General features: G+C 35.8%; 3 protein-coding genes, 1 non-coding gene and 2 pseudogenes across 4 annotated transcripts; 3 read left to right on the top strand and 3 right to left on the bottom strand.

Moving 5' to 3' along the window:
- Nucleotides 1-5,341: 5,341 nt before the first annotated feature.
- On the bottom strand, nt 5,342-6,427 carry LOC127260342 (probable LRR receptor-like serine/threonine-protein kinase At1g67720; annotated as a pseudogene).
- Nucleotides 6,428-22,766: 16,339 nt separating this feature from the next.
- LOC127260343 (uncharacterized) lies at nt 22,767-23,222 on the top strand. Its single transcript, XM_051288057.1, has one exon. It carries the CDS (start codon nt 22,767-22,769, stop codon nt 23,220-23,222), a length of 456 nt encoding a protein of 151 aa, XP_051144014.1.
- Nucleotides 23,223-48,445: 25,223 nt separating this feature from the next.
- LOC127260368 (small nucleolar RNA R71) lies at nt 48,446-48,552 on the bottom strand. Its single transcript, XR_007840729.1, has one exon. It is a non-coding gene; the product is annotated as a small nucleolar RNA R71 (small nucleolar RNA).
- A 174-nt stretch (nt 48,553-48,726) lies between these two features.
- On the top strand, nt 48,727-50,451 carry LOC127260345 (uncharacterized). The gene has a single exon (XM_051288058.1). It carries the CDS (start codon nt 48,727-48,729, stop codon nt 50,449-50,451), a length of 1,725 nt encoding a protein of 574 aa, XP_051144015.1.
- A 9,859-nt stretch (nt 50,452-60,310) lies between these two features.
- On the top strand, nt 60,311-62,321 carry LOC127260346 (purple acid phosphatase-like; annotated as a pseudogene).
- A 29,526-nt stretch (nt 62,322-91,847) lies between these two features.
- On the bottom strand, nt 91,848-100,173 carry LOC127260304 (protein MICRORCHIDIA 7-like). Its single transcript, XM_051288023.1, has 6 exons — nt 99,868-100,173; nt 93,518-93,611; nt 93,073-93,362; nt 92,664-92,756; nt 92,475-92,566; nt 91,848-92,316 (listed from the first exon to the last, which is right to left on the bottom strand). The coding sequence occupies exons 3-6, from the start codon at nt 93,086-93,088 to the stop codon at nt 92,251-92,253; spliced, it is 267 nt and encodes an 88-aa protein (XP_051143980.1). The 5' UTR covers nt 93,089-93,362; nt 93,518-93,611; nt 99,868-100,173; the 3' UTR covers nt 91,848-92,250.
- Between the last annotated feature and the right edge of the window lie 44,006 nt (nt 100,174-144,179).

Raw genomic sequence — 144,179 nt, forward strand, 5'->3', positions numbered from 1 at the left:
AGGCTTATAGCCCAGGGTTTTTCCCAGAGACCGGGCATTGACTTGAGGAAACATATTCGCCGGTCATGGATGGAATAACATTCAGGTATTTGGTGAATTTGGTTGTACACAATAGTCTTGATATTTGATTAATGGATGTGATTACTGCCTATCTTTATGGCTCCTTAGACAATGATGTTTACATGATAATCCCAGAAGGGATTCACATACCTGAATCATTGAAATCAAAGCCAAAAGAATCATATTCCATCAAATTGCAAAAATCTTTCTATGGGCTCAAGCAATCAGGCCGAATGTGGTACAATCGTCTTAGCGAAAGCTTAACAAAAGAAGGTTACATAAATGACCTATTTGTCCATGTGTTTTTATAAAGAAAAATGGGTAAGAATTTGTAATTATTGTTGTATATTTCGATGATCTCAATTTAATTGGAACTTCTGATCAAATCCAGAAAGTTGTTGAATATTTGAAAAAGGAGTTTGAGACTAGTGATTTTGGAAAAACCAAATTTTGTCTTGGTTTGAAAATTGAACACTTGGAAAGTGGAATCTTTATCCGCCAATCAAACTATACCAAAAGGGTACTGAAACAATTCCTGATGGATAAATCACATCCGCTAAGGACCCCAATGATCGTCAGAGCACTTGATCCAGCAAAGAATCCATTTAGACCAAAAGAGGAAAACGAAGAAGTACTTGGCCCTGAAGTGCCATATATGAGTGCTATAGGTGCATTGATGTATCTTGCTAATAGCACCTGACCTGATATATCATTTGATGTAAATTTATTGGCAAGATTCAGCTCATCGCCTACTCGACGACATTGGAATGAGATTAAACACATTTTTCGCTATCTCTAAGGAACAATTGATCTCGGGTTATTTTACTCAAAAAATTCTCGACATGAATTGATTGGTTTTTCCGATGCAGGATATTTATCTGATTCTCATAAAGCCAAGTCTCAAATTGGCTATATATTCACTTGTGGCGAAACTGTGATCTCTTTGAGATCGATGAAACAAACTTTAACTGCCACTTCTTCAAATCATGCTGAAATATTGGCAATACATGACGTTAGTCGAGAATGTGTTTGGTTGAGGTCAATGACTCAACATATTCTGAAAAATTGTGGGTTAATACCTGACAAGAAAATTCTCCAACTACATTGTATGAAGATAATACGGCTTGTATAGCCAATTGAAAGCGGGTTATATTAAAGGAGATAGAACGAAACATATTTCACCAAAATTCTTTTTTACTCATGATCTACAAAAAAATGGTGAAATCAATGTCCAAAAAATTCGATCAGATAATAATTTGGCGGATTTATTAACCAAGGCGTTACCGACTGCAACATTTGAAAAATTGGTACAGAAAATTGGGATGCGTCGGTTAAGAGATCTCAAATAATGCTCAGATCAGGGGGAGCAAATTGATACAAGAATGTTGTACTCTTTTTCCTTCACTAGGATTTTTTTGTCCAACAAGGTTTTTTCCTGGTAAGGTTTTAATGAGGCACATTCTTCGTATAAAAGCGTTTAAGGGGGAGTGTTGTACACATAGCACACACGAAAGTGCTACGTAGTGAATATGTATGCTTTTCATTCATTCGCATCAAGGTTTTCGCATGTATAAATATAGGCTGAGTGAAATGAAATTCACACCCCTCATTCTCTCCATTTCTCTCTCGTCAACAATATCATACATACATAAAATTTATATATACATACATACATACATTAACTAATATTACATACTACATATACACAACACATCTATAATTATTACTACTCGGGTATATTATATATCATATGTTATAATATTATATATAGTATATTATACAATATATAAAATAGTGGTTAGCGTAGAAGTAATTAATATTTTTATTAATTAATCCTATTATAATATTACAACAAAAACAAACTTAATATATTAGTTAATAAAATACATAAAGAAATTGTTTATAAATATATAGTAAATATATTAAATTGTAAAATATTAACTACTTCAAATCATATAAAAAAATTTTTTAGAAAATTTTAAAATAAATTTAAAATATAAATAATATATATATATATATACAACACTTCTGGAACCATGCGCTACTGTAAAAATTTGTGAGCACAAGGAAAAAAGAGTGAGTGCGTCAACATAAAAACTCTATTTAAAAAATTGTAGAAAAATCTTACAATAAATTAAGAAGATAATTAAATAAATAAAAATGTATGGAGCCCTTTTTGAACCATCCACTTAATACTATTAAAATCTTTAGGGTTATTGTATATAAGGGCTTTTTCGGAGGTTCAAAGGGTGATTGTGTGTTTTTCCATTTCCAATTGATTTGGTTGTCTCATTTTTGTTTATTTGTTTTGGTTGCTTTAGTTGTAGGTATGAGAAAGGCAAAATGAGATCTTGGCAACACAATCAGGAACAAAAGGATAGTGAGCAGATTTGGCTGAGGATTGGGAATCGACTACTGGTCGATGGATGCAACAGTGGCGAGATAGGTGTTGGATTTGCGGATGATCAATCGATGACTACTCTGAGGTACGTTTTGTAAAAGTGATTAAGTATTTAAAGCAAATACCTTTCCTGTGAGAAAAAACTATGATGCATCTATCAATCGTACTATACTCATTGGATCTTGCGATTATCAAACTCCACCATCAGAAAGGAAACCTATACGGACTATAGGGATTCTGCGGAAAGCCCTGAAGTAGGAGCAATTGTGGATGCGTGGTGGTGGGAAGGCATGCTAATTTGATGATAGTTGGATCTAAAGTGAAATTTTCCAATGCTACCTTGTTCCGTGCTGTCCAAATATAATAAAGAGTCGCGGCAAGGATGACCTGTAGCATGATTTTCAAACCGGTTGTTTTTATCCAGTCTTCTGTTTCCTCAATCGAGTCCAGCTCCCTTGGTGCCTAAAGTCATTTGCATATTTTTGTCCAAACTTTTGTCAAGAAGGAGCAATGAATGAACATGTGGTGGGCCGTTTCCAGGTCTTCTTTGCAGAGCAGAGCACACAAAGAGGATAGAGCCATGGATTAAATCCCCCTTCCCTCTTTTCACATACTTTGTCTTGTTTTGTGATTAGGATTTTTCTGTTTCATCTGTTGGGTGTGACGTTTTATATGAAAATTGTTGATATTTTTGGCCCAACCTAATCCGTGACCCATTGCCCCACATGCAAGCCAAACACCTGTAACTTCGATCGTATTCTATTAGCCCTTACCTGCATCAATATATAATTCCTCCCTCTTCCATTTTTTGTGTACGTAAAATTCGATTCTATTTTGAGTGTTCATCCTCTTCATCCATATTATCTTTAATTGGTTTTTAGGTGGTTTTCTATTTAATTGTTAGTTACTATCGTTCTCTTCGTCAATCTTTCGTGAGACTTCATCTTCATGAGTTGTGAGTGTTCGGAACATTAGTTGTCGATTAGTTGAGTTAGGTTTCTAATAGTTTGAAGCCGTTGGTGTTGGGTTTGTTTGGAGGCATTTGGTCTTAGAAAGTTAGATATATAGTCGAGAACTTTGCCTCATCCCAAATCAAATGCCTTGTCATTAGTGCCCACCCTGGGCATGGGTCACCTGAGCCCACGCCTGAGGCCCCAAAATTTTGGGCTCTCATTTTTTTTTTTAAAAAAAAACATATTTATATATAAATCAAATTTATAAAATATATGTATAATGTCTTTGGTTGCATTGAAATTTGAGTTTTTTTTATTTAAATTATTTTAATATGAAATTTTTATGAATTAAAAGAGTATATTTTTATTGATAACAATATCAAACAAACTAAAAAAAATAGTAATAATAAAACAAATGATTAAAAAATATTAATTTCTTATAAAAAAAAGATTAATAAGGATTCATTTTTATTTTTACGTGGACTCCGTCAAAATTCTGGAAGGACCTTCTTCTCATAGAAAGTTAGATATATATAGTTGATGTCATATTTTATCAAGTTGGTTATGAAGATTGGCCAGAAATTTCATCAACTTTGTATCTACATAATTATTAGATATAATATTTTGTAAGTAGTATTAATGTTAGCTTATTTGTTTTATTACAATTTCTACATTCTTGTCAACATAATTTTCATGTTGGTGAAATGTAAAATATTTACAAACTAAGGCTTTTTTGTGCTTTAATTCTTATTCTTGTGATATTATTTTATGATGCTGTTTTTTGTTTTCAAAAATTACAAATCATACTATATAAAAATATATATAGATTTAAAATCTCATAAATAATGTATCACCATATATTTATATATATGACATGGAGTGTATGAAGATAATATATATTATAATTTTAAAGTTTTAAAATTAACAATTAATTATTATTATTATTATTATTATTATTGACAGGGCCATTCCTGACTTTTGAAGGGCCCGGGGCGAAATAAAAATTAAGGGTCTTTAAATATATATATAATATTTTTTGACATATAATTAAATATAAATAATAATAAAAAAAAATTTTTAGTATTTTTACTCAAAAATATCAATAATGATAACGCAAAATTGTTCATAATTTTCATGTAATTTTGAAACTTAGCATAAAATTTTTATGTACTTTAAAAATTGTGTGGAGTCCTTTTGTACTTTAACAAATGTTATATAAAACTCACATCATGCAAAAAAAAAATATAAACAAAAAATCATCTTCTCATCATCCAAAAAATATAAAAAGAAGTTTCATTCAACAATTTTGTAAGTATACGAGGGCATCATGCAATTTATAAATTATAGAGAAGATTTACACTAAATTTTAAAACAACAAGAGAGTTGTTGATAATTTTTCCTAATACTAATAATAATTTTGTCTAATACTTATTTTCTTCTTAATGCAAAAAAAATAAAATAAAATAAAATTAAAAATAGAATAAAATTAAAAAAACCCCTTATAAATGATATATTTCCTCCGTCCCTTAACAATTTATTTTTTTTAACAGTATTTTCTACTGACATTGAAAATACCCTTCCAACTTACAACTTACATTAGACAAGTCTTTTCTATTTTATTCATACACACAACCTTACCAAATCCTCTAGCTTCTTTAATTACCCGATGTGGGACACAGACACTTAGAAAAATCATATACACTGCATACACACAACCTTACCAAATCCTCTAGTTACCTATACTCTCATCAAATATCAAAATGTACCACTCTTTGAACACGAAATTGAAGCTGGAAAAACGCAAATTTTTGGAATGTACAATAAGCATCAAGAACAGAGAATAAAAAAAAACCCAAATTCGAAACAAAAAATCGACAAAAAAAGCGTTGAAAGAATGGTTAGAGAGCATCACTTGTGTACGAAGTTTCTATCGAGGCGTCGGCTGGTTTACGTAATCTTCTACCGATAAATGCTGCAGCTCGACGGCAGGCAAATTTAAAGAAGAAGAATGGGCAGAATGTCGGGATACCTCGCCCGAATTGATTTCCGCGCCTTTCACAACGGTGATGGCGTCTTGGATCTCCTTAGCCACTTCCGAAATCGGCGGTCGAGCGCTCCCGTTTGCGTGCACACACATCAAAGCTTTCTCGGCTATTTTCCACATCGACTGGCTTTCGTAGCTCTGCAATGTTGGGTCGATGATACTCTGTATGTCGCCGTTACCCATGTGCATCTTCGCCTGAAAACGAGTTCGATATATATAATCGAAATAAAAATAATAATTTTGCTGTAATCGCAATTGCCTTACCCATTGGACGATGTTTCTGCAGTTGCTGCCGAAGCTTTCGTTCGAGATATATAGCTTCCCGACCGGATATTAGCTCGAGAAGAATGACTCCGAAGCTGTAGACGTCACTCTTGTCGGTTAACTGCTGGGAGATGTAATACCTGCAACGGTGCCGAGATCGATTTAATCGGAGACGGGTTTAGAAAAATAAATCGGGATTTTTCGTATCGAAGCTTACTCGGGATCGAGATAGCCAATGGTTCCTCGAATGACGCTGGACACGTGGGACACTCCATCGACGGCGATTTTCGAAAGACCGAAATCTCCGACCTTAGCTCTCATGTTCTTGTCGAGAAGGATATTGCTCGTCTTCAAATCTCTATGGATGATCGATGGCACGCAGCCGACGTGAAGGTACTCGATTCCTGAAACACGTAGCGAATGGTGTTTATTTTTTCCGATCTTTTTTTATTGAGCTGATTTGAACGATAGATATCGAACCTTTCGCGGCGTCGTGGGCAATCTCGAGGCGCTTTATCCAATCAATACCTTGTCCGCGATCAAATGTCCCTGTCGATATATCCGTATTCAGCTCAGACAACCTTAACCGAATCACGGAAATGTAACTACGACATTCTTACCGTAAAGGTGATCCCAAAGAGTCCCGTTATGCATGAACTCGTACACAAGAATGCTCTTTCCTGATTCCTTACTGTACCCGAGGAACAAACAGATAGATAGATAAGGGGCAGATGAAGTATATATTTTTTTTTACCTATAATAGAATATAAATAATTAGATAAAATTTTTCTAATATTTTTAGATAAAATATCAATAACAGTATTAATATTAATTTTGTCTAAACAATATTTATAAATAATATATTTTTTTATCTATAATAAAATATAAACAATTGAATAAAATAAAATTTCTAACATTTTTATATGCAAAATATTAATAATAGTATTAATTAATATTAACTTTGTTTAAAATATACTTTCAAATTTTTAGGGTACATGAATTTGAACCAAAAACCTCGTTCTATTAATATATTAAAATCAAATAATATTTTATACATAACATAAATATATTATGGGTGCTTATTTAGATTAGGACTTGGGCGGACTCCCCTCTTACCCGGCCCACCCGGGCCCAAGGCCGACCCTGGATATTGAAAGTAGATAAATCTAAAAATAAAAAATCAACTTTTGTTTTTTGATCGGATAAAAAACAATTTTTTCTTGTAAGGTACGTGATACTACTTTTTATTCAATTGATTTAATTTATAGTGTATATTTATGTAGTTATAGGTCAATTTTGCAAGTGCTAAATTTATGTGGATATTGAAAGAAAGACTTGACAAAATATGTTAGTTATGTTTATGTGTGATTTGATCACTCTATGGTACTATTTATGTGATTAACATAGAATTATTGAAATTGAGTCTTTTTCTTTATTTGATTTTTTATTTAAATAATATTTTGTGTGATATTTTGTAAGAGTAAATAATATATATATTTTATTGAATCATAAATTTTTTATATAAAATAAAAACAAACACAAAAAAATATATTAATTATAAAAATTCATATATATAAACTAAATATAAAAATATTTATAAAAATAAAAATATCCAAAACAAACTTAATAAATTAAATAATAAAAGACAAAGAATTTTATTTATAAAAATATTGTAAATATATTAAATTGTAAAAAATTCACTATTTCGGCTAATATAAAAAATTTATACAAAAATCTAGAATCAATTTAAAATATAAATAATATATATATATAAGCCTTCTAGAATCATCCGCTACTATAAAAATTGGTGAACACATAGAAAGAAAAAAAAAGTAACACGGCCAAAAAGCTATATTTAAAAAATTGTAGAAAAGAATAAATTAAAATATAATTAAATAAATAAAATATATAGAATCCTTCTAGAACCATCCTTTACTACTATAAAAATCACCAATTTTAGGATTAGGGTTATTGTATACTTTCTTGGGGGCGGGACAAGGCCTCTGAGGTTCAGATACGATGATTTTGAGTTTTTTCATTTTCATTTGATTTGCTTGCTTGTCTATTTTTGTTTATTTGTTTTAGTTGCTTAGATGGAGATATGAGAAAGGCAAAATGATAATCTTGGCACCACTCAAAAAGAGAAGATCTGACTGAAGATTGAGAATAGATAGATGTCATGGTGGCAAGAAAGGTATTGGTTTTGCAGATGATGAATCAAATATTACTATGAGGTAAGTTTTCTAGAATTGATTAACGATTTAAAGCAAGTATTTTTTTACTGTGACAAAAATCTACCATGTATCTATCAATGGTGCAGTACTCATTGGATCCTGTGCTTATCAAACTCCACCGTCAATAAGGAAACATAGGCCGACTATAGGGATTTTGTGGACGCAAGGCCTGAAGTAGGAGCAATTGTGGATGCGTGGTGGCGGGAAGGCATAACTTCCGCTCTACTTCCCCGGTACACTAGTTGAACACATACAATAATTTGGCCTTTCAGACCCCCTAATTGTTATCAACTGATTCGTATATCTAACCTATCTACAGGTGAGAAAAAGTTTTTGTCGGTAGAGCAGCTGTTGGAGCTCCCAACCACACTCCAAAGTCAGCCACTGCTTCTTGATAATGCTTTAGATGAGGTACCTTTCATGCCCTTGTAACTCTCAAAAAGTCCCTTTTTTTTTTCATCTATTACTCGATTATGAATATAGGTTTTTTGTAATCAGGTTTTTGGGGCTACATATGTGAGCATCGATGTGCTTAAGAACAATACTACTACGTGGCAGTTCAAGGTGTGTGTATGTATATATGTAGGTGTTTAAATTTTGTGCTTGCATAGTAGTTTGATGTGATGATTGTAAGAGGGGATAGTGTATTTTTCTTGGGAGGTTTCGGGATTGCATACTAAAGAATTTGAAAAAATAAATTTTCTTTTGTATTTTACTTGGGAGGTTTCGGGATTGCATACTAAAGAATTTGAAAAAATAAATTTTCTTGATGAACGTAGTATATCTTAGAAATACCAACATTTTTTGGTTGAACATTTTGTATGTCTTGAGTAGAATCTTAAAGTAGTATTGATGAATCTGAAGACCAAGATTCATGCCCGTGGGTCATTTGGTCCTGATTTCCAACAGACGAAGTTCCAGAACTCTTTAAAATGGTAATTATCATTAGCTACACTTCAGTATGCTATCATACTATAAATCCTTACAATCTAACTCTCTTCAATATGCTTCAGGTTAAGGGATGTGGTGCGGAAGTTACATTCGACATATAAAAGACGGAATGATGCTGCTGGTGACGTGATACACATATATGCGCGCACAAAGTGTTTTCTCCGACTAAGGGTGAATTCTAGTTCTTCCAAACTCGAAACACCAAAATGCCGACCTGTTGAACTTGAATTATGCATGAGTAATTAATTCTTCAAATGCATCCTTTTTCAGAAATACAAGAAAGTAGTATCTCCCCCCATTCACATTACTCCACAAGACCTCAGCCCAAAGTATGCTGAGAAATTGGGTTCAGGTGTACACGAATACCACAAAACATATAGTGATTCATATTGTATAGGACAGTTAATGTTTTGGTATTCTAATATCCCGACCCAAATGTTTTGCTGGCTGAATCAAGCAGGGGATGCCTGTCCTTACCCAAATCCCAGAAGCCATCACAACAACTTGTTTACGGCCGAAGGACAGAGAAGTTTATGCTTTCTATGATGGTAAGCCTGATGCCTTGATTATCATGTACAGATTTAGTAATCAAATTTAATATTTGTTTTCATTTTTATGAATTGAGTCTGACTGATAATCTCCCATGTATTATCTTTGTCAGAAGAAAAAACCCCAAATGCCTTGGCCGGAGGACCAGATATGGTCATTCAAGAGCTCCCTGAACATTGTTGGCAGCCCAATACTGGATGCTGTGCTACACAAGGCTCGCATTAACAAACGGATGCTTCGCTGGTTAAGACTCAAATCTAAGGTCTCCTGAGGAACGTAGCATTCAAAGATAGTGGTTGCCGAATGATTCCCGATAAGAAGCACCAATTCATGTCTCTCGGCTATTCAGCAAAGAGCAAGATGGCAAACACAATGGGGCATTGTAGCCTGTAGGGCCTGTGATTTTAACTAGGTGGATCCAAACATGTATTTCTTGCATTTTTTTTGTGCTCATTTAGTTTATTACAATTATTTCCACTTTATTGCCAACATCATTTTCATGCCGGTGACATGAAAAATATTTAAAAAGTAAAGCTTATTTGTGCTTTGATTCTTATTATTGTGACATTATTTTATAATATAGTTTTTTCATTTTGAAAAACCACAAATCATATTAAATAAGTTCTTCCCTCTTTTTATCATTCAAATAAACTTTGTATAATAATGTGAAATATATAAATTAAAGAAATATATTCGTAAATATAGTTAGAAATGTAACTAGATAATATATAAAAAGAAAAAAAAAGTTTATAATAAATTGAAAATATAAATAAACAAATAAAAATCATCTGCATACAATGTTCAAGAAGCATTGGCCTGCATTTGTTTTTTATTGTGTTTGAAAACTTCTTTTATTTCAAAGGGAACGGTAAAATAATTTTTTATTTCTAAAAAAAAATTAAAAAAAAAAAAACCTTTGATTTAAGATCTTGTTCTCTATTTTCTTCCTTCTCATCTGTATGGTTTTATTGTATATTATTTGCACATAGTTTTGAGTCAACTGTTTCTTGTAAGATATGTAGTACTACTTTCTTATTTAATTGATTTATTCTACTTATAGTGTGTATTTAGATTTTATATAGTTATGGGTCAACTTTTCCACGGCTAATTTATGTGGATATAGGAATGATGGCAGCATCAAAAGATGTTAGTTATGTTTGAGTGTGTGATTTGATCGGCCTATAGTACTATTCATGTGATTATAATAGAATTATCGAAATTGAGTTTTTTTTATTTGAATTTTGATTTAAATAGTATTTTGTGTGATCGCTACCATAAAATTGGGCTAAAGTTGCGGTAACAAAAATCACGATTTTAGTACAAATTGGTAACTTTTTACTGAAAAGCCACGGTGAAATATACGAAACTATTTTCATGGAATTTTGTTGGTGAGTTTTTCTAAATTGGTGATAATTTTGTAATAAAATATTACATAGTAATACCATGGCGTCCGTGATTTTCTATAGCAACATAAACTACAATAAAATTTCGTGATTTTAAATGGTGACATTTTTGTGACAATAAGTTATAAAATAATATTATTACACTTTCGTGACTTTATATCAACAAAAGTTGTAACAATTTTGAGACTATATTTTTGAACAAATAATATGATTATATTATAATTATTGTTTAATGCAGCTACGCACCATTATTTATCATATAAATCTGCATGTCTTAAGCTAACCACTAACCACTAACCACACTATTTTTAAATTTAATCTGCAACTCGGAAGCTATGTCCTATCATGCCGACTTAGCTATCTAATTTGAAGTATTTATTGAAAATATAAAAATTAATAAATTTATTTTATATATATTTTTTTAGTGTTACAAATGACTTATTAAATTTCATCAATTGTCCACCAATTATAAAGTTTCAAAGTTAACAATGCATTTAAATCTATTATCGATATGATAACTATAAATAGTTAAATATTGTATTACATTAATATCTAAAGTAAATTAAATTAATATCTATTAATTAAATAGAATAAAAAATAATTAAAATTATGTATAATGTATCCGCAAGTAGTTATTATTTTTTTATAAAAATAAATATAGAATTAAGATTTTACGAATATTACGGTACTTATATCATAATTTTAGATAGTCATGAATACTTTAAAAAAAAATCAATTAAAATACTTATATCAATTTTGAATATTTTTGGTATTTGTTCCGTAACTTAAATTAGTCAGAAAAAATTTTGTGACAATATTTATGACGAAATAGTAAAAAAAATACGAAATAGAAATATCTTTGGACATATTCGTTACATAAGCCGTTCTTTTAAATAGTCATGGAAAGTTACTTGTAACTTTTTCTATAAATATTACCCTCGGTACAATCAAAGCAAGAAATTATGACATAAATTTATTACGAAATTGCTCTTCCCAACTTTTAATTGTCACAAATTAAAATCTATGACAAATTTCCGCAATTATCAATATTTTTTCTAATAGATAATATTTTATGAGAGTAAATAATATATTTTTCTATTGTAAACGTGCGGGCTGCATTGCAAACTTATTTTTATTTCAAATAAAAAAGCACAAAAAATATACTATTAATTATAAAAAAAAAAATTAAAGTGATATATATAAAATAAATATGAAAAATATTTATAAAAATAAAAGTAACTAAAAACTGCAGAAATGTATTTATAGATATATATTGTAAAAGATTAACTGCTTTAATAATATAAAAAACTATAGAAAAATCTGAAATAAATTAATAAATATATATATCCACACAGATCTATGTACTGAATTTTTGTTTTTAGCATTAATGATGATTACTAAAAATATTAACTATTTTAATTATATTTAAAATAAAATTAAGCAGAAATAGTCCAAAATCCTTCTAGAATCATCTGCTACTATAAAAATTGTAAAAAGATCTTAAAATAAATCAAAAATATAATTAAATAAATAAAAATAAATAGAATCGTTCTAAAACCATCCTCTTAATACTATAGAAATCTTCCACTTTTAGATACGGTTATTGTATACTTTCTTAGGCTGCGGGATAAGGGCTATTTTGAGGTTCATATTCTAATTATTTTGAATTTTTTCATTTCCAGTTGATTTGTTTGCTTAATTTTGTTTATTTGTTTTGGTTGCTTAAGTTGGAGATATGAGAAAGGCAAAATGAGATTTTGACAGCACAATATGGAACAAAAAGATAGTGAGAAGATTTGGCTGAGGATTGGGAATATATTGTTGGGCGATGGATGCAATGGTGGCGAGATAGGTGTTGGTTTTGCGGATGACGAATCAAAGAGTACTCTGAGGTAGGTTTTGTAAAATTGATTTAAGGATTTAATGTATCTCTCAATCTCGGCTTGTTAAACTCCACCATCAGCAAGAAAACCTTTTCAGACTATAGATCAGGAAGGATAGTGACAGGATTAGCGCTATCAAATTTCTTCATTCATCTTAGTGGATTGATCGACGCTGGATTTGGGGAGGAGACATCTTTCTTGTTCAGACCTGTGTTGTTTGTCCCATAACAATATATAAATTAGATAAAAGTGAAATTTAATTGGTTGATGGTGACAGATTCAAAAGGGCTAACAATTTTCGTAAGCCCTACGGGTCAACTCATCCAATTAAAAAAAAAAATTGATAACATGCCAGGATGGACGAGAGAAGACCCCTTTTTCTCGGACCTCAAGTATTGCCTCGAGAAGTTGTTTGGATTGATGCACCAGAATATGATTCTATACTTGAGGGATCTTCTTAGCTAGTAGGTAAAAATTTGTAATTTTGTGGGATCATGTTCATTGTTTGCACTCAATTCAACATTAGAAAGGAACGTACATTGTAAGTTGAATAGCGTTTGATTTTTAGTGGTAGGCCTACCGATTGTAAGTATTTTGGTTGTCCAAATCACAAAGGGGACATAGTGATCTTCGGATTGATTGACACTTGCAGGTATGTATTTGAATTATTGATTCTAACTTTAAATATATATATATATCTTCGTACGTGAAGAATCATCTGATTTCTTTCAGCTTTTTTATGTAATTGTTATATATAATATGCTTATAGTGTGTATTTAGATTGTATGTAGTTACGGGTGGACTTTTGCAAGTGTTTTTGTGTGGATATGTATATGAAGAAAGACTTTGGTTAAATGTGTTATGCATGTTTGGGTGTGTGGTTTCATCTGCCAATAATACTCAATAGAATGTTCATGTCTTTTGAATGAATGCCTTAGATTTCGTAAATCCCAATATATGCTAAGTGGTTGTGTGTACATTATAATTGGTTGTTTGAATTCGGATAACGAATTCTTTTTCCAATACACCGGACATACCCTTGACGATCACAATAATGTTTCCATGAACCAAAAGGTGACAACCTCATTTAGTGAAAAGACTAATTGCTTTGTCTGATGAAAGCAGTAAAGAAATTAATATATATTATATATATATAAATATACACAAACATGCCAAAAAGTGAGGCTGTCAAATGGGTGGCTATCAGCAGCAGCATAAATTTCAATGTTTCCAGCTTCGTTCCTTCAATTCTACAGGTAGATGTCCCGAGAGCAGCTCCCATCGTACACAGGGATATGCTAGTGTTGTCTCCAAACCTTAAGACATTCTTTGTTTGATTGTACCATTAAGGAGTACAAAATTCAATAATAGCATATTTTAATTTAGTCACAGAAATAGTTGGATCCAAAGCGAAATTTTCCAATTCTGCCTTGTTTGGAGCTCCCTTGGTGCCTAAAGCTATTTGCATATTTCTGTCCAAAATTTTGCCGAGATGGAGCATTGGATCAACAGGTGGTGGCCGTTTCCATGTCCTCCTTGCAGAGGACACAAACAGGATAGAGCCATTGATTAAATCCCACTTCCCTCTTTCTTCTTCACATACTTTGTCCAGTCCTCTGTCGATACGCAAATGCCTGGCTCAACGATTAGGATTTTTCTATTTTATCTGTTGGATGTGATGTTTTGTACGACAAATATTGATATTTTTGGCCCAACGTGATCCGTGATCCATTTCCCCACTTGCAACTCAAACCCCTAAAACTTGGAGCTTATTCTATTAACCGTGACCCGCACTGATATATAATTCTTCCCTGTTCCATTCTTTGTGTACGTAAAATTCGATTATATTCTGAGTGTTTATTCTCTTCATGCATTCCCTTCATCGGTTTTTTTAGGGTTTTTTCTATTTTTTTGTTAGTTACAATCGTTATCTTCGTCAATCTTTCCAAGTAGACTACTTTCTTTGCGAGCTGTGAGTGTTTGGGGGATGTGATGTTTTGTACAAAAATTATTGATATTTTTGGCCCAACGTGATCCGTGATCCATTTCCCCACTTGCAACTCTAACCCCTAAAACTTGGATCTTATTCTATTAACCGTGACCCGCACTGATATATAATTCCTCCCTGTTCCATTTTTGTGTACGTAAAATTCGATTATGTTCTGAGTGTTTATTCTCTTCCTGCATTCCTTTCATTAGTTTTTTTAGGGTTTTTTCTATTTTTTTGTTAGTTACAATCGTTCTCTTCATCAATCTTTCCAAGTAGACTTCTTTCTTTGTGATCTGTGAGTGTTAGGGGGATTAGTTGTCGATTAGTCAAGTTAGATCTCTAATGGTTCGAAACTGTTGGTATGGAGTTTTTTGGGAGGCAGGTGGGCTTAGAAAGTCAGATATATAGTCGAGAACCTGGCATCTTCCCGAATCAAATGCTGCCCACACCCAAGGCCTCAAAATTTTGGCCACTTTTAGCGGCTCATTTTTTAAAAAATATATATTTATATAAAGATTAAATATAATATGATCTTTTTATGAAATAAACTTGTACTCCCTCCGTCCCAAACAACGTGCAACTTTTGTTTTGGACATGGGTTTTTAGGTGAGTAGTATTAAGTAGGATAATTTAGAAATAATGTGATGCGATGGAGAGAGAAATGTATATTTTATTTTTTTATTTGCATGATCTGATAGCGTAGAAATTAAGTATAATTAATTGTTTCCTATTTTGAAAATATTGCAGGGTGTTTGGGACATACCAAAAAGAAATGTTGCAGAGGTGTTTGAGAGAGTACTACATTTTTATTGATAACGATACTAGACAAACTCAAAAAATTTAAGTAATAAAAGAAATAATTAAAAAATTAATTTTATATCAATTATATGTAAAAAAATCAAGGATTTTTTTTTTCTACCTAGAGCCAATCAAAACTCAGGAAGTACTCTGTTTGACATAAAAAAATTAAATATATATATATATAGTTGATGTCATATTTTAACAAATTGGTTCTCAATATTGGCGAGAAATCTCATGAACTTTTTATCTACATAATTATTAGATATAATCTTTTGTACGTATTATTAGAGTTTCTTATTTGTTTTATTATAATTATTTCTACTTGGTCGCCAACATAATTGTCAATGATGGTGACACGGAATATATTTAAAAAGTAAGGATTATTTGTGCTTTGATTCTTATTATTGTGATATTATTTTATAATGTAGTTTTTTTATTTTGAAAAATTACAAATCATATAAAATAAGATTTTCCCCATTTTTATCAATCAAATTATGTATATATATTTAGATTTAAAATCTCATAAAAAATGTATATATGTAAATCACATGTGTGTATGAATCTAATATATATTATAATGTTAAATTTGTAAAAACAACTATTTATAATATTTTATGTATATGGATATTGTTAGAGACAAAATGTAAAAATTATAAAAAAGAAAAGGAAAATATATAGAATGACGAACAATATTTATATAAATAAATATATATAGACAATAAACTTCAAAAAAATAATTTGATATACATAAATTAAAGAAGTATATTTATAAATATATATAGGAAATAACTATAGTTAGAAAATTAGAAATGAGATTAGAGAATATATAAAAAGAAAACAAACGTTTAGAATAAATTGATAATATAAATAAATAAATAAATAAATAAAATCGGGAAAAAATCAAAACAAGTCTCATCGAATTTAAAATTAAGGATAAACTGTTTTTTAGTCCGGTATCTGACCTCTATTATCATTTTAGAACTTTAAGTGGACCATGTCTGAAAATAGTTCAGTAAATTTTTTTTTTCGCTAAAATGGTCCTCCGGTGCCGGAGTCTCCACGCTGGCTAGTCGTTACTGACTGGCACTACACGGCTAACATGTCATCGCCACATAGATGCCACGTCGGATGGCCATTTAAAAAAAAAAAAAAAAAAAAAGAGTTTACTTGCAAGACTATTTTAAGACGTAGTTCATTTAAATGTCCTAAAAAAATAAATGAGGTCATATACGAGACTTAAAAAATAGTTTAGCAAGACATTTTATAAAATAAAAAATTAAAAAATATCCACGTGTCGATGATCTAGCATCTACGAGGCAATGACATGTCAGCCGCATCAGCGCCATGTCAGCATCGGCGGGCCAACGTGGAGACACCGGCACCGGAGGACCACTTTAGCAAAATTTTTTTACTTACAGGTCAGATAGAGTCCACTTAAAGTCATAAAATGATGAATGTGGTCAGATATGGGACTAAAAAATAGTTTACACTAAAATTAATATATTTTAGTCTCATTATAAAAAATTCACCAATTTTAGTCCAAATATAAACAATTTTAATCAATTCTAGTCCCACCCATAACAAACTAACAATAACAGCTGATGTGGACGTAACGTACTGTGATGTGGCATCGGATGTGGACTAACACAGCTGTGTTCAATCACCACACGGCCATGTATTATTTTGTAATTGCAATTCATATCGCCAAATCGAATAAAATCAAGATTGATTCATCCATTCAATTCCCACGTACGCTTTCCTATTAATTTCCCCAACCTTTCTTCTCCGAAATTTCTCCTTCTTCTCCTTCCTCCCCTTTAATCAATAATTCCTCAACCCTTCAATCCTTCAATTTTTACTGTATGAGCTTAGATGCAAGTATTTCTCACACTTTTTTATTATTTTGAAATATATCTTATTTCAGAGAGAACCAATAAAACAACTTTTCATTTAAAATTCCTGTACACTCCAAAACTCAACCATAAGGTCCAATCCATGTTGGGAGCCCGACCTAGGGAGAAACACGGCCCACAAGAAGGCCCAAATCAGTGGGATACTTGGTCAAAGGAGAAACGGATAAAGCATAATTTGAAAGTGAGAAGAATTTGGGGGAGGTTGGAGAAAAATAAGGAAGTAAACCTTATCTGAACAAGGTTTAGAGAATAAAAGGGAAAAGAAGACGCCGTGAGAGGGAATCTCATCTTCTTCAACATTAATTTTTTCTCTGCATTATTTTCTTGTAATATTTTCAGAATTTTTACAACTTTTTTCGATTAATTCCAATTTAATTTTTAGCTTCGTTCTTGTGTATTTACCTTCCTTTTTTTCGTTAATTATTCGAATATCGCGAGATAGCCCGGATCCTTTCTTGAGGAGGCCGGGGAACCCTTCGAACAAATAAATTCCGACAGGCTTTTCCGATTAAGCCGTCGGTGGCGATTTTTTTACGACAACAGATTGGCACGCCCAGTGGGACACCGACCTCTCGCGACTTTTACATGCAACTTCGAGAGAAAAACTGATACCGCCGACGACTATGGAGATGTCAAAAAACAAAAAACTCGTCGGCGATTCGTCATCGCACCCTGCGCAGGAAGCTGCCCCTCGCGATGAGGCCTCCGCTGCTGCTGGAAGGCCGGACCAGAACATTAGCCTTCCAGCCAGCGTCCTTCAGGAGCAGATCCGTGAGGAAATTCGGTCGTCCCTTCACGGATCCGCCCAAGAACTATCGAAATACATTAGCGACGTTCTGAAATCCGCCATTCGGAATGAGTTTGCGCTGCTTCTGGAGGAAGAAACTCGAAAAAGTAAGGTCCGGAAGGTCGATTCTAGCGAGCCAGAGATTTGGCCTCCCGCGGGCCTTACAACCAGCTTCGCAGCAGATCCGAAATCCCAGGCAGTTAAGTATGACCATATTACTCTGTTCGGTAGGGATACCGGATCTGGAGGACCTCCGATCACCATCCAGAAGATCGGAGAATCTCAAACGTCGGCCGGGCAGGCTTCCTTTGGGCCGCCTTCAACCGACGGATTTGGGACGACCTTCGGGTCAGTTCCATCAGTACCATATAAGCAACATAATCTGCTAATTTCTGGAAATACTTTCAGCACCCTAGTTACCACTCCAGGCCTTCGAAAAAACCCAATGGCCGGACAAGAGACTTCCAATGCATGGGGGGCAGGGCCGACAGCGATACCAGCACTTTCTTTGGTCCCAAAGCCTTCTGGAATGACTTGGGAACCAGGAGGATCAGTCCTAACACCATCCCAATACACTAGGGGGCAGGGAGCTGCTGGGGAAGGTCGATTTGCTGCTGGTTCCGGGCTGGAAAAAACCTACGAATATTCTGCCCAACCAGCCCCTGAAAATACACCATTGCAACAGGTTCCAATCTTTAGAGAACCTACGGAAGGCCCTCGAGCTCGTTTCTCACAATGGGGACCTACTCAACAAGCCTTCCCGCAGCCGGCGTTACACAATCCGCAGTCCATTCAGGCAGCTTCCGAACAGCCTGGGGGGCAGGCAGAGATGGTGCCGCTGCCACATCCTATCATAAATCTACAGGTAATCGAAAATGTGATTCATAGGATATATGACGATCGGAAAAGCAAGGATTCGATCGAGCAGTTCTTGGAAAAATTAAGGAGCGCTGAAACTAGACGCCAAGTTCGTGTACCAGAGGACCAGAGGGTGAATGTGGTAATAAGTAACATGAAGCACCAGCTGCATGACAGCTTGGCTCTTCAGGAATGTCACGACTTTCGGCAGCCGATGTCCAAAGCTGCGAAGGCCGAGCAGCTCTTCAAAGAAACTCAAATGGCCCGAAATCAAAAGTTTTGGAGTGGTAATCATTGCGTGTTTGCCCAAGAAGGGGTTGCCGAGGTTGACGAGGAGCAAGATGAGACCTTCTTGGCTGAAATTTCGCTGGGGAAGGCATATACATGCTTGGCTCTTAAGCCGCCTCGACGGAATGAGGTGAATTTGAAAGTATCTTACTCGTTCGACATCGCGAAAACGGAGCAGATTTTTGACTACTTGCTGAAAGATAACCAACTCCGCCTTAAAGAAGGTCACAAGATGCCGTCCGAAGAAGAACTGAATGGAAAATCATTTTGCAAGTGGCACAGGATGTATGGTCATCAAATTGGTAACTGTATCGCTTTCCAAAACGAGGTTCAGAAAGCAATCAAAGAAGGCCGCCTCAAGCTGGCCGAAAAACCTGATATGAAGATAGATACAGAGCCGTTCCCCGCACCGATAAATGTTGTCAGAATGCGTCCCGCCAGGCCCAGGAAAACTGGACCAGGGTTTAGGGCAGGCGGCAAGGGAACAGGCATTAAAACACCAGTGTTTGAGAGACTCGGAAGGGCAATCAAACCTCCGAGAAAAGGCTCGGTATGGGATAGGCTTTCCCCCACAAATACGGTCGCTGAAGTGAGTTTTGAAAAAGGAGGGGAAGTTTGGCGAGTCACGTCTATAGATCAAGTGGTGATCACACCCTACCAAACTCGATAGCCTGGGAAGGCTCCAGACGACGGAAGTTGGACACAAAATCAGAAGAATCGGTCGAACCAACTCCCTACCAGAACTCAAAAACGGAGGGCCCAACGACAGCGTTTAGCCGCTCGTCTTGAGCAGCAGGCTGGAAGGCAGCAAAGACCTCTCCATGCAAGAGAGTCTGACATGCAACACCAACAATCTAGAGGGAGAAGTACGGAAAGATTAGATTCAGATCGTCGAGACTTGCGTCATCACATTCAGACCCAGGAAAGAATGGAGGCCAAAAGGAGTCTTCTCAAGGGTCGAATTTCCCCAAAAGACCAGCTTCACGGTGACGATTAGGGAAAATCCAATTCCTAAAGATGAACCTAAGATTGACGCCCTCATATGCGACGAGGCTGCGGAAGTGGTTACAGACATTATCGCCGACGACGAAGATCTGAAACAGCATAAAACCGACCTTGAGATTGGGACCGTGGGCGTATTACCTCAGGAATTTAAAGCACCTTCGTATCAGCCTGATTTCCTCCAGGGGGATATCTTGCTGGAAGAAGTCGGTCCATTGTATTGGGCAGAACAAGAACAAAACGCTTTAGGAAAATTTCCAGACCCAGTGGTTTTCCAGAAATTGTCTGACGAGGATACACGGCACCTTAAACCGTTGTTCCTTACTGTTTACCTCGACGGAAAAACAGTCAACAAGGTTCTGATTGATGGAGGGGCATCAGTCAACATCATGACCCTGCCCACCTTGAGGAAAATAGGAAAAACTTGAAACGATCTAATTCCAACGTCATTACGAACGACCGACTTCACTGGAAATGCCCATACGGCTGCGGGCGTTGTAGTGGCAAAGGTGACGGTTGGAACCAAAACAGATCAAATGGCCTTCTTTGTTGTCGAGGGAAGGCCGACCTACTCAGCCATTCTTGGGAGGGACTGGATTCATACTACTCAATGTGTGCCGTCAACTCTCCACCAGAAAATTATGTTCTGGAATGGGAACCAAGTCAAAACAGTGGCGGCCGAAACCGATCCTAACATGGAGGTACATTCGGCCGAAGCTGTGTATTATTCTCCGGAAGTCTACCTGCTCTCTATGATGCTGGAGGACGCAGAGAGATGGAAGGAGTGTAAGTTAACCCTAAAAGGGTTTGAAATCACAATAGAGGCCGACGAACGGCCCGACGACACGGGCAGTCGTCATTTCTGACGACCTAATCATACGAGAGTGGGAGGCAAGGGTAGGCAGATCAGGTTGTCCATTTATACAAGGAAGCGATCTTGCCGCCCGTTTGCCTGATAAGCAGGCAGGAATGGTTCCCGAACCGCTTGCGTGCGATCAAAATGAAGAAAACGTTCAGCCGCCGATCCAGAGGGCTACCCCTTCTTTCGAAGCTCAAGATCTTCTGGAAGAGCTTAACCTAGGAAGTGATGCAGCGCCGCGGATGACAAGGATTAGCACCTTACTAGACGGCAGCGCGAAAGAGAAACTGGTCGCTCTGATCTGTGAATTCAGAGACTGTTTCGCATGGGACTACCATGAAATGCCAGGGTTGTCAAGAAGGCTGGTGGAGCACCGATTACCCATCAAGAATTCATGCCGACCCCTTAAGCAGGCCCCTAGGTGTTTCAACCTAGAACTATTGCCGACGGTAAAAGAGGAGGTCGAAAAACTTCTCAAGGCTAATTTCATTCGAACATGCAGGTATCTAGAATGGATCTCCAATATCGTGCCCGTGCCGAAGAAGAATGAAAAGATCGGCATTTGCATTGATTTCCGGAACCTCAACCTAGCAACTCCAAAAGACGAGTATGTAATGCCAATCGCCGATATGCTCGTAGATTGTACGGCGGGATATGAAATCTTATCATTCATGGATGGATACTCGGGATACAATCAAATATCCTTGGCCGAAGAAGACACTCATAAAATGGCCTTCCGTTGCCCCGGGGCAATCGGAATCTTTGAATGGATAGTCATGCCTTTTGGGTTAAAGAACGCCGGAGCCACTTACCGAAGGGCGATGAACACCATTTTTCATGACCTGATTGGCACTAGCATGGAGGTGTATATAGATGATGTAGTCGTGAAGTCCCGAGCCTTCGCCGATCATCTACTGGATCTTCGCAGAGTCTTCCTGCGAATGAGGCAGCATGACCTCAAGATGAACCCGGCCAAATGCGCCTTCGGGGTACAAGCAGGAAATTTCTTGGGGTTCTTGGTGCATCAAAGGGGTATCGAGATTGATAAAAACAAGGCTAAGGCTGTCCAAGACCTCGGGTCTCTTCACAATATTAAGGAATTACAAAGCCTGATGGGAAAAATCAATTTCTTGAGGAGATTCATCGCCAACGCCGCTGGCAAGATGGAAAGCTTTTTCTACATTATTGCGAGGGAGGAAAGACGCATTCGAATGGGGAGATGCCCAGCAGCAGGCCCTGGACCAGATCAAGCTGGCGTTAACATCTCCGCCGGTGTTGATGCTGCCGATCCGTGGAAAAGGACTAAAGCTGTATATAGCCGCAACAGACGATACGATAGGTTGTCTTCTAGCGCAGGATGATAACGAAGGCCAGTCCTTCAAGGCCGTTTGGTTAAATGGGCACTAGAATTAACATCATTCTCTCTAACATATCAGCCCCTCAAGGCTGTCAAAGGACAGGCCATTGCCGATTTTTTAGCCGAACATCCAGGGATGGTTTAGGCCACAGCGATAGATTATGTAGGGATGGAACCTTGGACGGTAGCTTTCGACGGTTTTAGCACCATGGGGGCAGCCGGAGCAGGCGTGATAATCCATAACCCAGAAGGAGAGGTGTGGCGTTTTGCGCACCAACTCTCGCAAGGCGTTACCAATAACCAGGCTGAATATGAAGCTTTATTGTTGGCTTTACGCTTCCTCGTGGCCCGAAAAGTTAGGAAGGTAGTCATCCGCGGGGATTCTCAATTAGTTGTCCGACAGGCCCTTGAAGAATTCAAGTGTAAAGATCCGCAGCTTCAGATCTTTCTTCGCGAAGTCCATAGTCTTCTACAACAACTTACAGACGTAGTTTTAGAAGATATACCCCGAGGTGAAAATGATGAAGCGAACAACTTGGCGCAGTGTGTGTCCGGTTTCAGAAGGAGACACATACCTCGGGAAGGCGAATGCTCACAGGTCGATAGGCCAAGTCTGGATTGGTGAACCCCCTTGCTGGAAGGGTTAGCCGACCCCGGAAGGCCACGATAAAAGCCGAACGATATCAACTCATGAAATACACTCAAATCAATGGGGAACTGTATCGACGAAGGTTGGACGGGACGCTGGCGCGCTGCCTAGGGCACGAAGAAGCACGAAAGGCCATGGCAAAAGTCCACGAAGGCATCGGAGGAGCACATAGAGCTGGACCTACGATGAGATGGACGATACTGCGCTATGGCTATTTTTGGCCGCGAATATCGTAGGATTGCATCGATTATGCACGGGGATGTCCGGCCTGTCAACGCCATGGACCGCTCCGACAAATCCCCGTAGAGGAACTCCATTCGATCGTTAAGCTTTGGCCCTTCCTGGGTTGGGCAATAGACGTGATTGGAAAGATACATCCTTCGTCTTCTAAAGGGCATTCGTTTATTCTCGTGGCCACCGACTACTTCACGAAATGGGCGGAAGCCATACCACTCGTCAAAGTGCAGCAGAGCCACATTATACGCTTCATCAAGGTGAATACCATCCATAGATTCGGCATCCCCAAGACTATTACTGCCGATCAGGGTACAACATTCATGGGGACGAAGGTCAAGGCGTTTGTGGCTCAATATGGAATTCAATTGCTCCATTCTTTCCCCTACTACCCTCAAGCTAACGGACAGGCTGAAGCGACGAATAAGGCATTGATCTCAATTATCAGAAAGGGGCTGAAAGACAATGCCAAGAAGATGGGACAACACGCGCGGACCAAGATTCAGAAGGTTACAAAACTATCTGGAGACCAAATTGATTTTTTACCGAGATAGTTTTGTGGGGGGCATTTGTACACTCCAAAACTCAACCATAAGGCCCAATCCATGTTGGGAGCCCGAGGTAGGGAGAAACACGGCCCACAAGAAGGCCCAAATCAGTGGGATACTTAGTCAAAGGAGAAACGGATAAAGCATAATTTGAAAGTGAGAAGAATTTGGGGGAGGTTGGAGAAAAATAAGGAAGTAAATCTTATCTGAACAAGGTTTAGAGAATAAAAGGGAAAAGAAGACGCCGTGAGAGGGAATCTCATCTTCTTCAACATTAATTTTTTCTCTGCATTATTTTATTGTAATATTTTCAGAATTTTTACAACTTTCTTCGATTAATTCCAATTTAATTTTTAGCTTCGCTCTTGTGTATTTACCTTCCTTTTTTTCGTTAATTATTCGAATATCGCGAGATAGCCCGGATCCTTTCTTGAGGAGGCCGGGGAACCCTTCGAACAAATAAATTCCGACAGGCTTTTTCGATTAAGCCGTCGGTGGCGATTTTTTTACGACAACAATTCCTCTTCTCTATTTTTATTTATTTTATTTTATTTTATTTTATTTTATTTTTGAGGCTGCAAGTGTTAGTGCCAGATTGAGCCTAGGTGCAAATATTTCTCCCATTTTCTTTTTTTGTTTGAAATTTGTTGTATTTCAAAGAGAACCAGTTAAAGAAATTTTTAATTAAAAAAAAATATTTTTGATTTCAAATACAACTTCTCTATTTCTTTAACGAGGCTGATAAGTGTTAATGCTAGTGAGTGAGAGTAGGTACAAGTATTTCTAGCATTTTTTTTGTTTCAAAATTTGTTTTTATTTCAAAGAGAACTAGTAAAATAATTTTTCATTTCTAAAAAAATTTTGATTTAAAATTCCTCCTCTATTTTTATTTCAAATGAAAATTTCAAATAGCCAATCATAATGTACACCACCACTCATCATATACAATATGTAACTCATTCATTCAAACCACACACTCAAACATATACAACACATTGATCAAACCATATACTCAAACATATACAACACATTGATCAAACCATACACTCAAACATATACAACACATTTAGCCAAATTAAAGGTTCCCTTGTATTCAAAATAATAGATGGGTTGCAATTTGGAAAATCAGTATTGTAGAATTTACTTGGTAAACAACACCCAACAAAATAGAAAAATTTGCATCAGTCGTTTGCTGAAATTGACATTAATTAAAACGATTAGCGATTCTTAGCTAAAAAATATTACCTGCCCATATCATAGAGCATTCGTATTGGGATAATACAAAGTTCGATCTCGAATTCTGGTAGAAAATATCGAGATAAAGTGAACTTAGGGAATAAAATGAGTATGTAGACTACAATTTCTTGCAAAGATAAAACACTACGTATCTATTCATCTTGTTTTGATCTGTTATTATTATCTCCGGACCAATCCATAGATCAAAAGTAACTTTTCATTCAAATTGAACAGACACAATGGTTCAATTTAAATTTAAATTTTAAATGAATTGATGTATTGATTCAATTCAAACAAAAGTTTGAATTCATAATTTAAATATTATTAGACACAGATTCATAAATAAACACAATTTTTTAAATTAAAATTCTAGGAATATTCCAAAATAGCCCGTACCACTTAGTCATGCCCATTACTAAGCTATTACATTATGTCCCATAAATTTAATTACAGAACTTCCAGACTTGTAGACGGAAACTTAGTCATGCCCATGACTAAGGCCGTATCAACAATATGTCCCAGAATTTGTGTTACATGTCAAAATCACTCGAAATTAGCTACTTCAAGTGCGCACTCCACGCATCCCATCCCTAAGTTCACTTAATCCCAACATTCATTGGTCTCGAATAAATCCAATTACACTAAAATTACCAACTAACATGTATGAATGGTGCAGGTGAAACTAATACTGTGTTTTCGCATTTGCTTAGCATCTGTTAATACTACTTTTAATTTCCATCCCGCTTTTACAGCTAAAAGGATTCTGTTTTTGCTTTCTGAAATTTCAAGATTTCAGCTCAATTAAAAAACTGCATTATGACAATGCCATATATATTTTTGGAGTCGAAAAAACATAATGTGGCTGCATTAGTTAGTTTCCACGTTTCACAAATTGGTTGTTTCAAATTCTGATAACGGATTTCTATTTTCAAAATCCCTGGTTTTGAATATGCCACATTCTTGCATTTTGTTGTAGTAAAAAATACATAATGGTAGGTGCTGTGTTCTACACTAAAGTAGGTTAGAAGACAAATGGTGATGATTTCTCTGCTTCAATTCCCTGCAGTCGAGATTGCCGGTAACAGACCAAGTCAGGACGGCAAACGGGAGGCAGCCAGTGTACGACAAGTCCTATGTCTGTTGCTACCAGAGGATACGGGCCCAACAGCCCCAAGATCTAAGGAATCTTGTAGAGGTACCGGAGCAGGAATGATCTCAGGATTATGTGTGCCTGCAGCGCAGCCTATGAAGCAATGTATATATAGCAATGTTAACAATTGAGTAATTCCTTAAGAAAATTATCTTATTTTCCAAAATTAATTTAAGCTGCTTCAAACTTTCATATGGGATGAGATCCTCAGCCCGTGCAACTTTGTCCTCCTGCCAAATCAATTAAATGGTGATAAGTGTTATTTATTTTAATTTAACATTAAACCTTCTATTTTTTTTTTCTCCATATTTTAATTATTCTGTCTCTATTATTGTTAATATTTTTAAATTAAATATTTATTTTTAATTTATTATACTATACGTAAAAATCAATTTTACATTAAACATCTATTTATTTTCATCGTATCACTGTTCAAATTAAAAAAAAAAAATCAATTTAAATCCCAAACATAAAATCCAAACCCTCCAAACAAAGACATATATTTGGAAAATGGTGTGCTGCTAACAGTGTTGAAATATAATATTATATTAACAATATACATAATATTTTTTCTTTTTATAATTTAAAGTAAAAGTATTTCATGTTGAATAAAAGTTTGTAAGTTTTTTTTTCAAGGTGAATTGGTTGCCCCAACTTTTTCAACAAACGAACGGAGAAAGCCTGTTTCTCTGAGCTAGGATCACATGTCCGGAAAACAATCCTAGCAGTCCTGCCACCACGCTGCAGAACGTACGCTGTTGAGAGGTTCCATATTGCCGAGACGGAAAAGATTCTTCCAGTGTCTCCGGTTCCAGAAGTGCATGATAAATACCGCCAAAGCCTAATACTGCTGTGACAAATTGTCTTCTAAAAAGGGAAATATCGAATGAAGTGATCCTAAATTCTGAAATTTGACTATTTTTTCCCTTCTAGACAAGATCCACTAATTCGGAACTTAATTGTTCTATTTCCAAACTTCACCTTAAAAAAAATCAAATAGATGCGAAATTAAATTCGAGCCTCGCGTAGCACGCGATTTCCTTGAAGTGAATTCGGCCTTCCACCGATAGCCTCCTAGGATAGAACGAATTGTGAACGGAATAAAAAATTCCGCAAACCGAACTAGAATGGAAGGGAAATTTTCAGAATAAATTTTTAGAATTGATATTCCGTCTTCCATCCCAAAAAGGGAGGAAAATATAATATATATTATATATTCCGAAAAAAACCGCCCACGTCTACTGCACGTTGCATTCAGTTGCAACAAACTATTTATTTGATTATTTATTTATTCATTTTTCAAATAAAATAAATTAATCAAATAAAACGTGGGACAAATAATTTATTCTTCTTTAGCCTATTTAATTAAATACCCAAAAGGATTTCCTTTGAACTTTCCCTTGAACAATTGCCCAGTGGACACGTTTTGCTTGAACTGTTCAATTTCTTAGTAAATGGGCTACGTACCAACACAAACTTCGTGGGTCTAATTCGGTTCTCATTGTTTGGTCCGTTTTGGCCAAGGAACCCGTCATGGTTCTGTGAGAGTTTCTAAAGAACTGAGCCTGGACAGTTCTCCTTTGAAGCGGTCTCATTTCTCTCTCACATAAGTGATCTCTCTACTCTGTCACTATTAGTTAACAGGAATGGGTTGAAGCTTTTATCCCCACAGTACGCACATAAGTCTTATAGGTAGGTTGTTCCATTGAACCTAGTTCTTGGGATCTCCAATCTTTCTAGGTTGGGTTTTCTTGTAAACTGCATTACGGTTTAAACATTTGGTTGGCGGATCCGGTAGGTTATCTTTTGACGCAACATGGTCTATCGCAATAACCTTAGTTGTGTTCAGTTATCTTATAGAATTGTATCGACGGTGAATGTGTCGACTCTTTCGATTGTACATTGTACTTTCTGCTCTGCCGATAACAGATTTACTATCGTAGTAAAGGGTTATGGCAGAGACAAGTTTGTCTCATTCTCGAATGTTCTCAAAAGAGTGAAGAATCCATTTCGCCTCTTCTCCAACATCTCCCACAGCTGCTAGTCAATATATAATTTTTTTTTTTACATCAAATCTGAGTGTTTCATGACTTTCAGAATTTTATTTATTTATTTATTTTTTCTTCCGAGGTCGTTCAACAGGTGCAACCTCCATTAGCCAATCTGTCCATTCAATGTGGTCGGATAAAACAACATATTCTGCTGCCATATTTTTAAATTCTGCCCATTGAATTTTTCTGGCTTCTCGGTTGCCGCAGCAACAGGCTGCGTTTCATGGTCGTAACGGCAACAAGCTGTCTACCAAGTCATCTTGTAGCTGTCTGGCAGATGCAATGAGACCCTGGGCAGGTCCCGCAACATATGCTGCGGACGAGGCAGAACAACAACAGGCTGTTTCACATGGGTATCAACAAGATCCCGTTTTTTTCCTCCAGTCAATAGGCTAGTTGGAGGAGGCAACAACAGGTTGCGCTCTCCCTCCATCGCGGCCTTGAAGACCTTGTTCATACGCTGCCGGCGCAGCTTTTTTGGCAGCAGCCCTCTAGGCTGCCTCACTGTTTGGACGGGGCGGTTGAGGTCATGGAATATAGAGAACATGAATGTGAAACGTTGGGCTTAACCTCCTCGTCCTCTTCCCAATTGTGCCAATCTGAATATCATTTATTCGGGCTTAACCTCCTCGTCCTCTTCCCAATTGTGCCAATCTGAATATCATTTATTCAGATTTATGTCACTTCCACCACGGCTGTCCGGATTAGCGGCGGATTTCGGGAATTTCGAGCCATCTCAGATTCCACCCGATTCACTTCAAGATTGTTGGAAAATATTTTGGTGAAATATGAGATACGGCTAAATCTGAAAATACAAAATCAAATAGATACAAAATTAAATTCGAGCCTCGCGTAGCATGATTTCCTTGAAGCGAATTCCGACTTGCAGCGATCGCCTCCCAGGATATAACGAATTGTGAACGGAATAATTACGCAAATCGAATTAGAATGGAAGAGAAATTTTCAGAATAAATTTTGAGAATTGATATTCCGTCTTCCATCCCAAAAAGGGAGGAAAATATAATATATTTATTATTATATTTAATCCAACTTATTTTGTATTTAATCCACGTGTACTGCACGATGCATTAGGTTGCAACAAACTATTTATTTGATTATTTATTTATTTATTTTTCAAATAAAATAAATTAATCAAATAAAATCTGGAACAAAATAATTTATTTCTCTTTCACCTATTTAATTAAATACCCAACACAACTTTCCCCATATACCCAAAAATGTATGCTCCATGAAAATTGTCTGGTTATATTCTTGAGCTAAAAATTGCTAATCCTTTCAAATAAAATCAAACAATTTATGCATTGTATCTATCTATTAAATGTCAATGTTTGCAGGTTGTCCAATTGAAACAACATCCTATGATATCTATGTGACCGGCTCAAAGAAAGATCAGCGAATTAATATGTCTGACAACTATATTCTCGAAGATGCAAACGCAGTGGTGGCTTGCCCAAATTCTGGACAGTGGCTGCAGCAACTCGCCATCTCTTGCAGACACCGGAAGCCTGAGCAGTGTCTCTGATCTCTGAAGTTCAACAGAGTAAAGACGAACACTAGGATATCTATTGGGAAAAAAGTACGAGGAGATCCTAGAGCACATTGTGGCATGCCCCTTAATCTGTGAAGCGGGTCGAGAGTGGAAACCAGATATATACATAAAGCAAGATCACAGTATGTTTCGGGAAATCAGCAAGCCCAATATTCCCCAAACGCCTCCTGGGTGGCATTCATTACTTTAGTTTTGTGTACAACTTTCCCCAATTGACCCTAAATGTATGTTCCATGACCATTGGTTGGTAATATTTTTGAGTCAAGAATAGCTAATCCTTTCAATTAAGTTCAATTTCAGCCAACAATTTATGCATTTTTTCAATTTTGTTCAATGTATACCAAGTAAATTTTACAATACTCATTTTCCAATTCGCAACCCATCTCTTAAATTGGTGGAATACATTGAGTTATAATCTATATATAATACATTCTCTGAGTATATGAGAATCATATCTCCTTCTACTTTTTTATTTAATTGTGACATATATCATGCATACAGTGTGCATGTAGATTTATGCCGTTATGAGTCAACTTTGTGAATGCTTTTCTGCGTGCGGATATGCAGAAGAAAGAAGACTTTAATTTGGTTAAATGTGTTATATATGTTTGAGTGTGTGGAATTAATTTATAGCAGCAATATTATAATGTTTCAACATTTTTGAATGAATGCCTTAGATGTTATAAATCCTAATATATACTGAGTGGTTGTGTACCCTTGAACTAACAAAATTGCCCAAACCACACAACATATTCATACTGCGTTTTCGTATTTGCTTTACATCTGTTAACCCTAATTTTAAATTCCATTCGTTTTTACAGCTACAAGGGTTCTGTTTTAGTTTTGTGGAACTTCAATAATTCAGCTACATTGAAAAACCGTAGTTTTGACATGCCATATATTTCTTCGGAGTCGAAAAAACATAATGTGGCTGCATTAGTTAGTTAGTTTCCATGTTTTTCCAATTGCATGTTTCAATATATGATCACAGAAAACTGCAGTTTCGACAATGCTACCTGGTTGCGTTTTGTTGGGGTAAAAAAATATTATGTGGTTGTGTTGGTTAGTTTCCATGTTTTGCCAATTGGCATTTTCAAATTCTAATAACTAATTCCTGTTTTCAAACCGTGCTTTTGACAATGCCAAGTGCTTGCGCTTTTCTGGAACCAAAACATAATGTTGATGCATTATAAATGATTGGTTTCATTAGTTACTTTTGTTGTCATGCTAGCTACTTTATTCTTAATGCAATGTCTTTCCATGTGGTGTGGAAAGTCTCATTCCTTTCAATGGCTTCGAGAGTTTTCATAGTCATAGAAGAAAAATAATTTTATCTCATTAAACAAATCCAATGATACAGTCTAAAATATAGTACAATGGAATTTATGAAATAAGTAAATACTATATTTACTAAAAATACAAGGATATGTAAAAATATTAATTTAGCCGAATATAAAGGCACTAATTGTGTCTAATACATAGCACAATATGACAAAAAATGCATCAACACTGTGTTTGACAGCCCTGGTTGACGTCAAACATATTGTAGTCACTAATATTTATAGTGTTTAGGATGTTGGTTAGTTAATATCATATTAACACATTTGGTATTCATAATTCAAATCACCGTTGCAATAGCTCAATAGCTGGAAACAAGTCCTTGCCTTGGTAAACTAATGGTTAGTGTCACCAATAAAAATTCATGACTTCAATTCTTATCAAACTGTGAGGTGCCGTGTTTGGTAGGTGGTGGCGGCGAGGTCGATGCAGTGCAGTCTCTCTGAAGCAATGTATAGCAATTTTACAAATTGACTAATCGGTTAAAAAAAAATAAAATTATATCTTATATTCTAAAGTCAATTTAAGATCCTTCAAATCTTTATTTGCATTATATAACTTTTTTTTCGAGTGGAATCAATAACAATATGAGTTAAAGTACGGCTATTTTATTTTATTTTATGCCAAGTTTTGGAAGACGAAAAATAGGTTTATTGAATATGGGGTGAGATCCTCAGCCCCAATGCAATTAAGCCCCTCCCGCATTATCAATTAAATAGTGACAAGTGTGAAGTGTTATTTATTTTAATTTAAAGTTAAAACTTATAATTTTCTTTCACTGTATCTTAATTATTCTTGATCAATTATAATTTTTAACCTTTCTCCATCCGAAACATATATGTGTATTTTATTTTATTTTCTTCTCCCAAAATATGACAGTGCATCTAGATCAACAACTAAGTTGTTTGTACGTAGAATCATGGGTCATTTATGAGCACATATCCACAATAAACAAAAATAAAGCTTAGACCATATGATTCAATTAAATGCTCAGACAAAATGTAAAAGTAGATGTCTTAATTAAGATAACAAAAATGCAAGTAGTAACAATGAAACTCTTGAAATTAAATAATATGATATTATATGAGATTAAAATTTATAGCGAGGGATATATATATTATCATTTTTAAAAAATATACAAATTGAATATCGAGCTAAAATCAGTTACAAGCAAACATGGGGAGCGGAAGTGATGCATACATGGTTTTGAAGGGAATGACTATGATAAATTACGATATTTCAATTCCGTGAAACAAACAAATCCCTGAAGTTTTGTAGACTACGAGATTGAGCCAACAACAAATAAATTGCACCGCCACTTCGTTTGCTTCTTGGCATGCCTACTTTGATTTGTCGTGGATTCAGAGCTATTATATTTCTTCATAGAACCCACCTAAACCGAAAGTATAAAGATTGTTCTTTCCTTGAAGTGACATTTGATACTAACAATGGTCTATTCATAATTACCTTTAATTCTGTTGATATGTTGCACAGTCATTTTCCTATCTTGTTATATATATATATATATATATATGGTCTTTACTATTCTTGTAACATAATGTAGCTGTTGGTATTGAAAATAATGAGAAAAATAATAGGGATTTTTTTTTTCTAATTTGTGCATATTCTTGAAAATAATAACCCAAGAGTTAGAATTGATTTACCATTTTATTTGACCGACATCTCGGGCTACTTAAAAGTGTTTTTATGATGTTCATTGGATTTGTTTGATTGTGATTTGAAATTGATTTGAAATGAAATATTAATTTAATTTTTTTTTAGATAGTATTTTGAAGTAATACTTTGTGAGAGAAAATAGTGTTTTTTTTTTTCCATTTTATAATTCAAAATTAAAGTATTTCATATTAGATAAAAGTTTCTATGTCTTTTTTATTTTAAATACAAATCAATATTATATCACATTTATATTATTTAAACGAAAACTAAAATAAAAAAATTTAATTTTCAAATCAAAACTAAATAAATCATAAGATTTTCCTCTTATCATGTAAATTGGGTGCATATATATTTAGATTTTAAAAGCTCAGAAATAATATATAAAAATGATATAATTAATATGTATTTAATATATTTATATATCTATTTTAATTATGCAAAAAATAACAACCTAAAATATTTTATGTATAAAGGATTTGTTTGTTTTGATTTTAAAGTGAGTTTTTGTTTCAATAATATTAAATACTGTACAATAATTTTATTAGATAAAATAATATATTTTTTTATTGAAATTCCGTGGATTGTGGTGTAATTTTTTATTTAAATTAAAAAACAAGCACATTTAAAATATAATAATTATAAAATAATTAAAGTAATACATATAATAAATATTAATAAAATAAAACATATCATATACTGTTAATAAAGTAAATCAAAAATACATAAAGAAAGGTATTTAATAATATAGATATAGTATATCACAAAAGAGTAACTAAAGACATTAGATGATAATAATAATAGTAATAATAATAATAATAATAAAAAGAATAGTCTAGAATAAATTTACAATATAAATAAATAAAAATTATAAATACATTATAGAAGACGGTTAAGGCGAAAAGGGTGATTTAGCTTTTCGAAGCAGTCTCAAAAGCATCACCTAAATTTGGCTAAAAATTTTAGAAATATTCAGGAATTCTTCTGGAAGGTCGTAGAACACGCTAGATTATTTGAGAAAGCCTAAAATATTCTAGGTTCTGGTGGAGTCTTTGTCCTATAAAAGGACTCCGCTCCTCTCATTTGTATCATCGAAGCCTTTCGCAAGTTTATGCTTTTGTGTGATGATTTCCAAAAACACATCCAGACTATGATTATGGTTTATTTTTTTTATTAGGGCTTTTTGAATGGTTCTAATTCTTTGGTAAGTGGCTTCTGAGCTCGATTCATTTTGAGTTTTATCATCTTCAGATTATTTTAATTTTTTATATTTAATTGATTTTAATTTGTTTGTTTGCTTGGATTGAATTTTCCAATTTTCAGATAATTTTAATTTTTTTATATTTAATTGATTTTAATTTGTTTGTTTTGGTTGCTTCAGTTGGAGGGATGATGAACAATTTGTATTTAATCGAAAGGTCAGCAGATTTGGGAATAGAAGGAGAGTGAGACGTATGTTGTGGTCGGATTGATATGTGACAGTGTGTGATATAATATATATAATTTAATATCAATTTAAATAGGCTGGTGTTGAAAAACAACATCCAACGATATCTCTGTGACCGGCTCAAAAAAAATCAGCAAATTGATGTCTCCCAAGGTGCAAATGCAGCAGCGGTGGCTTGCCCAAATTCTGGACAGTGGCTGGAGCAGCTGGCCATCTCTTGCAGACACCGGAAACCCAAGTAGTGTCTTTAAACCCTGTCTTGCAGGGAACATATACATATTTCTTCATTCATCTTAGTGGAGATCTATGGTTTGAAGGAAAAGTAAGAGGAAACCAAATATATACATATAGTACTATCACACCCAGTCTTGGGAAATTGACAAGCCCATCATTCCTCAAATGCTTCCCGGGTGGCGACGGGTGGCATTCAATACTTTAGTCTTTGAATGTGGCGATAAAGAATCATCTCTTTTTATACTTTCTTATGTAATTATTAGATTTTATGCAGTTATGGGTCAATTTTGAAAATGATTTTATATGTTTGAGTGGTGGTTTGATCAACCTATAGTACTCATATGATTATGCTAAAATCTATATATAATACATTGTCTGAGTATATGAGAATCATATCTCCTTCTACTTTTCTATTTAATTGTTACATATATCATGCATACAGTGTGTATGTAAATTTATGCAGTTATGAGTCAACTTTGCGAATGCTTTTCTGCGCGCGGATATATAGAAGAAAGAAGGCTTTAATTTGGCTAAATGTGTCATATATGTTTGAGTGTGTGGAATTAATTTACAGCAGCAATATTATAATGTTTCAACTTGTTTGAATGAATGCCTTAGATGTTATAAATCCTAATATATATGCTATTTACCCTAGAACTAACAAGGTTGCCCAAACCACACAACATATTCATACTGCATTTTCGTATTTGCTTTACATCTATTACTACTAATTTTAAATTCCATCCATTTTTACAGCTAAAAGGGTTCTGTTTTGGTTTTGTGGAACTTCAATAATTCTGCTACATTGAAAAACTGCAGTTTTGACATGCCATATATTTCTTCAGAGTCGAAAAAATATAATGTGGCTGCATTAGTTAGTTAGTTTCCATGTTTTCCAATTGCATGTTTCAATATATGATCACAGAAAAACATTTCGACAATGCTACGCGGTTGCGTTTTGTTGGGGTAAAAACATATTATGTGGCTGCGTTGGTTAGTTTCCTGCTTTGCCAATTGGCATTTTCAAATTCTGATAACTAATTCCTGTTTTCAAACCGAGCTCTTGACAATGCCAAGTTCTTGCGCTTTTCTGGAACCAAAACATAAAAATATAATGTTGATGCATTATAAATGATTGGCTGCGTTAGTTACTTTTGTCGTCATGCTAGCTACTTTATTCTTAATGCAATGTCTTTCCATGTGGTGTGGAGAGTCTGTCATTCCTTTCAATAGCTTGGAGAGTTTTTATAGTGATAGAAGAAAAATAATTTTTCCTCATTAAACAAATCCATTGATACAGTCTAAAATATAGTAGAATAGAATCTATGAAATAAGTAAAGACTATATTTAATTAAAATACAAGGATATGTAAAAGCATTAATTTAGCCGAATGTAAAGGCACTAATTGTGTCTAATACATAGTACGATACGACAAAAACTGCATCAGCACTGTGTCTTGACGGCCCTGGTTGACGTCAACATATTGTAGTCACTAATATTTATAATTTCTAGGATATTGGTTAGTTAATATCACATTAACACATTTGGTATTCATAATTCAAATCACCATTGCAATAGCTCAATAGCTGGAAACAAGTCCTTGCCTTGGTAAACGAATGGTTAATGTCACTAATAAAAATTCGTGATATTCTTATCATACTGTGAGGTGCTGTGTTCGGTAGGTGGTGCTGGCAAGGTCGATGCAGCGCAGCCTCTGAAGCAATGTATAGCAATTTTACAAATTCACTAATTGTTTAAAAAGAAAAACTCTATCTTATATTCCAAAGTCAATTTAAGATCCTTCAAACCTTTATTTGCATTACATAACCTTTTTTTCGAGTGGAATCAATAACAATATGTGTTAAAGTACGACTATTTTATTTTATTTTATGCCAAGTTTTAGAAGACGAAAAATAGGTTTATTGAATATAGGGTGAGATCCTCAGCCCAATGCAATTAAGCCCCTCCCTCATCGTCAATTAAACAGTGACAAGTGTGAAGTGTTATTTATTTTAATTTAAAGTTAAAACTTATAATTTTTTTCCTCTGTTAATTATTCTTGATCAAGTATAGTTTTTAACATTTCTGCATCCGGAACATATATGTGTATTTTATTTTATCTTTTTCTCTCAAAATATGAAAGTGCATCTAGATCAACAACAACCGTTGTTTGTATGTAGAATCATGGGTCATGTATGAGCACATATCCACAGTAAACAACAATAAAGCTTAGACCATATGATTCACTTAAATTCTCCACACAAATGTAAAAGTACATGTTTTAATTAAGATCACAAAAGTGCAAGTACTGAAGACGCTTAGGGGTTAAAGTAAAATAACTATGGGGACTCCATTCTTACCGTATTTTTATGATGTTCGTTGCATTTGTTTGATCGTGGTTTGATATTGATTTGAAATGAGATATTGATTTAAATTTTTGTTTAGATAGTATTTTGAAGTAATGCTTAGTAAGAGAAAATAGTGTATTTTTTTTCTCTTTTATCTTTCAAAATAAAAGTATTTCATATTAGATAAAAGTTTGTATATTTTTTATTTTAAATACAAATCAATATTAAATATCACATTAATATACTATTTAAACAAAAATTGAAATAAAAAAATTTAATTTTCAAATCAAAACCAAATAAATCATAAGATTTTCCTCTTATCATTTAAATTAGGTGCATATATATTTAGATTTTAAAATCTCAAAAATAATATATATAAATGATATAATTAATATGTATTTAATATATTTATATATCTTTTTTAATTATGCAAAAAATAATAATTTAAAATATTTTATTTATAAAGGGTTTGTTTGTTTTAATTTTAAAGTGAGTTTTTGTTTGAATTTTTGTTTAAATAATATTTAATATTGTAAAATAATTTTATTAGATAAAATAATATACTTTTATTAAAATCTGATGGTTGTGGTGTAGTTTTTTATTTAAATTAAAAAGCAAGCACAGTTAAAATATAATAATTATAAAATAATTAAAGTAATATATATAATAAATATTAATAAAATAAAACATATAATATACAGTTAATAAAGTAATTGAAAAATACATAAAAAAGGTATTTAATAATATAAATATAGTATGCCATAAAAAGTAACTAAAGACATTAGATAATAATAATAAAAAAATAAAGAAGAGTCTAGAATAAATTTACAAATAAATAAATAAAAATTATAAATACATTCTAGAACTATCTCTTTAAACTTCTAAATACGGATAAGGCTAACTAAATAATAGTGATTTAGCTTTTCGAAACAGTTTCAAAAGCATGCACTAAAATTAGGCTAAAGATTCTAAAAATATTTCAGAATCTTCTGGAAGGTTGTAGAACACCCTAGATCATTTGGGAACACCTAGAATATTTTAAGTTCGGGTAGAGTTTTTGTCCTATAAAAGGACTCCGCTCCTCTCATTTGTATCATCCAAGACATTCGCAAGTTTATGCTTTTGTGGGTGCTTAGTGAGTAGGGAATGATTTTCAAAAACGCATCCAGGCTATGATTAGGGTTTATTTTTTTATTAGGGCTTTTTGAATGGTTCTAATTCTTTGGTAGGTGGCTTCTGAGCTTGATTCATTCAGTTTTACTATCTTCAGATTATTTTAATTTTTCTATATTTAATTGATTTTAATTTGTTTGTTTGTTTTGGTTGAATTTTTCAATTTTTAGATAATTTTCATTTTTTTTATATTTAATTTGTTTGTTTTGGTTGCTTCAGTTGGAGGAATGAGATGAGACAAGACACAAGACAGACTATATGAGATCAAGACTATAAGGAGAGTGAGAGGTAGGTTGAGTTGGGATTGATATGTGACATTCATTATTGTGTGTGATATAATGTACTTAATTTAATATCAACTTAAACAGGCTTGGGGATGTCAACGGGGCGGGTTCGGGTCGGGTTCTGCAGGCCCCGAGACCCGCCCCGCTAGAAAATATTAGGCTCCGCGACCCGCCCCGCCCCGCTTCCACCCGGCCCCCGGGTTCGGGGCCAACCGGGAAAATCCGTTTATTTTAAAAATATATAATAATAAATATTTTTTTAACAATCGAATAGTAAAACAAATAGCATTAAAAGCAAAAAAAAAAAAAATCTAAAAACAATCAAATATTGATCCATAAAAATAAGATAAATAAATAAATAATATATTTTTATTATATAAATATAAATATATTAGGTATAATAATTTTAAAAAATTATTTGAAGCAGGCGACTAATTGAATTTCATATTTAAAATTATTTAGTATAATAATTTTAAAAAATTATTTGAAGCAGGCGACTAATTGAATTTTATATTTAAAATTATTTAAGTAAATAAATAATATATTTTTATTATATAAATGTACAGATATATTAGTTATAATAATTTTAAAAAATATTCGGATTCGGGTCCGGGTCCAGGTTGGGGCGGGTTTTTAGTAAAACCCGTAACCCGCCCCGAACTCGGCCGGGTTTAAAATTTTAAATCCACAACCCGCCCCGAAACATATTATTTAGACCCGAACCCGCCCCATTAAGAGCGGGTCCGGGGCGGGTCCGGGGCTAACTCGCCCCATTTGACATCCCTAAACAGGCTGGCCTTGAAAAACGCATCCAACGATATCTATGTGACTGGCTCAAAGAAAATCAGCAAATTCATGTCTCCAAAGATGCAATCGAGCAGCGGTGGCTTGCCCAAATTCTGGACAATGGCTGCAGCATGTCACCATCTCTTGCAAACAATGACGGAACCGGCAGTAAAAAGTTGGAGGGGGGGAATCATTTTTTTTCTTTTTATCGATTCAATGTTTTTTTTTTTTATTATTATTTCATGGTACATCCTGATAAAAAAAAAAAAAAAGAAAAAATTGGAAAATTTAAATATTTTAGAAAAAATTTCAACAATACTGTCTTTAAACCCTGTCTTGCAGGGAATATATACATATCTCTTCACTCTTTTGAGTGGAGATTTATGGTCTGAAGGAAAATTAAGAGGAAACCAGATATATACATAAAACATGATCATAATCTATTTTGGAAAATGTATGCTCCATTCAATACTTTAGTCTTTGTGTTCAAACTTCTCCCCATTGACCCAAAATGTATGCTCCATGAATATTGGTTGGAAATAGTTTTGAGCTAATAATAGCTAATCCTTTTTTGTTAAGATCAATTTCAGCAACGTTGTTCAATGTATACCAATTGTAAACTCTATAATACTCATTTGCCAAATTGCAACGCATTGGTGGATGAATGCGACGATAAAGAATCATCTCTGTTTCTGCTTTCTTTTGTAATTATTAGATTTTATGCAGTTATGGGTCAATTTTGAAAATGATTTTATATGTTTGAGTGGTGGTTTGATCAGCCTATAGTACTCATATGATTATGCTAAAATTACTGAATCTCTTAATTAAAAGCTTTTTCCATGTGTGGATTTTTCATTGCCTAGGATTTTGGCTTTGCCTTTGTTGTGTGACAATAAAAATATTTAGAAATTTGTAATGCTATCATTCATAACCCTTTGCTCTCATTCATAAGCCTTTGCCTCAACCTCTGCTTGTTTGCAGTAGTAGTCTTTGCTTAGAACCTAGTGAAATGTACATAGAAATTTTTATCCCTAACATGAAATTTTCGCAGACGTAGTAGGTAAAGGAGGGCTGATACATATAATAAGAGATCATCTTCATCTCGTTGGCGATTGGTACCCCATGGTGCTCTGCGCCCTTTAGTCTTGTATACGGCTGTATTGTATTTTCCTTTCTTTTCAAGGTTTTGGGATTCCCATTCGTTCTTGGGCTACAGAAGCGCGCTCGGTGCTTGAATCAGACGAGAGCCTTGACTTAGTCTAGTAATATTTACCGATGTTTTCTATAAAACCATCAAATCCATTTCATTTAAAATGCTTCATCCAAAATTAATTTTTGATTTGACTTTTATATTAGTTACCACTGCAAATATTTTTGACAGTTCTGCATTCTTGTGCAGGGATAAAAATTTAATCTTCAGGCTAGGCTTCTACTCGATGTGAGTTTGGGACGTCCTTTTTTTTCATTTGTAGAAAGAAATATCCGTTTCATCTATTTGGGATCATTTTATTGGGTAGTATCCTAAGTTTCCCATGTTTGTCCACTCCGGTTTCACTTTCTGGACTAGGCGATTAGAATGCTGCTCTTTTATGATGTCAGGCTCCATCTCTAGTTTTGTTTAGCGTGCACCGGTATATTTACATGTAACGTAAAAATGGAGTAAATGATTCAACAAGTTGAGGTATTAAGTTCTGACAAGCCATCCTTAGAAGTCTTGGAAATAAATTTTAAAGGCTGCTGCAAGATGCTTCGGAGTTCTGTTCTCTTATGCTACTATATATTCTATATATTGAACCATATTAAGTGGGCATCGGATGTGAAACCTTTTGGTTTATTGCGCACATGGAGGTTGCGCAAGAAAACTTCAGCAGTGGTGGTCAAGGAAACTATCGCAACAGCCACAAAACATGTCTCCAAAGTGATAGCTTCGAGGGTCAAGGAAACTTTAGTGGTGGTCGAAGCAGCAGCACCAATGTGGCCTCGGCCCAAATCAAATGGCTCGAGCGTTGAAAGATAGATATGGTTGAGGCCATTTTTCAATTGGCTGATGATTAGGAAATGTGGTGAACTTTCAGGTTAAAATGCTCTTTGAATTTGATATTATACAAATGATGCTAACTTGTCAAGTATATGATTATTATTAGTACAAATATTCTTATTTTGCTTTGTTCTAAGCGTATAGATTTGAAGTCAAAATAATTTTAATATATGATGTTATGACAAATATTTTAAAATTAGTGCTATGACTATCAATGCTTTGATTTTTGTTTTCCCAACATGAATTAATTAATGCAACTTAATGATATATTTTTATGTTTTTTAAAAAGTATACATATGATTATGCTGTACATATTCAATTATGTAGTCTTCATACGGCACATTGCAATTAACTCTACTGAGAAAGATATATTTTTACAAAATAAATGGTAAAGTAGATAGTAAACTTATGTAAAACTAAAAGATCATCAAACAATGGAATAAATTTAGTGGATAGAGTAAAATAACAGTTATAGTATGGTCCTGAACCCTAAAATTAGGGATCATTCTGATTCCAACACAGCCATGAGATTGGACGAAAGATGGACAGTCAATAAGGCGAGCAGGGTGGATATGTAATTTGCATTATATGATAAATAAGGCAAACATAAATTTATGCATAAATTAAGAAAATGCATCTATAAAAATTACATTTCTTTATTAGGTTAGTGATAGTGATCATAAATCCAAGCACGATCATTTTCACACCAAAAAAAAAGAAATTTATGAATTTGGATTTTGAATAAGATGGATCAAAATGATGTACATTTCAGTGAGTACCAGCACCCATGATCGAAGATGAAATTTTAAAAAACCGTGAATGTAGAGTAAGTATTTTTTTTTTTTTTTCCGTTTATCACAAATGTAACTTAGTGGTGACTTTATTTTATATCATACATTTACTCTTTGAACATCATATTATGCATATAAATAAAGCATACTTATATTGCATATCAGTAGTCGCAGGTAGGAGTTATTGAATCATCACCGAAATCAATTAAAAATACGGATCGTCAATAGAATATTGTAGGAAGAAAAAAACAAAGTGATCGGAATGATTTCATTGGGACGATTTTGTATTTTACTGTGTGTGAAAATAAATATTACGTAAAAATATTGCCGAAAAAACAAACCCAACATTTCATGAAATGGTGTGATTAATATTTTCTAAAAATAATTGTGTTAATTGATTTAGGGAGTGTATTCATTTAAAATTTTATTGGATTTTAAAAAGTACATGTATTTATGAGCATGTAGAAAATTCACATGGTCTAAGTAGAGTTTGATGGATTTTAATTATATATTGATTTAAATAAATTTTTATAAATTTAATTGGATTGTTTATGAATTTATATAAATTTATATGATTGTAAAATAGTTTTTTTTTATTATTAATTTATATAATTTTTATAAATTTATATGAAACACATTTGTAAATAAAAAAATATTTAATAATTAAATAAAAATACAAAATATATATAGAGTATTACATTTTTATAAATTAAAATATATATGAATATATATTATATATTATTAATGATGTATAATAATTATAACATAATATTACTTTTATATATTAATATTTTTAATTTTATCATTTTTATTATATTATTGTTTAATATATAATTTATTTTAATTGATTAGAATTTTAGCATAATATTATTATATCTGTATATGTATTATTAATTTAATAATTTCAATGTGAAATGGCAATAACATAAAATTGATATGGAGAGGAATAATGTTTCATTGTCAAGTGTATTGTACATAAAATTTAATAATATATTTTTTAAGAATCCATTAAAATCTCTTCTTCTGTATTGTACAATTTGTTCATAACTTTTCTCTAAAATTCAATAAAATCTACAGACTTTTAAAGTGTATGAATTGTTGAATGTCATAAGATTTTAAAATACTTAGATTGAATACCTCCTTTAAAAGTTTGATTGAATAGGTTCGAATTTTAAAAATATTTAAAAGTCTGAATTGAATATCTTCAGATTTTAAAAGACTTAGTTTGGATTGAATACATAAAAAGTTCAATAGAATCCTACAAAATCAGGATTGAAGACACCCCCCTTAGATTTGATATATGAATAGATCTTGTATATTATGAAGTAGAAAAGTCAAACTTACCCATTACAATGAATTTTTCATGTGTAGATATTATTGCATGATATTGCGATTATATAAACATCATTTGAAAAAAAAATTATATTGTATTTAGTTTACCATAAAACATCGTAATAGTACTATGATGACATGATAACTGAGAAATCTATACACCATTACGTTTTTTATTGGTAAATATTCCCTAAAAAATTATTATCATGTTTAATCGGTAGTTCTGGAAAATCAAAATCTAAATCGATTTTATCATATTAGGTAACTGCATCACATCATATCAAAGTTTAGAAATGTTTGACTTATTTACAATTCAATCTTATTTCTCCTTAAATTAATACCGGCTTTAAATCAAATCAAATCAATTTCACTTAATTGGAGAATTGATACGGGCTTTAAATCAAATCAATTCCACTTAAGTTTTCTAATATTTAACATCATAAAATTGTATACATAAATATGTCATATGTTGGGTAAAAAAAAATAGTCAGTATTTACTTACACAATGTTTATACTGAATTGACATCATAATCTTATAGTACATAAATCAATTCATAGTATCATGTGTAGTATAATTTATAACATAATGTATCATTTACTTCTACGGGCAATGATTACTGGGTGAATGCATCATTTTCAAGCATTGATGATGTGTACACATTATATTGTAAATACGCACCTAGTCGAGGGTTGCAAAAGAAAAGTCAAAAAAACTTATCCCAACAAGTGCAATACGTACATCCACTTTGTTGCAATAAAGACTAGAGGCAAACAATGGAAGGAGGGAAAGACGGTGGCAGCATGGCTGGGAATCGTGTGGGAAGATTTTTGCGCTGACGGAATTAGGGCTCTGGCTGGGAAGATTTTTGCGCTCGGGGTGGGGGGAGGTGTTTGGACCGAGGGTTAATTAAATTAACCTTTTCGTATTATTACCTTAATAAAAATATTGTTAAAATATCATATTCTGACACAGTAAATAGCATATCATATATATTTAGTAAACAAGTATATATTGTTGAATTTGGAAAACTATTGGATTTGTTAAAATATATATATATATATGAAAAATATTTGTTTAAGGAACGTTCTAAAATAAATACATAAAAATATCAGTACAAGGATTTGAATATTGTTTTTTCATAAATAATTTTGTTCATATATTTGATTAATTAATAGATTTTGTATCTAAAAAAAATAAAAAAGTCAAACTTATGAGTCATCATGAACATTTCATGTATTAAAAACGTTGCATCAATTTATGATCATGTGAACATTATTTTAAGGCATCATACATTATTTCTAGATAAAAAAAAAAAAAAGGTTGATTCAATATATTCTAATGCTGCAAATATATATATATATATGTATTTCGTAAATAATTCATATATTTGTTAATTAGGGGAAAAAAAGAGTTAATTTCTATTTAGAGATATGAGAATTAATTATATAAGGAAACGTTTTTTAAAAAATACATAAATAGATCAAGACGACACACGGTGGTTAATGTTTACATACAAAAATTTCGAACATTCTTCAAAATATATTTGCAATAGAGATCCCCACTTCATAAGCAATACTTCCTCGGTATACTAAACTCGTATCACTATTTTATTTTATTTTTTGTCTACTAAATGTATACACAATCTATTAATAATAAATAATTTTATCCCCTCGTATTTTTATTGTTCTTAATTTAAGAAATAATAACTAATTTTTCACTGATTTTTCTGCGGATAAAATATTTTTTTTAGTTCCGTATTTGACTCATTTTATCATTTTAGGACTTTAAATGGAACATGTCTGAAAATAGTCTCGCAAGTAAAATTTTTTCGCTAAAATAGTCCTCCCGTGCCGAACTTGCCACGCAGGCCCGCCTTTGATGCACCTAACATACTATCGCCATGTAGATACCCAGCTGAGAAGGTCAGAGAAACGAATCATCTCGTTTTTGTCTCATAATTTGGAGTCATGTCGATTTTTACTCCAGTAGAGAGTCCTCTCGTTTTCGACTCCGGCGGAGAGTCATCTTGTTTTCGAATCCGGTGGAGAGTCATCTCATATTCGACTCCGGTAGAGAATCATCTCGTTTTCGACTGACATTATTAACAATCTGATTTTTCTGCTTCTTAAGGAGCCGACCTCCGGATAATGTGTGGTGGTTTTTGGTGTGCTTGCTGAAATACTTGAGCTGCTTCAGCTTGGTGCTGCCGGAAATACGCCGCCGCTTCCCCGAACTTCTCCTGCAGATCGAACTCTATCTCCAACTGCTGCTCGCATCACCGGAACTGGACGGTACCGCGGATGACGGTTATCTCCTTTGAAACCAAATAACTCAGGTTGTAGATCATGGTCCGATGGTTCATTGCGGGCTGATATTCAAGTTCCTCTCCTCATCGTCCCTGAGCGCACCCCAAGCCCAATTTTTTTATAATTTTTTTAGTATTAAAAATATTAATTTTTATGTATTTATATACAATTTGCCCATTCTAAACTATCTAAATTCATATATAATTATGTCATTATTTTTTATTTAAATTTATTAGTTAAATATTAAATAAATTATAACATTTTTCCGTCGGGATTTAGATGCTAGTTCTGTCACTGCCGGCGCTCCTCACTGATCTTCCCCGCGCGACGGGAGGACAGGCTGCCGCCGATGCATCTGGAGGAGGAGGTGGTGGCGAGTAACAGAAGGGGAACAAAGAGAGGGTGAGCATATGGCTATCTTGATCAACGGTGGGGATGAAATAGCCGACGGAAATGGGCAAATCTGATATGTTGAAATTGTCCGACTCCATTCTCAATCAAGCAAAAATTAAATAAGACGCGGATTGGTCGAAGAACATAAGAATCAGGTTGTGTAACAAAAGTTCCGATCGAAATTCGTCGGCTCTTCCTCTTTCACAGCTGGGTAGTAGGTCTGGAAATAAAAACACGGGCATGTTCTCCAGAATACGCTATTGTTGGATCCGAATCACCTACCCAAGAGCAAAATTGATGAATAAGTTTTTTAACGGAATTAGTTTTGATAAATATTTTTGAATGATACTAAAAATGAAAAAAAAAAAAAGATTTTAATGGGACTACTTTTGGTTTTTGCTCCAAATTAATATGTTAGAAATAAAATAATACTCCCTTGATAGTTGGAAATCTCATGCGTTTTATATTCATATCATATGCGATATTTGAGTGATTTTGATTGGATTCTACCTAATTTATATGCGAATTGTTTATTTGTTGTGTTCAGAGGACAAATATCAAATTTGGCATAATTGGCAGAAAAGGGAAGAAAAATTCAGATTTGCACAACCTAGTTAGTCATGATCATGACTAACTACACCCTATTGATATGAGAAATTAATTAAAGGTCCAAAAGCCCATCTACAAAATAATTAGGGCAAAATTAAATAAAAGAGGGGGGAACACACGTCTATTAGGAAGGGAGAACGGCTAGGGCAGAAACGCACAGGAACAGGAGACTGACAGATCCATAGATCGCGCAGGAGCAAATCGACAGAGAAGATTTCCCCCTCCCACTGTGACTTTATCTTTCTCTTTTGTTCTTTGTTATTTGATTATGGAGTAGATACTTTTCTGGTTTGAGGGGTGATAACGTTTTGGTTCTTTTGTTTTGGAGATTCTTGATTTTCTTTATAAAAGTTCTTTTTGATTATCAATATTTGTCTAATTCTGAGAATAGCGTTTGTGATTGTTAGATTGATTGAATATTTTGGTACCGATGTTTAAATTAGTCTGATAATCTTAGTCAATTCAAGCAGGATATCTGTAATTGTATTCGCACTTGAATAGGTGACAATCGGGTTGAATAGTTCCTTCCCGGGGGTTAGACAATCAAATCTAATTGCTCTTCTTAGGTGGTAATTGTTTTGAATTGGGTTTTTCTAGATTGGAATGCGGTTAGACAATATTCTTATGGGCGCACCTAGGTTTATTTGCTTAATTTGGGGTAGTTAACGGTCGTACCTTAATTACCTACACTGTAAGGAAAAATTGGTTGTCAGAGCTTGTTGATAACTATAACCAATTTATTGATACTTTAATAAGAATTAATTTTATTGAATTAATGATAAAACACAAGTGCCATAACTGCATCATCCCTAGAGCCAGACATCCCCTTGATAGTCAGTTCCTTTTAATTTAATTGCTTTGTTATTTTATTTTAATTAGATAATAAAAGAAAATCCCCCCTTTATTTACTGCATTATAATACGAAAGAGTGAATCACACAATCCCTGTGGAGACGATCCCTTCCCCTATATTACATTAAATTGTGATCACGGAGTAGGTGAAATATTTGATTGACCGCGCGACAGGTCAATTTTTGGCGCCGTTGCCGGGGATTGGCGTTTTGTTTTACTCTTTGTGTTATTTTAATTTATCCTCTTGTTTATGCCCCGTTCTTCTCGTACAGGTGAACTGATATTTAATCTTGAGATCGAGAAGGTTGAGCGAAAGCTACGAAAGGAAGCCAAGCAACGAAAAGCTGCTCAGGTTGCGAAGCTGGCAGAATCTTTAAACCACCTCAAAATCTCTAGCTCTAGCGACTCTGAAAGTGATCAAGAGACTGTCATGGCTGAGGATACCCGCACTTTAAGGGAGTTGGCTGCTCATGACTTGGCGCAACAGCCCTTATGCATTAACTTTCCAACACTCAATAACACTGTTGCTTTTGAACTGAAATCTGGATTAATTCATTTATTGCCTTCTTTTCATGGACTTGCAGGTGAAGAATCTCATAAACACTTGCAAGAGTTCGACGTGGTGTGCTCCACCATGAAACCACCAGGTGTTACTGACGAACAGATCAAACTCAGAGCCTTCCCATTCTCACTCAAAGATGCTGCAAAGGATTGGCTCTACTATCTCCCACCTGGAAGCATCGACACGTGGAACGACATGAAGAAGAAATTTTTGGAGAAGTACTTTCCAGCTTCCAGAGCTGTGATCCTGAGGAAGGAGATATGTGGCATCAAGCAACAATCAGGTGAAACGCTCCATGAATATTGGGAGCGATTTAATAAGCTTATCATTAAATGTCCACAACATCAAATTCCCCCTAATTATTGATTCAATACTTTTATGATAGTTTGTCGTTGATGGACAGGAACATTATCGATACTGCAAGTGGTGGAGCTTTAGTAAATAAGACGCCGGCACAAGCTTGGGATCTTATTGCGAGGATGGCTGAAAATACGCAGTAATTTGGTTCAAGAGATGTTGGACATATGAGTGGAAACAACAACGACCATGCAATCCAATCAATGCAGCAACAACTTTCTGAGTTGATGAGCTTCGTTCGCAAGATGGTCGTGGAAAAATCCAACCCGAGTGTCCAGGTCAAGGCGTGTGGAATATGCACGAGTACAGGACACCCTACAGATGCATGTCCGACCCTTCAAGAAGAATGTGCAGTGGATGTGAACGCTGCAAACTACGGTATGAATAGACCTTCAGCGTACAATCCATACTCCAACACCTACAATCCAGGCTGGAGAGATCATCCAAACCTGTGCTATGGAAACGCACACCAGAATCATGGTCCTCAACCATTTGGAGCCACACATCAGATGCAACAGCCTCGCCCTTACGAGAAACAGCTCCCCCAAGCACCCACAAGCAACTCCAGTCCGTCCTTGGAAGACTTGGTGAAGTCTATGGCTACCAGTACCCTGCAATTCCAGCAAGAGATGAAATCAACTGTCGACAAGCTACAAAGTCAGATTAGCCAAGTTTCCGAAGAGGTAAAACAGCTACGAGAAAGAGGAAAGTGGCCTGCACAACCAGAAAATCCGAAGAACATCAGTGCCATAACTCTTCGCAGCGGAAAGGAATTGGAAGGTCCACCTCCTATCTCAAAGGAACAAAATGAGGATCAGATTGAGATGAAGATTGAAAAAGAAGCTGAACTTCACGAAAAGGTACTTCCTGACTCCGTTCCTCCTACTGAAACTAAATCAGCTCCTTTTCCTGACAGGTTGAAGAAACCAAAAAAGGCAAACAAACGAAAAGAGATGATGGAAATATTCAAGAAGGTAGAACTTAATATCCCGCTCCTGGACGCTATCAACCAAATCCCCAAGTACGCAAAGTTTTTGAAAGAAATGTGCACTAACAAAAGGAAATTGCGAGGGGATGAGCATATTACAGCGGGTGAGAACGTTTCTGCTGTTCTCAAAAGAAAGGTACCACCCAAAACAGGTGATCCAGGTATGTTTTCTATCCCTTGTAGGATTGGAAAAACTGAGATAACTAAGGCTATGCTAGATTTAGGAGCTGCTATTAATGTCATGCCACGATCAATATACGACTCTTTAAATCTAGGGCCTTTAAAAGAAACAGGAATTAATATTCAACTTGCTGATCGAACCAATGCTTACCCTGATGGTATGATAAAAGATGTGCTAGTTCAAGTTAATGACTTAATTTTTCCTGTTGATTTTTATATTATGGATATGCATGATGCACACTGCTTTAATCCACCGCCTCTTTTGCTAGGAAGACCTTTTATGTGCACTGCAGGAGCAAAAATTGATCTACGGAAGGGCACTCTCGCTTTGGAATTTGATGGAGAAGAAGTCCATTTCAATATTTTTGGTGCTGTAAAACATCTTATTGATTCTGAAACATTATATGCAATTGATATCATTGATCCCTTGGTGCAGGACGCATTTGGATTAAGTGGTTCCGACAAATTGAAGATCGTGTTAATGGAACATCTGGAGAAAGAACATGGGAGAGAGATAGCCGTAGACAAGAGAATAAGAAAAGTTCTCAAGGAGGTTAACTCAACTCCAAGAGTGTCACCAAGGTATGAATTAGCTCCAATATTCTTACATGAGTCTAATCAATGTTTATTACCATCTTTGATGCAAGCACCTGAATTGGAATTGAAGCCTTTACCTGAAACTCTAAAGTACGCTATTTGGGAGAGAAGAAGACTCTACCGGTGATCATCTCTGCAAAATTGACACCAGAACAAGAAGAGAAATTGATTAAGGTTCTAAAAGATCACAAGACCGCCATTGGATGGACGATCGCTGACATAAAAGGTATTGATCCCTCGTTGTGTACTTATAGGATCACACTCGAGGAGGATTCAAAACCAGTGAGACAAGCTTAAAGGAAGTTGAACCCGATTATGACTGAGGTAGTCAAGAAAGAAGTGTTAAAGCTTCTCGAAGTTGGTATCATCTACCCTATCTCCGATAGTAGGTGGGTGAGTCCGGTTCAAGTGGTTCCTAAGAAAGCTGGAGTAACGGTGGAAGAGACTCGAGAAGGAGAAAAGCTCCCGGTTCGAAAACAAACTGGATGGCGCCAATGCATAGATTACCATAAGCTGAATGCGGTAACAAAAAAGGATCATTTTCCTCTCCCTTATATTGATCAAATGATTGAACGACTCGCTGGTCGCGCATATTACTGCTTTTTAGATGTATTTTCAGGTTATTTTCAGATAGCGATAGCACCCGAGGATCGGGAGAAAACATCATTCACTTGTCCGTTTGGAGTTTTCGCCTACAGAATGATGCCTTTTGGTTTGTGTAATGCCCCTGCTACATTCCAAAGATGTATGGTAAGTATTTTCTCTGAGTATATTGAGCGAATCATTGAAGTTTTTATGGATGACTTTAGTGTATATGGCTCTAGTTTTGGTAATTGTCTAGGTAATTTGACTTTAATCTTGAAACAATGCATCGAAACTAACCTTTTGCTCAATTGGGAGAAATGTCAACTGATGGTTCAGCAAGGTATTGTTTTAGGCCATAAGGTGTCACATGAGGGTATAGAAGTAGATAAATCTAAAGTTGAGCTAATCACTACTTTACCTTACCCTACTTATGTGCGAGAGCTACGTGGTTTTTTAGGACATGCAGGTTTCTACCGACGCTTCATCAAGGACTTCTCCAAGATCGGAGCACCATTGTTTCACCTCCTGCAGAAAGATGTAGCATTTGAGTTCAATGACGATTGCAAGAAGGCATTTGGAGCACTGAAAGAGCGCCTCACAACACCACCGATTAGTCAACCTCCGAATTGGGACTTGCCATTCGAGTTGATGTGTGACGCAAGCGATAATTCAGTGGGAGCCGTTCTAGGGCAACGAGTTGGGAGAGCTTCTCATGTCATCTACTATGCTTCACGAGCACTGAATGACGCTCAATTAAATTACTCCACCACGGAGAAAGAGATGTTTGTTATCGTTTTTGCTCTTGATAAATTTAGATCTTATCTTTTAGGCACTAAAGTGTTTGTGTACTCTGACCATGCAGCTCTGCGTTACTTGATGGCAAAGAAGGAAGCCAAACCTCAATTAATTCGATGGGTACTCCTTCTGCAAGAGTTCGACATAGAGATTCGCGACAAGAAAGGAACTGAAAATTTGGTAGCTGACCACTTGAGTCGTATACCTGTGGAGTCAGATGCAGTTCCTGTTCGAGAGTCGTTTCGTGACGAATAGCTTCTCTTTATTGCGACTACACACCCTTGGTATGTTGATATTGTTAATTACTTAGTCCCTAACGAGTTTCCTGCAGGTTGGGCAAAGACAAAAAGGGATAAGCTCCGCAGTGATGCAAAAGAAAATAAAAGAATTTAATTGCAGGTTGGCCAGACATCCCCTTGATAGTCAGTTCCCTTTAATTTAATTGCTTTGTTATTTTTTTTTAATTAGATAATAAAAGAAAATCACCCCTTTATTTACTGCATTAGAATACGAAAGAGTGAATCACACAATCCCTGTGGAGACGATCCCTTCCCCTATATTACATTAAATTGTGATCACGGAGTAGGTGAAATATTTGATTGACCGCGCGACAGGTCATCCCTCCGTCCTAATACAATAGTCTTGTTTATCATTTTTGTATGTTCCCAAACAATAATCTTATTTCTATAAATAACCATATCACCATAAAACTACCCCTACTTTTTTATTTTTATTACACAATTGTCACTACTTTTTACACTAATACACTCACAAGGGGAAAAAAAATCTTTTATCTATACTTTCTACCAACTACCAATATAATATCAATATTTCTTAAATCTTGTGTCCAACCCAATTAAGACTATATTATGGGAAGGAGGGAGTATAAAAAAGTTAATGTTGTTACACATTCAAGATCAATATGTCATATATATACAAGAAACACATGAATTAAACCAAAGAACTTAAAGAATCTTTTATTAAACGAAAGCAAATGCTCGGACTCAGGTTACCCAATCTAAAATCGATCCTAACACCCACTGTAATGCACAATAACAACCCAAACACAACCGACATCCACGGAAACGCAACAAACATGCGAACCAGACCACGATCTAACGAAAACACAAACGATTTAAGCCTAACCCTTCCCTAACAGACAATATATTCAATACACTGTAAAGGAATGCTCAAAATCGTAAATCGAACCGAGGAACAGCCTCAGCACAAGGATGTTTATCAAATAGCCCAGTCGAACCAGTCGAATCGCCGGACAGATCACCGGAGAAACCCAAGGAAGATCGCTGGAGTCGCCGTCGCGATTAAGGCTTTTGGGAGAGAAGAATCGCTGGAGTCGGGGAGAGAGAAAATATGAGAGTGTGAGGGAGAGTCTGTATGTATGTATCAAACCGGGCCCCCTCCCCTCTGCCCCTTTATATATAAGTCACAGAACCGGACCGGGTTCGGTTCAGCTGTGGACCGCCGGTTTCACAGAAGACCGGATCTGGTTCGGGTTACTGGATCCGGGTTTCAGGCTGTGCGGGTTTGTGCATTACCGGCCTCACTTGTCATTGGCCAAAAATAACTCCACAATCTCCACCTTTTTGGGCATGGAGAAAGTGGCACATCATGGGTGTCATCACGGTCCGAGCAATGATAGCTTTCAATCTTTCAACCTGCGGACTTACCTACCAAGATTAGAATTCTCAAACGAACAAAAAAAATTTTCATTCCAACATAAAAAAAAAACAGAAACAGTGCTGAAAAAAAAAAACAGAATTTAAAAAAAAATTAAATTACAGTTTTAAAAAACCAAATTCTAATCAAAAGTATCAATATACACCATTTTCTTACACAAGTTAAATTTAGAAAATGACAAAACTTTAGTCCCCATGTCCGCAGGGTTATATTCGGTTGGAACTTTTTTTCAAGTTTCAAAAGCCCTTTTGACACAATATCGCGTATAAAATGAAACCTAACATCTATATGTTTAGTTCGGTCATGAAAAACATGGTTTTTACAAAGTTGGATCCCCGATTGACTATCTGAAAAAACAGTTACAACATTTTCCAAATATCCAATTTCACTTAACAGGCCTTTCAACCATAAAGCTTCTTTTAATGCTTCCGTTATAGCCACATATTCAGATTCGGTTGTAGAAAGAGCAACTATATGTTGGAGTTGAGACTTCCAACTAACACATGAACCACATAGTGTAAAAATATAAGATGTAGTTGACTTCCTAGAATCTTTATCATTAGCATAAGTGGAATCCACATACCCATTTAGTTTAATCTCACTTATGTGTTTACCAAAAACTAAACCAACGTCAATAGTACCAACCAAATACCTAAACACACATTTTAAAGCATTCCAATGTTCCACGCCCGGATTAGCCATATAACGACTCAAACAACTAATGACATATGCTAAATCGGGTCTAGTACACACCATTAGGTACATGATTGAGCCTATGGCATTAGAGTAAGGAACATTTTTCATGTAAATCGCATCACTTTCAGATTTTGGACATTGATCTTTAGTTAAAATGAAATTAGATGCTAAAGGGACTGTTGAGCATTTTGCATCACACATTGCAGAATTTTCTTAACATAAGAAGATTGGTTAAGAAACAGCATATTCTCTCTTCTATTCCTCACTATATTCATGCCAAGTATTACTTTTGCATCCCCTAACTATTTCATATCAAATTTCTTGCTTAAACAATCTTTCACATGATTTATTGACTCCAAACAAGGACCCATCAACAACATATCATCAACATACATCAGTAAGAATGTAGGATGTTTACATTGTATCTTAAAATATAAGCAATGGTCAAAGTTACTTCTAATGAATTTCATAGATCTCATGCATTCATCAAATTTTAAGTTCCATTGCCTAGGGGACTGTTTTAATCCATAGAGTGATTTCTTTATAAGACAAACATGATTTGTTTTATTTTTATCAAGATAACCTTCCGGTTGTTTCATGTATATCTTCTCAACTAAATCACCATGTAAAAATGCTGTTTTTACATCTAATTGTATCAATTCTCAATCAAAATAAGCAACCAAAGTAAGCATGCATCTTATAGTGGAATATTTAACAACCGGCGCAAATAACTCATTGTAATCTATACCTTCCTTTTGAGTATATCCCTTAGCAACTAATCTAGCTTTAAATCTAACTCCATTTTCATCTTGTTTGACTATATACAACCATTTACATTCAATTACAGAATGGTTAGGCAATCTTTGCACCAAATTCTAGGTATTATTATCATTTAGAGATTTTATCTCTTCATTCATAGCCTTAACCCATTCATTTCTATGTTTTGAATTTATTGCCTCATAGTATGACTTTGGTTCATTCCCATTTAATGACTCAAACACATTATGAACAAGTGAAGTAACATCAAAGTCATTTAATCTAGATGGAAGCCTTATATTTCGCCTACTTCTATCCCTAGTTAGTTGATAATTCTCAAGATTATAAGGTTCAATATCAGCAAAATCAGAAATAGAAACTTCACTTAAATTTCCAGGGCTGATGCCTGGTCCAAATTCAACATCTTTTGTGCTGTAATCTGGATCAGCACTGGCTGGATCAAAAACAACCACATTTGGAGCCAAGTTCTCACTTAATTCAGCCTCTTCCTCGGCTGAATTAGAATAAGTTTGCTCCACCTCACTTAGAGTATTATTTGAGTTACTTATCACTGAATTTTCATCAATTATGGACTAAGTTTTTTCAAACAGGGCATTTCACTTTCATTAAATGCTACATCTCGACTAATAAATGTTTTAAAACCAGGCTTTGAATTTAACCACAACCTATATCCCTTTACTCCGTCGGGATATCCTAGAAAGACACATTTCTCAGCCCTAGGCTCAAGTTTATCACTTAAAACACGTATAAACGCTGAACAGCCAAAGACTCTTAGATTGGACAAATCTATATGCCTACCACTCCAAATAGACTCGGGACAAGCACCTTTTAAAGGTATTGAGGGAGATCTATTTATTAGGTAGGAGGCTGTTATAACAGCCTCGCCCCAAAAACTCTTGGATAAATCCGAAGAAGCTAATAAGCTTCGAACTATTTCTAATAAAGTTCGGTTCATCCTTTCAGCAACCCCATTTTGTTAGGGGTTGTAAGGAGCTGTTTTATGTCTTCTTATTCCATTTTCAATGCAAAAATTATCAAACCAAGTATTGCAAAATTCCAAGCCATTATCAGTTCTTAAGCACTTAATCCTCTTTCCCGTTTGATTTTCAATTGCAATTTTCCAGTTTTTAAAGGTCTCAAATACATCAGGTTTCTGTTTCAGCAAAAAAGCCCAAACCTTTCTTGAAAAATCATCAATTATTGACAAAAGATATCTTCTCCCTCCATGTGCGGGTTCACTTGAAGGACCCCACACATTCGAGTGAAGATATTCCAAGCAATCTCTTGAAAAAATTCTGTTTTCAGTTGGTTTTTGAGGAAATGAAGCTTTGTGGTGTTTTCCATAAATGCAATTTTCACAAAATGGTAAAGCTGAAAGTTTTTCAAGACCAAAATATCCAGATTTCTGTAAAATCTCTAACCCTCTATTACTTAAATGACTCAATCTTCTATGCCACAACACAGTGTTATCTTTTACAACATTAACACACAATTCAGATTTAGTTTCAGGCACAACAGTCACCACATAGAGGTTATTCCTCAAAACAGTCTTGAAAACAACTAAAGAACCCTTTGTAATTTTCATAAAATTCATTCTCCATTTCCCCTTTAAGCCTAGAGAAGACAAACCAACACATGAAAGTAAGTTGTTTGACAAATTTGGAACATGTCTCACATTGCAAAGTTTCAACACATTTCCTGAACCAAATCTTAATATAACAGTCCTTATTCCCATGACTCCACAAACCCTATTATCAGCCATTGTAACATTACAATTTGAAAGAGTTTTGTAATCACAAAAAAATTCCTTAAAAGGAGTCATATAATAGGTACAAGCTGAGTCTAAAAACCACTCATTTTTGTTAAAATCTGTTATGTTTGAACAATCGGCTGTCACAGCAAATACTTCACCCATATATCCTTCATCATGCAATATCAAGTTTGCTTGCTCATTCAAAGTAGTATTTATAGGGGTTGTTCCTATGTTAACATTGTTATTTTTAGTGGCATTGTTTCTACCTTTCTTAGGGCAGTTCCTAATGAAATGTGAGGGATCCCCACAATTAAAACACCTCCTAATGAACTTAGAGGGTGTTTGAGACCTATTTCTAGACTTACTTCTAGGTTTCTTCTTATATTGACTATTATAGGAGCTATTTCCATGCTTATTAGTATTAGAAGAAGAACCATTCTTGTTAGGCCTAAAAGGAGATCTACCCCTAACATGCATGACTTCACCATGTGATTGTTTGTTAGATTTATTAAGTTGCAAGTCTACTTCCTTACTTTTTAGACCATTTATAACCACATCAAGTGTAATTTCATCCCTACCATATTTTATTGTTGATTTTACATCTGAATATGAACTAAGAATGACATTTAACAAGACAATAGAGCTGTAATTATCTATTGTTTTATCCCATGTTAGTTTAATATCTTGAATTAATTTGGTAAAAACATCTAAATTTCCATCTATTGACTTTGAAAGGTCTAATTTGTAACTAAAAAACTTTTCTAAAAGATGTATTCTATTTGGAAGAGAAATTTCAGTATACATTTCGTTTAACTTGTCCCACAAGTCCTTGGCTGATTCATAAGTTTCTTATTACAGAATCAACTAAGTTCAAGATAATACAAGATGATGCAAGTTCATCCAGCTCATTCCTCTTTGCAGTAGGAATTTCGGCTGCTGGATCAACTTCCACAGCTTTTTATTAATCTTTGGGTTACAAGAACACTTCTCATTTTTTGTTTCCAAATAACAAAATCAAGTTTTCCATCAAATGGCTGTATTAAAATATGTTTGACCTGCCATTTTACAAATTTTAGAAAGTATCTTACTAAATTTTCAAAAACAATCCAGATATTTCACAAAATTGGTTTCAAAATATCAACCTGATTCTCGTTTTGTTTAGATAAACTAGAATTTGCAAAAAAACCTCAATTTTGACTTATTAATATCAACCAATCCTTGAATTAGTTTCTTTTGAAAAAAAACTTTTAGGATAGTTAATATTACTAACTGAAAAACAGTTATTAAACTGATTCACAACAAGACTTGGCAACTAACCACTCAACAACCACAACAAATCACTTAACAAACAACTAAGCAACTAACAGCCAACAACAATTCACTCAAACAACCAACTAAAAACCTCAAAACAGTCAATTAAACTCTCAAACAGCCAATTTTAAAAAACAAGCACAACACAACACTAAAATAGCACATTAACAGCTTGTATTTAAATGAAATTTTACCCACTTCTTGCTCCGCAACAGTTCTTTGGTGTTCTTTTCGTAATCCAGGCCACTTCACCTAACAAAACTTGTTCACTGCGCACTTAATACACAGATTAGTAAAGTTTGGATGGTTTAGCTAAAAGAAAACCATATAAATCAACCAATATCCGGGTGATTTCAAGTCTTAATCTCCTAAAAGGCTAACTAAAGTCTTTTCAAGGAGAAATCAAACTTTTCAAGGGTATTTAACACCATGTCACAAACAAGTTTTCAATCCAGTAATGTTCTCTAACTAGATTTCGCACAGCCTTGAATCTATTTACAAAAAACCTTCTGGTTTTTACAATGAGAACAAGTTGTTCACCATAAATCTCGTTTTTCAACTTTCCAGTAAACTCAAAATGACATATAGGCTCTGATACCACTTGTTGTTACACATTCAAGATCAATATGCCATATATATACAAGAATCACATTAATTAAACCAAATAACTTAAAGAATCTTTTATTAAACGAAAGAAAATGCTCGGACTTAGGTTACCCAATCTAAAATTGATCCTAATACCCACTGTAATGCACAATAACAACCCAAACACAACCGACATCCACGGAAATGCAACAAACATGCGAACCAGACCACGATCTAACGAAAACACAAATGATTTAAGCCTAACCCTTCCCTAACATACAATATATTCAATACACTGTAAAGGAATGCTCGAAATCGTAAATTGAACGAGGAACAGCCTCAGCACAGGCTGTTTATCAAAGAGCTCAGTCGAACCAGTCGAATCGCCGGAAAGATCACCGGAGAAACCCAAGGAAGATCGCTGGAGTCGCCGTCGCGATTAGGGCTTTTAGGAGAGAAGAATCGCTGGAGTCGGGGAGAGAGAAAATCTGAGAGTGTGAGTGAGAGTCTGTATGTATATATCAAACCGGGCCCCCTCCCCTCTGCCCCTTTATATATAAGTCACAGAACCGGACTGGGTTCGGTTCAGCTGTGGACCGCCGGTTTCACAGAAGACCGGATCTGGTTCGGGTTACTAGATCCGGGTTTCGGGTTGTGCGAGTTTGTGCATTACCAGCCTCACTTGTCATTGGCAAAAAATAACTCCATTGTTAAAATTATAAAAAATAAATAACATACTAATTATAAACAATAATAAGTATCTCTTGGGTATCCAAAAATTCGAATTCAATGTCACGAGTCTACTTACACACTATCAGATTATATTTTACGGACTATTATTATTATTATTATTATTTAATGCCCATTGGGAGTGGTCTGAATAATTTGTAGGTGGGCACGGACATGCCATCCCCTACTAGAGTTATCCATCTTTTACGATTGACTTCCCTGATGTGTGACCTCACTTGATCGCTTTATTCATCATTTAGCTTGCATTTGTTTTTTAGAATTTTAATTTTAATTTTAATTTTAATTTAGCTTTCATTTTTCATTAAAATTTTATTTTGAATTTGAGCTTTTTTATTAAAATAATTATTTAAGTTTTTTATGTTTAAATATGTGTTATACGCGTGTGTAAAAATAGAGAATATGTTTTGTATAAATAATACGATTGTAGAAAAATAATGGTAAAGAAATAAATCTGAAAAATAAAAAATCAACTCTAATTTTCATATGATTTTTTAAATTTAGAGTTGATTTTTTATTTTATTTAGTAAAATAGAAAATTCACTTAAAAATATATAAGAAAAATTACAACAAGATGGATAAATTAATATAGAGTGTGTACCGAATGGAAAATTAGAGGATGAATAATTCATGAGAAAATGATAAATCAAATAAGAAAGAGTTTCATTGAAAATTCGTCAGAAAATATTTTTGTATTTAGTCGGTGATTTTTTTTTTTTAATTTTAAATTTGAATAATTATTTGAATATAATATTTATGAGATTATAATAATATATTTTTAAAGAAAACTATAAAAACTAAATAGTAAAAAACAAATTAACAAATAAACATACACTGAAACATTCTTATTTTCAATTTCATTTTATTTCTCTATGAGTTGAAAGATAAGTAAAATAGAAAATAAAAAAGTTGTGTATCCAGCATTGAATTCACACTAATTCTTTAGTATAATTCCTGATTAAGAAAATTAGAGAAAAATTGATAATGTGCATCAAAAAGTGGTGAATCTAACATTGAATGTACTCTAAATTTTGGGCAGTATAATACCAAATACTATTACAAGATCGGTATTGGGCACACAACAAGAACTTTCTGGTTGACTGCACCTCCACCTGTTGGACCTGATGCTCCATATACTTTTGGTCTTATAGGTATATACATACATACATATATATATTCATACATACATACTTGTTGGATAGGCAATATACATAATATGCTATATTATGGTCTTGGAGAGCTTTAAATATCATAGCCTAAACTTGGAACTTCCCAGTGCTTCAAAACAGGGGATTTGATAGGTATGACTTCCATTACAATAGGAGGTGGGATTCACGGGGGAGGTTTTGTGGAGAGGAGTGTGGCTTTCCAACCCTGGATTTGGACTGCTGGAAATCAGGAGATCAATTTCGAACCTAAAATTGTAAGTGTTCGTGGTCTCCTTTAACTGTGCAATTTCTTTCATTCTTTCACTAGAGGGATCATATCATAGAACCAATCCATATTTTCATTTAATCACAACTGTTTGAGCTAATTCCATTTCTGAAAAAGAATTATATTTATGCTCACTGTTGGATTGGAGGATAAGCAGATATCTGATAATTTAGGAGATGGATTTAAAGAATGTGTTGTCTGTTCATATGTTTTGTACTGAAATCAATGATGATACATATTGTATGGGATCATATCATATGTTGTATTGTATTATGTTAATATATCGTATGTATAATTCAGCAGAGCAACAAAAGCTAGTAATTTATTTCATTATTCTCATTTCTTGTAAGTTTTGCCAATGGCTGCTTGCATTCAACTAGGCTTACGACTGTTAAATCTTCGCAGGGCGAAAATGAACCATTCAAGCCTTATAAGCACCGTTATCACGTCCCTTACAAAGCATCGAAGAGCACCAAACCATTTGGTACTCTATCAAGAGAGCTTCGGCACATATCATAGTTCTGGCTTCTTATTCAGCATACGTTTGGTAAATAAACAAAATGCAATCGAAAAACTCGTCAAAATGGCGTGCAACTACTTGTTTGTTATTCTTTTTTGCTCTTTTTTGGATGGTAAATACACTCCTCAATACACGTGGCTCGAAGAGGAGCTGCCGAAGGTGAACAGATCGGAGACGCCATGGCTGATCACTACAAAAAAATAGTTTATTCGTAACGAAATTCCGTTACTAAAGTTCACGTAGCTAACGTAATTCCATCTCAAATTCCGTCTCTAATATCATTAGTAACAGAAAAAGTGGATTTAACAACGAAAAAATCTTGTTACAAAATTGATATTTTTTTTGTAGTGGATTGTGCTGATGCATTCTCCATAGTACAACAGCTACAACTACCACTACATGGAAGGAGAAACCATGAGAGTTATGTACGAGCCGTGGTTTGTCAAATACAAAGTCGACTCGTGTTTGCTGGCCATGTACACGCCTATGAACGATCGGTATGTCGCATTAATCGGTTCACCTTGCCACAAATTGATTGTTTTGATTCACATTCTTCCCCCAAGATCACTTTCTTATCTATATGTATACTTTTGCACCGTGTTTATTCTATATGAAATGATATATATTTCAGGAACGCGTGTCTAACATTGCGTATAATGTTGTGAATGGAATTTGTACACCGGTGAGAGACCAATCGGCCCCTGTTTATATAATCATTGGTGATGGAGGAAATCTTGAAGGCCTCGCTAGCAAGTAAGAAACAACACACACAAAATGTAATGTTTTAGATGAAAATTTTAAAAAATTTTAATATATTAAAAAAATAAATATTTGATTTGATTCTTCTAAACTACATGTGAGATTCATAACAATCACTAAATAAATCCTAATGAAGGCTGAAATGGTTGTAATGTAATGTCAGCATGACAGAGCCCGGGAGGCGAGCTTCGGACATCCAACATTCGCTATAAAGAACAGGACACACGCGTACTACAGCTGCCACCGGAACCAGGACGGGGTCGTGGTGGAAGCCGACTCCATGTGGTTCTTCAACAGGTACTGGCATTTTGTCGACAATTCTGCCACTGCTCAATAATAATAATAGTAATTTGTTATAGGGTACTTGTATTTCCGACTGCAATCGCTATGCTGCTTTGTAAGGAAGCAGTACAAAATTCTAGATATATATATATATTTTTATCATATCTAAGTGAAATGCTTATTTCAGACTATTGAACTATTGCTTATGTATGTTGATTTGCATTTACCATGCGACATTATGTATGTAGTTTAACTCGCAAATATCCTAGAGATAATAAATGTGAACTACTATTCACTATTGATGTTAGCTAGAGTATTGTATTGAAGGAAGCAATAAATATTAATCCGCACGAAGGGAAGGGGAAACCATCTAATCTAGCCAATGAAGTCAATCATTCATAATGGAATCGGTTGGACCATGAGGTTCTGGAAAAAGAATTCGTTATCCGAATTTCAATTGCCAATTATTACGAAATCTAACACATTCATTTAGAAAAACAAAAATCTTATATTGTTGCTCTAAAAGATTCTATACCTTATTAGAATAATAGGAACGAGCACTATTGGTAGATGAAACCACACACTCAAATATATATAACACATTTGACCGAAGCCTTTCTTCCTATGCATATCCACTGATGACTTCAAATATGAGCATATTCTTTGTTTGACAAAACTGTGTATTACTCGAATTTCTATATAAAAACCATCATAATAACCCATTAATGACATACATTATTGATCTATATAGCTTGGCATGATCCAAATTTCGTTGTTGAGATTATTAACGAATTTTGCCCTTTTTGGGCGGTAGTCTGGTGCCAGAAAAGCTAAGGCATGCGCCACAAGCGATAGCCTCCTCCGCTCGCAAGCACCCAGAATATCTACTGAAAAAGACCAAGGCGCGAGAGGCAAGCGGTAGCTTCCACCGCTCACAAGCGATAGCCCCTGCCGCTTGCAAGCGACAACCCAGACACCCACCTCTGCAGAATGTTACCAGAATTCGACTAAGTGTTCCAACTGCAGCGGTTCAACCATTTCAATTCCAGCCAGCACAAGCGAGCCTAGCTGCGCTGATGCCCTCCAGCTCTCCGGCAAGCGAGGAAGATCTGAGCCTTTACAATTCAATGCAAGTGAAGCGGGCACCCTGGGAGTTATGGCCAGCAATTACTTCAACAGAATAACTACCAGCAACCGCCTAACTGTCCAGCGGTTGGAACCGCCCAGCAACTGTTTGCAACCGTCCCAATTCACCTACTATAAATAGGGCCAGATATCTCTATGTAAATATCTTCAATTTTTGAAGTACTTTTAGCAATTACTTTCTACAGTCCAGTCGTCTTCCTGTCTCCGAGAGCTCCAACCCTGTAAGGGAGTTCTCCACAGGAATGGCCAAAGGAGTAGGGATTTCCCTCATTCCTTGGCCAAATCTTTATCGCTTTCTTAGATTAGATTATTGCTTTCAATTACAACTTTGTAGTTCTAGTCTTTCCAGCTTTAGTAGTAATTAATGAAATATCATTCGGTTCTCCATCCTCATTTCTTCCACACTTTATCCACAATTATATAAACTTTGAATTTAAAGAACTTCATTTAACTGGTTTAGAGCATGAGAAGAATTGATTAATCTCAGCCTTGTTTTGCGCCAAAAGCGGTTTCAAGGTAATTCAATGTAGTTGAGTACGCGGGAGTCTTATCGACCTGCTCAACTACTGTTCTGAATTTAATTTTAATTAAAAAGAGGTAACTAAAGGGTAAAGCCACTAATGAGTCAGAAGTTGGGATAATTAATGGGGCATAGGCGGTGGTCTATTAGGTCACAGAGATTCCTAGTGACAGTAGGGTTTCTTTCTTATAATATTCTGATTCTGGGTGTCATTGAAGTCTTGTTGTAAATCTCTTAAGGTCAAATTTCAGTGTTATGAATTCTTTACATTTCAGTTTATATAATTACATCATCTCTTTCTAACCGTTTCCGTAATATACATATATTTCCGTTAACACACTTACATCATTCGCTCATTACATCCAGGGGATTCTATCCATTTAGTAACGCACAAGTCAGACACAACACCTCTCCTTCACTCTCTGTCGCTCACCTATATACATATATATATATCATAATGTGCCACCCGCTCATGTCCCGTTCACTCGGTAATCACCATTCATCTATGTCCCGTTCACTCGGTCCCCGCTTCCGCTCATGTCCCGATCATCTGGCTACCGCCGGCACTTCACTTTACACCTTCGCTTCGCTTGCTTCCGCTCACCTCTTTTACCGCTTATTTACCGTTTTCAAATAGACTAGAAGTTTTGATTCGCCGCAAGCGGATCCTTTCCTGCAATTCTCATCGCTTTTTCAAGATCTTCACCATTTGAAATTCATGACTTAAAATCCTTGTGTTCGACCTGGAAACTCACCAATAAAAAAAATTATAAATAATTGTGATAACTACTTAGGGTCTACAACCACAAAATCTACTATATCTGATCATTTTTCTATATACATCACTCACTGATTTTCGTATATAAATTCCCTGTGGATTTGTACAAATTACAACTAACAAATTCAAGTTATCATCCACACAAAAGCACTTGCGAAAATCTATCCATAACTTACCAATCAAGCGAATTATCTTAGCCAGTGAATACAAAATTTAGGATGTCTCATTTGTGCGCATGAATCATTTTACCCCTGAGAATATATATATACATATATATATATATTGAGGTTAGAAACAATTGAGATCCATATTTGCAAATGTGAATCAATTGGAAAATCAATATGTCCCCTTTGCGTAATTGGTGTGTTTTGGACAAACAAAATACTTACAATATGTAGGTCAACCACGAAAAATCAAAACCCTATTGAACTTACAATGTACGCTCATTTCCAATGTTGCATTAAGTACAAACAATGACTATGATCCCATAAAATTACGACTTGTTACCTACTAGCTAAGAAGATCCCTCAAGAACAGAATCATCTTCTGGGCATCAATCCAAATAGCTTCGTGGGGTTCCTCGAGGCAATACTTGGGGTCTGAGAAAAAGGCGCCTTCGCTCATCCGTCCTGGCATGTTATCCATTTTTTTTTCTTAATTGGATTAGTCAACCTATAGGGTTTACGAAAATTGTTAGCCCTCCTAAGTCTGTCACCGTCAACACAGGTCCGAACAAGAAAGATGTCTCCTCTCCAAATCCAGCATCGATCAGTCCACTCAGATGAATGAAGAAATTTGATAGCTGGCTCGGGTGAAGCACATTTCTCGGGTCTACGCCGCTGAGCGTAGCCGATGAAATGGCAGTTTCGGGACCTGCATAAAGCGTAAATCGACCATAAAATCAAAACCGGCAGTTTGAATCAAATCAAAGTGAACTTTGAGCAAAGTGAGAAACCAGTAGTTTTTCTGGTTGGACATAAGTCTCGACTGGAGCCGAGTCCAGGCAGTCGTTCGCTCGAATTCCTGTTTATCGTGCGCCGGCTCGACAAAGTTCGCTTTGAGGACACCTGAAAGATGACCAATGTTAACATGACCAATGATAAAATGTGTTTGACCCAACGATAGGGATGGACAGTGTACCGACGACTCCTCTCCCGTCGCTTCTAGCTGGGCTCCAAACCCTCCACAAAGGCTGTAAGAAAATCGAAAACACCGGGCGGGCGTAAGTAGAGTTCAAAGTCGTAAATGGATCGAAACAGGGAGAGATATGGCGCAGTGAACCTTGATAAGGCGGTTCTTGTGGTATACATTGAATCCTTGTACGTCGATATGGTGTTTTGCGTCTTTGATGAATCCAATCATCCCCGTCGCGGACATCTGATGCAAGGAAATCGAACAAGAAAAGATGTGAAATCGGGAGACATCTGATGGTAAATATTATCGTTGATTATATCGTGATGCTGAACATCGATGCCCCGTAAAACGATGCAAAATCCGGGTGGAATCTCATATACTTCTGCATTCTCTATCTGGCTCTCGTCTCGGCTGGCTCCTCGAATTTGTATGTCCTGTTCGACAAGCAAATGCACAGATGCAATATTCAAAGATAAACGATGAAGATTTAATCAACGAGCAGAGGTTAGAAACGAACATGTTCAACTGTGTGGAAATCCAATTCAGGCGATCCCTCGTCGTCTTCCCAGATATTGTAGATTATGATCCGCGTCCCTTGCTCATCCAAGAAATCCAACTGCAGAGGAGAAACAGATATTTATAAGTATATTTCTTTATGTATTTTTTAAAATTAATTTATTATGTTTATTTTGCATATTTTTTAATTTTATAAATATTTTTTATATTCATTTTATATATATTACTTTATTTTTATAATTAATACATTTTTTTCCGTTTTTTTTATATTAAATCAAATAATTACGATTCAACTTGCATATCCACAATAAAAAAAATTATATTATTTACTCTTGTAAAATATCAACCAAATATTATTTAACTCAAGACTCAAATAAAAAAGCTCGATTTTGTTAATTTTATGATAATCACATGAATAGTACTATAGTAGATCAAATTACATATACAAACATACCTAACATATTTTGTCACAGCTTTCCTTCCTATATCTATATAAAATTAGCACTAGAAAAATTGAGCCATAACTACATAAAATCTAAGGATTTGTTCTTCCAACAATTTTTTCGAACATGATTATCAATATATAAAATATTTATATTTTGTAATTTCACAAAATATCAACATTCAATATAAAATAATATTTTTATATTACTTATACAATTCTCTATTAAGTATAATAAACCAATTAAATAAGAAAGTAGTACTATGCAGCCAACAAGAATGACTCAAAACTATGTGTAGTAGCAGGGAGTATACAATAATACCATAAATATGAGAAGAAAAAAGAGAAAAGAAAGATTCTAAATCAAATATTTTTTTGAAAATAATAAGTTGTTTTACTGCTTCTCTTTGAAATTAAACAAGTTTTCAAAAAAAAAAAAATGTCAGAAATACTTGCACTTGCTCTCAATCATTACAATTCACTAATTTTTATAATGTCACGCTAATAATTCTAGAACATTCAATACATATGATTTTTATTTATTTATTTATTTATATTTTTAATTTATCTTGATGGTCATTTTCTTTTTATATAGATCGAGGGGATTTGCAATACAGTTTTTCAAATATTTTTTAGCAATTTGGAAAAACTCTTAGTTGTTTAACGAGAAAAAAAAAAATCAATTTAACTATTTGTTAAATCAATTTTTTGAAACATTGACCTAAAAGTTACTTTTTAAAAGTTATCCTACTATCTTTTCTAAATTTTATTTTCACTCTAATTTTATTTATTTATATTTTTTAAAAAAATTAATTATTTTTTACACAAATATCAATATATATTTATTTTATTCGTAAAATATATTAATTTATTAAATTAAGTAATAATATAGATATTATTAATTTTCCTATGTATTTTTTTATTATATAAATTTTATATTAAAAATAAATAAATAGATCAAATTTACTGGAAAGTATAATAATAATTAATTAATAATTAACATAATTAAAATATATACTGCAAAATTTATTTTTCTATATTTGGCTCAAACATAAATTGCAGTAGTAGAAATAAAAATGTCCGTACTTTTAGAGTATACATAATCAACACAGTAATTAACTGCACCCGAATCCAAAGCTTCATAAAAACCCTAATCAGATAATAATTTCTAATACTGAACAATAGCAATAGCCGTGCAACATGAGAGAATACAATAACTCTAATCAGAAAATGGAGATTTTTGGTATCTCCTAAAAACAAAACAAATATAAAAATAAAAATAAAAAATCTGAAATGCTTATACCTACTATACTAGGATTTTAACCTTTGTCAGTTCAAAATTTTTTATAATAGTAGACAGTGGTTCTAAAATGTTGGATATATATATATATATTTCTTATTTATATTTTAAATTTATTTTAGATTCTTCTTCTTTTTTTTATATTATCTAAAATAGTTAACCTCTTATATTTTAATATATTTATTTCCGAAATATTATTAATTAGTTTATATATTTGTATTAATTAATATATTTTATTTGTGCTTGTTTTTTATTTCAAATGAAAAACTTACGATGTAGTCGGAACTTTGAAAAAAAAAATTTATTATTTATTTTTACAAAATATCCCACGAATTACTATTTAAATTAAAACACAAATAATAAATTGTATTGGGATAAGTATTGTAAACCAATAAAATCACACACTCAAACATAACTAACAAATTTTGCAACAGCCTTCTTGTATCCATACGAAATTAGCACTTGCAAAGTTAATCTCATATACATAAAATATAGATACACACTATAAACATAATAGACTAATTAAATATCAAAGTAGTACAAGATATGATTCATATCAAGAAACAATAGACTGAACTGTGTAAATATATGTTGATTCATATTTTTTTTTGGCGGGGGTCGAAATCTTTTTGTATAAGTAATATATATTAATTTAAAAATATACAATATAATAAAAAAATTTTAAAATTACAAACAAAATTTTAGTTAGTTTTATCTGATTTATTTCAAATATTTCTAAATATTTAGAGTATTTAAACCAATTTTTTAAATATTTAAGTTAAATACAAATAATAATAATATTTTTATTAAATCTATAAGGGTGGACAATTATTTAAATTCTAAAAGTTATGCAAATACTACATAATAAGAATACAAAACTCAAATGATTAAGGGGCAAACATCCTTCAGTCCCCTGCTAGCTCCGCCCATGCCCAAGGCCAACATATGTTCACTCTAATTAATGAAGAAAAATGCTTGCCTCCCTTAGTAGTTTATACACAATCCCTAGTTAAATCCTTTTACTCTTCTTCCTGAGAGTACTCGAATCTGCTACATTGATTAGAACATGAAACCGTAATCACGAAACAAGGGCAATTGTGCAGCAACAAGAGACTATATGAGAGCATGTGAAGAAGAAAGATGGTAGGAGATTTATTCCGTGTGTTGATCTTATGATTTTATTATCTAAGAAAACTGCACTCTCAATCTCAGTGTTTGTAGCAGATACTCTTGCCATGCTGGAAGTAACATACCTTTTGCTGGGTCATTTCTTTGTTGGGAACTAAGATTTGATGCATATGATTTCTTTTGTGTATCCTCATGAGATGTTATGGTGGCTGATTCTTTTTTTGCTGCTGCGCCATGGTTTTCACTTAAATGAGGTTCTGCGTCTGCCACTATATCCCTATAGTGACTTTCTGGCCTATCATTGTCACTTGGTTATTTTCTTTCTTCTCAGTATTCACAGTTTCCTCTACTTGAGAAGTTGCAAATTAAACTCGGGTTGGGGAGGATTGACCACCTCAACAGGCTATGAAGGCAAAATAAAGATTATGTATAAGTCTCATCAGCCGCATAAGATGTTAAAAAAAAAAAAAAACAAATCCAACCTTCAACTTGTGGCATTGTGCTTGATCAACACACACGGAAGTAAATAAAATATATAGGATGTCTCATTTGCAACATCTATCATTTTCCTCATGAGAATATCTTTGAAGTTAGAAACAAATATGCATGTGTCAATCAATCCAAAGATCAATATATATGCCCACCACCGTCTTCCTACCATGCATCCACACTTGCTCCTACCTCAAGTCTCAGGTCTGACTTTTCCCTACAGTTGGCAAAGGTCTCCTTGTTGATGGTGGAGTTTGATAAGTACGGGATCCATTGACTACTGCACGATTGATAGATACATCATAGTTTTTCTTCACAGTAACAATATATCCTTTTTAAATTCTTAATCAATTCTGCAAAACATACCTCAGAGTTGTCTTTGATTCTTCATCAGCGAAACCAGCACCTATCTCGCAACCGTAATTGATTTTCAATCCTCATCCAGATCTTTGCATTATCGTGTTGTTCCGGATTGTGGTGCCAAGATATCATATTTCCTTTCTCATCTCATCTCTCCAATTGAAGCAAACAAACAAAAATTCCTGCAAGCAAATCAAAATGAGAAAACTCAAAATCACCTGATGTTGTAAAAAAAAATCTTGCGTGAACTTGCTCACGAAACTATCACAAAGGGGTTGCGGTTGAGGCTTGAGATGCAGTTTATAATTACAAGTTGCTTACAAATAAGTACATTATATACTTAGATAGACTCAACGCCACACGACTGATTAAGATAGAGTAAAAAATCCAGCGATAGAAATAAACTAGATTATAGCAAAGAACTGGACACATAAACAAAAATCAGACAAAAGTCATTTTGCATTTCGCATATCATTTCTCGTATCTCCAACTGAAGCAACCAAAATAAATAAACAAAAATCAGACTAGCAATCACCTGGAAATGAAAAAGCTCAAAATCAAACTCAGTATGTAACTGCACTCAAATCTGAACCTAAAAAAAATGCCCTAATCACAAAATAAACTCTAATAAAAAACAAGAGAATATCCCCATCGTAGGAGAAAGTATACAATAACCCTAATCAAGTGGAGTTTTTTTTTTGGGGAGAGCCCACTCACTTTTTTCCTTGTCAATTGAGTTCACTGATTTTCTTATAGCATTAAAGGGATGATTCTAAATTGTAGATATATATCATTTTTATTTTTTAATTATTAAATTTACTCTAGACTTTTCTATAATTTTTTATATTATTTATAATAGTTAAACTTTTCAATTTAATATATTTACTATATATTTATAAATACATTTAATTACTTTATTAAGTTTGTTTTGTATATTTTTATTTTTATAAATATTTTTTATATTCATTTTAAATATATATATTACTTCATTTTTTTTTAATTAATATATTTTGTTTGTTTTTGTTTTTTATTTTAAATAAAAAAAATTTACAATTCAGCCCCACAAGTTCACAATTAGAAAATATATTATTTACTTTTAAAAAATATTATATCAAATAGTATTTAAACCAAAACTTAAATAAAAAAAAAACAATAATTTTGATAATTCTGTCTGTCACATGACCGGTACTATGTATGTACTGATCAAATTACACACTCAAATATAACTAACATATTCTTCGTATATCCACATAAAATTAGCATGGAAAAATTTGATCCATAACTACATAAAATCTAAAATACAAGTACAATAAACCAATTAAATAAGAAAGTAGTGGTTCGTACCCTTCAACAAATAGTTGACTCAAAAGTAGCGGAGAGTAACAATAATACACCGACATGGACTTAGTAATCCCCCCTAATTTTATTTTTTATTTTATATTTACGTGAAAAAAAATAAAATATATATATATTTTAAATTTGTCCTTGAATATTCAATATTTTTTAGTAATAAATAATAAAATTTATATAATTATGTTAAATTTTTTCGGTTCCAAACACATTATTTTTGTTTTTTTTTCTTCTTATATACCCTGGTGCACCAAAGGGAATATATATATATATATATAAAAAAGAGAGAAAAAAAAGAGAGAAACTAGAGATTTTAAATCAAAGATTTTTGGGAAATGAAAAAGTTATTTTACTGTTTCTCTTTGAAATAAATAAATATATATATAGATAAAAATATAAATAATCACTGGTTTTAATATTTGTTCGCCTCTTCAATTCATCGACTTTTATAGTGTCAGACTGATGGCTTTAGGCACCAAGGGAGCTGGACTCAATTGAGGAAACAACAGACAGGATAAAGAGAATCGGTTGCAGGGACCCAGGTTTGCAAATCACGTGACGAATTGGCTTTGCAGCGACTCTCTATTATATTTGTACACTTCAGAACAAAGCAGCATTGGAAAATTTCACTTTGGATGCAACTATTTCTGCGACTGTTATCAAATTTTGTACCCCTTAACTGGTACATCAAATTAAGAACGTCTTAAGGTTTGGAGGCAACACTAGTATATCCTTGTGCACAATGGGAGCCGCTCTCGCAACATCTACCTATTGATTTGTAGGAACCAATCAGGAAACTTTAAGTTTCATGCTGCTGCTCATAGCCACCAGTTTGACGGCCTCATTTTTTGGCATGTTTGTATATACATATTTAATTTGTTTACCGCTTTGATCAGACAAAAGAATTAGTCTATTCCACTAATTGAGGTTTTCACCTTTTGGTTCATGGAAGCGTTGTTGTGATCATCCCAGGTGTGTCCGGTGTATTTGTTCTTTAGTTTTTTCCAGTATTAATACCCTTTTATCTGTAGTCCCCATCCATCAACACAAAACCAAATTGTTGTAATATTGCCTCATCTATATGTACCTTCCTACGGAAGAGACATTTAATTTGGGGTGAGGCCAGATAGGCGTCTTCCCAACCCCTTCGGTTCTAAAAAAAGAATCCGTTATCCGAAATCAACAGCCAATTAATGTACACGCAGCCACTCAGTATATATTAGGATATGTGAAATCTAAGGCGCTCATTCAATAGAGATTCAATAATTTATAAGAATCATAGGATTGAGTACTATTGGCGGACCAAACCACACATCCAAACATACATAACACATTTAACCAAAGCCTTTCTACTTATACATATCCACACAAAAGCACTTGCGAAAATCCACCCGTAGCTACATAAAATCTAAATACACAATATAAGCATAATATATAAAACAATTAACTAAGAAAATTGAGAGAGATCAGATAATTCTTCACATACAAAGAGACAGACATACTTGAGGTTAAAAATATTTCAAATCCAAACTTGCAAGTGTCAATCAATCCGAAGATCAATATGTCCCCTTTGCGTAACGGGTATGCTTTGGACAAACAAAATAATCAGTAAGTTGACTATGAAAAATCAAAACCCTATTGAATTAAGTGCAAACAATGAACATGATCCAACAAAATTACAACTTCCAGTGCATCAATCCAAACAACTTCGTGGCGTTGTTTCCTCAAGGCAATACTTGGGGTCCGAGAAAAATGCACGAAAATTGTTAGGCCTACTAAATCTGTCACCATCAGCCAATTAAATTTCACGTTGATCTAATTTATATACGCTATGGAACAAACAACACAGATCCGAACAAGAAAGATGTCTCCTACCCAAACCCATGGATTTGTCCACTCAGATGAATGAAAGAAATATGGTCGCCCGAATCCTCTCAGTCTCCTTCTTCATCAAATTGTTGATCTCATGCCGCCTCCCTTGACTCATCGCTTCAACTGAAAAAATCGAAACAAACAATCAAACAAATCAAAATCTCTACAAACAATTCAACTAAAGATGAGAAACCTCAATACTTTTTTAAAACAACAAAGAATTGAGAGCTGAATCGGAAAAAAAACAAGGCTAAAAAAAACCCTAACCGCAGGACCTATAGTTCTAGAACGTGTAATTTTTATTTTATTATTTTTATTTTAAATTTCTTTTGGACTGGGTAAACCCCGGCCACATCTTCTGCAGTCTTCTTTTCTTTTTATATTATCTAACCTTACTTTTACTATATTTATTTCTAAATATATATTTATAAATATATGTTACGGATTTAAGCGCCTAAAGGTGCGATAAAATTGCGGAAGCGGATCGAAACAAAATTGAAGCACAAACAAAATATTACAAAATACGAAAAGAACACAAGATTTACGTGGAAAACCCAAAACGGGAAAAAACTACTGACGATGAGGAATCCACTAGATGAATTGAATGTTTTCAATGTTACAAAATTAAAATGATTAACTTCTCTCAACCCCAAAAACATCCCCTTATCAATATCTATGCGAAAGGGGAAGTTTTGACCTTATAACATGGAAGGTAAATCAAATCAATAGAGATTGTTATGAATTTTAAAGACCAAAAACGAGATTTCATAAACAAAATCGTAATAAACTTTGAACTAGGGCTTGGTTTTTAGGCTCAGCCCCCAATATCACCTAAGAAATACAAAATCGACACAATACCAGGCCATTGCTTTGCTGATGTTTTGCACATCTTGCTGTGGGGGTTATTTTTCAGTTGTGTCGCGGGTAGTAGGGCCGGTATTGTGAGTAGTCGCAATTTTGAGTTTGTTTGTGTCGATTTTGTATTTCTTAGGTGATATTGGGGGCTGAGCCTAAAAACCAAGCCCTACTTCAAAGTTTATTACGATTTTGTTAATGAAATCTCGTTTTTGGTCTTTAAAATTCATAACAACTGGTATCAGAGCTTCGGTTGAGTTTTTTATTTACGAAATCGTTATTTGCTGTTGATTTTGTAAAGTTCTACTCAATACCTGATAGATCTGTGTGAAATCGAAAGGATCTGGTTGAATCGAACCTGTGTTAGTGCGTTCGGTTCTTTTCCTTTAGATTTGTTCAAAATCGGTCCTGTTTGAACTCGATTTGTGCTTATTTAAGTCACGGTCGAGTTGTTTTATGTCTTTTTCGAACAAAACCGCTACTGTATTGTGTAGATCGGTGGAGTTTGAGTGAGTCTCGGTTGTTTTATTTAAGAAAATAAACCTGATATCTTTTTGCTCACCTTATTATTAGTTAAGATCTGTGTTTGTTTGGTTTTGAATCTAAAAGTTTTTCCAAAATAGTAAGTGTTTTGCTAAAACTGGTTTGGATCTTGTAAAATTCTTTTAGATCTATAAAACCGTCATCTATATCTTGTTAAAGTCTTTAAGAGACTTAAAATTTGTCTCTGTATTGAATTAACCTTTTGAATATCTTGAAAACCGATTTGAAAATTGTTTTGTGTTTGGTTAAAATTTGTTAAATTGTAATATGTTTTTCGGTTAAAAGTTTTATAAACCAAACTGTTTCTTTATAAATCGGTTTATTCTGAATTTCAGTGGTATATATATGTTTCTGTTTGTATCGTGCTAAATATCCCCTAAACTTGTATTTCTATCATCTAACATTAGTTAGAAGAGAAACAGTGTCTGTGTTGTAGATAACTGTTGTTATATATTGGCTAACCCCTATTCTCGAAAGAGTATAGGTTTATGTATATTTTTCTTTTGTATACTGTAGGGAAAATATTGTTGCAGTGCTTCAAGGGTAAAATCTAAAACCTTAACTTTTGTTACTACTGTTTCAGTCACTCTGTTAATTCCGCACAAATCGATTGTAAAGACTATTGGGATACCAAGGTTGCAAAACTCCGATCCTCACTATTGTGAGTGATTTTTCGAGTAGCTTCGGTTGAATAGTCACGAGTGAATGTTGTAATAGATAGCTTTATTGTTTGCTCGTGTTTGATTTGTTTGTGTGCTGTGATTTGTGGTATTTGTTTGGTTCTCATTTTGTTTTTAAATAATTCGTATTTTTGATAAATTGTTTTTAATAAACTATTTTAAAAACAAACTGTTTTTTAGCCAAACAATCTGTGTTCTTCTCAAAAATGTTTTTGAATAAATTGTTTTCAAAATTAATAATCATGGCTGGACATAATAATAGGAGTAATAATAATAAAAGAGCACATGCAAGTGACTTAGCCAATTTGATTGATGTGAATCGAAATGTGGGGGATGTGTTTGATGTTAGGACAGATTTAACTTCAAATTCTTTGTGTGCAAATGAATGGATTGTTGATTCTGCATGTACATTCCATATGACACATTTGAGAAGTATTTTTTCTGAATTTAAAGTTTTAACACACAGCTATGTTACTATGGCTAATAATCGTGTGTGTAAAATTGAGGAAATTGGTGTGGTCAATTTGAAATTTAAATCTGGTAATGTGATAAAAATGCATGATGTGAGATATGTGTCTGGTTTGTCAAACAACTTGATGTCATGTGTTAGATTATCTACTTTAGGTTTAGAAGGAAAGTGGGGTTTAAATTGTATGAAAATTACAAAAGGGTCTTTAGTGATTTTAAGGGCAGATTTAAAAAATGACTTGTATATAATCTCTGTTATACCTGTTAATGCATGTTCTGATTTTGATAATTCTGAAATTTTTAATTCAGAATTATGGCATAAGAGGTTAGGTCATATAAGCAATAATGGTCTGAAAATTCTGCATGAATCTGGTTATTTGGAAAATGAGAAATTTTCTGTTGTCCCCTTTTGTAATATGTGCAAACTTGGAAAATTAAATAAAGTTCAATTTTTGTTAAAAACCCCTGAAAATGTTATTTCTTCAAAAAGGATTTTGGAATATATACATTTAGATTTATATAAACCTTCTAATGAATCCACTCATGGTGGAAGTAGATATATCTTAACTGTAGTTGATGATTTTTCTAGAAAATTTTGAATTTTCTTATTGAAAAATAAACCTGATTTGTTTAAGGTTTTCAAGAATTGGAAAATTCAAATTGAAAGTGAAATTGGCCGAAAAATTAAATGTATTAAAATTGATAATGGTTTAAATTTTTGTAACACCTGATTTAATAATTTCTGTGTGCAAAATTGTATTAATTTTGAATTTGCCCCCAAGGCATCCCAATTTAGTGGGGTTGTTGAGAGGTTAAATCGGACTCTTTTGGAAAGAGTTGGATGTCTTTTTACATCGTCTGGTTTACCTAGAAAATTATGGGGTGAGGCTGCTGTAACAGCAGCGTATCTTTTAAATCAAACACCCTCTATCCCCCTTAATAGTGAAATTCTTGAAAGTAAGTGGTTGGGTAGAATTGTCGACATGTCTAATGTTCGTGTGTTTGGGTGTTCTGCTGTGATATGTATTTTCACTGATGGTTTAGATAAGAAACTGAAAATTGTATTTTCTTGGGTTATGGTGTTACAGGTTATAGGTTATGGCTTAGTTCTAGACCTGATTTTAAAACCATTATTAGTAATAATGTGACATTTAATGAAAGTTTCATGCCATGTTTGAATGAAAAGTCTGAGTTGTTTGATTCTGAAATTGCTAAATATTGTACAAATTTTAATAGTGTTTTAAATAAGGTGGAGTATAATTTGATTGAGGTTGAAGAGGCAGAAAATAATTTTGAAGAGTCTGATTTTCTTTTTGATTTGAGTGGTAAACGTGCTGTTTGTGAACCCAAAACTATGCAATGTCCTATTTTAAAAATTGCTGATATTGGTTTTGAAAATGTTTCTAAAGCTGCTGAAAATTTACCTGTTTTCAAATATGATAATTCAGAATATAAGAGAGAGAACGAATATTTGAAACCAGTGTCTCGTTTTGATTGTACTCTTAAGCAATGTAAAAATTGTGAATCTGAATTGGTGCAATTTGATGATTTAGAAGTTGCTGAAATTGGTGATACTGTTAATTATGCTGCTGATAATTTATGTGTTGTTCAAAACAAAAATATAGAAATTGGGAAGGAAGAAGACTGTGTTCTCAATTGTGATTATATTAATTCTGGTTTGCATGAAGTTAATATTCAATATGCTGATAATGTGCAAATTGATGCTAAAATTGAGTTTGTCAATGTTGAGAGAGAAGTTACCTCTATTTGTGAAAATGGTATTCAAAGTGAGGTGGAGACTGATATAATTGACATTAGAGAGAAAGAAATTGAAAATTCTATTTTTCGTTGTCATTCTGAAAATCAGAACATGGTTGCTGATTATATAAATGTGCAGTTATGTAATATACATGTTGATAATACTAGTTGTGAATTAGAAATTGTGCATTGTGATGTTCAAGTTGATGTTGATGTTGCTTCTGATTCTTTGTTGTATATGAAAACTGCTCCTGAGCAATACACTGATTTTGTGAACGAAAATGTTCTTATCTTTGATGTAGAGTGTATGGTTGATAATGAGGAAAGATCTAGTGAAACTAATATTTTTGTTGGTGATTTTCGAATTTTATCTGCTCCAAGGCAGTTTGTGAATAAAATTGAAAATACAGTTTCTGAGATTAAAAATAATGTAGGAATTGATTTTGATAATAGTAATGAGTTAGAAAATTACCTATTTGTTAGAGATGAAGTTAGGAATAGTCCTAAAGTGTTCTCTATGTTTGGTAATTTTGATTCATCTTCTTTACTTAGAGGTTTGTTTGAGAGCTTAGATGTGGATAAACCTAAGAGTGATAGGAAATTGTTTAGTCCTGAAAGTAAGTCTCAATGATTAGTGTTAAAAGAAGATAAGGGCTCATTAGGTGATAATGAGTGGTTCTCTAGGCTTTGGTATTGGCTTTTTTGTGTTATGTTATCATTGGTTGTAAATGATATGAAACTTGTGAAGCTTGTTTATGTTTTTGTTTGTATATTGTGTGCTATATGTTTATGCTGTATGGCACATTTACGATATGGAGTAGGTTTGTCAATAATTGGATTTGAAAATATTCCTGCTGTTGTAGATACAATGTTTTGGAAAATTAAAAATTTTGTATCTTGTTTGAAAGTTATGTGCTTTGATACATATGATTAGCTGTGTTCTACATGTATGTAGATGGTAGGCTAAGTTAATGTATTTTTTTTTGACTAACTTGAATATATCTTTTTCATGTGCAGGTATATAATCCAATATTGGGCGATGATGACCCTAGTCACCCATAACCAAAATTAGGTGGAGGATTGTTATAAAATTTTGGTCTATGATCATTTTTTAGATCAATATTATATCCATACACTAAGCACACACAAACCCAAAATGTGTGGCCCATAATACCTGATCTGGCCGGATGATATGCTGGCCCATTTTCGACCCGACCCGCCTGGCTCTGTCCTTGGTTGATTGAAGCATAGCCGTTGAATTTAGGGATTAAATCCCAATCACCCATTTCCCGTAATATATGTCTACTGGGAGGGGCGCTGTGAGATACACCATTCATTCATATAGTCACACCATTCACTCCTCTCTCTCTCTAGACTCTCTCTCGCTTCTCTCTACGATCAACCCTTGGCGATTCTCTATTCCGTCACCGGCGAGCCTCCGATGAGCCGTTTTCTCCTGTTTCTGTGGGGATTCGAAGGCGCTCTTTCCCCTTGTATCGAAACAAACTGTATAGGGTTTGTCTTCGATTGTATGTTCGGTTTGTGCGGTTCTTCTCCTTTTTGGGCCATTGCTTTGCCGATGTTTTGCACGTCTTGCATGTGGGGGTTATTTTTCAGTTGTGTCGCGGGTAGTAGGGCCGGTATTGTGAGTAGTCGCAATTTTGGGTTTGTTTGTGTCGATTTTGTATTTCTTGGGTGATATTGGGGGCTGAGCCTAAAAACCAAGCCCTAGTTCAAAGTTTATTATGATTTTGTTAATGAAATCTCGTTTTTGGTCTTTAAAATTCATAACAGAGATCACCAATATATGGAAGGATGGAGATATAGAATCTTAGAAAATCACTAATTGATCACGCCCATGATTCTACTGATTTGGTGCCAAGTCAACCTTTCCATCTTGGTCACGCCCGTGATTAAAGCCTTCGAAATCTTCTGATTTGGCAAGATATATAAAATCAACTCCTAACAAGGAAAGTCCACCTAGTCATGCCCATGACTAAGGCCGCCGGAAACTTCTGAAAATCTTGCCTTAAAGAGAATTTGAGGCACAATCCCAACAAACTCCACCTTGCCACAAATTCGATTTAAAAGGTAAACATCCTCATCGCCAAGTCCCCGGCGGGACACTCAACAACTGCTAAGATTAACTAAGTCCAAACACTATTGGAACTTGGCAACGGCAAGTGGCTTAGTTAACATATCAGCCGGGTTCTCGGACGTATGAATTTTGTCCACTACAACTTCACGTTTTAAGACTGTATCTCGAATAAAATGGTGCTTCACAGAAATATGTTTGCTTCTTTCATGATACCGATTATTTTTTGTTAAATGTATTGCACTTTGGCTATCACAAAATACAGTAAGAACCTTTTGCTCGTAACCAAGCTCCATGACAAGACCTCTTAGCCAAATCGCCTCTCTAACTCCTTCGGTAGCTGCTATATATTCCGCCTCAGTGGTCGATAAAGCGGTAACCGACTGAAGTGAAGATTTCCATGAAATAGAACAGCCACATAAAGTGAAAATATATCCCGAAAGAGAACGTCTGCGATCAAGGTCTCCACCATAATCCGAATCAACATAACCGGTCACATCCAATGAAGTACAATTATTTCTATCAAAAACCAAGCCAAGATGCGATGTACCTTTCAAGTATCGCAAAATCCACTTAACAGCATTCCAATGAGCCTTTCCCGGATTGTGCATATAACGGCTCACAAAACTCACAACATGCGCCAAATCCGGCCTAGTGCAAACCATTGCATACATTAGGCTACCAACCGCGTTTGAGTACGGAATTTTCGCCATGTCCTCAACTTCATCTTCTGAGCAAGCACTCAAGTTTTCGCACAATCTGAAATGCGCAGCCAAAGGAGTAGATACAGTTTTGCAAGATCGCATATTAAATCGATCGAGTACCTTCTCCACATACTTCCTTTGGGACAGAAATAACTTCCCGCCTTTTCGATATTTAATTATTTCCATCCCAAGAATTTTCTTCGCAGCACCCAGCTCTTTCATATCAAACTCATTACTAAGCTACGATTTCAACTTAACAATACAAGACATGTTACGTGAGGCAATCAACATGTCATCGACATAAAGCAACAAGTATAAAAATGAACCGTCAGAGAACTTCTGAAAATAAATACATTCGTCATACTTGCTGCGAGAATAACCTTGCCCAATCATAAATGAATCAAACCTTTTGTACCACTGCCGCGGGGCTTGCTTCAATCCATAAAGCGATTTCTTTAATTTGTACACCAAATTTTTCTTTCCGGAAATGATGAAGCCCTTGGGCTGCTCCATATAGATTTCTTCCTCAAGGTCACCATGAAGAAATGCCGTCTTTACATCAAGTTGCTCCAATTCCAAATCAAACATAGCAACAATACCGAGCAAAACACGAATAGAAGTATGTCGAACAACGGGAGAGAAAATTTCAATGAAGTCTATACCTTCACGCTGACTGAATCCCTTGACGACTAGCCGTGCTTTGCAACGAGGCTCTTCAGCCCCCGAAATGCCTTCTTTTTTCTTGAATATCCACTTACAACGTAGTGGACGCCTACCCTTCGGAAGTTCAACAAGATCCCAAGTGCCATTCTTGTAGAGACTTTGAATTTCCTCTTTCATTGCCATAAACCATTTAGGAGATTCGGCACAAGAAGTTGCTTCATCGTAATTTTTTGGTTCACCGACATCACCGAATTCTTGTGCCACGGACAGAGCATATGCCACTACAGAATCCTCTACAAATCTGGAAGGAGGATGAATTTTTCTCCTAGGATGATCTCTAGCAATTGAGTATGTATCATGTCTCACCGTAGCATTCAATGTGGTACTCGAACTAGATTCATCAACTTGCGGGTTGGAAGAGCTAGGAACATCAACAATGGGTCGGAACAACATTGGTAACTCCACCTTCTCTCCAAATTGCTGCTGGTCATTTCACGAGGATGTCGAACCTGCAGCTGAACCATTTCCAGAAGACAACATAGATTTTTCGTCAAAAGTAACATCTCGACTCAAAACTACATTGCGTGATTTACCATCCGCATTCCATAAACGGTATCCTTTCAACTCAGTTGAATACCCAAGGAAAATACACTTCAAAGCTCTCGGAGCTAATTTTCCTTCGTCAATATGCATGTACGCGGGACATCCAAAAATACGCGAGGAATAGTCGACCGGGTTACCTGACCATATTTCTTCTGGAATTTTAAAGTCAATAGCGGAGTGTGGAGATCGATTTACCAAATAGCATGACGTCGAAACAGCTTCAGCCCACAAATCACGCCGGTTCCATAATTCTGCATTCGAAAGCATACACCGAGCTCTCTCCAATAAAGTCCGATTGACTCGTTCTGCGATGCCATTTTGTTGGGGCTTTCTCGGCAATATCTTATGCCTCATTATACCATGCGATCCGCAAAATTCATTGAATTCACCACTGCAAAATTCTAAGCCACGGTCAGTTCTAAGAAATTTTATTTTCTTACCCATAAGATTCTCCACAAAATCTTTCCACTTCTTGAAAGTGTCGAAAGCTTCATCCTTCCGCCTCAAGAAATACACCCAAATTTTCCGGGAAAAATCGTCAATCAATGTCATAAGGTATCTTTTCCCGGTAAATGATGGAACCTTCGACGGTCCCCATAAGTCGGAGTGAATATAATCGAGTACGCCATGTGTACGATGAGAGGCAATGGAGAAACCGACTTCCTTTTGCTTTCCGAAAACGCAGTGTTCACAAAATTCTAAATTTGTGATTCCTTGATCACCAAGAAGACCTCGAGAGCTTAACATCTTCATTCCTTTTTCACTCATATGGCCCAAACGCAAATGCCATAATCGAGTGAAATCTGAATCATTCATCGATGAAGCCGCTGCCGCCGAACCCGATACGGTATGACCTTGTAGGACGTATAAACATCCAACCCGATTCGCCTTCATAATTGTTCTAGATCCTGTAGAAACCTTCAAAACTCCACCTGTAGCCGAGAACTTATAACCAAGCGAGTCCAAAGTTCCAAGAGATATCAAATTCCTTTTGACATCAGGAGCGTATCGAACATTCGTAAGAGTACGAACGCAACCGTCGCGAGTCTTTATTTGAACTGAACCAATGGCAAGGACAGAACATTGGGCATCATTCTCCATCAATACTACACCGCCATTCTTTGATTCGAATGTTGTAAACCAGTCCCGATTGGGACAGAGATGGAATGTGCATCCGGAGTCCAAAATCCACTCGTTCTTAACGCGAGTTTCCGATGCCGCTGTCAAAACTAGATTTCCGTCTGAATCGGAGTGCACGACATCAACTTGTGCTGCCTCTACAGGTTTCTTTCCTTCATTGAACCTTTCATTCTTGTTTTTCAACTTCCAGCAATCGGAAATAACATGGCCATACTTCTTGCAATAATTGCAACTCTTATGCGCATTCAATCCCCTCGACTTAGACCGAGATTTTTTCTTGCCTCCATTAGCTTTCAACATAGACCTTCCCCTCACAATCAAACCTTCATCGTTGTCATTCGATTGGCCACCAAAATCAAATTTTTCTTTCGACAACAAATTCGATTTAACTTCATCAAATCGAAGAGTTTCTTGAGAACCATAAAGCATTATTTCTCGAAAATGCTTGTAGGAAGGAGGTAACGAGACAATCAACAACACGGCTTTATCTTCATCATCAATTGTAACATCCAAATTTTCCAAATCCATGAGGATTGTATTAAATTCATTGAGATGAGATTGGATCGGAGTACCTTCGGGCATTCGAATTGTGTAAAGGCATTCCTTTAAACGAAGTTTGTTGGTGAGAGACTTCGTCATATACTGCATCTCCAGCTTCAATCACAGCCCTCGTGCGGTGGTCTCGTGAGCAACCTCACGCAGGACTTCTTTCGACAACATAAGTTGTATTGCAGTCAATGCCTCCTCATCCAATTCAGCCCAAGCATCGTCATTCACCCCTGCACTCTCTTGTCCATCTAATGCCTTCTTCAATCCGTTCTGAACTAAAATCGCCCGCATCTGAATTTTCCAAATAGCAAACGAAATCTTGCCATCGAACTTCTCAAATTCGAATTTTGCAATTGACATCTTCAACCGTTGAATGCTCTGATACCACTTGTTACAGATTTAAGCGCCTAAAGGTGCGATGAAATTGCGGAAGTGGATCGAAACAAAATTGAAGCACAAACAAAATATTGCAAAATACGAAAAGAACACAAGATTTACGTGGAAAACCCAAAACGGAAAAAAACCACGGACGATGAGGAATCCATTAGATGAATCGAATGTTTTCAATGTTACAAAATCAAAATGATTAACTTCTCTCAACTCCAAAAACATCCCCTTATCAATATCTATGCGAAAGGGGAAGTTTTGACCTTCTAACATGGAAGGTAAATCAAATCGATAGAGATCACCAATATATGGAAGGATGGAGATATGGAATTTTAGAAAATCACTCATTGATCACGCCCATGACTCTAATGATTTGGTGCCAAGTCAACCTTTCCATCTTGGTCACGCCTGTGATTAAAGCCTCCGAAGTCTTCTGATTTAACAAGATATATAAAATTAACTCCTAACAAGGAAAGTCCGCCTAGTCATGCCCATGACTAAGGCCGCCGAAAACTTCTGAAAATCTTGTCTTGAATAGAATTTGAGGCACAATCCCAACAATATATTTTTTTTATGTATTTTAAATTATTTTTTTTAAGTTTATTTTTCTATATTTCTTTAATTTTTCAATTTTTAGACTTTATCTTCTATCAATATCCATGTACGTAAATAAAAAGTTGGATGGTACTAGCAAAATAGTTCTAGAATGTTGGATATATATAATTTTTACTTGTTTATATTTTTATATTATCTAACTTAGTTAATGTTTTACAATGTACTAAATTTATTTCCTATATATTTATAAATAGATTTCTATATGTATTTTTTTAATTACATTAGTAAGTTTGTTTTTATATTTTGTTGTATTTCTATTCTAATATGTCAACTAACAAATAAGCATCAACTAAAATGTGTTCCAAATAAAAAGAACAGACAGACACTTACTGATTGAATTTGGTATTTTACTCACATAACACAATATATTGGTTAGCAAGAAAACACAAGATTGAAAACAAAAATACTACCCTATTTCTTTTAACTTTGGACAGTGGCAGTGACCAGGCGATGGCTCCCTCCTCCGTCGACTAATGGTAGCGGAAGAACAATGGGGAGGAATCCTCCAACAACTCCGGCAACTTCCTCCGGTGATTTTCAAGTGACTCGACAAAAACGACTTGGGAAACTATTTGACGGCTCAGACTGCAACCTAATTACTCACTTAAGGACTAACTTGACCACCTCCTAACAAAACCCCAAACCTACGGACTCGATCTAGAACCCTAACACTCGACCGATTTCCCCAAGAACTCATAAAGAACACGCAAAGCAACAACTTAGCAGAAGGGATTGAACGAGAATGCCTGCAATTTTGGCGAACAAAGAAAACCCCCAAACTCACCTAGAAGAATCACAAAGAAGAAGAAGAACTAAAGAAAAAAACTTAATCGAACGATTTCTGTTTGCAGACTAACTTACCGGAAAGAGAAAATAAGGGGATATATAAGGTGTTGTTCGGGTCAAAGGCTTTAGAACCAGGCCAGGTTAAAGGGTTTGGATTGCGGGTTGGGTTTAATAATGAGCTAAACTTCAACAATATTTTTATTTGTATAGATATTTTTTATGTTTATTTTATATATTATAAAAAAAATAATATAAAAAATTTAAATACACTCTACAAGTATAATATACACTACCCAAAAAAGTTGCATTTGGGTGGCACAACGTGTCGCGGGCACCATTGGTAATAGACATATAGTATCGTATTATTTCTATATAAAATAATATTATTATTCTATGTATATGCTATTTTATGTGCTTGATTTTTATTTTATTTTTAATAAAACATTTACTTTCTAGAAAAAAAAAGACGTTGTTAGCACCATCACTATAAATTATTTTTTAATAATAAATAAGAAATGCTATTGTTGGTGCCACTTGTAAATTTACTTTTTAAAAATGCATTAAAAAAAGGGGGGGTTTCGGTGTTCGCGCCGCTAATTAAAAATAAAAAAGAGGCGTGGTTGTTTGCGCCACTGTTCTAAAATTATTTTTCAAAAATAAAAGGAAGAGGTGATGGCGTTTGCCAGGGTGAATCTTGTTGTCTTCTCTTTCCCTAAAACTGTCTCGCTAAATCCATTTCTTACCCGTCATCGGGGAATTGCAGCTCTTATGGAAAATTAAATTGAATTTTAATTAAATGCTAATTGAATTGGTTAATTAAATATTATTAATGAATAATTTGAATTTGAATTTTGAATTAGAAGTTAACGAGGGTAATAAATATATTTATGGTAGTAGTTTGAATTGTTTATATATATATATATGATGTGTAAGTAAATCGATATATATATATATATATATATTTTTGAGTGAATATTTCTTGATTATCCCAGTATATTTTATTATTCTCCTTTTGTTTTATATAATTTGCCTTCAAATTGGTATCAAAGCTTCGGCTATGTCCAACAATCTAGTTTCTCTCGTTCCTCGATTCAATGGCGAAAAGTTTGATTACTGGAGCAATCTCCTGAAATTATGTCTTGAATCTCAAGACTTATGGAGTGTTGTGGAAGATGGTGTAGGTGCTCCAGAGGACGAATCCCGACTCACTACTACCGAAAGAAATTCTCTGAGGAACAGAAGGCAACAAGACAGAAAAACTCTCTTTCAAATATATCAAGCGATTGAGATTCTAGTCTATGAAAGACTATCCAAGGCTGGAAGTGCACAAGAAGCATGGAACATCCTACAAACAACATACTCTGGGCAAGATCAAGTAAAAAAAGTTTGCTTGCAATTATTAAGGGCTGAATTTGAAAAAATTGAGATGAAAGATAACGAAAAAATTGGAGATTATTTTACGAGAGCGAATTCTCTTGTAAATCAAATGGCATCACATGGAGAAGTTGTTGAAACCCAACGGATAGTCGAGAAAATCTTGCGTAGCCTACCAAGTAAATTCGACCATGTTGTGGTAGCAATAGAGGAGTCGCAAGATCTCTCGTCGATGGCATTAGAAAGTTTGCAAGGAAGATTGGAGGCCCATGATGTAAGAATACTTCAAAGGAATTCTCAAAGTTCCATTTCTCAAGATCACGCTTTGAAGTCCCAATGTACGGGAGGGCGTGGTTTCTTTCGTGGACACGGGCGAGCAAGAAATCAAAGCTGGGGACGAGGAAGGGGTGGCCAACCACCTACAGAAAATAAAGAGCGGCGTGAAGATGAGAAATTACGATCTTTCACCCAACGAGGAAGAGGGCGTGGTAACTATAAAGGTACAAAACCTTATGTAGAGTGCTATTATTGTCACAAACCTGGACATAAAATTTCTGATTGTTGGGAAAAATATCCAGAAAAGTGGCGTGAAAATGGTTTTGTGCATGAGAAATGAGTCGAAAATACAGAAACATTGTTGATTGCTTCAAATGGAAATATTGAGGATATTTGGTATTTGGACAGCGGGGTAAGCAAACACATGGCTGGAAATAAAAATCTGTTTCCCACTCTTGTCGAAGCTAATCATGGCAGGTTACTATTGGAGATGCCAAGGCATATAAGATCGAAGGCGTTGGAGAAATCTCATTCAAGGCGAAAAATGGGAGACTTGAGAAAATGTCTGAGGAATTTTATGTTCCTGGATTACAAAGCAATTTGTTAAGTGTTGGCCACTTAATGAAAAAGGGGATTGATATTCATTTTGTTGACAACTTTTGCACTATGGAGAAGAAAAATCATATCATAGCAAAAATTGGTTTGGGAGCAAACAATTTGTTTGCTTTGAAGCTTGATATCTTAAATAATGCTGGAAATCTTGCTGTTAATGAGCAAATCTCCAAGCTGTGGCATGACAGGTTTGGGCACCTTAATTTTGGGAGCTTGCAGGAGTTGTCGAATAAATCGATTGTATATGGACTGCCCAAAATTGGAGGAGAACAAGAAGTTTGTGAAGAGTGCCAATTGGGAAAGCAACATCGAGAGTCTTTCCCATAAAAATCTGATTGGAAATCAAAAATGCCTTTGGAACTGGTTCACACAGATTTATGCGGGCCAATTAAAGTTCCATCGCTTGGAGGTAACCGATATTTCTTGTTGTTTATTGATGACTTCACAAGGAAAGTTTGGGTTTATTTGGTGAAAGAAAAATCTGATGCACTTCCTTGTTTCAAAGAATTTAAAGCTCAGGTTGAGAAATTTACTAGTTCTCACATTAAAATCCTGCGAAGTGATCGTGGAGGGGAATACATGTCCTCAATGTTTGAGGAATTCTGTCGGAACCATGGGATTCGACATGAATTGACAGCCCGATATTCACCACAACAAAATGGCATTGCCGAACAAAAAAATAGAACCATCATGGATATGGTTCGAAGCATGCTGAAAAGGAAAAATATGCCAGCTGAATTTTGGGAGAGGCAGTCTCATGTGCTGTCTATTTGTTCAATCGATCGCAGACAAAGAGTTTGGAGAATTATACTCCGAATGAGGTGTGGTATGGGAAGAAACCGAATGTTAGCCACTTGAAAACATTTGGTAGCGTTGCCTATGCACACATCCCAAATTCTTTGAGGAGTAAGCTTGATGATAAATCTGAAAAATGCATATTCATTGGGTATAGTGTGAGAACAAAAGCTTACAAATTGTATAACCCAAAATCAAAGAAAATTGTGATCAGCAGGGATGTACGATTTGATGAGAATGCTTCCTAAGATTTTTCAGATTTATCATCAGAATTCTCACATTGGCAGGTTCTTAATTTTGAAGATGTTGATACTCAACAAATGCAGCAAAACATTGGTGAAGAAGAACCTGCTGAAAATTCTGCAGCTCCAACGGGGAGAAGAACAAGGACTTTGAGAGAACTTTACGATGAAACTGAAGCGATTGATGGGCCAAACCAAGTGTTTTTGCTTTCTTTGTAGGGGTAGATCCAATCTCGTATGAAGAAGCAGTGAAGGAGAAGAAATGGGTGCAAGCCATGAAAGAGGAGATTAATTCCATCGAGAAGAATGGCACTTGGGAGCTTACAAATTTGCCTCCACATAAATCTCCAATTGGTGTAAAATGGGTGTTCAAGACAAAAACAAATCTTGATGGATCAGTCAACAAATATAAGGCAAGATTGGTTGTGAAGGGCTACAAGTAAAAAGAAGGAGAAGACTTTAATGAGGTATTTGCTCCCGTTTCCAAGCTTGATACGATTCGATTGATTCTTTCACTTGCAGCTCAAAATGGTTGGAAATGATTCCAAATGGATGTGAAATCCGCATTCTTGAATGTATTTATTCAAGAAGAAATTTACTTGGAGCAACCTCCTAGATTTGTTCGAAAAGACAAGGAACGCAAAGTTTATAAACTCATAAAAGCTCTTTATTGGTTGAAGCAGTCGCCTCGAGCATGGTACGGAAGGATTAATGAATTTTTCTTGAAGTTTGGCTTTGAGAGATGCCCACTCGAGCATACTCTCTATGTCAAAAAATGTTGCAATGGCGGTGTTATGATTGTGAGCCTTTATGTTGACGATCTTATCTTCACTGGAAATGATTTGAAGACGCTTGAGAATTTTAAAGCGGCTATAATGAAGGAATTTGAGATGAGTGATTTGGGAGAATTGCATCATTTTCTTGGGATCAATGTTGAATAATCAAAATCTGGAATTTTCATTTCTCATGAAAAATATGCAGTTGAGGTTCTAAGAAAATTCAATATGGAGCATGTCAATCCAGTAACAACCCCTTGCGTAACAAGTTTGAAGTTGAGCAAAAATGGAGAAGGGAAGATGGTTGACACAACAATGTTTCACAGCCTAATCGGAAACTTGATGTACCTTACAGCCACTCGGCCTGACATCATGTTCGTTGTGAGCTTGGTTAGCAGATTCATGGAGAAGCCATTCTCGAATCATTGGGAGGCTGCCAAAAGAATTTTAAGGTACGTGAAAGGGACATTGGATTATGGCATATATTATGAAGCTAACGTTCCCATCAAACTTGTTGGCTATACGGATAGTGACTTGAGAGGAAGCTGTGATGATTATCGAAGTACATCTGGCTATGTGTTTAATCTTGGAGGTGGAGTTGTTTCATGGAGTTCGAAAAAACAACCAATTGTGGCACTTTCCACCACCGAATCGGAGTACATAGCGGCATCTTTGGCTGGGAGTCAAATTGTGTGGCTTAGAGGAATCCTTGAGAGTTTGAGCGTCAAGGAGCATGCTCCTACGACATTGTTCTGTGACAATAAATCGACTATCTCTGTTTCCAAAGATCCGGTCTTTCATGGAAGATCAAAACACATCCGTCTTCACTTTCACTTCTTAAGGGATCTTGTTAATGAAGGTGACATTGACATTACATATTGCCCAAGTGAAGAGCAGTTGGCTGATATCTTCACAAAACCGTTTGGTGGACCCGCTTTCTCAAGAAATGTTGCTGCTTTGAGAGTCAAGAGCAAATTCAATTTACGGGAGGCATTTGATGGAAAATTAAATTGAATTTTAATTAAATGCTAATTGAATTGGTTAATTAAATATTATTAATGAATAATTTGAATTTGAATTTTGAGTTAGAAGTTAACGAGGGTAATGAATATATTTATGGTAGTAGTTTGAATTGTTTATATATATATATATATGATGTGTAAGTAAATCGATATATATATATTTTTTGAGTGAATATTTCTTGATTATCCCAATATATTTTATTATTCTCCTTTTATTTTATATAATTTGCCTTCAAGTTCACCAAAATCAGTTGTGGGCTCTGCTTTAGCAGCTTAGGAGGAGGTACCGGAAGGGGAAGCCGAGCAGGAGGAAGGTGGTGGCGTCGCGGTTGCGGTTCCTCTTAAGCCTAAGAAAGGGAAGGCGGCGTTGCCTTTGAAGAGGAACATAGTATATGTGGTAGGAGAATTTATCTTTTATTGTTTCCTTTTTGTTTCCGAAGCCTACTTTATGTTTTTGAATGCATTTTTTGTTTGAAATATATATTTTTTCTGTAGACACAAATTGTGCGATGGTAATTTGTGTTTTCTGTTGATTTGGTTGTGTCTGAAGTTTGATTTGTGTCCTCGATCGACTGCATTTTTGTTTGAAATTTCATTATTTTGTAGACACTAAAAATTGTGTGATGATAATGTGTGCTTTTTGCATCTGAATGCCATTTCGGAGGAATTTGTTCGATTCAAGCCTTACCTAATGCAAAAGATTTGTGATGGAGCTCAAGCTTGCTTTCATAACCGATGAATGTCCGAACAATGATATCAACATCTCGGTCTACAAATTCAAGTGCTTAGAATGTGGAAATGTAATAAAAGATGTCGAACAACAGTACAAATATACTGAGGTTTGTTTGAATTTTCATGTCTCCTTTAAGGCAAACTAAACTCCACTCGACGCCTCTAGATACTTTGAATTTGTCCTTCAATTGTAATGATAATGTTCAAGTGTATGAGAATTGCTGCTAGTTCATATATCAGTTCTAGAAAGGTGATCTTGATCCTGTTGAATTAATTCATATTGTGGTGTTCTATTTTGTTTTGACAGATTGACAAAGGGTTCTGTATGCACGAGATATCCAAAGAAACAAAATATCTCCAGACATATCAAAAGTTATTTAAATCAAAATCTTTACTTATCCTAAACTCTAAACCTAAATTCAACACTTAAAACAAAGGTACTCTTCCATATATTCTTTTTTTATATAATCTAAAACAGTTACTCTCTTACAATTTAATATATTTATTTCCTATATATTTATAAACACATTTTATATATATATATTTATTTTAATTACTGTTTTGTGTATTGTTAATTTTATAAATACTCTTATATTCATTATATATACTTCAATTATTTATATTTAATATCTTTTATTTGTATTTGTTTTTTATTTAAAAAACAAAGAAGCTGTGATTCACTCTACACTTCTTCGTAATAATGAAATATAGTGACTCTCACAATAATATCAAATACTATTTAAATCAAAATTTAAATTTAAAAAAAAAATGTTCTTAATAAATTTATTAGAATAATACACTCAAACATATTAAAACATTTTGCTACAGCCATCTAATAATTACATAAAATCTAAATAGACATTATAAACATAAAAACCAATTAATAAGAAAGCAATAAAAGGTATCATTCATATCAAGAAAGAGTTGACTCAACTATATACAGATGTATTCATCCCCACATTAAAGCCGACAAATGTTCACTAAGATGAATGAAAAATATGCTGATCTTATGATTTTATTAGCTAGGAAAACTGCACTCTCCATTTCGGTCTTTGTTGCAAGTACTCTTGCCATGCCGGTAGAAACATACATTTTGGTGCGTCCTTTCTTCGTTGGTGAACTAGGAATTGATGCATATGATTGTTGTGGGGGCTAATTCTTCTTCTGTTGCTGCGCCATAGTTTTCACTTAAATGAGGTTCTGCCTCCACCACTGTATCTCTATGGTGACTTTCTGGCCTATGATTTGTTACTTGGTTATTTTCTTTTTTCTCATTATTCTCCACACGAGGAATTGCAGATTAGAATCAGGTTGGGGAGGATCGACCACATCAGCAGATTCTAGAAGCAAATGAATATTATAAATAAGTCTCATCGGCAATATAAGATGTTAAAAAAATAAACAAATCCAATTTGCACAAAGGCACATGAATCATTTTTCTCATGGGAATATATTTGAATTTAGAAACAATTCAAATATGTCATTAATAGCAAATTACCTTTAACTTGCATGTGTCGATCAATCCGAAGATCAATATATATGCCCTCTTGCGTAATTGTTGTACTCTGCATCGGAAAACCCCATTACCATCTGGTGCAAACACATAAAGATAAATTAGTAACAATATCCAAGAATAACACATACACAAAAGCACAGTTTACGGCAATAAATAAATCACAGGCCCTACATTGCCCGATTGTGTTTGCCATCTTGCTCTTTGCTGAATAGCCGAGAGACATGCATTGGCGCATCTTATCGGGAGTCATTCCACAACCATTATCTACGTATATACGCAAAATAAGATCGAATTAGAGCCACAAGTGCTACGGAGAAACTTAAATTGTGTATTGTTACACAACTAGATCAAACATAACAAGGAACAAAATCATTAAGACTACTCTAAGGTTCTACTCAAGACATGCAAAATTTTTAACCAAAACATATTCTCTGTTCATCAAGCAAATTTTTTTTCAAATTCTTTAGTATGCAATCCCGAACTCCCCAAGAAAAAATACACTATCCCCCCTAACAATCCTCACATCAAGCTACTATGCAGACACAAAATTTAAACACATATACATCATATATACACACACCTTCAACTGCCGCCATTTTGCTATTAGTACTGTTCTCAAGCACATCGATGCTCACGTACCGCTTTTTGGGAGTTATAAGGGCGTCAAAGGTACCTCATCTAAAGCATTATCGAGAAGTTGTGACTGAGATTGGGGTGCGGTCGGGAGCTCCAGCAGCTGCGCAGGGTTCATCGCTGACGTCAAGAAGGCTAGAATGTCAGGCACTGATTCGATGTTCACCCAGCTGTTGTCTATCCAAACTTTGGAAATCTTGACGTCTTTCCTCTCTACCAACAAATTTTTTTTCTCACCTGTGGAGAAGTTAGATTCATGAATCAGTTGATAAGAATTAGCGGGTCGAAAAGGCCAACTTATTGAATGTGTTGGACTAATTTACAGGTGAAGTAGAGTTGAAGTTTATCGCATCCAATCAGGATGCCTTCCCAATGAAATCCAAAATCAATACCTATCTAGCCACCGGTGCATATTCTTCTGGTCTGAATTGTGGTACAAAGATCTCATTTCTCATTTTACCTTTGTCTCATCTCTCATATCTCCAACTGGAGCAATCAAAAACAAATAAACTAAAATCAAACAAGCAAATTAATTAGAAATAAAAAATTTAAAAAAAAAAAACTCAAAATCAACCAAAGTAATCTCTTCAACGCAAACCCGAAAAAACCCTTTATCACATCGTAAACCTTAATCTGAACATGAACAATACGGCCGCCTGTGAAAAGATACAATAACTCTAATCTCACAAGAGAAGATTTATATAGTATTCAGTGAAACATTCTAGAAGGTTCAATTTATTTTTATTTAATTAATTATTTTTTTATTTTATTCTAGGGTTTTTTACAATATTTTAAGTAGAATTTTTTGGTGTGCCGTTGTACCCACTTTTTTTCCTTGTGCTCACCTATTTTTATAGTAGGAGATGGTTCTAGAAGGTTGTATATGTATATATTATTTATTTATATTTTAAAATTATTCTAGACATTTTTACAATTTATATTATCTGAATTAGTTAATCTTTTACAATTGAATGCATATACTATATATTAATAAATACATTTCTTTATGTATTTTATTAATTAATTTATTAAGTTTATTTTGCATATTTTAAATTTTATAAAGATTTTTTATATTTATTTTATATATAATACTTTATTTTTGTATAATTAATATATTTTTGTGTCTGTTTTTTATATTAAATAAAAAATTTATGATTCAACGCTAATGTTCATAATAAAAAAAATTATATTAATTACTCTTATAAAATATCACACCAAATATAATTTAAATCAAAATTCAAATAAAAAAAAAAACTCGATCTCGATAATTCTATCACAATCACATGAATAGTACTATAGTTGGATCAAATTGCATTTACAAACATAACAAACATATTTTGTCATAGTCTTCTTCCTATATCCACAAAAAGTAGCATTTGCAAAATTGAGTCATAACTACATAAAATCTAAGGATTTGTTCTTCCAAAAAAAAATTTTCAAACATGATTCTCAATATGTAAAATATATATATTTTATATTTTCACAAAACATCAACGTTCAACATATAATATTATTTTTATATTACTTATACAATTTTCTATATCTCACTTAAAAATAATATTTCAAATCAAAACACAAAACAAACAAAACCTAAGTATACACTATAAGTATAATAAACCAATTAAATAAAAAAGTAGTATTATGCAGACCAAAAAAATGACTCAAAATTATGTGCAGTAGCAGAGAGCATACAATAATACCACCATAAATGTAAAGAGAAAAGAGCGAAAAAGAATTTTAAATCAAAGGTTTTTGAGAAATGATAAGTTGTTTTACTGCTTCTCATTGAAATTAAACAAGTTTTCAGAGAAAAAAAAAATGCCAGAAATATTTGCACCTATTCTCAATTATTGCCTTTAACATTTGTTCGACTTATCAATTCACTTATTTTTATAGAGTTACGATGATGGTTCTTGAACATTGAATACATATGATTTTTATTTATTTATTTATATTTTCAATTTATTCTGGATGGTCATTTTTTCAAAATAGATCGAGGGTGTTTGCAAAACAGTTTTTCAAATAGCTTTTACTAATTTGAAGAACTTTAGGTTGTTTAACGAGTCAAAAAAATTAATTCAACTATTTGTTAAATTAATTCAAAGATCGGGATTATGCAAAAACAAATCTAAATGATTTGTATGATCAACGGAAAAACAGACTGATACACCATGCGTATACTATTACATTCTACAAGACCAATGCATATAATCTTATAATTCTAATAGACACGACCTTTCAATAATCAGAATTACTCCCAACAGCCACATTCTTGCATTTTGTTGTAGTAAGAAATACATAATGTGGCTGCATTAGTTGCTTTCCATGTTTCACCAATTGACTATTGTTTCATATTCTTATAACAAATTCCTGTCTTTAAAAATCCCAATTTTGACAAAAAAAGCATAATGTGGATGCCTGCGTTAGCTTATTTCCATGTTTTGCTAATTGGCCTTTTAAAATTCTTATAACAAAAATCTGTTTTCAAACTGTGTTTTTGTCAATGCCATGTGCTTGCGTTATGCCATAACCAAAACATAAAAACATAATGCGGATGCATCATGCATGCATTATAAATGATTGGCTGCATTAGTTACTTTTGTAGTTATCCTAGTGTCCGCTTAATTCAATATTTTTATAGTACAATATGGCAAAAAATGCATCAGCACTGTGACTCGATGGCCCTGGTTGACGTCAACATATTGTAGTCGCTAACATTTATTATGTCTCGGATGTTGGTTAGTTAATATCATGTTTTACCACATTTGTTATTCATAATTAAAATCACAGTTGGAAATAAGTCTTTGCTTTGGTAGTGCTATGAATGATATCCAGAACGGTAATATTCCATTGAAACCTGCTAATTAGCGATATTTTGCTAAAGATATGGTTAATTTCACTAATAAAAATTCACGTCTTCGATTCTTATCATACTGTGAGGTTTTGTGTTCGACTCTAAAGTAGGTTAGAAGACAAGTGGTAATGATTTCTCTACTTCAATTCCCTGCAGTCAAGATTTCCGGTAACAGACCAAGTCAGGACGGCAAACGAGAGGCAGCCAGTATACGACAAGTCCTATGTCTGTTGCTACCAGAGGATACGGGCCCAACAGCCCCAAGATCTAAGGGAGCAGGAATAATCTCAGTATTATGTGTGTCTGCAGCGCAGCCTATGAAGCAATTTATATATAGCAATGTTAATAATTGAGCAATTCCTTAAGAAAACTCTATCTTATTTTCCAAAATCAATTTAAGCTGCTTCAAACTTTCATTGGCGTTATAACTTTTGTGCAGTCGAATCAATAACAATATGTGTTATAGTATAATAATTTTTTTTTCTTTTAATGTAATTGTTTAGAAGACAAAATACAAGTCTATAGAATATGGGATGAGATCCTCAGCCCCGTGCAATTCTGTCCTCCCCCATATCAATTAAATGGTGACAAAGTGTTATTTATTTTAATTTAACATTAAACCTTCTAATTTTTTTTTTCTTTTTCTCCGTATTTTAATTATTCTTTCTCTATTATTGTTAATATTTTTAAATTAAATATTTATTCTTAATTTATTATATTATAATTAAAAATCAATTTTACATTAAACATCTATTTATATTACATCATATCACTATTCAAATTCAAAAAAATTTCAATTTAAATCCCAAACACAAAATCCAAATCCCCAAACAAAGACAGATATTTTGAAAATGGTGTGCTGCTAATAGTGTTGTAATATAATATTATATTAACAATATATATAATACTTTTTCTTTTTATAATTTAAAGTAAAAGTATTTCATGTTAAATAAAAATTTGTAAGTTTTTTTTTTATTTTATTTTAAATACAAGTCAATATTAGATATTAGGTTAATATACTATTTTCAAACGAAAAGTAAAATGAAAAAGTTCAATTTTCAAATCAAAACCAAATAAATCGTAATATTTTTCTCTTTTATCATTCAAATTACGATGCATATATATTTTCATTTTAAAATTTTGGAAATATATATATAAATGATGTAATTAATATGTATTTAATATATTTATATACCTAGTTTAATTATACCAAAAATAACAATTTAAAATATTGTATGTATTGAGAGTTTGATTGTTTTGATTTTAAAGTGAGTTTTTATTTGAATTTTGATTTAAATAATATTTAATACTATATAATAATTTCATTAGATAAAATAATATACTTTTATTGGAATTGCGTGGATTGTGATATAGTTTTTTACTTAAATTAAAAAACAAGCACAATTGAAATATAATAATTATAAAATAATTAAAGTAATATATAATCAATATAATAAATATTTATTAAATAAAATATATAAAATACAATCAATAAAATAATTAAAAATTACATAAAGAAATCTATTTAATGATATAAATATAGTAAGTTATAGTAGAGTAACTAAATGCTTTAAATAATAATTAAAAAAATAAAATATAGTCTAGAACTTTCACGAAGCACAAAAAAGTTCACTCAAACTTGTCTAAAGATTTTAGATATATTCGGGAATTCTTCTAGAAGATTGTAGACACCATAGACTAATTGGGAACACCTAGAATAATCTAGGTTCCGGTAAAGTTTTGGTCTATGAAAGAACCTCCACCTTATAAAAAAATCTTTTTAGAAGGTTAAGGAATCTTTTTAGAAGGTTGTAGAATACAATAGACTCTTTGGCCTATAAAACAACCTCCGCCCCGTATCATCCAAGCATTTGCAAGTTTCTGCTTTTACGAGTGCTTAGGGAAGGATTTACATGAACACATCAAGACTTTGATTACGGTTTATTTTGTGGTTACAGCTTTTTGATTGGTTCCGATTCTGTTGTAGGTAGCTTCTAAGCTTGATTTATTTTGAATTTTCTCATCTTCGGATGATTTTAATTTTTCATATTTAATTAATTTGAATATGTTTGTTTGTTTTGATTGCTTCATTGGGAGGGATTAGATTAGACAAGAAAGGCGATGTGAGGTCAAGGCAGCAGATTCGGAAACAGAAGAAGAGTGAGAGGTAGGAGTTGGCATTGATACGTGACATTAGTTCATGTGTCTGATCATATATTTAATTTATTAATATCAACTTAACATGGATGACCTTGAAAAAACCATCCAATATCTTATTTGTTTCAAATGGAGACAAATCCCAATGAAGGAAAAGTACGAGGAGATCCGAGAGCACATTGTAGCATGCCCCTTCCTCTGTGAAGCCGGTTGAGAGTGGAAACCAGATATATACATAAAGCAAGATCACAGTCGGTTTTGGAAAATCGAGAAGCCCAACATTCCCGAATGCTCCCCGGTGGAAATAGGTTGGCATTCAATACTTTAGTCTTTGTGTTCAACTTGTTGGAAAATATTTTGGTGAAATCTGAGATACGGCTAAATCCGAAAATACAAAATCAATAGATGCAAAATTAAATTCGAGCCTCGCGTAGCACGCGATTTCTTTGAAGCGAATTCGGCCTTCCACTAATCGCCTCCTAGGATAGAACGAATTGTGAATGGAATAACATATTCCGCAAACCGAATTAGAATGGAAGAGAAATTTTCAGAATAAATTTTTAGAATTGATATTCCGTCTTCCATCCCAAAAAGGGAGGAAAATATAATATATATATATTATATTCCAACTTATTTTGTATTTTGTGAAGTTTCCTTTGAGGGTTGTGACCCTATGTTTGTTATGTGAAATTATGTGACGTGTCATACGAAGTAATAAGGTTGGAAACCGGGTCGAGCCGGCCCTGATTAAGGCCTAGTGGAGTTTTCTTCGTGATGTGCTCATCACTATTATTTGAGAATTAAAAGGAGATAAATGGAGGCGCTAAAAGACTCGTGTGTGTGAGTTATCCTTATGTGATGTGTCGTCTTATTCAAGCTATCTTCTTCAAATGATTTTGTGGCATTATACCGTATTAATTTATCTCCGATTAATTGCGCTTACTCAACCGTTGTGTTGACCCTCTTCTTACAACCTTTTTGTAGGTGATCATGTTTCTGTTATACCTAAATGATGCATCCACGTCATATGATCCATCCGGAGAAACTATAACTACTTTATCTTCTAAAATATTTTTGAAATCCATTATTAATGTTTAAGAACTATTTCCAACTTATGCTTTTGACTCGAACTTTATTTATTTAAATGATAAGCCAGTGCGTTTTAATTCTATATCTCTAAATAATTATTTTGTAATGGTTATTTTAGCCTTAGCGCCACAACGTAAGGCTAGTTGGTTGATGAACGAGCTTTACGGTGTTGCGTGGCGGTGACGCTCCGGTTTGAGCCGGCCGGGGTGTTACAATACGAGACCTTTAGAATAACCTGAACTTTGCAATGAGATATGGATTTTCTTGGGTATATACAATGCTACTCATCCTTGACTGCATAAACGAACAACTGACCGGTGTAGGCAGATTATCAGCATGGTGATCTCTATGTTGAATACAATGTCCACAAAAGATGAAATAACTAGAAAACAAATAATAGAGATAGTCGAATGAAAGCACAAATATAGAGCAACAACAACATCTTGCATTTGGAATTAACATTAAAAGAAGACTATAAAACTATGTCATTCAATTAACAAAACAATGGAAGATAAAACAACAATGATTGCACCGAACAACAAATTAGCGTCACAACCCCTCCAAATCAACCCTATATAAAGCCGTCACAATTCACCAATCTATCAATTAGAATTACCAAAAATGGAGGCATCGATTAAGTACCTGCTCGTCCTTTAATTCCTCGCCATCCTCGGCATCAATAGCGGTAACGGAGGCGGTGAGTGCCCTAGATCAACGGCCGACGTGGAGGCGATGAAGCTGTACCCATGTACCTCTGCCGCGCAACACAAGAACGTGGCTATTTTCCAGGACTGCTGTGCTCAAGTGGAAATCAAATCGCGCAGGTGAGGTTTGCCACTTCCGGACGTTTTTGTGCTGTCTCGAAGCTGCGATGGCAGGGGAGCTGATCGACGAGCTTCTCCAGTTTCATTTGGGGAATTGGAAATGGTTGGAACTTGGAAGTAGTTGTGTGCGTTTGAAGTGTTTGTGCGGGTGAGTAATTAATTAATAATAACATTAATAATGATTAATTAATTTTTAATTTAATTATTAATTAACTAATAATATTATTAAATTCAGAAAAATCTACAACGGATTTAATATTTGCTTTTTTTTTAGCAATTTTGCAAATGACTAAAAAATTCCTCTTAAAATTTTTGGAACTCTGCAATTGATTTAATATATTATTATTTTCGTCGTAATTTTATAAATAATTTTTTAATATCTCCAACAGAAATAGTCTGTTGTTATTTCAGTAGCAATTTTGCAATGGAATTTAATATTCCTAGTATAATTCCTAGAAGTTTTGTGACAAATTTATTCTCTTGCAATATTCGTTCACAATACGTCTCAATTGGGACTATCTTCTATTTGCTTAGCAAATTCCATTGCACTTTTACAATAGATTGTATTCCTTAATAATATTCGGTCGCAATTTATGATTTTTTTGTAGTGGCTGATTCCAACTTCCAACCTAATGTTTGCATGAAGAAGAAGATCTCAAGAACATATTTAAATTTTAGCAATACTGGAGGTTTGTTAATTATCATATTTGCTTCCGCTAATATAATAATTTTCTTACATTTTATCTGCCTTGCTTTAAATTTTCTTCTCGTAAAATTATTGATAAAAATTCGCTTTAATTTCTTATTTGGAAATACTTTGGTTTTTTATTTTCAACAATTGCTTTGCGATATTTCTTGATCAAGATCCGATCCTGCGATTTGAGAAAATTTCATTCTTTTTTAGAAAAATTGTGAATTTTATTTTGAAATTAATTTATGCAAAATATTAAATTTCTATCAAATTATTTTGTAATATCTTTTGTGCACTTGATATATATGTGTCAATTTGTATGCACAATTAATTATGAACTTTTTCGTATTGAATTATTGTGATATGATATTGGATGAATTAATAGTTATCGAAATCAAATTTATATGAATTTTCGCTATCCGCGTTAATTTTGATTGATTTATGATTGAAAGGTCAATCATATGTAAGTATGTTGCAATTCGTGTGTATTTGAAACCCGCTGTCTCATTCTTGGTCTTCTTACATGCTACAAATGATATTTTAATCATAATATGCACCGTGTTTCTTATAGAAAATAGCTAATGGGATCAGTTCAATTAAGATGCATTGAAATCAGCCATACGGCGTGTGTTGTCATCGGAAACAAACACGAATGAGTAGATACATGCATAGGCCTGAATCTGCCCTCGGATTCCGTGCGTTCTGTTTGTTTGTTATTGTAGTACGTAATTCATCAATATTCATTATTCTTTAATTGAATTTATTAAATCATATATATATATATATATATATATGCATATATTGGAAGAACAAGTCACATTGAAATAATTAAAGTCACTCTGGCATTTGTTTATTTATTGCTGATTTTTTATAAATAATTTGACCTATAGATTTATTCTGATATGTTTTAAAATGCAATTAAGTTTGTGTTTGCTTATTTATTCATATTCATTTTTTTGTTGTTGTTCCTTGAAATTTTTCATGGTTTCATTTTAATTATTGCATGGAAATTAGATTAAGTATGTCTATACACACGTGTGTATGCAATTATAAATTTATATACATGCAATTTGTTATTCATTTATTTATCATTTTTTCTAGTGAATATTTATGGAGTCGAATTTGATCATACCCAATTTATTGGTAACTTTGTCATGCCATATTTATCTATTTATTTATTCATGGCTGATTTTGTGAATATCATAATTGTAGATTCATTATGATCTGTTTGAAGGTCAATTAGGGATATAGCATGTGTTTTCGACATTATGTATTTATGCAAATTCGATTATAAGTATTCATTATATTAAATTTATAGTCTCTTTGGGTGGCATATTTTTGTCTGTGTGATTCCACTCCATTTAGTATTTTTGGGCTATTTGATTATTTCGATAAGTCCATAAATTAATTGTTGTTGTTATAGCTTTCATATGTATGGGACATACATAGCTTATTTTAAGGTGAATTTAATTAGCAATAAAGAGTATAATATATTTTATGAATTGATTGAAATAATAATGTTGTCAAAGCAGCCTCTGCTGTGTAAATCGGTTTATTTTATATGTTAGAAGGTTGTGTATGTAGTTTATAAGGCTACTGATTGACCCAAAGGCAACTCAGTGATTAAGTAGTTGCATGCATGTTTAATGACATTGAATTGGTGATGATAATTTGGTTACTTGTGTGTGAGCAATAGATTTGTCCAAAGATGGAGTATTGTTTGACATACTACTTTATTGTCTACTTTCGATTGTCAAAACAAATTTATCACTGGCGAGTCAGTAATTTGTCCAAAGACAATTGCTGATGTTGCTCGATAACTTGTAATAAGATTGCTAATTTATTTTATAAATTCACATACGAAAGACTCAATAGCTTATAGACATGTGTACTTCAGATTATGTTCATGATGTTTGTGATTTGTTTTAAATTTTATTTAACTGGGGAATAGCCACAACATCCTTGATTAATTAAACATTTGTTCATGATTTATTTGAAATCACATTAATAGACATCGATTGTAATTATCACGCACAATGTATGAGATCTACCCACATGAGTCTTGTTACATTGTTACATTTATATGAGTAATTAGGATAAATTATCAAATTTTATTTCTTAATCTACCCACAAGAGTTAAGAAAAGGAACACAATTTGATAGTTTTATTATTAGGTTTTGTTTGAATCTAATTGAGTAAAACTTTAGCCCATAGGCAAGTCTTATGTCTTTAGATTCACGTTTTAACATGTTTACATTGGTAGAACATGTAATTTACTTGTCTTGTTTATTGATGAGCATGTATATTTAATTTTGGAGTGTTTAATCCTATGAATTTCTCTGACATTAAGTGTGATGTCCCCGAATTGACTGGTGATAATTACGAAATCTGGAAGGAAATGATCCTCCTTCATTTAGGCTGGATGGACATTGATTATCCCAGTCATTCAGTTCTCCACCATGAGATTCACGGGTGTGATGGGTGTGCGCAAGCATATAATGCGGATGCGGGACATTATCCTACAACACACATAAAGATAAATGGTCCATCAATAAATTGATAACCATGTGCGTTTAAGAGGATGAGAGACTATTGATTGAGGAATGTGAGAAAATTTAGTCTGTAAGTTTAATAAATCCATATATGGATTGAAACAAGCCTCCCGCCAATGGTATTTGAAATTTTATGATGTCATCTCTTCATTCGGCTTTGAAGAAAACGTCATGGATCACTGTATATACCAGAAGGTTAGTGGGAGTCGAATTTGCTTCCTTGTGTTGTGCGTGGATGATATTTTGTTTGCAACTAACGATAAAGGGATGCTATATGAGGTACATTTAAGGTACGAAGGATTTCATGTATAGACAAATTGATGTCTTGGAAGTGATTGGCTACTCCGATCTGGACTACGCTGACTGCATTGACACTCGGAAATCCACATCGGGTTATGTGTTCATGTTGGCTGGAGGAAGCTATCTCTTGGAGAAGTGCAAAGCAGTCTACCACTGCTACTTCCACTATGGAGGCTGAGTTTGTTTCATCTTTTGAGACTAGCTCGCATGGTGTATGGTTGGAGAGTTTCATATCCGAGCTTAGAGTCGTTGACTCTATTTCTAGACCGATCAAGTTGTACTGTGACAACTCTGTTGCGGTGTTTATGGCTAAAAGCAATAAGAGTGGGAGTCGAAGTAAACACATCGACATCAAGTATTTAACCTTAAGATAACGTGTCAAGGAAAATAAAGTGGTCATTGAACACGTTAGTACAGAGTTGATACTTGCTGATCCCTTGACTAAAGGCATGCCACTAAAGAATTTGAGGGATCAGGTAGCAAGTATGGGATTTGATTCTACAATGTAGTTTATTTGCGCACATTATTATTTGAGACTCTTATTCAGTTTGATATTTTCTCGCGTTATTGTGCACATATTTGTTTATTAATGAGAAAACTCGCTTAAGTTTAAACCCGGAATAAATATATGATTTATTCATTAAGTTGTGAATTAAGTTTGAGATGCTTGACATATCGTGATACATGGAAGGTAACGTTCGTTTATAGAAGACCTACCGCCATGATTCGTATGTAAAGTTTCTCGTTATGTTGTGATGGTTTGAGTGGGCCAACACTACAAAAAAATAATATATTTGTAACGGAATTCCGTCCCTAAAGTTCATGTAGCTAACGTAATTCCATTCCTACTTATGTCTCTAATGTCATTAGTAACGGATAAAGTAGATTTAGAGACAAAAAATTTTTGTTACAAAACTGATTTTTTCTTGTAGTGCAAGTGGGAGAATGTTAGTTAAATTAATTATTTAATCATATTTGAATTTTGATTATTTTTGAATGATCTTATATAATTAAACTAACCTTAAATTGTGGCCCATTTTTCTCCCATTAAGTCTATCACATTCAAAATATACGTGATAAGTAACAGAAAAATCGTGATGGATGATTTTTCTTTTTAATTATAAATACTCTCACATACGGGTTACTAAACCTACTCTCAGAAAATTAGAATACACCATCGCTATTTGAGAGTCAGGGTTTGGCAACGTCATCCTAGGGTTGCAATATCTTCCCAGGGTTCCAAAGTTTGACAACATCTTCATAAGGGTTCCAGGGTTTGGCAACACCATCTTCCCGCGGTTACTACCTACTGTCTGCTTGAAAAAGAAGATCTCAAAAACAGATTTAAATTTTAGCAATGCTGAAGGTTTGTTAATTATCATATTTGCTTCCGTTAATATTTAATTTAAAAATTATTTTCTTACACAGTCCGCTTACATTGACATTAAATTAAATAATTAAATATATCAGATGGAAACAAACAAATATCAATGAATCTGCAAATATATTTTCTTACACAGTCCGCTAATATTTGTCCGCTTACACACATGGATGACTGTCACATATCAATCCCACTCAAACTACCTCTCACTCTCCATTTGTTTATGAATTTGCCACTACAAGAAAAAATCATTTTTGTAACAAAACATTTTTGTTTCTAAATTTACTTTTTCCGTTACGAATGACATTAGAGACGGAATTATGAATGAAATTACGTTAGCTACGTGAACTTTAGGGACAAAATTCCGTTACAAATATATTATTTTTTTGTAGTGTGCTGAGATCTGCCTCTCTCTCATCTCATTTTTTTTCCAACTGAAGCAACCAAAACGAACAAACAAACAAAATATAGAATAAAAAAAATATATAAAATCATTTGGAGATAGAAAAACTCAAAATCAATTAAATGAAGTTTCAAAGCTACCTGTGGGAACAACAAAATGAATTTTTTTTAGTTGTCCCTTCGAAACAATTTCAAATAAAAGAGAATCTGAAAATATATCGACCTATCTTTCACCCATTGTATCAAGATTTTTCCATTGTTAGTCCACCACTTTTTAAAGGGTTAGACAAATCATTCTAGAATGTATATATAATTTATACTTATTTATCTTTCAAATTTGTTTTAAACTATTGTTTAGGAAAGTTATTTAGTTACTTGATTTACTATATTTATATCTATAAATACATTTCTTTATTTGATTTTTCAAATACATTATTAAGTTGTGGTGTTATTTTTATTTAAAATAAAAAACAAACACAAATAAAATATAGTATATAAAAAATTATAATAACATATTTATATCACATTTCCTTGTAAAATAAGTAGGTTTGTCCATTCTTTAACATATTTTTACGAGGTTTGTTGGGTTTGTTTAATTGTTGTTTGAAATTTTTTTGAAATAAATTATTTTTGAGTTTTTGTTTAAATAATATCTCTGTTGATGTATTTTTTCAACAATATAAAGTAAAATTCGAAAATAGAAAATTATCTTCGAATTTGATGTATTTAGCGCCTGAGATTAGAAATCTCTAAGTACTGTACGGTACAGAAAATTAATTGGAAATTAAAATACAGGAAATCTAAATGATGATCCCCGAATCTCTTGACATTGATGTCGTTTGAAGATGATTGAAGATAATTTGTCAGTTGCAAATCTTAATCCTTAAATACTCTTCAGAAACGGTACTGGAAACCGTCGCCCGAACGGTTATAATGCCTCTTTTTCAACCGTCTGCTAACCCTTCTCCTGCTGACACGTGCCCTCAGCCGACCAAATTATCACTCTCACTAACTCTCAACAGTATCTGACCTCTATACCAACCGATCTGCCTATCCAACCACGGATATACCGACTCTTTGGACCGACCGTAGACCTTCCGCCTTTTTGGCCCGAACGCAGCTCTTCCGCCCTGTTGGTCCGACCGCAGCCTTCCGTCCTTTTTGGACCGACCGCAATCCTTCTGCCCCACAAATCACCCGACTTATTGGTCCAGCCGCAAATCTCCCGACTTACAGACCACCCGACTTGTTGGTCCAGCCGCAAACCTCCCGACTTACAGACCATCCGACTTGTTGGTCCGGCCGCAAACCTCCCGACTTACAGACCATCCGACTTACACATCGTCCGACTTACTGACCAACCGACCTGCGGACCTTCCGACCTGCGGACCTTCCGACCTGCGGACTTTCCAACCTGCGGACTTTCTTATCTACGGACCTTCCGACCTGCGGACCCTCCGACCTGCGGACTTTCTGATCTACGGACCTTCCGACCTACGGACCTTCCGACCTACGGACTTTCAGATCTGCGGAATTTCCGATCTATGGACCTTCCGACCTGCAGACCTTCCGACCTGCGGACCTTCTAACCTGCGGACCTTCCGACCCGCTACTTCCTTAGAAATACGTCTACTTTACCTGAGTTTCCCGCAATGCTCCTCGATCAGTTCGATCACTTCAATTGTTAGGCCCATTTTTCTTTTTAACTTGGACTTTTTAACCTAATTCTAAATTTCATACATTACAACTTGCCCGCCGCCATCGGACTTTCAAACGCCATTTCTCAATCGCCGTTTTGGAAGTTCGTAAACCACAACCCCACTGAGGAATTGTCTCTGCAACTGCGATCAGTTATTGCAACATGTTGTGTGCCACAAAACTTTCCTTTCTTCGATACTAGCCTTTGTTAATCGCAATCTCTGCGACTCCAAACCATGGCAAATCAATACATTCATGCCCTTCGTTTCGACGGATCAATCCCCGAAATGACTTTCGTGGCGACGAAAATGCTCACTCTAACCATTCGCCCCTACTGCACTACTCTTAAAGACTCCAATCGAATGAGAGAAGTCCTAGAAGCCCGAAACTTACTAGCTTTCAACAATCCCAACTATAATCCAGTCCACCTTCATGATAACATTAAAACCCATCTGATGGACCCCAAGGATCCCTACCACACCTGGTACAAAAGGGTCGCAGAACACTTTCAAGATCAAAGGAAAAGTCAACACATCGACTAAGCCATATTCCTGTCTACTCTCGCATGTCATTTACATGAGAAAGTTCTTCTAGCAATGTCGGCGTTTTGGCACTCTGAGATTTGCGCCTTCCTTCTTCCAACAGCCTCCATTGGCTCCACACTCATGGATGTGGCCATGATTGCTCATTTGCCAATCGTAGGAGAAGACCCTGTAATGGGTGCCCTAGATGGACAAGAAACCAGTGCAGACCATCCAGGCTGGTCTCTGGCTAGCATTAAGGAATGGGGCTGGACCAAATTTTTAAGTGATCAACAAGGAGTAGACGATACCCTTGTGACTGACGAGAGCATACAGCCTTCCTGCTCTTTTGGCTCTGTAGGTATATTCTCGTTTCCCCTTCGAAATGTGTCCTCCCCTCTCTTCTTGACTTGGCCATACATATAGCCTCTGGTCGTTTCTTCTCTCTGGGCACTCTATTCCTTGCCAATCTTTTTGAAAGATTATCCAGGGTTAGCACCCGCCTTACAGAGAAGGACGGTAAAAAATTAGATACCGCTGCGTCAGGCCCTTTTTGGTTTTTAGAATTGTGGTTCCGCCTTTATTTCCATGAAGCATTTCAACTCGGCCACCCTCCCGTTGCACCACCACCTGACAAATCTCTAGGAATCACTCTTAACCGACTTTGTTTAGGTCGCAACAACCTCCAAGCGTCCGACCCTATCATAACTGCCATTCTTGCCGATGGTCGTAATAACTCCCATTTTTATATACATAGGAGGTATATTGGTTATGCATCTGGCCTGTTTTGGTCATTCCCTGTATCTTCACCTTTGTCCGAACCAGACCCGCTTCCTCATCCCACTTACTCCTTCTCCTGGGATGCTGCTCTTAAGCCCAGGTCCTTATTTGTCCGCAAGAAAATCGATAAGAAGGGTCACAAAGCGTTTTATACCTTCAGCTATCAATCTCAGTTTTTGGCACGCCAATTCGGATGCCAACAAGGCTTGCTTGGTCCCATTGCCCATCCGCATTTAATAATTCAAAGTCCGGATGGAAGAGTCATTCTTGAATTGATCGCTCCTTATGTATCCCAATTTACCAGTTATATAACTTCCGAGCCTCTCCAGCTTCAGCAGAATCCTTTGGTGAATGGTGGTCGGTTACCTGGGCCTTAATTGCCCCTGACATGGATCGTCTACTGGGCATCCTTTTACCCCAGCCTGCACTGATATTAGGGGCGACCCCACTGACCAACACCCGAAGGAAATTAATCACGCAGGGCACTGGGTCGGGCACTCCACAGAGGAAAAGAACAGCCTCTCAAACTCAAGCTATTCCCCTCTCTGGAGACAACCAACCGACCTTAAAAAACCGCCCATTAGGTCGGGCCCCTATAAAGACCGGACCTCGTCCAGGTATAATCTCATATTCTCAACTTAACTTGATCATTTCTTTACCATGGTATTAACCCTTATTTTTATATTCAGGTCTGACTTCAGCCAGGGCAACCGCCCAACCTGCTTCAAATAAAGCAACAGAGCCACCAACTGACCAACTTCATGCGCCTGAACCCCCGACCAAACAACAATTCTTAATGCAGGCGCCTTCACCAGCCGAACTGGCAACAACAAGGGTTTCATTCCCAGCGAGGCGACTACTTCAGAGGTGGGCAGATTACCTTATGTGACTTCGGACCCATCTTTGCCTCATATGGCGCCAATGGCCACGCCTGCATCCGCCTCTACTGCAGAAGCCTCTGATGTGGTCGCTTCAAAAGACAGAAATGTCCCTGATGCGGCCATTCAAATAGCTCCCGACGACTAGCTGCGGCTGCCCCAGAAGCGCCCGACCAAGAAGCAGCTGATGTGAGGGCAGCCGTCCTGAGGCAGCCGACCCAAGGGTAGCAGACCCAAGGGCAGCGAACCCTCCTCCAGAAGCGGACAGACAGGCAGACGAACCTATACATGTTCAACCGAGGGGACTCTTACAAGAGTTACAAGAGATTCCCTCCTCTGAATCAGAGACCACTGTTAACCTGGTAGACATTTGTGATTCCCTCTTCCAAATCGTAAGTTAATGTTCACATGATCTTTAAATCACTAAATCTTCACCATTCAGGGACCCAGATCCATACCACAACGTCCATTTGAAGCAGTCGACGAGTCGGCCGTCGCAGTACCAATCGCTCATCCCTCCAGACCTATGGCCACTCTAGCACCCTCAGTGACAACAATCCGTCCAGAGGTAAGTACAACCTTCACAATTGATTCTTGATATTGGTACCTCATGTAATCTGACATAAACCTTCATTCTTTCAGGGATGCTCTGATTTAGCCTTTTTGTCGGTTGTCTCCATTCCGACGGACGTCCGCACTATAATTGCGCAGGCTGTTGACCAATCTTTCCTCGACCTAGGATCAGACTTGCTTGACAGCCTCCTTCAAGCCATTGGTGGTCTTTCGTTTCAAATGTCCTCAGAGTCGGCTGCTACTTCCATTCTTCACCAGTTGATGGAGCGACTATCTGAACTCCGAAATGAAGTTTTGTTTGCTCAGCTTCTGACAACTGAAGAACCCTTGTCCGACTTGGACCAAATAAGTCTGGAGGCTTCCTTGACCAAAACCAAAGAATCCATTCAACAGGCGACTGGTCGACTAGAAGGCCTTAACAATGCCAAGGCACAAATAGATGGATCAATCCAACAAAAAGAAAGAGAACTGAGGGCACTTCATCAAGAAAAGTCTGTCCTGGAAGGCCACATAAGTGACGAGCAACGTCTGATTGATCAGTACAAGACCAATGCAACCGACCTGGACCAGGAATTAAAGATTCACGCCCGATCCCAACTCATAAGGAAATATCAGTCGGCTGCCAATAACAGGCGACTTTCTAGAACATAAGACAAATGGTCCCAGATTAAACTTGTTTTAGGATCTCTTTTGTAAAATTTTGGAAACCTTGACTTAGTAAAATTTTTTTCTCTTTTTATTAAGGATCGCTTTCCAAAATTCCTATCCTCCAGGGAACAACACCAACATCATCTCTTATTTAAACGCTTGCAGTCCCTTGCCAAACAACAAACAAATGCTTAGCCACAAACTGACATTTGAGCACGTTTGTAGATCTCCAAAATGCCACACGATCGCCCTCACATTCCTGTAAACAACTGGCAATGTGTTATTCAACCCTTCTTCATGGGTAATCATCCAGTTGGGGGCCATGCCGAAGATTGCTATGCATACTCAAACAATTAGATTTCAAATTCAGATTTTCCAAACGCGGCAGAAAAACCATTCACCGCGTTATTCGCCTGATGGAAAATGTGCTAGAAGGATATGAGACCCTTCGAGATATACAAAGTCGCCTTCCCGACATTGATCATCACATGGACTTGATTGAACACCATGTGACAGCCATACTCCCCGACCTTGGCTGGGATCATACATTCTCCAATCAGCGTGCAGTCTTTTCAAGGTTACGCACTCTTGTTGATCGCGAATGTCAAGCCGTGACAGACATGAAAGCTCGCACCGATTATGACCTTGAGAAAATGCAAGACCAATGGGAAAAGTACCGACCTAGCTTAGAGGACCTTATTGATGAGGAACTAGAACTAATCCCTAATCACTGGAATGAAGATTCTGGCTCAGAAGAAAGTAATCCTCTGCACGACTCAACATTTGATGAGTGACCCCTTTTTGGGTCCGAACCCTTTGAGGTCGTGTTCTGTTTAAAATTATTGTTTCATGCTTTCTTGTTATCTGAAAAGACAGGAAAATACCTTTTCAGATATCTAGAATTAATACAATCGTGTACCCTTTTACCTTCTTGATTTATAATAATAAAGGCCCCATTTCCGATCTCCTTTTGAATTATGAATGGTCCCTCCCAATTCGGGGACCACTTTCCTAATTGATCAATCTTCTTATATGTTGGAAGAATAGTCTTCCAGACCAGGTCTCCTTCTTTGAATGTTCTGTAAGAGATTTTCTTTCAATAAGTCTTAGCCCTAATCTCATTCTGCTTTACAATTTGATCAATTGCATGAAGTCGGTTGACATCCAGATTTTCCAATTGCTGCAACATCATTTGTTGATATTCCTCAGTATGTTCATCATTAGTAAAGCTTGTACGTCCAGATGAAACTTGAACTTCAGCTGGCAACACAACATCTTGCCCAAAGGTGAGTTGATATGGTGAAAACCCTGTGGCAGAATTTCTGTTATTCATATGCGCCCACAAGGCTCGAGATAACAACAAATGCCATTTCCTTGGGTTCCCTTCAATTGTTTTCTTTATAATCCCAATAATAATCTTGTTAGCTGCTTCTACCTGCCCATTAGCTTGGGGATAATAAGGCGAAGAATAATTCAGACGAATACCAAACTCTGCCAAGAAGCTTAAAAACTTCTCCCTTGTAACGACCAAACCTTGGTCGGTTGTTACTGAATGAGGTATACCATACCTATATATGATCTGATTTAGCACAAAATCGATCACCTCCTTCTGAACTACATTTTTCAAAGCAACCGCCTCCACCCATTTGGTGAAATAATCTGCTGCAACCAGAATAAAACAATGATTCTTAGACGAGGGAGGATAAATTTTACCAATGACATCCATAGCCCAAGATTTAAAGGGTCATGGTTTTACCATAGTCTGTAATTCTGTGACGGGCAGGTGATTCAATTGCCCATGCCTCTGACATTATTGGCAACCCTTAGCAAATTGTATGCAGTCTTAAAAAATCTTTGGCCAAAAGAAACCTAAATGATGGATAGCCCATCTCATATTCAGACCTGCCCGATGATCTCCACAAATTCCACTGTGCACTTCTGTCATCACCTCCAAAGCCTGCTTGGGCCCCAAACATTTCAAGAGTAATCCTTCAAATGTCCTTTTATATAACACTCCTTCTACCAATTGAAACCGCAATGCTTTCAATCGAATTCCAATCGGTACATTTGCTCTTGGATCTTGTAAATACATGACAAGTTCCGTCCTCCAGTCAGTTCCAGCTTCTGTCTCTGGACCGACCTCTGCTCAAATATCTTTTGGGATTCCCTTGCTAGCTTTTTGAGCTAAGTCGTTTTCAAATTGATTTTCTTTTCTAGGGATGAACTCAATTATCACTTCGGAGATCTTTGATAGCAACCGACCCACCAAATCCCTGTACCTGCGTAGGTGGGGATAATTGCAAACATACTGTTTGTTTACCTGGTTAATCACCAATTGAGAATCCCCTTTTATAATAACCGACTGGACTTTCCTGGCTATCAAAGCCTCCAATCCCAAGATTAAAGCCTCATATTCTGTTGAATTATGGGCCATAGCTTCTAATTGCAACTACAAACTGACCTTTTGGCTGTCTGGTCCTTCCAACAAGACACATGCGCCAGATCTGTTTCCTGAGGTAGAACCATCAAAAAACATTAACCAATTTCGGGTGCTTATATAAGATATACACCCAGTCGGTTGCTGCTCACGATTTGCAAAGTCTGCCAAAAAATCTGCTATTGCTTGGCCTTTGACCGTCCTCAAAGGGGAATGATACAAATCGAAATGCGCTAATTTAATGATCCATTTCATAAGTCTGCCCTGCATCGTAGGTCTTTGCAAAATTAACTCGACGAGATCAATCTTTGAAATAACCTCAACTCTTCTAGGCAACATATAATGTTCGAGTTTGGTGCATGCAAAAATCAATGAATAACACATCTTCTCTGGCATTGTATAATTTAATTCTGGTCCCGTGAGAGTCTTGCTGAAATAATAAATTGCTCTTTCCTTTCCATCATCTTCATCTTGAGCAAGTAAGCAACTGACCTCTTCATAGGTATTTTCCAAATAAAGTTTGAGGGGCCGACCTTCCTTGGGAGGCATCAACACAGGTGGTTGAGCCAATGCTTGCTTTATAGCCTCTAAATTTGTCTGTTGGTCTGGTCCCCACTCAAAAGTGCTTCCTCTTGCCTTCAATAATTTAGTAATTGGTCTGACCTTGCCAGCAGCATTGGAAATGAACCGCCTGAGATAATTTACCTTCCCCAAAAGACTTTGAATTTCTTTAACCGTCTTGGGTGGTCGGCTGGCCAAGATTGCCTTGGCTTTATTAGCATCAATCTCGATTCCCCTTTCATGAACAAAAAAACCCAAAAAACTCCCGGCTGATATACCAAAAGCACACTTGGTCTGTTGGTCTGGTCCCCATTCAAAAGCGCTTCCTCTTGCCTTCAATAATTTAATAATTGGTCTGACCTTGCCAGCAGCATTGGAAATGAACCGCCTGAGATAATTTACCTTCCCCAAAAGACTTTGAATTTCTTTAACCGTCTTGGGTGGTCGGCTGGCCAGGATTGCCTTGGCTTTATTAGCATCAATCTCGATTCCCCTTTCATGAACCAAAAAACCCAAAAAACTCCCGGCTGATATACCGAAAGCACACTTGGTCGGGTTCATCTTCAATTTGTATTTCTTCATCCGACTGAAAGCATCCTCAAGATCTTTCAAATGTTCCTCGAAACTAGAAGATTTGACGATAACATCATCAATATATACCTCCATAGACTTACCAATGAGATCATGAAAAATTGAGTTCATGGTCCTCTGATAAGTCGCCCGAGCATTCTTCAAACCAAAAGGCATAACCGTCCACTCATAAATACCTAACGCTCATGGACATCTGAATGCTGTCTTGTGAATGTCTCCTTCTGCCAAAAAGATTTGGTTATATCCTGCATAACCATCCATCAAACTGAGAATTTTGTGCCCTGCTGCTGAGTCAATTAACATGTCGGCCATAGGCATCACATACTCATCTTTAGCAGTGGCCATATTAAGATCTCTAAAATCGATGCATATCCTGATCTTCCCATTCTTCTTAACCACTGGTACAATATTGGCCAACCAATCTGCATAACAGCAAGGCCGAATGAAACCTACTTTAAGAAGTTTCTGTATCTCTTCTTTGATTTGAGACATTAAATCAGGACTCATACGCCTTGGAGGTTGCTTGTAAGGCTTGAAATCTTTTTTAATAGGCAACCGATGCTCTATCAAGTTTCGTTCCAAACTAGGCATTTCCGAATAATCCAAAGCTAAACAATCAATATTGTTTTTTATAACCTCGAGCATCAATTTTTTTTGCTCTTCAGACAAATAACCACTCATCCTAATTATTTTTAGAACCAGGTCGGCTCCTAAGTTGAAATCCAGTAAAGGATCTTGTGCTGAAAAAGATGGCTCTGTTTTCTCTAATAAATCAGGCCAACGAAATTGCTCATCTTCTTGGAAATGAACATCATATATCTTTTTATTTTTTTCTACTTTTTTCAAAATCTGGTTTAAATAATACTGATTAATAAGTAAACTACAGTCTTGTAAATCTGCACCTTCCATAAGAAATATATTATAAAAATAGGTTTGGCTTTCTCAAGAGCCATACAGTACAACTATTCTTTTAAAAGAACATTGAATTCTGGCTGATGAATTTAAAACCCTTCTTGGGGTATTCATTAGCCATAAAAAACTGAGACATTGAAGGTACATGACCAGAATAAAAAACTGATTCTTCAACTTGTTCTGATGCTCCAAACGGATTGTCATTTGCTTCCATTTTGAAGACCTGATTGCCTTCCCAGAACATTAATTGTTGATGCAGTGTTGATGGCTCGCATTTAGATGCATGAATCCAGTCTCGTACAAGTAGGATTGAATATGTAGTGTCTGCGTCCACCACAAAGAAAACAGAGGAAGTCTTTTTTGGATCGACTTCAATTGAGGCGACCATCATGCCTTCCGGTCTGGTCGGCTGCCCTGTAAAGCTAGTCATCTCAAAATCCACATGAGATAGATCGTGAATTCCCTTCTCTAACTTTTTGAGAGTCTTTAATGGCATTACATTGAAGACGGCCTCATTATCTATGAAAACCTTTGTGATTGGTTTCCCAAAAATATAAGCATTAACATACAGAGGCTTCAAATAAGACGCCGTGCGTTCTGGAATGAGAGGGAAGACTATTGGAGGGACCTCTGATTGAAAATCAGGATCCGAAATCTTTGCCCATTCTGGCTCTTCTATAAACTCATCCACCAGACTTGCCCACAAAGGCTTTTCTTCAACCCAGTTAATTTCTGTCATTCGGCAGGGGATACGTGGCCCTAATCGAGATTTGACAGACCTTGAAACGGTTTCTGGAATTTCGTCTTTGGTTTCAATTTCAGGTTGAATTGTCAGAAATTCCAAACGAAATTCCTCTAGTGATGGGTTAATGTTAATCTTCACACAATATTGACACCTGAAACCTTTAACTCTTTCATCTGACAAGCCTTTAACCTTCTTTTGCATGGACCGACCTCCCTCATTATAGTTAGAAGTATCTCGTATGCTGGTCGGCTGCTTTGACGAGACGATCCCTAAGGGCCGACCTCCTTCTGCCTCATTCGGCTGCTCAAACGAGACGACCCTGATGGACCGACCTCCTTCAGTATACTTAGCAGCGCCTCGGGTGTTGTTCGGTTGCTTTGATGAGGCGACCCGTATGTACCGACCTCCTTCTGGAGAATTATCAGCGCCTTGCATATTCAGTTGCCTCGAGGAAGCGCACTTGTCCCTGTATCTCGCAGCAAATCTGTGCTTGGCATTCCGAATCTGAGTACGATTCATGCCTGGGAAGCGAGGATCCACATCAATTGGTAAAGGTTTCTTATTTCGAGTCCATTTACTTCCGACCGCACCCGTCCTCTTAGTCGGGTGGTCCCGAACCAAAGCTTGCTCCTTTAATTCCACGTTAAAAGAACCGTCCTGATTATCCCATTTTTCAGCCACTGTTTTTTCGCAGACCTTGAGTTTCTCTTCTGGTCGGCCACTGTTTGATGAATTCCTTTTTTCTGATCTGCAACTCGCTTGTACATTAACCATTGCTGTGCTTGCTTTTAGAAACGGTTGTTTCTCTACTCCCAAAGTAATATATTTGAGCCGACCTGCCTTAATAGCCTTTTGGATCTCATTTCGAAAATGAGTGCATTGACTTGTATTATGTGTGAAAGAGTTATGCCACTTACAGTACGGCCTCCCTTTGATTTTTTCCTTAGTACCAAACCTTTGCCCCTTTCAAATTCGGATTTGACCATCCGATAGCAAAATATCAAAAATCTCATCGGCATTTGAATTGTCAAAGGTCGGTTGCTCTTTTCCTTTAGTTCCTGGTATTGGCTTTAACTTAGAACACACATAAGACTTCCCTGAAAGTATTTCGGCCGCCATCTCATCCGTTTGATCATAATCAAAGTTGTATACCTCTGTTTCCATACTTGCCATATGCTGGACTTTATTACGCCTGAAATTCTGATCTTTTTCTCTAAAAAAGACTCCAAACGTCCAGCCTTAGAAGAAAGGCTTGCCAAATCTTCCACATCATGGGCAGTGAGCGTCTCTCTCAGGCAACCATGCATGTTCCTGACCACTAAGTTGGTCATTTCTTTTTCATTGATTACAGTAGGACAACGTCCTTTCATCAAACGCACCCTTTCAATAAACTGTGAAGCTGACTCTTCCGGATATTGTTTCAATTTCAATAAATCGGTAAGAGAGACAGTTGGTAAAGGATTGAAGAATCTAGCATGGAATACCATTTCCAATCCTTCCCAAGTTTGTATTTGCCCACGTGGCAGGTTTACAAACCATGAGAACGCTGTTCTGGTGAGAGATAACCCAAATAATTGCAGTTTATAAAAAGGACTATTTTTAACTTCCCCTAACTATGCTGTAAAGCGACCCACATGCTCAATGGTGGAAGATCCATCTTCTTCTGAAAAAGCATGGAAATCAAGTGGTCGATAATTCCTTGGAAGTAGATAATCGTTGATGATCCTTTCGGGGAAAGGCCTTTGATATGCATGGCGGTTGGCCATTTGAGGATTCAGGCCAAAATGCACTCTCAAAACCTGCGCAATCTCTTCGGGGTCCACACGAGGGTGCTGTTGATCAGGGATGAAGATGGGATCTTGCAGATGTGCTCCTTGCCTCTCCTCCCTGACAACGTTTGGTTGCAAATTGTTAACTCTTGGTCCCAAAGGCACATTATTAGGGAAAGTTAAAGGAGTCTTTCCCCTATCCGTCCGGTTGAACGTCGTGGCGCTTGGAAGTGTGCTGTCGACGTATGATGGGTCTGCAAAATTTGCTTGCATTCTTGATGGTGATATCCCTGGTGGCGTCTGAGTGGGTTTGAAGAGTAACCCTTGATAAAGCTTGATCTAACATGTTCTGCATCAGATTTTGTTGCTCACGCAACATGATGTTCTGTTGCTCGCGCAACATATTTTGCATCGCCGAAGTTTGCTGATTGTTCAATTGTTGAACATAAGCCAACCAATTGGTTGGTGGTTGGGGAATCTCCCCTGGATTTGGCATGACGGGTGGTGAAACATTTTCTCTCGCCGGTATTGATGATTATTGAGGTTGTGTGCCTGTCATACTGATTTTTCTGATGATTCGGCCAGACCTCAGTCGTATGAAATTCTCTGTTGATGTAGGATCAGCAATCTTGCCTTTCTCCCACTATGGTCGCTAATTTGTTGATGTATTTTTTCAACAATAAAAAGTAAAATCCGAAAATAGGAAATTATCTTCGAATTTGATATATTTAGCGCCTAAGATTAGAAATCTCTAAACACTGTACAGTACAGAAAATTAATTGGAAATTAAAATACTGGAAATCTAAATGATGATCCCCGAATCTCTTGACTTTGATGTCGTTTGAAGATGATTGAAGATAATTTGTCAGTTGTAAATCTTAATCCTTAAATACTCTTCGGAAACGGTACTGGAAACCGTCGCCCGAATAATTATAACGCCTCTTTTTCAACCGTCTGCTAACCCTTCTCCTGCTGACACGTGACCTCAGCTGACCAAATTATCACTCTCACTCACTCTCAACAGTATCCGACCTCCATACCAACCGATCTTCCTATCCAACAACGGATCTGCCGACTCTTTGGACCGACCACCTTCCGCCTTTTTGGCCCGAACGCAGCTCTTCCGCCCTGTTGGTCCGACCGCAACCTTCCGTCCTTTTTGGACCGACCGTAATCCTTCCGCCCCACAAATCACCCTACTTATTGGTCCAGCCGCAAACCTCCTGACTTACAGATCACCCGACTTGTTGGTCCAGCCGCAAACCTCCCGACTTACAGACCATCCGACTTGTTGGTCCGGCCGCAAACCTCCCGACTTACAGACCATCCGACTTACACATTGTCCGACTCACTGACCAACCGACCTGCGGACCTTCCGACCTGCGGACTTTCCGATCTACGGACCTTCCGACCTGCGGACCCTCCGACCTGCGGACCCTCCGACCTGCGGACTTTCCGATCTACGGACCTTCCGACCTGCGGACCCTCCGACCTGCGGACTTTCCGATCTACGGACCTTCCGACCTGCGGACTTTCAGATCTGCGGACTTTACGATCTACGGAGCTTCCGACCTGCAGACCTTCTGACCTGCGGACCTTCCGACCCGCAACTTCCTTAGAAATACGTCTACTTTACCTGACTTCCCCCCAATGCCCCTCGATCAGTTCGATCACTTCAATTGTAAGGCCCATTTTTCTTTTTAACTTAGGCTTTTCAACCTAATTCTAAATTTCATACGTAACAATCTCAAAGTGATATTTTGTTAGAAAAAATAATATATTTTAATTAAAAATTATGTGTGTAATATATATATTATTACAATATATATTTTCTTTTATCATTCAAAATAAAATATTTCATATTAAATAAAAATTTTTATGTTTTTTATTTTAAATACAAATCAATGTTAAATATCACATCATTATACTTTTGAAAGAAAAGTAGATAAAAAATTCAATTTTGAAATCAAAGCCAAATAAATCCTAAGATTTTCTCCTTTTATTTTAATTATATGCAAATATGTATTTTAAAGTGACGGAAATAATATATATAAATGATATGATTAATTTTTATTTACTATATATATATTTTTTATTTATGCTAAAAATAACAATTAAAATTATTTTATGTGCGCATAAAGGGTTTTCTTGTTTTGATTTAAAGTGTATTTTATTCTGAATTTCAGTTTAAATAATATTTAATATAAAATTTTTATTTGATAAAATAATACATATTTTTATCTGAAGCTTAGGAATTGTGATTTAGTTTTTTTATTTAAAAATAAAAAACAAACACAAAAAAAAAAAAAATTATTATAAATAATAGATATAATAAATACGTATAAAACAAATATTTCAAATACAATGAATAAAGTAAATAAAAATTATATTACTTTTTTGAACTATCTAGTTAACTTTAAAAAGAGGATAAGGCCAAATGTTTGAGTATTACTTAAAATGGACAAACTAACAGAGCTAAAGATACAAGTATTATTAATACAATGATAAAACGGAAAGAATAAGAGCTCTAACTTTCAAGATTTTTATTATTTATTTTTTAAAATTGTTCGGGTTTTAGGGTTTAGGGTTAATTGATTTAATTTAGAATATATATATTTAAAATGTGTTTAATTAAACACATTTTAAATTATAAATTTATGACTCTTAAATTGAGCCTCTATAAATAATTTAATTACAATATATAAACATATATCTCAATTCGTATATTTATCTAATTGTACCGTGGTTACTTGATATTTCATTTTTATCCTTTATGCTTGTGAGGGTTCGTTCTTGTTGGTACTTGTCCAAATATGTAATTTTTGTAGTTTAGGTACTATTGGCCAACGAGAAGTTTTGGCAGGAATGTCGCTGTATTTTTCTCTCCTCCAAATATTTTTAAACTCATTGATTTTATGTATATCCACTGATTTATTTATTTTTTAAATTATATATAAATTACATTAATATGCTTATTATTTTATAGGAATCTTTTTTTTCCCTTTTAATATGAAGGAAAAAACAACCAAGAAATTTGTATTTGTTGAGATATTTTTTTAAAAAAAAATAAAGAAAAAAATGCACGCCATCTGAAAATATTTTAGAGTCTCTCTTGAAACAATAATGCCACAGATTGATTAAAGAGACTCTTTTGGGTGATGGCACGATGGCCGACCCATTTTACATAGGCAGAATGTGTGATGACCGATTTAAAACATGTAGTTACTTTAACAACCATCCGTTTGTAATTTTTGTAGGAAAAATATATTTCTTTAATACGAAAACTTAAAAAAAAAAAAAAAAAGAAAGAAACCAAACAATTTTTGTCTGTAGAGCCATTTTTGGGGTTTAGGGTTTAGAAGGAAGGTTATGTGTTGGTAATAGAAGGTTGTTTTACATAGGCATAATATGTGATGACCGATTTAGTGATATGTTGTCACTTGATATAGTCAATCATCCGCCCATAATTTTGGGTGCGCTCGACAATCATTGTTTCCGTCTTCGCATTGACTAATTAAGGGACATCGCGAGAGGGCAATTTAAGAACATGAGATAGCGGCATGTCAATATTATTGACTAAAATGCACGCCCAGGTGGAATAGTTCAATGCATCTTGTCAACTAAGACATCAGTGCATACAATGATATTGACTAAGGAAGGTTCAAAGCGACAAGCTATCTATCATGATGTGTTGATGTCTCTAGAACTGAACTGTGTTTTGTCTTATTTATGGGCATTTCACTCATGTAAGAGATTATTGGATAATCGTTTAATTATTTATTCGATGAAATTTAAGTTATAAATTAAATTTATAACTTTTGTAAAAAATTATTCGATAAGTTAAAATGCATATGGTTGTATAGTGGTATTAATAATATAATATAGACATACAATTCCGGTAAATAAAGGTGTGCGCCACCCATCCAAATCACATAATGACACGAAAAGTACATGAGCATAAATTTTGTCTCAAGTTCAAAGGTTGTAGTCATGGTCGTGGGCTTAAGCTTGGACTTGATAAATGCTAAACTTGACAAGGCGTTTTAAGCATAGGAGCTTAATTGAAACATCAAAATATTTTGTTGAATATGAGCCCAAGAGAATAAACTTAGTTGACAAAATGTATAGCCATATAAATGCATGATAAATGAATGTTATGAATTCAAATATTCAAACCAATCATTATAAATGTAATAAATTTCAGTGGTTACCACAGTTAATGACCGACAATTTTCAAAATTATGACTAATCGTTACCGTTCATTAAACGTTGATAATTTTGGCTCGAAATTCATTACCCCGAGGATGGACCTATAGAAAGCCACTGCCACACACGTCATATCCATCACCCAATGATTGAGAGCTCACTCGTCCTTTCTCCCCCTCTCTCTTGCCGTAGCCTTTTTCAGTTGATTTTCTGGCTATATTCCGGTAGCTCTCCTTCATGTTCAAGCTTCCTGACACAGTCCTATTCTCCTCATTTTGGTTAATCAGAGCTTCGAAAATTGGGATGTCACTTAATCCGGAAATAATACTGTTGATGTAATTTTTCAACAAAAATAAAGTAAAATTCAAAGATATAGAAAATATCCTTAAACTTGATTAATTAGTGCCTGAGATTAGGAATCTCTAAACACTGTAAGGTACAAAAAATAAACTGGAAAATAAAAGACTGAAATTTAAAGTGGTGATCCCCAAATCTGACTTTGCTTTGTTGAAGTTGATTGAAGATACCTTGCCAAATGATTATCCAAGCCTTTAAATATTCTCTGGGAAACCGTACCGAAAACCGTCACCCGAACGGTTACAACGTCTCCTTCCCAACCGTCTTCCAACCCTTCTCCTGCTGACACGCGTCCTCAGCAGACCAAAATTATCCCTATATTTCACTCTTTGAGCCGACCACAGACCTTCCGCCCTTTAGGCCCGACTGCCAATCTACAATAGTATGGGTCCGACTGCCAATCCTCCCGACTTGCAAACCATCTGACTTGTTGGTTCTGCCGCAGAATTCCGACCTGAGAACTTCCCGACCTGAGGACCTCCCGACTTGCGGACTTCCCGTCCTGAAGGCCACCCGACCTGCAGACTTCCCGTCCCGAGGGCCTCCCGACCTGCGGACTTCCCGTCCTGATGACTTTCCGTCTTGATGACCTCCCGACCTGAAAACCTTCCGACTTGAGGTCTTTCCGTCTTGAGGACCTCCTGACCTGAAAACCTTCCGACTTGAGGTCTTTCCGACTTGAGGACCTCCCGACCTGAAAACCTTCCGACTTGAGGTCTTTCCGTCTTGAGGACCTCCCGACCTGAAAACCTTCCGACTTGAGGTCTTTTCGACTTGAGGACCTCCTGACCTGAAAACCTTCCGACTTGAGGTCTTTCCGTCTTGAGGATCTCCCGACCTGAAAACCTTCCGACTTGAGGTCTTTCCGTCTTGAGGACCTTCCGACCTGAAAACCTTCCGACTTGAGGTCTTTCCGTCTTGAGGACCTTCCGACCTGAAAACCTTCCGACTTGAGGTCTTTCCGTCTTGAGGACCTACCGACCTGAGGTCCTTCCGTCCTGATGACTTTCCGTCTTGAGGACCTCCCGACCTGAAGACCTTCCGACCTGAGGTCTTTCCTTAGAAATAAACCTATTTTCCTTGATTTCCTCATGGTGTCCTTCAGTCAGTTCAATCAACTCTATTGCCAGGCCCATTCTTCTTTTTACCTTGGGCTTTTAACCTAATTCTAAATTTCGTACATAACAACTTGCCCGCCGCCAAGGGACTTTCAAACGCCATCTAACAATCAATGTTTGGAAGTTCATAAATCACTACCCTCTTGAAAAATTCCCTTAGCAACTGCACCAGTTACTGCAACACTCCTGATTAACTTCCTTCTCCGCAATACGAGCTTTTGTGAATCACAATCCCAAAACACTCTAACCATGGCGAATCAATACATTCCTGCCCTTCCTTTCGACGGAACCCTCCCAGAGAGCCCATTTTCAGCCTCGAAAGTACTAATTCTGACGATCCGCCCATATTGCACTACTCCTGAAGACTCAAATCGAATGAGGGAAGTTTTGGAATCCCGAAATTCCCTGGCTATCAACAATCCTAACTACCAAGCAGTTCGCATTCGAGATAGCATCAAAACCCATCTCACAGACCCAAAAGATCCTTACCGCGCTTGGTATCGACGGGTAGCAGAACACTTCCAGGCCCAATGGCGATCTCAAAAAATCGACCAAGCAATACTATTGTCCACCATGCCTATCAACCTGCATGAGAAGGTGCTGTTGGCCATGTCTGCCTTCTGGAATGCGGAAAATGGGACTTTCCTCTTACCATCGGGCCCCTTTGGTCCAACTCTTATGGACGTGGCAATGATCGCGCATCTCCCAGTCGTGGGTGAAGACCCTGTGATGGGAGCCGTAGATGGGCAGGAGCCATCAGAAGACCATCCAGGATGGTCTTTACAAGGTGTGAAGGAATGGGGTTGGACAAAGTTCGCAACCGACCAGCAAGGGGCTCCAGGGACCCCTGTGACCGACCGGGAGCATACTGCCTTTATCCTTTTTTGGCTTTGTAGGTACGTCATTGTTTCCCCTTCCAAATGTGTTCTTCCTTCTCATCTCGACCTGGCCATTCATATCGCGTCAGGTCGGTTCTTTTCCCTTGGCACCCTGTTTTTAGCCAATCTGTTTGAAGGACTTACTAGAGTTAGCTTTCGTCTAACAGATAATGATAGTAGAAAATTAGACACTGCTGCATCGGGTCCTTTTTGGTTTTTAGAACTTTGGTTCCGTCTTTACTTCCCTAACGCGTTCAACTTAGGATCTCCGCCCACTATGCCAACCTCCGAAAAACATTTGGGATTAGCCCTCAACCGACTCTGCTCAGGACGCAATAAACTCCAATCTTCCGATCCAATAATAACTGCAATTGTAACGGATACCCGCAGTAACTCTCGATTTTCTATGTATAAAAAATATGCGGGTTATGCTCCCGACCACTTTTGGCCCTTTCCAGCAGCAAATCCTCTTCCGACTCCTGAGCCTTGTGCTCATCCCACCTATCCTTTTGCCTGGGACGTTGCCCTCAAACCCAGGTCTCTTTTTAGCAGCAAAAAACTTGATAAAAAAGGGCAGAAAACCTTTTACACTTTTAATTATGAACCTCAATTCATGGCGCGCCAGTTCGGCTGTTGCCAAGGTATCCCTGGACCCGTCGCTTGTCCGCATATAATTTTCAAAGTCCGGACCGACGAGTCCTACCTAATTCAATCCCTTCTTATATTTCCCAGCTCACCACGTATATAATTTCCAATTCTTATATTCCTTTCCGCTCCAACCCTGAGACTGTAGATACATTCAATGAATGGTGGTCGGTTGTATGGTCCCTGATTTCCCCTGATGAGGATCGGTTGTTGAACATACTCCTTCCCCCCCAAGGATTGGTTCTAGGGGCGGCTAGACATACTAGCACTCAGCAACAAACAGCCGCCCCGGGAATCGGATCTAGTGTTCCAGTGCGAAAAAGGAAAGCTTCCCAGCTGCAAACACCCCCGACCTCTGGGGCCGATCAGCAAGCACCAGCAGACCTTGGAACTACTAGGACGTCAGCAAGGACCCGACCCCGAATTGGTAATTTTTCTTAACACCGTGAACCAATTCACTATATCGTAACTTTGATTTTACTTATTTCATTCACCAGAACCGACCTTGGTGACACCGACCACACAACCGACGCCACCCCCGCCGACCATTCAATCGGACCTTTGGTCCAGACCAATTTGCCAATGAGCAGTCGGGCAGAGGACCCGACGAGGAGGCAAACTCTTCCTCCCGTACCGAGGAGTGGTCGGGCCAGGCATCCGACCAGGAGGCAATCTTTACCAACAGTGCCTATAGAACCAGTAAGTTCTCTCATCAACAATACTTAGGATTTTAACGATCAGCCTTGTTATATTTAACAACAACATTTCCATGATTTTTTCACAGACACCTTCACCAATCGCATCAGCAGCAGGGGTCTCTTCAGACAGCGAGGGGACTACTTCCCAGATGGGTCGCCCGCCATACATGGCATCCGACTCATCCATTTCGAAGGAAGAACCAGGTGGCCTTGCCGAAGCTGACCCTCAAGATGACGTCCCTGATGCTGCTGATCTTGAAATCGTCCAATCGGATGCAGCCGCACTGGGAACCGAAAGTCCCCCAGCTGCGGCTATCCCAGATGCTCCAGAGATCCCGGCTGCAGCGGCACTAGATGCAGCCGCCCAACCAGCAGCGGCGCTCCCTCTAGCCATCGAGTGGTAGGCAGAAGAACCACCTGTAGCAGCCCAACCTCCAGAAATGGAAGAAGTGTCTTCGTCCGATTCGGAGACTTCTGTGAATTTGGTAAGATTAAACCAATCCATGCTACAATGTTTCTTTCAAAAAAAAACACTAACTGTTTTATACACTACTTTCCATAGGGACCCAGGTCGGCACCTCAGCGACCATTCGCAGCAGCCGACGAGTCGGCTGCTGTTATACCAGCTGCCCGCCCTACTCGACCGACCTCATTGCTGCCCCCCTCACTGACAGCAGTTCGCCCAGAGGTGACACATATCTTATATGAATAAATTTGCACCTCCCTTGGAATACTTATTGACACTGTATGACTTGCAGGAGCCTTCGGACTTAGCTATCCTATCGACTGTTCCAGTTCCAGCGGAGGCCCAGACTATAATCACTGAGGCCATCAACCATCCCCTGTCAGAATTAAGGTCCGACTTATTGGACAAACTCATTCAGACGGTTGGTGGCCTTCTTTTTTATACTCCAACGGAATCGCCAGCCGTCCCCATTCTGCATCGGCTGATGGAAAGACTTACAGAGCTCAAAACTGAAGTGTTAGTCATTGGACTCCTGTCAGCCGAAACCCCCCAGCCCGACTTCGATCAAACAACGCTGGAGAACTCTTTGGCTAAGACCCGAGAATTCCTTCAGCAGACTACTGGAAGGCTAGGTGGTCTCCTTAGCACGAAAGCTCAAGTTGATGAAGCTATTCAGAAAAAGGAGGCAGAATTGCGGGAGCTAAGGAAGGAACAGTCTGCCCTGGATAAGCAAATTACCAATGAACAGCGTCTGCTTGAAAAGTATACAAAGAATGAGGCTGAATTGGATCAAGAGCTAAAAACCCAAGCTCGATCCCAATTCATCCAAAGATATCAGACGGCTGCTAATACCAGAAGGCTATCCAGGGATGAAATCAAATGGACAAATATAAAAACTGCTTTAGGGGCACTTTTGTAATACCTTCCCCTCTGTAACAACAATTGACTTAGTAATCCATTTTTTCTTTCTTCTCTCAAAACAAGGATCACCTTTCAATTTCCAACTTTGTAGGAATCGAAACAAACTCCTTCATTAAAAGAACATTGTTTCTCACATTTTAAGAAACATATTCCAAGGCATATTTTGAAAATCAAAACACTTGAAGTGTTAACAAACATGGCGAATGACCGACCTCATGTTCCATCAAGCAACTGGGAGGGTGTTCTTCAACCCTTCTTTGTAGGTAATCACCCTATTGGAGGCCATGCAGAAGACTTGTTACATATACTCAAGCAACTAGACTTCAAATTCCGATTCTCCCAACGAGGTAGAAGAACCATTCATCGCGTCATCCGCCTAATGGAAAAAATCATTGAGGGATATGAACCTCTTCGTGACATCCTTAGCCGCATTCCTGATCTCCATCATCACATGGAAATGATTGAAAATCACGCAGCAACCATACTTCCAGACCTTGGTTGGGATAATATATTTTCCAATCAACGAAAAGTCTTCTCAAGATTACGGACCATTGTTGACCGTGAACATCAAGCCATAACAGACATGCAAGCACGTACCAATCAAGATTTAGATGAAATGCAAAGCCAATGGAAGAGGTACCGACCAGATTTGGAAGATCTTATTGAAGAAGAACCAGAATTAATATCCACTCACTGGAATGAAAACTCTGATTCAGAAGCAGAAAATTTCTCACAAATACACGATGACTAACAAAAATGAACCTTTAAATAGGTTCGAACCCCACAAATGGGTTCTGAATAATATTTGTTTCAGGCAGTTTTGTTATCTGAAAAGGCAGGATAATACCTCTTCAGATATTTAGCATTAATACAATCATGTACTCTCTTACCTTCATGATTTACAATAATGAAAGCACCATTCCCAATATCTTTTTGAACAATGTATGGTCCTTCCCAATTCGGTGACCATTTTCCCAATTGGTCAGTTTTCTTATATGTAGGAAGAATGGTCTTCCAGACTAAGTCTCCTTTTTGGAATGTCCTGTGAAGAACTTTCTTTCCGTAACTCCTTGCTCTGATTTCACTCTGTTTCACACTTCGACTTATTGCCTGAAGTCGGCTAACATCCAAATCCTCCAACTGTTGCATCATAAGTTGTTGGTATTCTTTTGTAAGATCACCATCAGTAAACTCTGTTCGGCAAGATGATACTCGGATTTCGGCTGGTAAAACAGCATCTTGGCCAAACGTGAGTTGATAAGGCGAGAACCCTGTGGCCGTATTTCTGGTATTCCTATGTGCCCATAAAGCCTGAGACAATAACAAATGCCACTTTCTTGGGTTCCCTTCAACCATCTTCTTTATAATCCCAATAATAATCTTATTTGCTGCTTCCGCTTGTCCATTGGCTTGGGGATAATAAGGTGAAGAATGATGTAATCGAACACCGAATTCTGCCAAGAAACTAGAGAACTTTTCCCCTGTGAAAACCAGGCCTTGGTCGGTTGTTATAGACTGAGGAATGCCATATCTATAAATAATTTGATTCAAAACGAAGTCTATCACCTCCTTCTGATCTACATTTTTCAAAGCAACCGCTTCTACCCATTTGGTAAAATAGTCAGTCGCGACCAATATGAAACAATGATGTTTCGATGAAGCAGGATGTATCTTACCAATAATATCCATAGCCCATGATTTAAAAGGCCATGGTTTTGCCAAAAATTGCAATTCGGTTACTGGCAAATGGTTTAAGTTTCCATGTCTCTGACATTCCTGGCAACCTTTGGCAAATTGTATGCAATCTTCAAAAATCTTTGGCCAGAAAAACCCCAAACGATGAATGGCCCACCTCATATTCAGACCTGCCCGATGAGCTCCACATATCCCACCATGTACTTCTGTCATTACCTCTAGAGCTTCTTTAGACCCCAAACACTTCAAAAGTAAACCTTCAAATGATCTCTTATACAAAATTCCATTTATCAATTGAAAACGTAAAGCTTTCAATCGTGTCGCAACTGAAACATTTGCACCTGGATTCTGTAAATACGTGATAAGCTCTGTTCTCCAATCGGGCACTGTTTCGCCGTCGGACTCCTGCCCGATAGTAACTACGCAGTCGGGCTCCTGTCCGACAATAACCTCGCAGTCGGGCTCCTGACCGACAGTCTCCTGCCCGACAACTTCGCAGTCGGGCTCCTGTCCGACAATCTCCTGTTCGACCGTAACTTCGCAGTCGGGCTCCTGTCCGACAGTTTCCTGCCCGACCGTAACTTCGCAGTCGGGCTCCTGTCCGACAGTTTCCTGCCCGACCACTTCGCAGTCGGGCTCCTGTCCAATAGTCTCCTGCCCGACCATTCGGTCACATATTGGGTCTGTCTTTTCTTTTATGCCCGACTTGACCTCCGACAAAATATCCTCCAGAATTCCTTTACAGGCCCTTTGAGCCAACTCATCAGCACGTTGGTTTTCTTTCCTCGGAATGAATTCAATTATTACTTCTGAGATTTTTGTTAGTAACCGACCCACAATGTCCCTGTATCTGCGAAGATGAGGGTAATTGCAAACATATTGATTGTTTACTTGGTTGACTACTAATTGAGAATCCCCCCTTATGATTACAGACTGGACCTTCCTGGCTATTAAAGCCTCCAAACCCAAAATTAAAGCTTCATATTCTGCCGAATTATGGGTCATTGCTTCCAATCGTAGTTGTAAGTTGATTTTTTGACCGTCAGGTCCTTGCAAAAAGACCCCTGCCCCTGATTTGTTTCCAGAGGTAGAACCATCAAAGAACATCAACCATGTTCTGGTACTTATATAAGGTACACATCCGACCTGTAGATTATTCAAATATGATGAACAACCAAGTGGTCGGGCGCTATCACGATGAGAATACCCGACTTGTGAAAATTCTGCTAAGAAGTCGGCTACTGCTTGTCCCTTGACTGCCCTCAAAGGGGAATGTTGAAGATCAAAAGGAGCCAATTTGATGGCCCACTTCATGAGTCTGCCCTTCATAGTAGGTCTCTGCAAAATTAATTTGATGAGATCCACCTTTGATATGACCTCAATCTTTCTGGGCAGCAAATAATGCTCGAGTTTAGTACAAGCGAAAACCAATGAATAACACATTTTTTCTGGCATAGTGTAATTCAGTTCTGGTCCTGTAAGGGTTTTACTGAGATAGTAGATTGCCCTTTCCTTCCCGTCATCACCATCCTGTGCCAATAAACAGCTAACCACTTCATATGTATTTGCCAAATAAAGTTTGAGTGGCCGACCTTGTTTAGGAGGCATCAAGACTGGAGGGTGAACCAATGCCTGCTTGATAGCATCTAAAGCCATCTGTTGATCGGGACCCCATTCAAAAGCATTTTTTCCAGCTTTCAATAATTTAGTAATGGGTCTGACCTTGCCAGCAGCATTAGAAATGAAACGCCTCAAATAGTTCACCTTACCCAAAAGACTTTGGATTTCTTTAACCGTCTTGGGTGGCCGACTATCAAGAATGGCTTTAGCCTTATTGGCATCAATTTCAATTCCTCTCTCATGAACTAAAAATCCTAAAAAGCTCCCGGCTGATATTCCAAAAGCACATTTGGTTGGATTCATCTTCAACTTGTACTTCTTCATTCTTTCGAATGCCTCTTCAAGATTTCTCAAATGTTCGTCAAAACTGGCAGATTTAACAATAACATCATCAATATAAACTTCCATAGATCTGCCAATTAAATCATGAAAGATTGAATTCATGGCTCTTTGGTAAGTTGCCCCTGCATTCTTTAACCCGAATGGCATGACTGTCCATTCATAAATACCTAAAGCCCCTGGGCATCTGAATGTTGTCTTAGGAATGTCTTCTTCTGCCAGAAATATTTGGTTATAACCTGCATAACCATCCATCAGACTAAGGATTTTATGCCCTGCTGCTGCATCTATCAACATGTCGGCCATAGGCATCACATATTCATCCTTAGGGGTAGCTAGATTCAAATCCCTGAAATCGATGCATATCCTTATCTTACCATTTTTCTTGACCACTGGCACGATGTTAGCCAGCCACTAAGCATAACGGCAAGGCTGAATGAAACCCACTTTGAGGAGTTTTTGGATTTCTTCCTTGATTTGAGGCATCAGATCAGGGCTCATTCGCCTTGGAGGTTGTTTGTAAGGTTTACAACCTTCCTTGATAGGCAATCGATGCTCTATTAGACTCCTAGTCAAACCAGGCATCTCTGAATAATCCCATGCCAAACAATCAATGTTGTTTCTAATAACTTCGAGCATCATTGTCTGTTGCTCTTTAGACAAATAACCACTTAACCTGATCACTTTTGGAACCAATTCGGTTCCTAAATTAAACTCCAATAATGGGTCTTGTGATGAAGCTGTTGGTTCTGTTTTTTCTAATAAATCGGGCCAACGAAATTGTTCATCTTCTTGGAGGTGAACATCCAGAATCTCTTTACTATTTTCTGCTTTATGTAATAACTGCTTTAAATAGAACTTATTAATAAGAGAACTACATACTTCTAAGCTTGTATCATCCATAACAAACAAATTATATGGGAATGGGCGTGGCTTTATCATGAGCCATACAATCAAAGTGTTCTTTTAATAGAACATCGAGTTCTGGCCAGTGACTTTATAACCCTTGTTTGGGTATTCCCTGGCCATATACAACTGAGACATCGGAGCCAAATGACTGGAATAAAACACTGACTCTTCAACTTGTTCTGATACATCAAATGGGTTGTCATTCGCTTCCATTTTGAAGACCTGATTTCCTTCTCAGAACATTAATTGTTGGTGCAAGGTTGATGGCACACATTGAGAGGCATGAATCCAGTCTCTTCCCAGCAAGAGAGAGTATGTAGTATCTGCGTCCACAATAAAGAAAACAGTGGAGATCTTTTTTGGTCCGAGTTCAATTGTGGCAACCATCATGCCTTCAGGCTTAGTCGGCTGCCCTGTAAAACTTGTCATTTCGAATTCCACAGGAGACAGATCATGAATTCCTTTCCCTAGCTTCTTGAGAGTCTTCAATGGCATAACATTAAAGACTGCTCCATTATCCACGAAAACCTTTGTGATTGGTTTCCCACAAATGTGAGCATTAACATACAGTGGTTTCAAATGGGAGATCGCACCCTCTGGAATAGGAGGAAACACGATCGAAGGTGCCTCTGTTTGAGGCTCGGAATCTGTAGTCTTTGCCCACTCTGTTTCCTCTAATTCATCATCTACCAAGAATGCCCATAAAGGTTCGTCCATAGTATCATCTACCAGACTTGCCCACATCGGTTCATCTCTCATCTGATTAATCTCTGTCATTCGACAAGGGATTCGTGGTCCCAGACGAGATTTAACCGATCTTGAACTTTCCTCTGTAGTTACAACTTCTTCCTTTGTCTTATCCCGAGATTGAACCGTCAAAGATTCTATGCGGAATTCCTCAAGAGATGGATTGATGTTGATCCGTTCACAATGTTGGCATCGAAAACCTCTAATTATTTCATCTGCCATTCCTTTACCTTTCCCCTGTCCCGACGAACTTCTTTTGGTATAGTCGGAAGCGCGTAATCCGTCATTCGGTTGCTTTCCTGACCAGACCCGACTGGACCGACCAATTGGAGACTGAATGGCTGCTCCCTGCTCGTTGGTCGTTTGTTCTGTAAAGACTCTAATGGACTGATCTCCTGCCAAGTGGTTGGCTGCTTTTTGTTCGTCGGTTCGTTGTTTTACTGAAGGAACTCGTTTCCCATACTTTGCAGCATACCTGCGTTTGGCGTTGCGGATCTGTGTACGATTCATACCTGGGAAACGAGGATCTATATCAACGGGTAAAGGCTTTTTATTTCGAGCCCAATTATGCCCGACTGAACCTGTTTTTCTGGTCGGGTGGTCACACACTAAAACCTTTTCTTTCACCTCCACGTTAAAAGAACCGTCTGGACGGTCCCATTTTTCAGCGACTGGCCTTTCAACAACTTTGAATCGTTCTTCCGGTCGGCTGCTGTTTGGCTGATTTCCTTTCTTTGTTCCGGGGCTTGCATGAGTTCGTTCCCCTGTTTGTCCACTATTGGCCGAATTTTTCCCTGTTTCCGAACTTGGTTGGATGTCAACCATTGCCGTTGTTACTTTCGGAAACGGTTGCTGGTCTACACCTAGAGTGATGTATTTGAGCCGACCTGTCTTGATGGCCTTTTGAATTTCCTTCCTGAAATGAGTACACTGACTTGTAGTGTGCGTGAAAGAATTATGCCACTTACAATATGGTCTCCCTTTGATTTCTTCTTTAGTGGCCAATCTTTGCCCCTTTGGAATACGGATCTGCCCATCAGTCAGTAGGATATCAAAGATTTCATCAGCTTTCGAACTATCAAACGTCGGTTGCTCCTTTCCTTCAGATCCTGGTACTGGCTTCAATTTAGGGCATACATAAGGTTTTCCAGAAAGGATTTCGGCTGCCATCTCTTCTGATTGATTAAAATCAAAGTCACATGTTTCTGTTCCCATACTCGCCATATGTTGGCCTCTATTACGCTTGTTATGCTGATCTTCCTCTCTGAACAAAGACTCTAGACGTCCTGCCTTGGATGCAAGACTTGCCAAATCCTCAACATCCAGGGCAGTGAGTGCCTTTCTTAAACGAGTATGCATATTCCGGACCACTAAATTGGTCATCTCTTTCTCACTGATTACCGTAGGACATCGTCCCTTCATCAATCGCACCCTTTCTATAAATTGTGAAGCAGTTTCTTCTGGATACTGTCTCAATTCAAGTAAATCAGTTAAAGAAACAACTGGTAAAGGATTGAAGAATCTAGCGTGAAATGCCATCTCCAATCCTTCCCATGTCTGAATTTGTCCAGGAGGCAGACTTACAAACCACGAAAACGCCGTTCTAGTAAGAGATAAACCAAACAGCTGCAGCTTATAAAAAAGGTTATTGCCAACTTCTCCTAATTGTGCTGTGAACCGACCAACATGTTCTATGGTGGAAGATCCGTCCTCCCCTGAGAATGCATGAAAATCGGGTGGTCAAAAATTCCTTGGGAGAGGGTGTTCATTAATGATCCTTTCTGGGAAAGGTCTCTGATATGCAGGGCGGTTAGCCATCTGAGGAGTTAATCCATACTGATCCCTTAATATATGTGCAATCTCATCAGGATCTACATGAAAGCGTTGATGATCAGGAACATGGAACGGATCCTGCACAGGAATATGAATAGGATCATGTATATATCCTTCAGGCCTGTCCTCCCTTGAATTGTTCGGCTGCGGATTGGTAACCCTTGGTCCCAGTGGAACATTGTTGGGAAAAGTCAAAGGAGATTTTCCCCTATCCATTCGGTTGGGATTTTTGGCACTTGGGAATGTACTATCCACGAATGATGGCCCTGCGAAATTTGCCTGTGGTCTGGACGGTGACACTCCTGGTGGCGTTTGAGTGGGTTGAAGACTAACCCTTGACAGTGCTTGATCTATCATGTTCTGCATCAGACTCTGTTGCTCACGCAACATGTTCGTTTGTTGCTCACGCAACATATTCTGCATAACCAAAGTATGCTGGTTGTTCATTTGTTGAACACAAGACCACCAATCAGTTGGTGGTTGTGGGATTTCCCCGGCATTTGGCACAATAGGTGGTGGAACGGATTCTCCCACCGGTGCCGAAGATGATTGTGGTTGTGAACCTGCCATATGGACCCTTCCGATGATACGGCCGGATCTTAGACGTATGAAATTATCGCCGGAATTGGAATGAGCAATTTTGTCTTGCTCCCACTGTGGTCGCCAATTTGTTGATGTAATTTTTCAACAAAAATAAAGTAAAATTCAAAGATATAGAAAATATCCTTAAACTTGATTAATTAGTGCCTGAGATTAGGAATCTCTAAACACTGTAAGGTACAGAAAATAAACTGGAAAATAAAAGACTGAAATTTAAAGTGGTGATCCCCAAATCTGACTTTGCTTTGTTGAAGTTGATTGAAGATACCTTGCCAAATGATTATCCAAGCCTTTAAATATTCTCTGGGAAACCGTACCGAAAACCGTCACCCGAACGGTTACAACGTCTCCTTCCCAACCGTCTTCCAACCCTTCTCCTGCTGACACGCGTCCTCAGCAGACCAAAATTATCCCTATATTTCACTCTTTGAGCCGACCACAGACCTTCCGCCCTTTAGGCCCGACTGCCAATCTACAATAGTATGGGTCCGACTGCCAATCCTCCCGACTTGCAAACCATCTGACTTGTTGGTTTTGCCGCAGAATTCCGACCTGAGAACTTCCCGACCTGAGGACCTCCCGACTTGCGGACTTCCCGTCCTGAAGGCCACCCGACCTGCAGACTTCCCGTCCCGAGGGCCTCCCGACCTGCGGACTTCCCGTCCTGATGACTTTCCGTCTTGATGACCTCCCGACCTGAAAACCTTCCGACTTGAGGTCTTTCCGTCTTGAGGACCTCCCGACCTGAAAACCTTCCGACTTGAGGTCTTTCCGACTTGAGGACCTCCCGACCTGAAAACCTTCCGACTTGAGGTCTTTCCGTCTTGAGGACCTCCCGACCTGAAAACCTTCCGACTTGAGGTCTTTTCGACTTGAGGACCTCCCGACCTGAAAACCTTCCGACTTGAGGTCTTTCCGTCTTGAGGATCTCCCGACCTGAAAACCTTCCGACTTGAGGTCTTTCCGTCTTGAGGACCTTCCGACCTGAAAACCTTCCGACTTGAGGTCTTTCCGTCTTGAGGACCTTCCGACCTGAAAACCTTCCGACTTGAGGTCTTTCCGTCTTGAGGACCTACCGACCTGAGGTCCTTCCGTCCTGATGACTTTCCGTCTTGAGGACCTCCCGACCTGAAGACCTTCCGACCTGAGGTCTTTCCTTAGAAATAAACCTATTTTCCTTGATTTCCTCATGGTGTCCTTCAGTCAGTTCAATCAACTCTATTGCCAGGCCCATTCTTCTTTTTACCTTGGGCTTTTAACCTAATTCTAAATTTCGTACATAACAAATACGTTGTTTGATCTTTGAGAACATTACGTCGTGAACCGAAGACATTATTGGAGTGTATTCATTTTGCGGAGAAAGGTTCTATCCTCGACTCAATGCGATTATCGAATTTTTTAATAATTATTTAATATTCTCACGATATAACAATTTTCAAAAAGAAATTATTCAAAATTCCACTAATGTAAAATGGGAAGCAAACGAAAATATTAAATTTTTAACCTCTTACACATGAGACACACTCAAAACTCTTTTATTTATGTTTTATTCCTCAATAAACAAATATTTTATCTATATTTAAAACTTCTCATCTTTTACAAAATTAATTGTAAGTTAATTATAAATAAAAAATTATATTTTTTATTTATTTTTATTGTATAAAATTTTATTATCCATATATATTATTGAGATATAATGCTAAAAATATTAAAAATACCAAAACACTACTGTGATACCTCGACCCACAAGCCACGCAAAACCAGGTGTGTAGGGATAGTAGACTGGCCTCACAAGTCAACACGAGTCCTTTTAGCGCGCTTCTATCCTCACTCACGCACACACCCTGTGAGACTACTTCTCAAGAGGTGTCACATCCTTAAATTACTCCAGAGCAAGCACGCACCTAACACCAATACAACCCCGGCGGTATTACATCATCCCCCACTTAAGAATACAACATCCTTGTTGCACCCCAAGGATCCCTTGCTAGGCTCGTCAATAGTCCGATCAACGACGGTAGGTTGTTGCAAGTCGGCTCTGATACTAGAAGTTACTTTAATATATATTTCTTTTAATTATAAGTTTTTATATAGTATAATTCCATATAACTTTCCTAATTATTTATTTCCTTATAGTTGGACTTATCTTTTGGTTTGTTTTCTTTATTATTTGTTGTCTTTTATTTTTCTCAAGGACTTGTATAAGGTCATTGCCTATCATTGTAATGGGAACTTTTTACATCTTGAATCGAATTTCACTTTTATAATTTTCTAGTGTTAAGGAGTGATTTTCTCACATGTAGAGTCTCAAATCGGGTCTTTGGAGTGATTCCATCGGTTCGTGGCTTCCAATCCTTTGCAGTGGGATTTAGCCTATTGTTTGTGTTTTAATTTATAGTTTGATTTCAGGTCCGGGACTTATTCTCGTGGTTGGTTATCATTCATGTTAATTCACATTCTTTGCACTATCTTTTTTTATTTATGCTCCATTTTTTCACCTATATTCCGAACCATTGGTTCTCTATTGAACTATGTGGCTAAGAAAATTATTATGGGCATAATTATATGCGCTCATCAGTATATATAATTTTTCAAACCAATTTTTCGGTACAGTGTTAATATGCTTTTTTAACCTATTGAAAATTTTTAAATGGTATACAGTATATTTTTGATATATGGTACGAAACTATCCATATAAATATATAAATAAATTATTTCCTTCGTCCGCCTCTAAGTGTTACATTACCTTTTGTGTCATTATACGTGACATAAAAAATATCCTTATATTTGCATAATTTTTTGTACAAATGTTCTTCTATTAGTATTATAAGACACTAATAGAAGTATTTTTGTAATTTTTTTTTAATTTGTACTATATTTTGATATAATAATTAATATTCAAAGTTCAAAACACATAATGTAAATAGGACTCTTAGAGCCCAGACAGAGGAGTATATTGTTTTTAAAAATTTAAAAATTAGCACCTCTTTCGGTCATATTCTGGTTCCCCGCTGCTCACTGCCAAATTCTTCTCCTATATCTACAATAACACATATGTGTACCTCTATACTTTCTCTTTCTACACACAATTTACCCATACTCTATTTGTTAGACACAACAGTAAAAGGCTGTTTGGTTTGTTATTTTGGTGTCACCTAGTGTAGCCGCGTGCATGTCTAAATATCACGCAGTTTAAGACAATGCAAATTGGTCGATGAGGTGCGATGGGGAAAGACAACGACAAGGTATCATATTATTCAAATTCTACCAATATTATATATATATATATATATGTATGAATTTAATTTAAGTGAAACTTATTGTACATAAAAAAAAGTACTATATGTAATGGCTAGCATCACTTTAAGAATATTAAAATTTTAAAACAAAACATTAAAATCTATAATAATAATAATAATAATAATAAAACATTACACCATAAGTATAAATATAATTTCTCTTTCTTTGGATATCTTTGTCATTATAAATTCTGATTGATATCATTGTAAAATTATTAAATCAATTCAATGATCGAGATCTAACATATTCAATACTGTCACTAGCAATAATTCGATCAGCAGCTAAGATTATAAGTATGACGATAGAAATATTTGACTTTGGATTTCATTCAATTAGCATAAAAAAAAAATTTACAATAAGATGTTCAAACATATATTTTTTGTGGTTCAGTTATTATTGTTACATACTTGTAAGTTAAATACCGTTACATTTATCATATATAAATATACAAAATTTGCTTTCAGTTTAATACAGTCATTTTACATAATTTATTTTTAAATAAATGATATGATTGATTGAAGATAAAATAGAACGGCCACATCAAACAAGCATACAAAATATTCATCTAATAGGAGGGTGTTAGCTTTTATTTTATTTCCACATTTGATTTTCCAAATAATGAATTTTCGAATAATGTGAAAATAAATTTTTATTTTTAAATAAGGCAATTTAGCTAAAAAAAAATGTAATGAAGTCCACAGTCTAAATAATAATTTCAATTAGACTACAATTTTATATGTAATTTTTGAGAAAAAATAATAAAAAATAAAATCTGTTGCCAAATATTATGTGTCTTGTACATTGAAACCCAATAATAAAAGTGAATAAAAATTCACCAGATCCAATATCATTGAATAAGTAGTATATATACATATTTAAATATATATTTATTTTTCTTTTTTCTTTTTTTATATGCACAAGTAACAAAATTGAATAACTATATTTTATGCCAAATACCGCTGCAAAAAGAAGTGACTATTTTTAGAGGGTTTGAATTCGCTACAAATGCTCATTTTTCGTAACAAAAAGCTAATTGTGACGATTTTGTTGCGGATTTTGGCCGATATGTTTACTCAGGTAACAAAAAGTCTGTCTCACAACAAATGTTGTAACAAAAGATTGATGGTCAACGGGTGTGGAGAGACTCTCTATTACGGTTTTTTGTACGTGACAAAAAATATGATTCTTTTTGTAACGAAGCATAACGCGTTGCAAATATTTTCTGACAGTTACATTATCTTTTCATAAGGGTTTTTATAACGGTTTCTTGTTCAAAACAAAAATAAAATTCTGTTTGTAACGAAGCATAACGGTAACAATCGATGCGGTGCAAAAATTTGTTGACATTCACAATATTTTTTTCTAACGATTTTTGTAACATCTTTTCGCAACAAAAAATATACCTCCCGTCAATTAAAATAAACTTTTGTTATGGACTGAAGATGATAAAATTTTATCAGTTTTTGTAACATCTATTTTATGAAAATTAATATACAACCTGTTTTTTCATATTCCAAAACCTGTAAAATGAGAACCGTCCAACTAGATTCTAAGGCATTCCATAATTAGGTGCACTAACAATCGTATCAGCTACACACAAGACTATATAAAGTGCAGACAAGCCAAATTTATATACTTACATACAAAATGATTAATCTAGTAAGCTCAAAAGACGTAATTATATTGCCGAATGTTCTCCAGTATAGAAAATATGCAAGACATCAATCTAGGTCCAAATATACATGGTATACGGATGTTCATGCAACGACAAAAGTACGGAGGAGGAACACAAGAGTGACGAACCAGCTGCAACAAATAAGTAAGTTCAATGAGAATTTAATTGGAAAATGAGTATTACGAACATAGAAAAAAACAATCTTAGAAAGCAAACATAAAATAAACATACGAATAAAGGGTAACTACAAAAATTAAATACAATAGATAATTATATATTTTTCTCCACAAATATACAAACAACAAATATGTATTTAGCATTATGCAAAAACGTAAAATTTCACAGCTATTACATATTAAAATTGCGAACGAACCTAGGCTAGGGACGAATAGCATGAACCCCTCACCAACATATTTTTTCAAGCCATGGGAGATCAAAAGAACACGAGACCCAATCTACATTAGTGTTTTTGCAACTATTAACAACATTCTTATGGGCTAACAAAGTACAAGCAAAAGAGAATGCTAATTTACCCAATTTTATATATTACTTTAAAACCCCATCACATATTCACGTGTAAACTAATAATAAGTGGTTCATGAACCTCAGTCCTCGGCATCTTGACATTTTTTCAGTACGGCTAATTCCCTACAATGCATGAAAACAATTAAATTCATGAAGTACATCAGCATACAACATGCCATACAATTTATAGAGATAGTTTTATCATTACAAAGGCTCGTACTAATGCTCCAATAGAAGAATTCATCCAATTAGACAATTCAGCATGGATATCTTTAATTTCAACCATGACAACCCTAATCTAAGGAATATATTTCTTAGGAATTTAAGCAAATAACTTATCAACAAAGACTTATCAATGACATTTTAGGATAGATACACATCCAAAGAAGATGATGGCAGTCAATCATAATATCACACACTATCAAAGTCACACAGTATAATTTGCATAGACATCTGCACAAATTTCAAGGAATCTTAGGCATACACTGAAGCTTTTTGAAAAAAAGTGTAAAAGGTGGGGATACAAACCTTACAAGATGTTGGGACGTGATGTATCGAACAAATCTCCTTCGAACACCAACAAAGGGCCAACTCCTGAAGCGTGGACGGTTCACAGTTAAAACAATGACTTAACAACAAATAACAAAGCAGAACACAAAACAGCACATGAGACAAGGTGTTTGTTGACCCGATTCGATTATCAACCAATCTATATCCGGGGGATACCAACATAGCCATTTCATCTGTTATGGAACTTCCCATACTTCCACTTGGCTGCTCATTTCTTACTTATCATTCTTGAAAGTTTTCAACTCAACATAGCCATTTCCTCATCAGACTCAACCAGCTCTATGTCTTTAGCACTCAATGGGTGTTTCATCTTCAAGATAGTTCGTCTCATAACTTACCAATGTACCATAAAATTCATCCAAAGTCATACCTTTCAATTTCGGAGGTTCATCAAGCATAATCATCTTTGGCCTGAAATTTTTTGTGAGACTCTTAAGCCTCTTTCTCACCAGCCTTTTTTCTTCAAAGTGCATTCCCAAAGCTTCGGCCTGGTTGACAGTATCCATAAAACGATTGTAGTACTCAGCAATTGTTTTGTCTTCATTCTTCTTTATCCCTTCGAACAATGTCTCCACATATTCCAGTTTTGATTCTCGGACTTGGATAGATCCTTCAAAGGCATTTTTTAGAATTTCCCAAGCTTCCTTAGCAATATTGCAATTGGATATCAGCTTCGACTGAGTTTCATCCACAAATTTGAAGATCTAAACGATTGCCTTCGAGTTTGCTATTCCAGCAACTTTTTCATTCAACGTCCATTCTCTCTTCGGTTTCTTCACAAGAGTTGTAACACCATCTTCATCCTGGATGGTTTTCATGCGATGAGACTATGCAAACTCAATAGAATTAACAACATCTTCACCTTGAGACATAAAAAAAGCTTCTATTTTGTTCTTCCAACTTCGAGAATTTGTTCCATCGAATAATGGAGGTCTTGATGTTGAACGCCCTTCCTTTCTCATGTCTACAACTATTTACAGATCTATTCAACAATTTAGATAACACTGCTCTCATACTAGTTGTTGGGAAGTGATGTATCGAACATATCTCCTTTGAAAACCAACAAAGGGGCAACTCCCAAAGCGTGGACGGTTCATAGTTAAAACAATGAGTTAACAACAAATAACAAAGCATAACAAAAAAAACACATGAGACAAGGTGTTTGTTGACCCGGTTTGATTATCAACCAATCTACATCCGGAGGATACCAATCTAGGAGTAGTTCCACTAATCAGTGCTGATTAAGGACAAAGACAACCACAACTAATTTAACCCTAACGCTTATCATGGTTAACATAGGAAAATACCTCTACTGGGTCACATTTTTACAAGCTCGTACTAACAATGACCGTACAACAAAGAAGTTCAAAGCCTGATCATCCACTCCAGTTGGAACTCCATTATCTCCGATCACCGTCGACTTCTCCGGCGGATTTTTGTGTCAAAAACTCATTCAAGCTAAGGATATTCGATATGGATAGGGGGTGAGAGCTTCACTCAATATTCTTCTTTCTAAAGTATGATCTCAAAATCACTCATCACCGATCTTCAACTCTATCAGTTAAGTAAATCACTCACATTCCTGGAATAAAAGATTCCATATTAATTTCCCTTTGTACCGAAATGAAAAGAGTGAGTTTCCATGTTTTGATATTTCCTCAAATACACCTTTTGTCTTTTGGCAAGTCTTTGCTGCAGAAATTAAGGTACCATTAATTCATATGCGAAAATAACTTAGGGGAATTTCCACAAGATATTATTTTGATCTACAAGATGGTTATGTGAGGCATCCATATACAGGTACGATTATGAAATATAGAAGCAAAACATCAAACAGTAAGCATAACCATGCTGAGAAAAAGTATATAAATTACATGTTCGGTGCCGAACGTGCAAAAACTATTGTATCAATAGACCTATGATACTCCAGAATCTAGCAAGTTGTTTGGATATAAAACTGGGGAAGAATAAATTTTATCAGTTAATTATGCTTCAGATAGTTTTAAATGCTAAGATGTACTCTTTAAATATAGTCATAATGCCATTTAGAAAAGAGAATTGTATTGGCACAAACAGTGTAAAAACCAAATATAAATCTGTTGAAACGTGACTTGGATTTAGCGGTCTACCCGACCCTAAACCAAAGCGAAAGGGCTGTTTCAATTGGTAGGGTTCCTTTTGGGCTTATCCTAATTAATAACAAATGGACTTAGGGTTTAGGGTGTTTTGGGGTGCTTATAAATAGACAACTATGGTTCTTAGTCGGATGACACATTGTAAATCTCTGAATCAGTATAATAAAATCTCTCCGGTTCCTGCCCGTGGACGTAGGTTGACACACCGTCACCGAACCACGTAAAACCTCTGTGTTCTTTATTTGCTTTCTTTCTCGTTTTCTCATAACAAGTGGTATCAGAGCCATATCCCATTGATTGAAAATGTCCTCGTATAAATTTGATCTGGAGAAGTTTAATGGGTCGAATGACTTCACGCTCTGGAAGGTCAAGATGAGGGCACTTCTGGTTCAACAAGGATGTGCGGCTGCGTTGGAGGGAGAAGACAAGTTTCCTAAAGACACGAAGGAGGAGGTAAATAAGGAGATTTTGGCAAGGGCTCATTCTGCGATCTTGCTGTCAGTTACTGATGAGGTGTTACGGGAGGTTGTAGATCAGACAACGGCTTTTGGGTTATGGAATAAACTGTGTGAGAAGTACCAAAACAACTCCCTCACGAACAGGCTATATCAGAAGCAACGTCTTTACACCCTCCGGATGTCCGAAAGTACTCAGGTAAAGGATCATCTTGATACCTTTAACCGTATCATTCTTGATCTTCAAGGAGTTGAGGTTAAAGTAGATGATGAAGACCAAGCCCTAATTTTATTGTGTTCACTACCTGGTTCATATGAGAATTTTGTAGATACTATGCTATATGGTAGAACTACAATTTCTGTTAATGATGTGAAAGATGCCCTTATGTCCAAAGAATTGAAAAGAAAGGTTTCTCTGGAAGAGGGTTCTGGTTCAGGTCTGTTTGCAGGTAGGGGAAGACCACAGGAGAGGGGTAACGGGAATGGGAGGTCGCGTTCAAAATCAAAATCCTCTAGCAAAGTTAAGTGTTATCTTTGCAAGGAGAAAGGGCACGTTAAAAGGGATTGTCCACAAAAGAAGGGAAATACAAAAGTTGATTCTAGTAACAGTGGCAGCAGTGCTGCTGTGGTACAAGACAATTCTGATGATTGGGACTTTGGTGAAGTTCTGACAGCGTGTAGTGCTAGTACTGCTGACTCCTGGATTATGGATACCGGTGCTTCTCACCATATGACGTTCTCTCGTGATCTACTCACTTCTTTTAAGGAGTGGAATGGAACGGTGAAGTTAGGTGATGATGGGGTTCTAGCCATAAAAGGGAGCGGGGTAGTGCAGATAAAATTGCATGACGGTACTGTCAGGAAATTTGACTGTTGGTATGTTCCTGAACTCAGAAAGAATTTGATTTCTCTTGGGACCTTAGCCAAGAATGGTTTAAAATATCATGGTGAAGGTGAGTGGGTGAAAGTCCTGAAAGGTGCGCTGGTAATGATGAAGGG

This window comes from Andrographis paniculata, unplaced genomic scaffold, assembly GCF_009805555.1.
Source record: "Andrographis paniculata isolate CXL003 unplaced genomic scaffold, ASM980555v1 Contig61END, whole genome shotgun sequence".
Lineage (NCBI taxonomy): Eukaryota > Viridiplantae > Streptophyta > Magnoliopsida > Lamiales > Acanthaceae > Andrographis > Andrographis paniculata.

Excerpts from the sequence above, each read along its gene's own strand:
- LOC127260343 (XM_051288057.1), top strand. The coding sequence starts at position 22,767 with ATGGAACCTTGGACGGTAGCTTTCGACGGTTTTAGCACCATGGGGGCA.
- LOC127260345 (XM_051288058.1), top strand. The coding sequence starts at position 48,727 with ATGAGTGGAAACAACAACGACCATGCAATCCAATCAATGCAGCAACAA.
- LOC127260304 (XM_051288023.1), bottom strand. Across the intron at positions 92,567-92,663 it reads GGCAAACACAATCGGGCAAT|ATGGTAATGGGGTTTTCCGA; the intron begins GTAGGGCCTGTG and ends TGTTTGCACCAG. Across the intron at positions 92,317-92,474 it reads TCGACACATGCAAGTTAAAG|AATCTGCTGATGTGGTCGAT; the intron begins GTAATTTGCTAT and ends ATTTGCTTCTAG.